The 144179-nt window shown below is 36.0% G+C and overlaps 2 pseudogenes; both read right to left on the reverse strand.

Annotated features, from left to right (window-relative positions):
* Positions 1 to 29044: 29044 nt before the first annotated feature.
* On the reverse strand, positions 29045 to 59852 carry LOC120223168 (annotated as a pseudogene).
* Positions 59853 to 111519: 51667 nt separating this feature from the next.
* LOC120223171 lies at positions 111520 to 112273 on the reverse strand (annotated as a pseudogene).
* Positions 112274 to 144179: the final 31906 nt, after the last annotated feature.

A 144179-nucleotide genomic window follows, 5' to 3' on the forward strand; every position in this document is an offset into this window, starting at 1 on the left:
TTGGGAGTTATGAATAAAGTTTCTACATATATATGTATGTGAATTTTGGTGTGGACATAAGTTTTTACTTTGTGTGGGGTAAATTCAAACGAGCATAATTGCTTGGTAAGAGTATGTTTAGTTTTATAAGAAACTACCAAACTGTCTTCCAGTGTACCTGTACCTTTTTGTGTTCCTATCAACAGTTAATGAGAGCTGTTTCTCTATAGCTTCACCAGCATTTGGTGTTATCATTGTTCTGGATTTTGGCCATTCTATTAGTTGTATAGTGTGTATAATTTTTTGGCACTTACTGGAAAGTTAGGAAGTATTCCTCATTTGCTGGTCATTCTCAGACTTAGGAAGAAGTCCTCTGTTTTTAGGATGAGTACTAATTGTGTCAGTCATGTCCTTGAACTCCCTCTTCTCTTGTTATAAAATATCTGATCTTGCCTAAGTTCTGATGCTGGGGCTAAGTCAATCACAATCATGAACACCTTGGGACTTTGGGATATTTTCTGTCATTTATGTGGGTCAGAGAGTTCATTTGTGCTGTTTTGTGTTTGTTTTATGTGCTTTAAGTCCAATTTTTTTATGTTTGTTTTTTAGCTAGAGTTGTGGAGATCATGAAAAGCTTTACTAATGTCATGATCTTGTTATGGGAAATTCCAAGTGTGACCGCAAAATTATTTTATGACTTATATAAAGTAGTTTGGTAAATGTTTTACAGTAGTTACTTGAACACATGTTCTGTATTTAGAGCTACATATTATCCTTTTAAGGGAAACTGTCACTTTTCATTTTTTGGTGCCCATCCAATTATAAGTCACTTAGGAGCCTGGACATACTCAGTTATTCTCAAGCATTTAATGATACTATCTCTTTTAACCTGTCATTTGGGAATTCTGTTGTAATATGTCTGAACTCTATAAGCCAGATATCTACTCTATGTTCAATATCTTCACATTTTTTACTTATAACATTTTAATCATAGTAGAAAAATGTTTTAAATAGTAGACAGAAACTTCTTATGGGTTTTTATAAGCTATGGTAAAATTCTTGGAAAAAAAATTTGGCATTGTCTTAAATTGTACTTCCTTCAGAAAATAAAGATTTATTGTTATTTGGTGAAAACTAGAGAGATAAATCTGCAAAATCTTCTCAACTTCTGTACTGCTAACCTATAACATTCATCACATTTCACTGAAACAAGACAGAATACAGTCTGGGAATTGTATTCTGAATATTTAAAAGATGAGAGTAGGAGTCCACGAGATACAATTTGTCTTCTAAACTAATTTTTGTTGAACATGCAGTTGAATTTGAAAATTTTTGCATGTGTTTGCTTCATGACACATTTAGACATTTGAGCTCTATAATTTGCCTAAAATCTGTAGGTATTAAACTGTCATTTATTCTTGAACTTTGAAACTGAGTTTTCATTCCTATTTCTAAAGTTTGAGTTTCTTATTATTTTGTAAATTAATTTAAAAAGTTCTGACTGTGATCTCTTGGAGGGCTGTTTGTGTTATTGTTATCCAATGTATTCAGTATAATGTGTTGCCTTTTAGGGCAGCTCAAATCTTTTCTCCCTTCCTGCACCTGTTTCCACTCACCATTTCCCCAGCTGCTAAGAAAAGTTGATTTGAATTCATCAGGTTTAGTCTATAAAGGAAACTGAGCTATATATCTGGTGATGTAAATGTTAGAAATATATTTGGCTCTACTGGATTTATTTCTCTCTCCTTCCCTTTGATTTTTACCCTTTGGTTTCCTTTCCTGTCTTTATAGTAGTGAAATTTAGAGCCACACTGTCTACTAAGGTACCCAGTAGCCACATGTGGCTCTGAAGCATTTGGAATGTACTAAGTAGTACAAATTAAAATATATTGTATATGTAAAATGCACACAGGGGTTTCAAAAACAAAAAGAAGAAAGAATGATAAAATATCTCACTAAACATTGTTGCACAGAGACTACTGGTTGAAAATTGAGAAAGTGTGATATGCTGGGTTAAATAAAATATATTATTAAAATTTGCTTCACTATTTTTATTTTTATTTATTTATTTATTTATTTATTTATTTTTTATTTATTTCTAGGAGATAGAGAGAGAGAGACAGCGTGAGCAGGGGAGGGTCTGAGAGAGGGAGAAACAGACTCCGAAATAGGCTCCAGACTCTGAGCTGGCATCCAGCACAGAGCCTGACGCAGGGCTCGAACCCACGAACCGCAAGACCATGACCCAAGCGAAAGTCAGACGCTTAACCGACTATGCCACCCAGGCGCCCCCACTATTTTTATTTTTAAGGTAACCACTAAAAAGCTATTATTTTTTAATTTAAAAAAATTGTTTAATGTTTACTTTTGAGAGAGAGAGAGACACAGCGAGTGGGCAGGGGAGGGGTAGAGAGGGAGACATAGAATCCCAAGCAGGCTCCAAGCCCTCAGCTATCAGTACAGAGCCCAACACAGGGCTCGAACCCATAAGCTGCAACATCATGACCTAAGTCAAAGTCAGATGTTTAACCAACTGAGCCCAGGTGTCCTGTCACTAAAAAGATTTTAAATCACACATACAACTCATATTATATTTTTATGGGATAGTGCTGATCTAGAGAGGCAAGAAAAGGCTGCTGAAACTTGTGCGTAAACAAAAGTTTTCTTACTGTTCCGCTTCCCTCAGCATGCTTCACTGTGACACCATAAAGCATTACTTACATATCAAGTAAATTATCCTAAGATGTCCCTTTGCTGTATTTATATTGAATATCTGGGGCATTTTTAGGAGTCAGTAGAAGATTGCAAGATGCAAATCCCAGGTAAATATGGTCTCATCATGTTATCATAAATGCACAGAAAAAATGTGATAGTGTTCTGAGCTTTCTACTTAATGGGCAGATGTTGAAATGAATAGAATTGATCAGTTGGGGGTAGCAAACTCAGTCACAACATAAGAGGCCCAATTAAAATTTAAACTTGTATTTAGTATCAGTAACTCAGACCTCATTAAAGACTTCATTACTAAGGACCAAGTCCTTTTATTTTTGTAATCATCAAAGTCTCAGTGTTTTCTCACAATTGCAATAACAGAGCTTTTCTAATCTGATAAATGGTGGTAATATAGAAAATTAATATTAATGATATTGCAACTTTATGATTCTATTTATACTCAATTTGTAAGGTAATAATCTCAGGGGTGTGAGGAAACATAAAACATAACAAAACAGTAATTTTCTTTCTTCTTAAATCAGCAAAATGGAATGTCCAGAGGTGAGGGAGTCTTTGTTGAATGAAAAGACAAGTACCATGTGATAATGAAAGTATTCATTTTGATATATCATTTATTTAGGTCCTACATTCACAAACCATACTTCGGGATCCAGTTTTTCTTAAGAACATTTTAGCACTGACTTAAAATGGGGTCTGAGGCTTCTATGGAAAATAAAGAATAATAAGGCCACTAATAAAACACCTTTCAATTCTCAAAAGGATCTGACATAGAGGAGGTCAAATATTATTAACAAATGTCTAAGATATCTTCTACACTAAAAGCCAGGCATATCACTTGAAGATGCTATATGTTGTGACAGTGAAATAATAAACAGTGATTAAATCCATGTCTTGCCGTAGAGAGTTGTTACCACTTGTGTTCAGTAAACGTTAGAATTTCTTTTAAGCCTTTTGGTTTCTTGACTAATGTGAATCTTGCTTGAGATAACTGATTTGAAATTCCTTGCCTTCCATTGAAATATGGAAACATAGAAGATATGTGAATTTACAGCAGGACTATAAACTAGGCTTATTAGTCTACTACCTGCCAGACTTTAGGAGGAATGTAAACTAAAATACCCAAAAGGGACTTGCGCAATGCAGTGTCTCCAAGCAGTGTTTTTCAAACATTATTCTACTACCTGTCTCTGACTTATTTAGAAGTGTGTGTGTGTGTGTGTGTATGTGTGTATGTGTGTGTGTAAGGAGCATTGTTTGGGTACCACCATGACTGCAGGATGCCACTAATACCTGACAGATGAAGCTAGGGACACTAAAAAACCGACAGTATGTGGGACAGTCCTCCATCATAAATAAATGTGAAGCCAAATTATAACAATGCTCCCACTGAGATGCGCTATGAAGGAATATTTCAACCCATCCATAGGACTGGGTTTTACTTGATCTTCAAACTGTGAAAATAATGGGATAGCACCAAGCTTGTCTTACAATTGTTGATCCCAGGCAGCTTCATTGATTCTTCTTTAGAAAAATCTAAATATAATACAGTGTTAGAGCCTTGATGTATTCTTATATTTGCCATGTTCTTTGGTCAAAGTGCAAAATACTGCTGATTGAAATAGCATTTTAAAGGTAAACATTTTCACATTGCACATTGCATAATTGAGAAGTATTTCTTTCTACTTTTTTCTTCCTCTTTTTCCTCTTCCTTTCTTGCTTCTTTCATATTCGTCTTGACATATAAGAGTCACTAAGATGAACCCATTTTTTAATACCTGCATAAAAAACAATATTCTATAATTATAAATTTATGCATTATAAATAAAAATAGCTGCCTAATTTTCTAAGACTGATGACAGTCCCAGCCATCTAGAAGACTGTGTTAGATTCTTGTAAGGAAGCACACCCTTCATTACAAGGATATGATGCCTTTCCCTATATTTATAAAATGTCAGTCATAGAGACACAGTGAGACTTCTTTTTCTCCTCAACATTTCTTAGAAATGGATTAAGAATGAGAGGATAAGAATGTTTCCTTTTTGTGAATTCTCATCTAGAATCTTGCCATGAATTCTATTTCTAGTACCAATTGCTAACATTTTCAGCTCCACAATTCTTCTAGAAATCCATGGAGGCGATGTATTGTAAGTCTGAAAATTTATGTACTGCCTTGATATTGTTGAGTCATAGGGCCCCAAAGACTTTATTATGAGTTCATCTGCCCTTGTCAGCTCTACCCCCAACATTAAATGGGAAAGGCTCTCCACCTGGCTATTTCCCTTTGATTAGCTGGACCCTAACTAGTCATCAACCTGTTGATTTTCAGCTCCTAGCCAGTGTGAGGAATTTTTAAGTAAACATATTCCTGTGGGGAACGTAGGCAACGTGTTACTACTGTACAGCCTCCCACAGCCTCTGGTGTTTCATTCATTCTATTCTTTTTTTTTTTTAATTTTTCAAATATTTTCTTGTTCTTTTCTTTTTTTACTTTTTTTACTTTTATTTTCTAATTACTAACAGATTTTTCTTCTTACAAATAGTTTATTGTCAAGTTGGTTTCCATATAACACCCAGTGCTCATCGCACAAGTGCCCTCCTCCATGCCCATCTCCCTCTTCCCCCCTACATCCATCAGTCCTCAGATTGTTTCTCAGCATTCAAGAGTCTCTCATGGTTTGCCTCTCTCCCCTTCCCCCACCATTTCCCCCCTTCACCTCCCCCATGGTCCTCAGTTAAGTTCCTCCTAATCCTCCTATATGTGCAAACATATGATATTTGTCCTTCTCTGCCTGACTTATTTCGCTAAGCATAACACCTTCAAGATCCATCCATGTTGCTACACATGGCCAGATTTCATTGTTTCTCATTGCCATGGAGTATTCCATCGTATAGATAAACCACATCTTCTTGATCCATTCGTCTGTTGATGGACACTTAGGCTCCTTCCATGTTTTAGCTATTGTGGAGAGTGCTGCTATGAACATTGGGGTACATGTGCTCCTATGCCTCAGCATTTCTGTATCCCTTGGGTAAATTCCTAGCAGTGCTATTGCTGGGTCCTAGGGGAGTTCTATTGTTAGTTTCCTGAGGAACCTCCACACTGTTGTCCAGAGGGGCTGCACCAGTTTGCGTTCCCACCAACAGTGTAGGAGGGTGCCCGTTTCTCCACATCCTCGCCAGCATCTAGAGTTCTCTGATTTGCTCATTTTAGCCACTCTGACTGGCGTGAGGTGGTATCTCAGTGTGGTTTTGATGTGTATTTCCCTGATGAGGAGGGATTCTGAGCATCGTTCCATGTGTCTGTTGGCCATCTGGATGTCCTCTTTGGAGAAGTGTCTGTTCATATCTTCTGCCCATTTCTTCACTGGGTTGTTTGTTTTTCGGGAGTGTAGTTTGGTGAGTTCCTCATAGATTCTGGATATTAACCCTTTATCTGATATGTCATTTGCAACTATCTTTTCCCATTCCATTGGTTGCCTATTAGTTTTATGGCTTGGATTCCTTTGCTGTGCAGAAGCTTTTAATCTTGATGAGGTCCCAATTGTTTATTTCTGCTCTTGATTCCCTTGCTTTTGGGGGTGTGTCAAGTAAGAAGTTGCTGCGGTGGAGGTCAAGGAGGTTGTTTCCTGCTTTCTCCTCTAGGGTGTGGATAGTTTCCTGTCTCACGTTCAGGTCCTTTATCCATTTTGAGTTGATTTTTGTGTATGGTGTGAGAAAATGATCTAGTTTCATTCTGCTGCATGTCGCTGTCCAGTTCTCCTAACACCATCTGTTAAAAAGGCTGTGTTTTTTCCATTGGATATTCTTTCCTGCTTTGTCAAAGATTAGTTGACTGTATATCTTTGGGTCCAGCTCTGAGTTTTCGATTCGATGCCATTGGTCTATGTGTCTATTTTTGTGCCAATACCATACTGTCTTGATGATGACAGCTTTGTAGTAGAGGCTAAAGTCTGGGATGGTGATACCTCCCGTTTTGGTTTTATTTTTCAGTATTACTTTGGCTATTTCGGGTCTTTTGTGGTTCCATACAAATTTTAGGATAGTTTGTTCTAGTTTTGAGAAGTATGCTGGTGCAATTTTGATTGGAATTGCATTGAATGTGTAGATTGATTTAGGTTAGTAATGACATCTTAACTATATTTATTCTTCCTATCCATGAGCATGGAATGTTTTTCCATTTCTTTGTGTCTTCTTCAATTTCCTTCATCAGTTTTCTATAGTTTTCATCATACAGATCTCTTGTATCCTTGGTTAGGTTTATTCCGAGGTATTTTATGGTTTGTTGTGCAATTGTGAATGGGATCCGTTTCTTGATTTCTCTTTCTATTGCTTCATTATTGGTGTATAAAAATGCAACCGATTTCCGTACGTTGATTTTGTATCCTACAACTTGACTGAATTCTTAGATCACTTCTAGTAGGCTTCTGGTGGAGTCTGTCGAGTTTTCGATGGAGAGTATCATGTCATCTAGGAAGAGTGAAAGTTTGACTTCCTCTTTGCCAATTCTCATGCCTTTGATTTCCTTTTGTTGTCTGATGGCTGATGCTAGGACTTCCAGCACTATGTTAAACAACAGTGGTGAGAGAGGACATCACTGACATGTTCCTGATCTCAGGGGGAAAGCTCTCAGTTTTTCCCCATTGAGGATGATGTTAGCTGAAGGCTTCTCATAGATGGCTTTGATGATGTTTAAGTAGGTTCCATCTATCCCGACTTTCTCGAGAGTCTTTATTAAGAAGGGATGCTGTATTTTGTCAAATGCTTTTTCTGCATCTATTGACAGGATCCTATGGTTTTTATCTTTTCTTTTATTGATGTGATGGATCACACTGATTGATTTGCGAATGTTGATCCAGCCCTGTAACCCAGGAATGAATCCCACTTGATCTTGGTGGATGATTCTTTTTATGTGCTTCTGGATTCGATTTGCAAGGATCTTGTTGAGGATTTTTGCATCTGTATTCGTCAAGGATATTGGCCTGTAGTTCTCTTTTTTTGCTGGATCTCTGTCTGACTTGAGAATCAGAATGATGTTGGCTTCATAAAATGAGTCCGGGAGTTTTCCTTCGACTTCTATTGTTTGGAATAGCTTGAGAAGAATTGGGATTAATTCTGTTTTAAATGTCTGGTAGAATTCCCCAGGGAAGCCATCCAGTTCAGGGCTCTTATTTGTTGGGAGATTTTTGATCACTGATTCGATTTCTTCACTCGTTATGGGTCTGTTCAGGTTTTCTATTCTTCCCGTGTGAATTTTGGTAGTGAGTGTGTGTTTAGGAATTTGTCCATTTCTTCTAAGTTGTCCAGTATGTTGGCATATAATTTTTCATAGTATTCCCTGATAATTGCTTGTATTTCTGAGGGGTTGGTTGTAATAAGTCCATTTTCATTCATAATTTTGTCAATTTGGGTGCTCTCTCTTTTCTTTTTGATAAGTCTGGTTAGAGGTTTGTCAATTTTATTTTTTCAAAAAACCAACTCTTGGTTTCATTGATCTGTTCAATTGTTTCTTTGGTCTCTATGTTGTTTATTTCTGCTCTAATTTTTACTATTTCTCTTCTTCTCCTGGGTTTGGGGTGTTCTTGTTGCACTGCCTTTAATTCCTTTCAGTGAGCTGTTAGATTTTGGACTTGTGCTTTTTCTAACATCTTGAAATAGGCCTGGAGAGCAATGTACTTTCCTCTTAGGACTGCCTTTGCCGCATCCCATAGATTTTGGATTGTTGTGTTTTCATTTTCATTTGTTTCCATATATTTTATAATTTCATCTCTAATTGCCTAATTGGCCCATTCATTCTTTAGTAGGGTGTTCTTTAACCTCCATGTTTTTGGAGGTTTTCCAAACTTCTTTCTGTGATTGATTTCAAGTTTCAAAGCATTGTGATCTGACAGTGTGCATGGTATGATCTCTATTCTTTTATATTTCTTGAGGGCTGCTTTATGTCCCAGTATGTGATCTATCTTGGAGAATGTGCCATGCGCACTTGAGAAGAAAGTAAATTTCCTGGCCTCAGGATGTAAAGTTGTAAATATATCTGTCAGATCCATCTGGTCCAATGTGTCTTTCAAGTCCATTATTTCTTTAGTGATTTTCTGTCTGGTTGACCTATCCATTGCTGTAAGCAGAGTATTAAAGTCCCCTGCTATTAGCACATTCTTATCTATAAGCTTGTTTCTGTTTGTGATTAATTGTTTTAGATATTTAGGTGCTCCCATGTTCGATGCGTAGACATTTATGATTGTTAGTTCTTTTGATGGATGGACCCTGTAATTATTATGTAGTGCCCTTCTTCATCTCTTGTGATTGTCTTTAATTTAAAGTCCAGTTTCTCTGATATAAGTATAGCTACTCCGGCTTTCTAATGATTTCCTGTAGCATGATATATATTTCTCCATCCCCTTACTTTTAATCTGAAGGTGTCTTCCCGTCTAAAATGAGTTTCTAGTAGACAGCATATAGATGGATTTTGTTTTTTTATCCATTCTGCTACCCTATGTCTTTTGATTGAAGCATTCAGCCCATTTACATTCAGTGTTATTATTGAAATATGTGGGTTTAGAGTCTTTGTATCTTTTGTGGGGTTCATGTTTGTGGTGGTGTCTCTGGTATCTTTGTTTCTTTCAACATTTCCTTCAGAGAGTCCCCCTCAGGATTTCTTGTAGGGCTGGCTTAGTGGTGACCAATTCTTTCAATTTTGTTTATTTGGAAAGATTTTTATCTCTCCTCGTATTTTGAATGACAGGCTTGCTGGATAGAGGATTCTTGGCTGCATATTTTTACTGTTCATCACATTGAAGATCTCCTGCCATTCCTTTCTGGCCTGCCAAGTTTCAGTAGATAGGTCTGTCACCACTCTGATAGGTTTCCCTTTTTATGTCAGGGCCCTTTTCTCCCTAGCTGCTTTCAAAATTCTCTCTTTGTCCTTGTATTTTTGCCATTTTTACTATGATATGCTGTGCAGAAGATCGATTCAAGTTACGTCTGAGGGGAGTGCTCTGAGCCTCTTGTATTTCCACATTTACTTCCTTTCCCAGGTCGGGGAAGTTCTCTGCTATAATTTGTTCCAGGACTCCTTCAGCACCTTTCCCTCTCTCTTCCTCTTCTGGGATTCCTATGATATGGATATTGTTTCATTTGACCCTATCACTGAGCTCTCGAACTCTTCTTTCATGTTCCTGGATCAGTTTGTCTCTTTTTTTTGTCAGCTTCTTGTTTTTCTATAATGGTGTCTTCTAAATCACTTATTCTCCTTTCTGCCTCTTCAATCCGTGCATTGGAGATCTCTAATTTTTTATGTATCTCATTTATCGCATTTTTTAATTCTTCATGTCTATTTTTATTTACCATTCTGTCTGTAACCATAGTTTTTTTGATGTCCCCTATGTTTTTTTCAAGCCCAGCTCTTAATTTTACCATTATTATTCTACAGTCTTGTTCAGTTTTGCTGCTGATACCTGTTTTGAGCAGTTCATCCGCTGTCATTTCTTCTTAGAGTTTCTTTGGAGGAAAGCTCTTTCGTTTCGTCATTTTAGTTACCTTTTCTGGCTCTTGTTAGTTTTAAAGACTTGTTATGCTCTCCGCACCTATGAGCGCTGCTGTATCCAAGAAGACTCTTTGACTTTCCAGGGCCTATCCTTTCAGAGAGTGTTTTTTGAATGGTATCTCTTGGTCTCTCTTTTTGGGACCTTGGTTATTTTATTTTCCTACTTGTAGTGATATTTGGGACTCTCCACCTTGTGTACTCTGGCTTGTTTCTTGAGGTAGCCATTGGAAGGCTTTCTCAGTGGATTCTGTGTCCTTTTTCTCCCAATCTCTTAGGTTTCGTAAGGTTTCCGATGGCTTCAGATCTTTTCCATGTGAGGTATGGGCGCGAGTGCAAGTACGGACCTTTCTACTTCTCTGCCATCTTGCCGGAATCCTTTCTTGTTCTTCATTCATTCTATTCTTAAGTGATATTCCAGTGTGGTCCTGCATATAATGTGATGTCCTGCTTCCTTGTCTGTGTGTATATGTGACAATAAACTATTGTCTATTTAATCTCTCCAGCTTTGAGTGGCATGTGTTTACCCATCTCTAGAACCGCAGGGCAAAACTTTGTACTTTACTAAGGGAGTGAAGAGTTGACGAACAAAACAACTGGTGACATGAGCAGCGTGGTCCATTCATGACAGAGGGCACCCAGACAGCTTAACCTGATGCTCCTTAGCTAACTTTCTGGTTCCTAACATGGGGGAAGGCTTCCTGGGACAAAACCAGTTGCTGGCTGGCTTGTGTTCTAGCTTGTGCAGTATTCTTTTATCCTTCTCAGTGCTTCCATCTTCCATGCTATACCATCATACTTAGCCGCCCCCCCCCCACCCCCCGAGAACTATTGTAAATTGACTATGTCATGGCATGAGATGCTGCTGGGTGAAGCCTGTGTCTGCCAGGTGGACTCTGGGACTCTTGCCACCAACTCTGAGGCCAGGGGGTCTGACAAGCTCATACAAAGTATGACGAGAAGCTAATCTTTCAGTAAGAGTTGGGGTCATTGACAACATAGTGTCTTGAGTGTTGTTTGCACTTGAGCAGGCTAGAGCTCTCAAAGATAAATATTTAGGATATTGTGACTAGCAAGGTACTGGTGATAGGTCATTTGGGGCAGTCACCCAGCCATCATTCAGGAAGGTAGATCATTGACTTAAGGTTTTGCAGAAAGGCCGAGTTTCAGGTCACCAAGAGAAGAATAAAGGATGATTTCCCATTATGTCATAAGAGTAAGGGTGGGGGTAGTGACAAGGGTCGGAACCTAGCCCTTCTCCTGTGCTGCTGCTTGCTGTGCTGCTATTGTGTGCTCTCCTGACCCCCAACAGTACTGAGTTGCACATCATGGTGGCCAGTGGTCCCAGCACTATGAGATATAAAGGGGGCAAGGAGGAGTACTGGGTACTCCTCTGCACTCTCCTTGCAAGATCCCTAACCAATGCGCTTGGGGTTTATTTATATACTGCTGCTTAATACCTGCCCAAGACTAATCTTGGCACTCTAGGTCTTGAATACTCACACCTGGGCCATAGGTAAAATGACTTAATTGGTTGTGGGACCCTGATTCCAGGAAAATTGACTGGCATTCCCCAGAGGAAGTAGGAAACCACTGAGTTCCCTTTCCTCCATAACCACTGAGAAGGTCTATATTATGAAAGATTAGATGAAGACAAAAACAGAACTATGACTGGCATGTGACCAGATACTCACAATAGTAAAAAGCAAAGAGGGAAGTCCTCCCAGCAGAAGATGGGGCTGCAGCAGAGAACAGTGTTAGTCTCCAGGCCTCTGGGCTGTGGCCCCATTCTGCTGTGGCACTGCACTACTTAGACTTCTGTTCCAACAAAGACACTAATTCTGAGAGTTATAGAGAAAAACACCCTCTGATCTGTTGTACCCCTGTGGTACAGTGGGGGGTGGTTCATTCAAACCTAAGTCCAGGGTACTTAAAGCATGCAGTTATTGCTGTGAGGGTGTCCCTTAGCTCCAAGATACTGATTTGGGGCTATTGGAAGAAGAAATTGATAATCCTGGTAAAGAGACCCACCCCCCACTTCAGGTTTGTCCAGTGACAAAATGGGTGGGGAGAGTGATAGCAAAGAAAGAGATAGATGAGAGAGACAGAGATTCTATCTCCTCTACCAACAATAATATACTCATATACACATAATTCTTATAGATCATATTAATTGACAGATAGAGGTAGGAGGGTTCCATGATTTTAAATTAACATTAATTGTGGAGCATTGTGTAATTACATAAAAATCTGTGTCTACACATTTATAGGCTTCTTATTAGCATTAAATATGTTAATAATAATTAATGTTTATTCTATACATAGCATATGGCAGAAGCATCATATGTACTATTTCATTTAATACTTAATACTGTAAGGAAAAGGTTTTTATTGTCCCTTGTCTCTAGTGTAGATGTGATAAAACCAAGGCATAGCAAAATTTAATATCGCTCCAAAGTTGTATGCTTAGCAAAAAGTAGAGAGAACTCCCAATCCTCTGACTGCAGAGCCCATATACATAAATGTTTTACATGCAACCACTGTTTGTGATCATGTGTAGTAGAGAGCCTGTCATACATGATGTAAGACATTACTTCTCCAACTTTCATGTGCCCATGATTCACTTAGGATCCCACTGAAAATCAAACCCACAGACCATGATTTGACTAGCAAGGATAGGGAATCAGAGCACTGAAATTAGTCTCTAAATGATAGTTCTGAGATTCTGCTGTTGATTTGGGACAGACTCCCCACCATGTTAACCAAGCTCTGGGACTTGTAACTATTTCTGGGAAAGAAGTGTACATTGAACGTGAATATCTGTATAGAGTATCTGTTGTGTTCTGGGCATTGTACTACATACTGTAGGTAAAATGTCAAATAATCCATTGTCTCCTACAGGAGATTCCTATGTGATGGACTCTGAATGCAGTATACAGTTTCTCCCCTACTAAGGTGGGTGAGTGCTCTCAGTGATGGTGAACTTACTCTCGCTTACTCTCAATAGCATGTCTAGATGATGCAAGTCCTACCTCTTGTCAAAAACCACCCTCCAGGGGCGCCTGGGTGGCTTAGTCGGTTAAGCGTCCGACTTTCGCTTGGGTCATGATCTCGCAGTTCGTGGGTTTGAGCCCCGCGTCGGGCTCTGTGCTGACTGCCAGCTCAGAGCCTGGAGCCTGTTTCAGTCTGTGACTCCCTCTCTCTCTGACCCTCCCCTGCTCACGCTGTCTCTTTCTCCTAGAAATAAATAAAAACATTAAAAAAAAAAGAAAAGAAAAAAAACCACCCTCCAGCATTATATATACCTCTCTGATGGTAAACATTTCATTCTTACTCTCAAATGTCTCTAAATTTATAAAAACACAAATATAAACAGGATTCTTGACATATTAATTACATACTTCTGTTTAATGAAACAGTCATTACTTTTCACACATTTAAAATTTTCTCCCAGTTTATAGAATATATTGGTTAATAAGAATGGATTTTAACTATGCTTATATGTTACTTCATAATATACTCTATGAACTGTTTCAAAACTTATGCTGTTCTAAAATTTGTATTCTAGACTCATACTACCGTTTCTTCCCTCTAGCTTCTATTAATTAGGCTACAAACATAGATGAATAAGGCAGCTAGTGAATTAAGACTACTGACATCGTGTGAAGTAGAATAGTAAGTCAGTAACTACAAGAATGAATACAAATTTATAAATTCAAAACTGAATTGTAAAACGGCTTCCAAACATCAACTAGACAGAAAAATCTGAACTAAGGTGGATAGGTTCAAGTCATTCCTATCTAGTTTATGAACAAAAGATGAAATGTTTACATGCCATAGGTAGTTTCATAATTCCAACAGCAAAATCAATTGTTCTAGCTGGTGCTGTAAAAATCTATGGCATAGTGGGGCTCAAAGTTGATATCACATCATAAATACAATAATCAAATGTGAAAGTGAACACAGCTTTAGAGACATGTATAGGCATACCTCAGAGATATTACAGCTTCAGTTCCAAACCACCACAAAAAAATTAGTATCTCAGTAGAGCAAGTCAAATGAGGCTTTCAGTTTTCCAGTGCATATAAAAGTTATGGTTACATTATACTATTATACTATACATTATAATATAGCCTATTAAGTGTGCGGTAGCATTATGTCTTAAAACACAAGGTGAATACCTTAATTTAAACATACTGCTAAAAATGCCAACAATCATTTGAATTTTCAGCAAGTCATAATGTTTTTGCTGGTTAAGGCTCTTGACTCAAAGTTGATGGTTGCTGACTGATCAGGGTGGTGGTTGCTGAAGGTTGGGGTGACTGTGGAATGTTTTAAAATATGACACTGAAGTTTGCTGCATTGATTGACTCTTCCTTTCATGAATGATTTTTCTGTAGCATGTGATGCTGTTGGATAGCATTTGACCCATAGTAGAAATTCTTTCAACATTGCAGCCAGTCCTCTTGATTAAAAGCTGCTGCTTTATCAACTAAGTTTACATAGTATGCTGAATCGTCATTGTCGTTTCAACAGTCTTTCAGCATCTTCACCAGGAGTAGATTCCATCTCAAGAAGACACGTTGTTCATCCATAAAGAGCCATTGCTCACGCATTTAAGTTTTACCATGAAATGGCAGCAAATGCAGTCACATCTTCAGGCTTCACTTCTAATTTTAGTTCTCTTGTTTCCACCACATCTGTAGTTCATTCCTTCCCTGGAGTGTTGAACCCTGACAGTCATCTATGGTGGTTGGAATCAACTTCCTCCAAAGTCCTATTTATGTTGATATTTTGACCTCTTCCCATAAATCATGAATGTTGTTAATTGAGTCTAGAATGGTGAATCTTTTCCAAAAGGTTTTCAATTTACTTTGCCCAAATCCATCAGAGAAATAACTATCTGTGGTATTGCCAAATATATTTCTTAAATAATAACACTGGAAAGTCAGAATTATTCCTTGATCCATGGGCTACAGAATAGATGTTGTGTTAGCAGACATGAAAACATTAATCTTACTGTACATCTTCATCACAGGTCTTGGGTAACCAAATATAGTGTCAGTGAGCTCTGGTATTTTAAACGGAATCTTCTTATCTTTCTCTTTAGTAATAGGTTTCAATAGTGTGCTTAAAATATGCAATGAAGTATGTTGTAAACAGATGTGTTGTTATCCAGGCTTTGTTTTCTGTTTTGTTTTGTTTTGTTTTGTTTTTGCATTTGTGTTTTTTGTTTTGTTTTGTTTTCATTTATAGAGCACAGGCAGAAAAGATTTAGCATGATTCTTTAGAGCCCTAGGATTTTGCAGAAGAGTAAAACCTCTTCATTAAGCCCTAACAAGAGAGTCAGCCTGTCCTTTGATGCTTTGAATCTAATATTTGACTTCTCTCTAGCTATGAAAGTCCTGGATGGCATCTTCCTCCATTGGAAAGTCTATTTTGTCTACATTGAAAATCCATTGTTTAGTTTAGCTGCCTTCATGAATTATCTTAGCTAGATCTTAGGGATAACTTGTTGAAGCTTCTACATCTGCACTTAACTGCTTCACCTTACACTTTTATGTTATGGAGATGACTTCTTTCTTCAACCCCAAACCTAAAGTTTGAAGGTTCCAACATTTCTTACGCAGCTTCCTCACCTCTCTCAGCTTTCATAGAACTGATTAGGCTCTGGATTGGGCTTTGGGTTAGGGGAATGTTGTGGCCGGTTTGACCAGCCCACTTTGTCCAGACCACTGCAACTTTTCCCATATGGGAAAGAAGACTGTTTTGCTTTCTTATCATTCATGTGTTCCCTGAAGTAGCACTTAAAATTTCCTTCAAGAACTTTTCTTTTGAGTTCACAGCTTGACTAATTGGCCCAAGAGGCCTAGCTTTTGCCATTTCCTGGCTTTGGACATGCCTTCCTCACTGAGCTTAATCATTTATAGCTATTGATTTAAAGTGAGAGATGCGTGGTGTGACTCTTCTTTGAAGATGAGCACTTAGAGGACATTGTAAGTTATGAATTGACCTAATTTCAATATTGTTGTGTCTCAGGGAATAAGGATGCCCAGGGAGAGAGATGGGAAATGGATGGTCCATGGAATAGTCAGAACACACACATTCCTGGATTAACTTTGCCATCTTACAAACTTAAGGGCACTTAGTGGCACCCAAAACAATTCCAATAGTAGCATCAAAGATCACTGATCACAGATCACCATAACAAATATAATAATAATAAAAAGTTTGAAATTGTGTAAGCCTCAGAATGTGATATGAATACAAAGTAAGCAAACGCTGCTGGGAAAAATGGTGCCAGGAGACTTTCTGGACACAGTGTTACTACATATCTTCAATTGGTACAAAGGCACTACTGCAAAGCACAGTTAAAGAAGTGCAATAAAATAAGGCATGCCTGGATAGCACATGTGCACTAATGTCTATTATTAATCTTACAGAGGCAGTATTTATTTATTTAACTTATTTTCATTAACGGGAAAATTCAAGTCAACACACATGATCATCCCATAAGAATTTCAAGTAAGGGAACATTTATAAGTATCTAGATATGTTTTACAAATTACCACACAATTTTTCCTACTCTAATATTGAGCTGTACATGAATCACACACTTCAAATGGACTTCCTATCATAAGGACCTTCTGCCAGCACTTGTGAAATTAGATAATAAATAATGGCTAAATGAGATTATGATCTCCCTTGCTGGCATCACACTCAAGCTACAGTCTACTTTTCAGTGTACCTCATAAAAAAAAGTATTGTTCTAGAAAAGGCTAACTTATTTAACTACCTCTCCAGATTCTTATATGTGTATAGTGATACAAATTTTGTGTTTGTGTATGTACTTTGTGGCCTCTTGCCCAGTTTCTGTGTTACCTGAGGCTGGCACAAGTTCAGGATAAATAATATCTAACGATGTTAGAAAGCTTGACTTTTATGTGCTCATCAGGCAGTAGAAGATGGATGATATTGTCAAGGAAATTTTCATTACAGGAAAAATGCATACTGTTTGACAGACAATTCATTTTACGCCTTTCACACAGAGATTATATCCCAAGAGTTATGTTTCAAAGTTATCAAAAACAGGAAATACGTTTTATATTTCTAACTGAAAACAATAGCACTAATTAGCTTGCTTTGGGGAAACTGTGATAAAAATATTAATGTCGATCAAAAGTCATTAAAAGCACAAGACTTGCAGTGATGTAAAATATGTATTCATATGAAGTAGTAGAGAAATACACATGATAAATGCAATTTGAAATTAGAGAGTTTTGGTAAATTATTTAGACATCTGTATGTTGGAAAGATTACTTTTTATCTATCTATGATAATAATTAAATTTCAATTCTGTATAAAGCAAATAACAAAAATTTTATGGAGTGAATGTCTTTAGTAATTATTAACAATAATATTATGTATGCCTCAGAAGAGAAATCTTGTCAGTACAATGTAAAGTATTTGGTTTATACAGTCTAATCAGAAGATTATATAATTAAAATTCTCCTGCAAGAGTTTAGAAACAATAGGTAGAACATACCTCAACATTCCCTTTAAAAATGGCATTGGCTTGGAGTTCCTGGGTGGATCATTCACTTATGCGCCCACCTCTCAATTTCAGCTTAGACCATGATCTGGCAATTTCATGAGTTCAAGCCCAGCATTAGGCTCTGCACTGACAGTGTGGAGCCTGCTTGGGATTCTCTCTCTCTCTCTCTCTCTCCTCCTCCTCCGCCTCCTCCTCCTCCTCCTCCTCCTCCTCCTCCCCTACTCATTGTCTCTGTCTCTCTCAAAGTAAATAAATAAACTTAAAACAAATTTTAAAGATGGCATTGGCAGTTGTACATAATACACAAGAGACCAAAAACAAAACAGAATGTGGTGTATGATGTAAGTGAAATTTATTAAGTGAAATTTTGTGAAAGGGATGTTTTTCCAAAAATTATTTTTGACCATGGGGCGCCTGGGTGGCTTAGTTGGTTAAGCAACCGACTTTTGCTTAGGTCATGATCTCGGGGTTCATGGGTTCGAGCCCCACGTCGGGCTCTGTGCTGACTGCCAGCTCAGAGCCTGGAGCCTGTTTCAGTCTGTGACTCCCTCTCTCTCTGACCCTCCCTTGCTCACGCTGTCTCTCTCTCTCTCTCCTAGAAATAAATAAAACATTTAAAAAAAATTATTTTTGACCTGATTAGGAATCTCTCAGTCCAGTGAATACTTTTCAGTAAAATGAGAAATACTTGATTTCTTAAAAATGTTAAATCACTTGCATGATTTAATTGGGTTTTGATGTTCACAGTGTTATGTGTGAATTTGTGGAGATATATATACACATATCTATGTGTATATATATATATAGATACATATCTATGTGTATATATATATATATGCTTATATGTATTTTCTTGCGTCACTCAAGTGCCAATATTTTACCCTGCAGGATCCTTAAAAACTGGGTTAATTTCTGAAACTTAGGACCACATCTGTGCTGTGTGTGTGTGTGTGTGTGTGAGAGAGAGAGAGAGAGAGAGAGTCAGCATCATGTTCTCAGATCAGCTTTGTCTGTCTTTGTGAACATAGAAAATACAGTTTCTGCAACAAGTGTTTCATATTTTCATAAAGGGATTGAATTTCAGTCCCATTAGGTGTTTGAGACACTCCAGGAGAGAAGTTGATAGTCCTGGGTTGGCCAGCACCTTTTTGATTCATGGTCAGGGTTTAAAGGTTGAAGCTTACCTTGGCTCATATTCCTGTTCCTGAATCAATCAATGTGGCTACAGAGGCAGGGTTATATTTTAATTAATATAGGGCAACAGTAGAGAAATGGTGTGCTGGAAGACAAGCAATAATAATAAAAATATATTTTACATATTATAAGGACACTAACCCTTATGTAACATATTTTCTAATAATTTATCCACCATTGTTTGTCTTTTGCTTTACATGGTGGTGTAATGTGTAATAATTTTATATTTTATATATAGTTTAACACTCTTCTTTATATGGTTTTTCTCTGATATATAATTTTATTTAAAATTGTTTTTAATGTTTATTTGTTTATTTTGAGAGAATGAGAAAGAGCATGCAAGCAGGGAAGGGGCAGAGAGGGGCCAGAAGAGACAGAATCCCAAGGAGGCTCCCCACAATCAGCACAGAGCCTGACCCCGGGGCTTGAGCCCATGAACTGTGAGATCATGACCTGAGCCAAAATCAAGAATTGGATGCTTAACCTGCTGAGCCACCCAGGTCATATATATAATATATAATTTATAATTATAACATATACATATAACGTATATGTATATGTTATAACATATACATATAATGTATTTAAAAGACATATTCTTCTAAGGTCAGAAAGAAAAAACAAACACAATTTTCTTATTTTGTTTCATTTTTTATATTTATTATTGGAATTAATTTCAATATAAGGTATGAGATCTTGATCTCTTTCTTTAATTATGAATATTTATTCTAACACCACAAATGGAACAATTGTTCTGGTTTTACTAATATGAAATATACTGTCTTAATACAGTAAATTCTTCCACCTAAGTCTGGTTTTGTGCTTTTGATTTAAAAAATTTAAATTTGCTCAGTTTTAAAGTCATATTTACTTTAAACACTTTAAGGTTTTATTTTGTAATAGTGATTTTTATTGCTTGGTCATTCATCAGATAAATTTATAGGTACTTTGTCATGTTCCAAAATATTCTTGCTGGAATCTTTATTTGAATTTAAACATATTTGTAAATTGATATAAAAAAATTACAGTTAATGTAATTAAAGTGTTATCACAAATGTGATGAGTAAATCCTTTCATTTACTCCCTTTTATAACATTTCTAATACTAATAAGTATATTATTATTAATTATAAGTATATTTGGCTCTGATTTTACATTTTATGATTTTATTACCTTTTCTATTTTCTATATTTATCGTTTTTGTATTTTGTTTTATTGATTATGTTTTTGCATCTTTTCTATCTAATGAATTGGAAAATATATAGCCCAATGAGATTTAAAATTTGAAACAAAAAACTTTAAAAACGAACATACATTGGGGTGCCTAGGTGGCTTAGCTGGTTAAGCGTCTGACTTCAGCTCAGGTCGTGATCTCATGGTTTGTGAGTTCCAGACCCACGTTGGGTCCTAGCTGATAGCTGGGAGCCTGGATCCCACTTCAGATTCTGTGCTTCCCTCTCTCTTTGCCTCTCTCCTGCTTGTACTCTGTTTCTGTGTCTGTCTCTCTCTTTCAGAAATGAATAAACCTTAACAAATTTTTAAAAATGAATATATGGGTTTTTTGAAACCAGTTTTTGGTTTATAGCTTAATTGATTATAAAGTGCTGAGTTCCTATATATCCTTTCCCTTTTTTCATATATGATCTCCTCTGTTATTGATACCCTGCAACACAGTGGCATGTTTGTTACAATCAGTGAAACTTTATTAACACATAATTATCACCTAAAGTCATTGGGGCTCATTCTTGGAGATACACATTCTCTGGATTTTGGCAAATGTTTAGCAAAAATGGAATATTATTCAGGTAGAAATAATCTATCAAGCCATGAAAAGACACAGAGGAAATGTAAATCCATATTACTAAATGAAAGAAGACAATCTCAGAAAGGGTACATACTGTATGATTTCAAGTATATGATATTCTGTCAAAGACAAAACTAGAAATGCTAAAAAGTTCATCGGTTGTCAGAGATTAGTGGGGAGGGAGGGATGAATAGAGCACAGAGGATTTTTAGGTCATTGAATCTCTGTATGATACAGCAGCAGGTACATGTTATCATACATATACTAAAACCATTTTTAATTATTTAATTAATTAATTAATAATTTACATTCAAGTTTAGTTCACATGTAGTGCAATAATGTTTTCAGGAGTAGATTCCGGTGATTCATACCCTATGTATAATAATACCCATGCTCATACCAACAAGTGTCTTCCTTAATGCCCCTTACCCATTTGGCCCATCCCCCCCACCACCGCCCCTCCAGCAACCCTCATTTTGTTCTTTATATTTAAAAGTCTTATGGTTTATCCCCTTCCGTGTTTTTATTATTTTTATTTCTCTTCATTTTTGTTCTTCTGTTTTGGATCTTAGATTCTACCTATGAGTGAAATTCTATGATACTTATCTTTCTCTGACTGACTTATTTTGCTTAGCATAATACCCTCTAGTTCCATCCACATTGTTACAAATGGCAAGATTCCATTCTTTTTGACTGCCACATAATACTCCAGTTTGTGTGTGTGTGTGTGTGTGTGTGTGTATGTATATATATTTCCTTTTTTTCATGTCTTCTTCAATTTCTTTCATAAGCTTTCTATAGTTTTTAGTGTATAGATTTTTTACCTCTTTGGTTAGATTTATTCCTAGGTACTTTATGGGGTTTTGGTGTGATTGTAAATGGGATACATTTCTTCTTTTCCCTTTATGTCGCTTCATTATTGGTGCGTAGAAATGCAACCTATTTCTGTGCATTGATTTTTATATCCTGCAACTGCTGAATTCATGGGATCAGTTCTAGCAGCTTTTTAATGTACTCTTTTGGGTTTTCCATACAGAGTATTGTGTCATCTGCAGAGGGTGAAAGTTTGACTTTCTCCTTGCCAGTTTGGATGCCTTTCATTCCTTTGTTTTGTCTGATTGTTAGGCTAGGACTTCCAATACTATTTTGAAAAACACTGGCAAAAGTGAACATCCCTCTCATATGCCTGACCTGAGGGAGAAAGCTCTCAGTTTTTCTCCATTGAGGATAATGTTAGCAGTGGTTTTATTAAGAAAGGATGCTGTATTTTGTCAAATGCTTTCTCGGGATCTATTGAGAGGATCATGTGCTTCTTGTCCTTTCTTTTATTGATGTGATGTATCACATTGATTGTTTTGCAGATACTGAACTAGCCCTGCATCCCAGCTATAAATTCCGCTAGGTCTTGGTGAATAATTCTTTTAATGTATTGTTAGATCTGGTTGGCTAGTATTTTGTTGAGTATTTTTGCATCTTTGTTCATCAGGGAAATTGGTCTGTAATTCTCTATTAGTGGGGTCTTTGTCTAGTTTTGGAATCAAGGTAATACTGGCTTCATGGAATAGTTTGGCAGTTTTCTTTCCATTCTACTTTTTGGAAGAGCTTCAAAAAATAGCTGTTAACTCTTCTTCCTTTTTTTTATTTTTGAGAGAGAGAATGAGAGAGAGAGAGACAGAACAGAAGTGGGGGAGGGGCAGAGAAAGAGAGGGAGACATAGAATCGGAAGCAGGCTCCAGGCTCCCACACTGTCAGCACAGAGCCCAACATGGGGCTTGAACTCATGAACCGTGAGATCATGACCTGAGCCAAAGGTGGATGCTTAACCGACTGAGCCACCCAGGTGCCCCTCAGCTGTTAACTCTTCTTTAAATATTTGGTAGAATTCCCCTGGAAAGCCATCTGGCCCTAGAGTCTCATTTGTTGGGAGATTTTTGATTACTAATTCAATTTCTTTACTGGTTATGGGCCTGTGCAAATTTTCTATTTCTTCTTGTTTTGGTAGTTTATATGTTTCAAGGAAATTTGTACATTTCTTCTAGTTTGCCAATTTTTGGCATATAATTATTCATAAGATTCTCTTATTATTGTTTGTATTTCTGCTGTGTTGGTTCTGATCTCTATTCTTTCATTCTTGATTTTATTTCTTTGGGTTCTTTCCTTTTTCTTTTTGATTAAACTGGCTAGAGGCTTATCCATTTTGTTAGTTTTCTCAAAGAACCAACTCCTGGTTTCACTAATCTATTATACTGCTTTTTTTTTTTTTTTAATTTTGAAAGCATTGATTTCTGCCATTATCTTTATTATTCCCTTTTTCTGCTGGTTTTGGGTTTTACTTGCTGTTCTTTTTCCAGTTCTTTAAGGTGTAAGTCTAGGTTATGTATCTAAAACCTTCTTTCTTTCTTTAGGAAGGCCTAGATTACTATATACTTCCCTCTGATGAACAGCCTTTTCTGTGTCCCAGAGGTTTGGGACTGTGGTATTATCATTTTCATTGGCTTCCATGTACTTTTTAATTTCTACTTGAATTTCTTGGTTAGCCCATTCATTCTTTAGTAGGATGTTATTTAGTCTCCATGTATTTGTTGTCTTTCCAAATTTTTCCCAGTGGTTGATTTTGAGTTTCGTAGTGTGGTGATCTGAAAATATGCACGGTATGATCTCGATCTTTTTGTAGATAATGAGGGCTGATTTATGTCCCAGTATGTGATCTGTTATGGAGAATGTCCCATGTGTACTCGAGAAGAAGGTGTATTTTGCTGCTTTAGGACATAATGTTTTGAATATTATCTGTTAAGTGCATCTAGTCCAGTCATTCAAAGCTATTGTTTCCTTGTTAATTTTTTGTTTAGTTGATCTGTCCACTGCTGTAAATGGAGTGTTGAAGTCCCTTACTATTATCATATTATTATCAAAGAGTTTCTGTATCTTTGTGATTAATTGATTTATATATCTGGGGGTTCCACGTTGGAGGCATAGATATTTACAACTGTAAGATCTTCTGGACGAATAGATCCCTTAGTTATGATATAATTCCCTTTATCATCTCTTGTTACAGTCTGTATTTTAAAATTTGGAATGTCTGATATAACTATTGCTACTCTGGTTTTCTTTTGGCAACCATTAGCATGATAGATGGGTCTCCAACCTTTTACTTTCAATCTGAAGGTGTCTTTAGGTCTAAAATGGGTCTCTTGTAAACAGCATATAGATGCATCTTGTTTTCTTATCCATTCTGTTATCTTGTGTCTTTTGATTGGAGCATTTAGTTCATTGGCATTTATAGTGAGTACAGAAAGATGAATTTATGGCCCATTATGTTGCCTGTAGAGTTGGAGTTTCTAGTGGTGGTCTCTCGTCCTTTCTAGTCTTTGTTGCTTTTGGTCTTTTTTGCTCTGTTTCATCTTTTCTTCCCTTAGAGAGTCCCCCTCAAAATTACATGCAGGACTGGTTTAGTGGTCATGTACTCCTTCAGTTTTTGTTTGTCTGGGTAACTTTTTCTCTCGTTCTATTTTGAATGACAGCCTTCCTGGCTAGGGAATTCTTGGCTCCATATTTTTCTGATTTAGTCCATTAAATATATCCTGCCTCTCCTTTCTTGCCTGCCAAGTTTCTGTGCATAGGTCTGCTGCAAACCTCATCTGTCTTCCTTTGTAGGTTAAGGGCTTTTTCCCTTTGCTGCATTCGTGATTCTTTCTTTGTCTGTGTATTTTGTGAATTTGACTATGATATGCCTTTTTAGTGTTCATTTTTTGTTGAATCTAATGGGAGTTTTCTGTGCTTCCTGGATTTTGATGTCTCTGTCTTTCTCCAGGTTAGAAAAGTTTCCCGCTATGATTTACTCACATAAACCTTCTGCCCTTTTTCTCTCTATTCATCTTGGGGGACCCCTACGATTCAGATGTTATTCCTTTTTAATGAGTCACTGAGTTCTCTAATTCTTATATTGTGCTCCTTTACCTTAGTTTCCCTCTTTTTTCTGTTTCATTATTCTCCGTAAGTTTGTCTATATTGCAGATTTGCTGCTCTAATTCATCCATCCTTGCCTTCATGGCATCTATTCAAATTTGCCTCTCAGTTATAGCATTTTTAATTTCATCCGGACTAGATTTTACTTCTTTTATCTCCTCAGAAAGGGATTCTATGCTTTGTTCAACCCCAGGTAATATTCTTATTATTGTGATTCTAAATCCTGGTTCAGACATCTTGCTTGTATCTGTATTGACTAAGTCCCTGGCTGTCGTTTCATTTCCATGTTGTTCTACCATCTTGACCCCTCCCTTAAAATAGCAAAACCCATTTTAAAATTCAATCCTTTTAATTGTACTTTAAAAAAACCTCTTGAAAATTTTCACTATTTTTTTCTAAATTTATTGAGGTATTATTAACATACAATATTAGCCTCAGGTGTGCAAAAACATAGTAATATGACATTTGTATACATTGTGAAATGATCACAGCAGGCATTATATTCTGCATTACATCCCCATGACTTACTTCTTTTATACATGGAAGTTTATACTTTTTAAAAACTTGACTCGTTTTGTCCGTTTCTCAAAACCTTTCCCTCTAATAACCACTAATCTGTTCTCTGTATATCTAAGTCTGGGTTATGTTTTGTTTGTTTTTATTGATATTTAGATTACAGATATAAGTGAAATTATGCAGTATTTGTTTTTCTCTAACTCACTTCACTAATTTAACCTTAAGGTCCATATATGTTGTCACAAATGTCAAGATTGTTTTGTTTTGTTTTGTTTTGGCAGAGTACTATTTCATTGCCTATATATAACACGTGTTCTTTATCTATTCATCCATTGTTGGATGTTTAGATTGCGTCAATATCTTAGCTATTGTAAAGGATGCTGAAATGAATATAGGGATACATATATCTTTTCCAATAAGTGTTTTTGTTTTCATCACATAGACACTCAGGAATGCAATTGCTGGATTATATGGCAGCTCATTATTACTGTTTTTGAGGAGCTTCCATACTTTTGCCATAGTGACTGAACCATTTTACATTCCTGCCAGCAGTGCACAAAGATTCCTTTTTCTCCACATCCTTGCCAACACTTGTTATTTTTTGTCTTTCTGATAATTGCCACTCTGATGGGTGTACGGTGATATTGCTTTGTGATTTTGATTTCCATTTCCTTGATAATTTGTGATGTTTGGCATCTATTATTGTACCTATTGGCCATCTCTAAGTCTTTGGAAAAATGTCTATTCAGATCTTTTGCCCACTTTCAAATTGAATTGTTTTCATTTTGTTTTGCTTCTGAATTGTATGAATACTTTATATATTTTGGTTGTTAACCCTTTAAATTCTCCTTTCAATAGGTTACCCTTTTGTTTTGTTGATGGCTTCTTTACTTTGCCGAAGCTTTATAGTTTGATACAGTATTATTTGTTTAATTTTGCTTTTGTTCCCCTTGTCCTTGCAGTCAGATTGTAAAAAAAAGTATCATTGCTAAGATCTAAATCAAGGATCTTACTGCCTATGATTTCTTCTAGGAGTTTTATAAGTTCAGGTCTTAGATTCATGTCTTTAATCTATTTTAAGTTAATTTTTGTATGTGAGATAGTGGTTCTATTTCATTTTTTTTGCACATAGCTGTCCAATTTTCCCAAAATCAATTATTGAAGAGACTATCGTTTCCCCACTGCTGTGTATTCTAGTCTCCTTTGTCATAAATTAATTGACATATATGCTTGAGTTTATTTCTGGGATCTCTATTCTGTTCTATTGAGGTATGTCTGTTTTTATTCTAATACCATACTGTTTTGATTTCTATAGTTTATAGTATCGTTAGAAATCAGGGAGCATGATACCTTTGGCTTTGTTCTTTTGTAAGATTACTTTGGCTATTTGGGATCTTTTGTGGTTCTATACAAATCTTAGAATTACTTGTTATAATTCTGTGAAAAATATCCTTGGAATTTTTATAAGCGGTATATTGAATAATAATAGATTGCTTTTGACAGTATTAATGGATATTTTGACAGTATTAATTCTTCTAATCCATGCACACAAAATGCCTTTCCATTTATTTATGTCTTCAGTTTCTTTCATCACTTTCTTATAGTTTTCAGTGTGCAGGTCTTTTACCTCTTTAACCTCTTTGGTTAAATTTATTCCTTGTTATTTTATTATTTTTGATGTGGCTGTAATGAGATTGTTTACTTGATTCCTCTTATAGTTTATTGGTATGTAGAAGCACAACAGTTTTTTTTTTTTCATTTTAATTTTGTATCCTGTAACTTTGCTGAATTCATTTATTAGTTGTTTTTGTATGTGGAGTCTAGCGTTTTCTTTCTATAGTATCATGTCATCTTCAAATATTGACAGTTTTACTTCTTCTTTTACAATATGAATGCCTTGACTAGGAATTTTAATAGTATGTTCAATAAAAATAGGGAGTGTGCCATTTCCTGTTCTTAGATAAAAAGCTTTCAGCTTTTCACTGTTGAATATATTAGCTGTGGGTTTGTCATACATAGCATTTATTCTATTGAATTAGATTGTCACCTCTATACTTACTTTAAGAGTTTTTCTTATAAATGGACAGTGAATTTTGTCAAATGCCTTTTCTGTGTTTATTGACATGATAATATTGTTTTTGTCTTTCATTTTGTTAATGTGGGGTATCACATTGATTGATTTGCAGATGCTGAACCGTCCTTGCCTCCCTGGAATAAATTTAACTTGATCATGGTGTATAATTCTTTTAATATATTGTTGAACTTGGCTTGTTAATATTTTGTTGAGGGATTTTGTTTCTCTGTTCATCAGGGATATTTGGCCTATAATTTTTTGTTGTTGTGTTTTTGTCTAGTTTGGGCATCAGGTTCATGATAGTCTTGTAAAATGATTTTTGAAGTTTTGAAGTTTCCCTCCTCTTTAACTTTTGTAAGACTTTTGGAGGGATACATATTAAATATTTTTTGATGTTTGAGGAATTTACCAGTGAAGTTCTGGTCCTGGACTTTGTTATTGGAAGGATTTTTGATTACTAATTTAATTCCTTACTAGTAATTAGTTTATTTAGATTTTCGTTCTCTTCATGATTCAGTCTCAGGAGATTATAAAAATTTTTCGGAATTTATCTATTTCTTCTTTTTCTCGTTTGTTTTCTTTAATGACATGTTTAGATTCCTTTCTCATATTTATTTTTTTTGTATGTAATATAAGCTTTTGCTTTGGAGTTACCACGAAGTTTGCGTATATTATCCCACATATATAAGTCAATTTTAAGTTGATAGCAACTTAAACACATTGCAAACTACATTTTTACATACTCACACTCATTTTATATCTTTCATGTTACTTTTTACATCTTTTTATTTTATGTATTCCTTAATTATTATAGTTTTGATTGATTTTACTATTATTGTCTTTTAACTTTCTTAGTAGCTTTATAAGTGATTAATTTGACGTCTTTACTATATATTTACCTTTTCCAGTGACACTTTTACTTTTGGATTTTTTGTTGTTACTAATTAGTGCTATTTATTTTCAACTTAAAGCGGTCCCTTTATTATTTCTTATGAGGTCAGTTTAGTAGCAATGAACTTTAGCTTTTGCTTCTCTGAAAACTCTTACCTCTTTTGAGATTTGAATGGTAATTTTTCTGGTAGAATATTCTTGGTTGGAAGTTGTTTTTTGTTTGCTTGTTCTTTTCTCATGAATTGATCATGCCCACTCCCTTCTGGAATTCAGAATTTCTGCTGATGATCTGCTTATAGTTTTATAGGGTTTCCCTTGTATGTAATAATTTGTTTTTCTCTTCCTGCTCTAAAGTTGTTTGTTTGTTTTTTTAACTTTTGACATTTTAATTATAATGTGTATTGGTGTGGCTCTTTTTAGGTTCATCTTATTTGGAATTTTCTGTATTTTCTGGACCTAGAAGTCTTTTTTTTCCCTCCAGGTGAGGGAAGTTTTAATCCTTTTTTTTTTTTTTTCAAATAAATTCTCTGCCCTGTTCTCTCTCTCTCTCTCTTCTCTTTCTGAGGCCCCTCTAATGCAAGTGTCATTCCATTTGATGTTATCCCAGAGGATCTTTAATAAGTTATTTTCATTCCTTTAAACTCTTTCTTTTTGCTGCTTTGTCTAGGTTAATTCCATTGTTTTCTCTTCCAGCTTACTGACTTTTTCTTCTGCTTCATCTAGCCTGCTATTGATTCCCATTAGTGCATGTTTCATTTCAGTTATGGGGGGCCGGCTTTGGTGCGGGTGCCCCTCATTACTCCTGAGAGGCCTAGGTGGCCTTCTTGCTGCCCGTGGGCGCCTTCGGCCCCACGGTGGCGCTGGTCTTTTTGGGTGGCAGCACCGCCTGGATATTGGGCCGGACACCTTCCTGGGTGATCGTCACACCACCCAGCAGCTTGTTGAGCTCCTCGTTATTGCTGATGGCCAGCTGCGGGTAGCAGGGGATAATCTGCGTCTTCTTGTTGTCACAGGCCGTTGCCCGCCAGCTCTGGGATTTCCATGGTGGGATGCTCGAGCACGGCCACCAGGTGCACCAGCGTGCTGGCGCCGACCCGCTCAGCATAATGACCCTTGATGAAGAGGGACACCTACCAGAGGGCTAAGGAATCACTACCCACTGAGTATTCCCAACTAAACATGAAACTGCCCAGATTGTGGCCAAGAAACTCCTAGAAGACATCTTCACAAGGTATGGCTTTCCTCACATGATAGGGTCAGACAACGGACCTGCATTTGTGTCCAGGGTCAGCCAGAATTTAGCCACGGCCCTGGGGACTAATTGGAAATTACATTGTGCATACAGACCCCAGAGTTCAGGGCAGATAGAAAAATAATGAATAGAACTCTAAAAGAGACCTTCACTAAATTGACCTTGGAGACTGCAGGAGACTGGGTGGCTCTCCTCCCCTTTGTACTCTATAGGGTGTGCAACTCCCCCTACCAGATAGGATTAACTCCTTTTGAAATCATGTTTGAGATGACCCCTCCCATCATTCCCAACCTCCAAGCACAGGTGAGTTGGAAGATTAGCACCTACTGGATGACTTAACAAAAGTCCGGTGGGCCCATAAACATGTCTGGCCTAAATTGTATGTCCTCTATCCAAATAGAATGTATGATTACTAAACATAGATTTGAGTTTTCAGCTTCTATTGCAGAAAAAGTAAGACTATTTAGACCTTTTGAAAAAGATGGTTTATGCTTAATTGGTTCCTGGGCCCACTGGAGGTTGGTTCAAAAATTCTAGTGTAAACACCTCTCAATTGGTTACTAAGTCCTCAATTGGAGACTAAGGTTTCCTAAGTTAAAATTCTGCTAAGTGTACTTAAGATTGATGGAAAATAAGGAAAGCAATCCTGCATATAGGAAACTGAGAGATACATAAAAAAGATGTAAGAAATGAAAATACATTTCTGTTGAGGGTAAAAGAAAGTAATTTTGTCCTAAATAAGACTGGTGGCTTAGAAAGAAATGGTTTTGGGACAAAGTTTACAGGTAAAGAAAAGGTGTAGAAGGTCTGTGAAGGGAAATCTTTGAAAAGGAATTCTATGTGTGCTCAGGAAGGTTGAGATGAATGGAATTCAAAAAGTACACAGACATATGGTTAAAACTCTACTTTTCTCTCTGGTCAAAAGACAAAGTTTTCGGGGCGCCTGGGTGGCTTAGTCGGTTGAGCGTCTGACTTTCGCCTAGGTCATGATCTCGCGGTTCGTGGGTTCGAGCCCCACGTCGGGCTCTGTGCTGACTGCCAGCTCAGAGCCTGGAGCCTGTTTCAGTCTGCGACTCCCTCTCTCTCTGACCCTCCCCTGCTCACGCTGTCTTTCTCTCTCTCTCCTAGAAATAAATAAAAAATCTAAAAAAAAAAAAAAAAAAAAAGACAAAGTTTTCTTGGATTGTAAATCTGCTCTTGATAAGACAGTGTAAACAAAGGTTTTCTCTTTTTGCTGCCAAGAAAACCAAAGCTTTAGGTTTCATCTTTATCAGGTCTTTGTATAGTTAAAACTTCTCAGTGTTGAAGGAGCCACTCCAACCAGTGTTGGTTTCTAACTACTATATTATGTTATACATTCGCCTTTAGGATCTTTTATTGCCACTTTGGTTGAACAGAAAAAGTTTTAAGATTTGTAATGATCTGTAATCCTATTTAGGATACGCTTTATAACTTCCTAAGGTTTTAACAAACTTCCCAGGATTTGAATAGTAAAAAAGGGTCTTTTGGCCAATTAGGCCCTTTTATTTGAGATGCTAAGTTACTTGGAAAAGCACTGTGTACAAAAGGAAACTTTAGGTTGTATTGCATGGGTAAATGCTATAACTGCCCAAATATATATGCAAATCCTAAAGTTTTAATGTTTTGGTATAGGGTTATCATATAATATTCTGATTACTTAAAATATTATATGTCACAAAAATAACTGAATTGCTTTGTCTATTGCATCATACTGAACTCTCATCAAATCTTTAACAATGTCCATCTGAGATTTTGTCATTTGAATAGATTGCTTGAAAACTCCATTGCCCATTTACAAGAGTCCCTAACTTCACTGGCACAAGTAGTACTTCAAAACAGAAGGGGGCTAGACTTGTTATTCCTCCAACAAGGAGGACTCTGTGCGGCATTAAAAGAAGAATGCTGTTTCTACGCAGACCATTCGGGTGTAATAAAAGAATCTTTAGCTAAAGTTCAAGAGGGACTAGCCAAATGAAAGCGGGAACGAGAACAAAACAAAGGACGATTTGAATCATGTTTTAACAACTCACTTTGGCTAACTACCCTAATTTCTACTGTATTAGGCCCCCTACTGATCTTATTACTAATCCTAACATTTGGTCCCTGCATTCTTAATAAATTAATACAATATATAAAACAAAGATTAAGTACCCTTCAGCTAATGGTCTTACGGGCCCAATATCAACCTTTAGACCAAAGTGATGGAGATACGACTGACCCAGGATTGGGTCAGTTACAAGACAGAGGGGGAAATGTAAGGACACAAGTCTAAAAATCTAAACCAAACTGACTCCATGACAGGCTTTAAGTTTCCCCTCTAAACTAGAAGGCCTGAGTTCCAGCTTCCCGGAAACTATCAGGCAGTTACACATTGCCCAAGGCAGGAGAAACCACCCTTGCCACACCCAGTCAGGAAAGGCCGGTGACCACCCTCCACATTACTAAGGGAGAGGCCTGGAGATAGAAACTATAGATAGGACCCTGTTACCTAGTGTTAAAGTTAACCCGTTAGTACCCGAACAAGACCTAGGCTCGCTCTGTGATTGGTTGAATTTAAAGGTACTCTAAATGTTGTAATTGGATTCCGCCAAAAGTAAAGAATGCTCTAGACAATGTGTATGGTTAAACCCGCTGTCAATAATGTTGAATAATTATGATTAGATCACTGTTCCCCTGCCACAACTTCTGTAACTTTCCCGTCACAAACCCCATACAAACCCTACTCTGCCTTTGCTCGGGTCTCTCAGCATGGACCCACTGCGTTGGTGAGGTCTGGGAGCCCGAGCTCGAGCCCGTAATAAAGCCCTTTGCCTTTGCATGCGTGACTCGGTCTCCCCGGTGGTCTCTGGTCATTGAGGATACTGCGATCTGGGTATAACACTTGCTGGCTTCAGGAAGGAAGTGTGAAAATATCTTGATTGTATGGGCTGTGGGCTGTAGCATTGCAACAAGAGAATGGCTTGTCTGTGCATATCCCTGGCTTTAGGCTGGGAGTGGGAGAATGCTGCCACCACTCACACTTGCTGGTCCCAGCCAGGGGGTGGACAGCTCTGACAATGGTCTGAGCTATCAGACTTTAGTTGGGGAACAGGAGAACTTCCTAACCTTTGGTGCTCTCCCACCCTAGTCAAGCAGTAGGGGAAGGCTGCAACTGTCCATGCTCTCTTGCATCAGCAAGTGCTACAACTGCTTGACCCCAAACATCCCAGTAAGGCAGCAATAGGGTATGAGGTCTGAACTCTCCTGTCTGTGCTAGAAGGGTATATGAAAAGTGCAACAGCATTGTCTACCAGCACCTGGTAGTGTAAATAGAGTGTATTTAAATAGAGTGTATCCATTGTCCCCTGCCTTCCAGCTGATGCCCCCAATTAATATCCATCACATATAGTCTAAGCACTTTTGAAACTGCAATTTTTTTTCCTGTGCTTTAGGGTGAAAGAGACTATATACAAGCCCTCCAAGAGGGGGATCTCAATTTCTTAGCACTTAGAGACCTCTGGACATCAACCCATTGGTTTTCCAAGCCAGACATTCTGGGAGCTCATCTCTGCAGCATAGATCCCAGGAGCTAGGATGCCTGATGTAGTATGTAAGCTTCTCACTTATTCAGGAGAAGTACTTACCTAGTGAGATCCCTACCTCTTGTGTTTTGGCCCACCAAGTATGTGTTTTTTCTTCTCACACCACTCAAGATCATATCTCTGGCTCTCCTAACCAACTAAAGGTGGTCCTTTTATCCTGTGCTGTAGAGGGAAGTTTATCTAGTTTTCACCTCTTTTTTCAAAGGGAAATGATCTATATGTGTCCATGGGAGATGAGTTTGGGATCTTATTAATCTGCCATCTTGGATCCCCTGTCATTTCTACAGTTATTGCTGTCATGAATTGGAGCTAGAGGGCTCCAAGCAGATATATTTTGGACTCAGCTATTGTGTGGTTTCATTCCATACCTCCCAGGTGGACTTAATAGCTATTCTCCAATTTTCAGACAAATTTGAAGGTCTACTAGAGCATCTTTGTCAATACTGAATCAAAGTGTAAGGGCCTAATGAGATCAAACAAGTCTCCTTTCTTTTTCTTCTGTTTACTCTATTTTAAAAGACTTTGTGAGTCAGTTGAGGCTGTATTAGACACTAACATCCCAAATATTCTCTTGCCACTTACTTCATGAAGAAATTCCAAAGACTTAATTGTTGTAGTAAAATCATATAATGATCTGTATGACTGATTTATTATGCAAAAATCAATTTTTAATTCTCTTCCTCCTCTTCTGATCCATCAGATCTATAATGCCCATCCCAGAGTGTTATAAGGAGCATCATTTTTCTTGCCAACTTATCATCATTGCTATATGTAATATGCATCTAATAGTTTGGCAGGTATGGAGGAAATACACTTTACACTGAGTGTTAAAGTTAAAATTTAACCTAAAGTGTTATTGGGAGTTATAGGTCAGCTCACAGCTCCCTTATGAGAATCCCAGTAGGTTTCAATTATAAGACTCCCTGCTTCTCCAGTATTTAGATATATATGATTCATAGTCCAAACCGCTGATATTAGAGCTTACTTTATCAAGGATTTTGCTTCTAGTTGATTATACAACCAGACAGACCATTTCTTTCTACCCCAAGTTCAACTTGGGTACAAGATTCTCTTCTTTTAGTGGCTTCTCTATTAGGCATAGTAATTTTTTTTTTAACTGAAGATTTAGAGGTTTCTGGGAAAGAGAGTCAGGTCCACCATATATGACCTTTGGAGCAAATGCTAAAATTTTTCTCACGTTTACCCTTGGGCTAGGAGCCTGATTCTACTTGTCCATAACCTTCCTACCACCTCATTCTCCTTATTTGGTAACTGTCAATATACAGAAGGGTGGGCTGATGCCCGCATCCAGCTTTCTGGGGGGAGTAACACTACTAAGCTTTGCCTATTTTTCTAAGTCCTTTAACGAATTATAGCAAATACTTGGCTAAAGGTTTTCCATTTCATATAAAAGCAATCAACTTTTTAAAAAAACGCAATTCTTCTCACTTGTGAAACCAAATATTTCAAATCCTTTAGTATACATCTATTTCATAGTCAGAAAATCTGCTACAGTGAGATATTTCTAATTTAGAAGTGCATGTACTAAAACTTTTACTACCAGTAACTGAATGTACGGTTCTGGTTCCTGAAATGAAGATTTAAGAGCTAATATTTTTCATTCTTAGGGTGGAATCTGATTATATTAGCCATTGAATTATATGTCAACTAAGACATACAAGCTTTTATTTGACACAGTTTTAAAGCACTCCTGTCATGTACAATTTTTTAAAGCCTTTGTTTAATTGTGCATTAAGATAATAATTGATTTAATAAGTAGTTGTATGATACAAGATTTAAAAATATATTGTCAAAGTCAATACAATATATTCAGGAGTGTATTTTAATGAAAACTCATTTGAATCAAATTTCATGGTGATACTCTACAATGTATCCTTTGGCCCATTTCTAAAACAGATTTATGTATAGATGGCAGTTGTCAGGAGACAGGAATTATGACTGTACTCTAAAATTTATTTTACTACAAACATAAACCCTAGAAAACTTTTATAACACATTTTTTCCCAATTGGTTTTCAGTATGAATTGTGCATTTTCAAAATAATGTGACTATTTTAAAGTCTATAAAGGAGTGAAAAGAAAGATTTACATCTCCCAAATGTGGCTTTTCATATAGATCTTCCAAGTTTGTAAATGGACTCTGGTACTTAAACAAAATGAATTTTGTCTAAATTGTCTTTTGTTGCTGTCAGCATTTGGGTTTATATTTTTTTCTTTCATTTAGATATTCTGCTCAGTGAGCACCTACTACATGTCAGGATTTATTCTACGTGCTGGAACATAGCAAGAGAAATGCAAAGTCCATGTCCTTACCGAGTTCATTTCCTAGTGTCAAAGACATACAATAAATATAAAACCAAGCAAAACGGATATATTAGACAGTGCCAGGTATATGGGAAAAAAGATAAAGGAGGCAAAGGAGAAGGGGTAGATGATTCCTGACTGGGATGGGGTGGTGAAGACTTACACTGTTTTATATAGACTTGTCATCCTGATAGGGTTTTGTTCAGCATGAAAAAGAAGAAGGAGAAGGAGAAGAAGATAAACCAAGTAGATCTCTGGGAAAAGAACATTCCCCCAAAGCAGGATTCTGCTTGCCGTATTTAGGACGACTAAGGGGTTCAGTATGGTTGAAGCAAAGTGAGTGAAGGGAGGAGAACCTCTAAGATTAGAACATCTAAGATGTGATCAGAAAGGCCTTGTGGCCAGTGGTAAGGCTATTGGCTTACTCTGAATGATATGGGAGCCAATAGAAAGCTTCTGAGCACAGCAGTAATGTCTTTTCTGTTATTTAATCACGCTGACTCTTGTGCAAGGTACAAAGCTGAAGCAGAGAGAACAGAAAAGATGTTGCAATAATCCAGTATAAAATGATATTAGCAAAGACCAGTGTAGTAATGACAAGAGTGAGGAAATGGTCAATTTCTGAATATATTGAAATACGACAGATATAGTTAGCTAATGAATCAGATGTGGCTATGAAAATAAAATGTAGCCCATTTTTGCTTAGACAACTGAAGGAATAAAGTTGCTGTTAACTGATGTGGAGAAGACTATAAGAAGAGCAATTTGGAGGATGTAAAATAGCAGCTGAGTTTCAGATATGCAAAGTGTGAGATGTCTCTTAGATATGAAATGGAAATATGCAGACAAATATGGAATCCAGAAATGAAGCCTGAGATGTAATACATAATTTTTGGAATGATCAGTATAAAGTTGTTATTTAATGTCATGAACTGAGTTGAGTCCATCTAGACTCCAGAATAAATATATAGAGTGAAAAGATTTCTGGGAACTTGCCTCCAGGGAGTGCCAACATTAAGAGGTGAATGAACCAGATAAGGATACTGAGAATATGCAGCCCATTAGGTAGCTAGAGAATCAAAAGTGGGCACTTTCTCAGAAGCCTAGTGAGTGCGTTTTTTGAAGAGAAAGTAAGCAGTATGCCGAATACTATTGATGGGTCAAGGGAGATGAGGACTGAGAACTGGACCATAGATTTTACAAATCAGAAGTCAGTGGTAACTGTGAAAAGAAGTTACTTGGACAAATGATTGGATGACAATGTGGTTAGATGTCATGAAAAGAGAATGGAGAGGAATTAGAGATAGTATACATAGAAATTTTGCTATGTGAAGAGACCAAGACAAGAAATGAGAGTACATTAGTAGAGATAGTTTTAGGTCAGAATTTGGATTCGAATGATTAAAGACAAATGTATTATTTTTAAGTGAAATTTAAACATTTAAAAATAAAGGAATATAAATTAATAGAAAATGTCAGCCAGGGCCAAATTTAGCCAGATAGTTTTTATGGTAATACTGACTCCTTGTATATTTTTGAAGGAGAATTGAAAAAAAAGATTATTTGTTTTTTAATGTTTATTATTTATTTTTGAGAGGGAGAGAGAGAGACAGAGAGAAAGAGAGGGCGTGCACAAGTGGGGCAGGGTGGACATAAAAGGGGACAGAGGATCTGAGGTGGAATCTGTGCTGACAGCCTGTTGCAGGGCTTGAACTCATGAATTTGTCGGATCATGACCTGCGCGAAAGTTGAACACTTAACAGAATGAGCTACCCAGGTGCCCCTGAAAAAAATATTATTTCAGATAAGAAGGGTAAATGAAATTTAGGAGAAGAATATAGAAGTGCAAGTTATATCATTTCTCTTCAGTTATATCATGTCCCTTCATGACATCCTGAGGAAGTCATGTAACTTGTCTAGGACACAGCATGGTGTAAATGTAAATAAGAGCTTGTGCTGGATTGTGTTTCCTCAGTCTCTGTGTATAAACTTAAATTCTCAAGTTTCCAGGAGAACAGAAAAGGGTAGGATAGGGTTCAAGTGGTTAGCTTTTGCACAGAGCAAGGGGATGAGATGGTGAAATATTTGAATAGATATTTTTTGATACTCTCTGCGTGTGTGTGTGTGTGTCTGTGTAGGTATATAAGGAGGGTAGACTCTAGTTTCTTGAAGTTTAGATTTGTTCCTACCAATGACAAAGTCAAAGGAGAAATGGCTAATAGGATTCTTCTGTCCTTACTAGAGAAAAAATATATATAAAAATAAAAAACAAAAACCCACTTAGTAACTTGGACTGTTCTTGTCCCCAGGCATTGATCACAGATTCTGTATGCCTTCAAAATACAACCAAATCTTGGTCAATTCTCATTGATTCCACCACTACAAATGTGACCTAAGCCACCATTCATTCTTTTTTACCAGACTTATTGCAGCTGCTTCTTAACTACTGCTCTCCTTTCTATAGGTTCCTCAATAGGTTCCTCCCTCACTCAGTGCAAGTTCCTAAATCTTCCAAAGTCCTATTTAGACCATTCACTTGCCACCACCACTTACCTGATCTCACCCCACACTATGCCATTCCCATTTACCATGACCTCTTTTCTATTCTTTAAAATAATAAGCATTGTTTCACCTAGGGCTTCTTCAGTTGCTGTTCCATCTTCGTGGGATGCTCTTCCCACAGATGTTGATGAACTCTGTCACTTTCTTTATGTCTCTTCTCAAATGTCACTTTACCAGAGAGGCTTTTCCTGACTGCCTATGGTATATAGTGCTGCTTATCTCCTATATGCCATATGCATCAGATGTTTACTTTTTGTTCATATATTGTTTCCTTTTTCCTCCTGGAATCTCAGTTTTATGAGGGTAGATATTTTATCTGTTTTGTTTATTACTGTATCCCTAATGCTGAGAACTGTGCTGGACATATAATATATAGGTAATAATTATTAATCACTATGTGAATAAATGAATTATTGATTGATTGACTGATTGATTAAATGAGTGAATTTGATTCTCCCTGGTGACGTTTGGGAAATTTAAAAAAATCCAATCAATTTGATGAGGAGCACTGAATAAAAGATATACTTGCTTTTCCTGTAGAAGGGCCATAAGCTTGGATATCAGGGGCTTACTGCTAGACATTAAGTTTTAGTGCAAGAACACTGGCTCTAGATGTCAATGTTAATTCCATAAAGACTACAGTTACTTGGCAGTTGGTGAACATTGTCTGCGGCTTTTTCTACTCTATAAAAGAGGGGTTGGGGTCAAATCATATGTAAGACTCCAATTCTGCATTTTCATATTTTATAATTCTCTCCTTCATGTGTTGCTCTGTACCCTGTTATTTGTGTTTATGTCAGTCATTGAACTCACCCAGGGCTGCAAAATTATAATCTGTGAAAAAAAGTGACAATATCTTTGATTTCCTCCTCCTAAATCACTGCCATGTGTCTTTCAAAAGCACAAGAGTGCTAACAGAAACATGCAGCAGCTCTTACACCTTCTACACGAATATAGTAATGTTGCACCTACTCACACATCCTTGGGCACATCAAGTCACATGATTTAATGCCAGATGCCAAGAGATGTACTCAGTCAATTTGGGTACCTGGTATTTTAGAAAATCTTCAACCATTCTTCCCACTAGTAATCCAAATTACCTAGGGCCTTGTGTATTACTCTGGTAACAAGAAGTTAGATTAGATTTTTTGACCCTTAATTTTTTATTATTTTGCTTAATTTCATTGAAATTTCATCTCTTCTTGCTGTACTGGGTGAAGGGTGGCAGGTCCAAACTGGCCTTTTAATTGTGCTGGTCTTTGTTGCAAAGGACTGTGGTCTTTGCCATTTCCAAGTGCTGCTACCTCCTCTATTAACCCCAAGCCTCCCTGGATCTACCAGTCATCTCAATATTCCCAGTCTCTGCAGTAGGTCTGGAAATTTCTGTATACAGTGGTTTGGATTTCATAAGGCTGTGCAATTACCTTTACACCTAGAAATCCCCCTGAACCCTTGGTCTTCTGCACCTTTTTGTAAACCTGTGGGATAAGAAGCGTTTTTGAAAATCTGGCTTCTTTAAAAAACTTCCATCTCCTAGACCTCCATCTGAGGAAATGAAAAAATATTACATGTTTCTGGGACTTGCTGAACCCTACCTTAGTATTTTTGCAACTTCCCCTCTCAGGATGTTGAGTTCAAGGGACTGGGGTGGGTAGGAGACTTGTATCTCACCTTGGCTCCCCAGTCGTATTTCTACTAGATTCTGTCTCCATCTCCAGGAAGTGTTTTCCTCTCCTTTTAGTGTTACAACCATCCTAAAGTCTTATCCTAATCCATCTACTCTATTTTTAAGCTTCTATGCTTTAATCCTGGGAGCTTTACTGATATCTAGAGTCCAGATTGAAAGGTTCAAGAAAATTCTTTTTTCTCACAATACCTACTAGCTTCTGTAAATCCAAACCACTTGCTTTCAGATCATTATCACATGTGTACCAAAAATCTCCATTTAAACTCAGAGACAAGTAATTACTGTTTTTGCTGCTCTAGGCCATTTAGAGGTAAGGCTTCAGTGAGGAGAGAAATGATAGATGACTAGAAGTAAACAAAAATGTATGCTGGAGCTATAAAAGGAGAATAAATTAAATCCAAAGTAATCAGAAGATATACAATAATAAAAACTAGAGAAGAAATCAACGAAATTTGAAACTGGAAGTTAATAGAGAAAATTGAAAACCAAAAGATGGTTCTTGGAAGAAATCATTAAAATTGATAAAACTTTATCCAAGTTAAGTGAGAAAAAAATGGAATACAAAAATTACTAATATCAGAAATAAAAGAGAGTCCATCACTACTGATCGCATGAACATTAAAGGGATAGTAAAAGAATTTCATGCGACGTCTGGTGGTTCATTCAGTTGACCATATGACTCTCGGTCTCCACCCAGGTCATGATCTCACAGTTCATGAGGTCAAGTTCCTCACCAGGCCCCGTGCTAACAGCGCTCTCTCTCTCCCTTTCTGTCCCTTCACCTGTCTCCTTCAAAAAATAAATAAATTAATTAACAAACTTAAAGGAATTTCATGAACCCTAATTATATGCCTACAAATTTGATAATTTAAATGAAACAGATCAGCTGCCTGAATGACAAAATCTGCCAACACTCAGATAAGCTGTATAGGCTTATATTGATTAAAGAAATTGAAAAAAATAATTAATAACTTTACCAAACAAAAAGCACTGGGCTCATGTGGCTTCAACGGTTAGTTTTATTAGACATTTAAGGAATAAATGATACCAATTCTCTACATTACCTTCCAGGAAGCGAAAACAAGAGAAATGCTTCTTAACTCACTCAATGAAGGCAGCATTATCCTAACACCCAAACCAAAGACATTAAAGTGAAGAAAGATTGTAGACCATGATCTCTCGTGAACATAGACACAAAAATCCTCAAAAAAATTTTAACAGATTGAATCCAGTCATGTATAAAAATAATTGTATACCATGTCCACATGGGATTTAAATGCATGGCTAGTTCAACATGTAAATGAATTTAAATTGTAATTTCTTATATCAAGCTAAAGAAGAAGATCATATGATCGTATTAGTAGACACAGAAAAAGCATTCGACATATTTCACCACTCCTTCATGACAAAGACTCTCCACACACTAGGACTAGAGAGGGAACTTGCTCAACTTAATGAAGAGTTTGTACAAAAAAGCTACAGATAACATCATATGTATGGTGAGAAACTAGATGCTTTCCATCAAAAATTGGTTACAAGGTAAAAATGTTTGCTCTCACCCTTCCTATTCAACATGTACTGAAAGACCTAGCTAAAGTAATAAAAGAAAGAAGGGGTGTGTGTGTGTAATAACTAAATAAAACTACATTTGTTTGCAGATGACCTGATTGTCTAATAGCAAATCTGAAAGAATTGACAAACTCATAACTAATAAGTGATTTAGAAAGGTTATAAGATACAAGGTTAATACGTAAAAGTCAATTGCATTCCCTGAATGTCAGGAAAGAACTATTGGAATTTGAAATTAAAAACACAGCGCCGTTTACATTAGCAACAAAAAGGAAATGAAACAGGTATAATTTAACAAATACATGTATATGAGTAAAAATACAAAGCTCTTTGAAGAAATTAAGATAGACCTAAATAAATAGAAAAATATTCCATGTTCTTGAATCAGAAGAGTTAATATTGTTAAGATGTCAGTTCTTCTCAACTTGATACACAAATTGAACACACTTCTAATTAAGTTCTCATCAAGTTATTTTGTAGATAATAAAAACTGACTGTAATGTTTACATGGAAAAGCAAAGACCCAAACACCCAACACAAAGTTGAAAAAGACGAACAAGAGTGCCTGTGTGGCTCAGTCAGTTGAACGCCTAACTTCGGCTTAGGGAATGATCTCATAACTCATGAGTTCGAGACCCACATAGGGCTCACTGCTGTCAGTATGGGGCCTGCTTCAGATCCTCTCTCTGCCCCTCCCCTGCTAGTACTCTCTCTCTCAAAACAGTACACAAAATTTTAAAGAAAGAGAAGAACAAAGTCAGAGAACTGACACTACTCAAATTCATGTCTTACTTATAAAGCTGTAGTAATCAATACAGTATAGTATTGGGAAAAGAATCAATAAATAGATTAATAGAGCAGCATAGAGAATCCAGAAATAGACCTATACAAATACAGTCAGCTGATTTTTGATAAAAAAAATATCAAGGAAATACAGTGAACAAACAATGGTCTCTTCAGTAAATAGTGCTGGACAACTATATATCCACATGCAAAAAAAAAATCAATATAGACACGACTTTATACTTTCATAAATATTAACTCAAATGTTTCATAGACTTAAATGTAAAATACAAAACTATAAGTTTCTAAATGATAACATAGCAGAAAACCTAGGTAATTTTAGATTTGGTGGTGACTTTTTATAAACAACACCACAAGCACAATTTGTGGAAGGAAAAATTGATAAATTGGACTTGATTAAAATTAAAACTTAGGCTTTGCAAAAGATACTCTTAGGAGAATGAAAAGACAAATCACAGAATGGGTGAAAATCTTTGCAAGACATATCTATTAAATGACTTGTATCTAAAATATACAAAGAATCCTTACAACTCGATAGTAAGAAAACAAACAACCCGATTTTTAAAAATAGGCAAAAGATCTGAACAGATACCGCCCCAAAGAAAATGCACAGATGGTAAATAAGCATGTGAAAAGATGTCACTAGGGGGTTGCAACTTAAAACAACAGTGCTGTACCACTAGACACCAGTTACAGTGGCTAAAACCCAAAGCACTGGCAACGCCAAATGATGGTAAGAATGTAGAGCAAGAGCCGCTCTCCTTCATTGCTTGTAGAAGTGCACAAAGGTAAAACCATTTTGGAAGACAGCTTGGTGGATTGTTATGAAGCTCAATATAGGCTTACCATATGATCCAGGAATTGTGTTCCTTAATATTTACCCAAATGAGTTGAAAACTTATGTTCACACAGAACCCTGTGGATGAATGTTTAAAGCAGCCTTGTTCATAATTGGCAAAAGTGCAAAGCAGCCAGGATGCCCGTTAATAGTTGAATGGCTGAGCAAACTGTTACATCCATATAATGGAAAATTATTAGGATATGAAGAGAGGAACTACTAAGCCAAGAAAAGATATGAAGGAAACTTAACTGCATAGTGTTAAGTGAAAGGAACCTGTCTTAAGAGGCTGAACATGATGATTCCAGTATGACATTCTGGAAAAGGCAAAACTAGAGACACTGGACAGATCAATGGTTTCCAGGAATTCACAGAAAGGAGAGGAAAGATGAATAAATGCAGCACAGGGGATTTGTAAGACAGTGGCACTAGTCTCTGGGATCCTGAATTGTTAGACACGTTGCTGTTTGCATTTGTCAAAATCCATTGCATTGTACAATACAGAGAGTGAATTCCAGTTGCTGTTCGCATTTGTCAAAATCCATTGCATTGTACAATACAGAGAGTGAATTCCAATGTAAATTATAGACCTTAGTTAATAATTATCAATATTGGGGGGATCTGGGTGGCTCAGTCAGTTAAGCGTCCGACTTCAGCTCAGGTCATGATCGCAAGGTTTGTGAGTTCGAGCCGCACGTCAGGCTCTTTGCTGACAGCTCAGAGCCTGGAGCCTGCTTCGAATTCTGTGTCTCCCCCCTCTCTGCCTCTCCCATGCTCATGCTCTGTCTCTCTTTGTCTCTCAATAATAAATAAACATTAAAATTTTAAAAAATTATCGATATTGAATCATCAATTGTAATAAATTTACCACATGAATGGAAGATGTTCATGATAGGGGAAATCATGTGTGGGCCTGGGTGGATGGCAAGAGGTATATGGGAACTGTATAATAATTTCTGCATAATCTTTAGCAACTTAAAACTACTCTAAACATAAATTCTAGTAATAAAAAAATGCATCCATATTTTCACAACTAAAACAGGTAAAGTTAGACTCTGATAAGAAAAGGAAAAATACTATAGCCAAAAAAACCGGGAGTTGAAGATACTGGAATTTGAGGGGATGTCTCTGTGTTCTAATTTTGTCATGTTTTCCTGTGGGAATTCAATAGATCCAGTGTCAAATTGGTAGGTGATCAGCATGATGCTTTGATATCAAGATAGAAAGGTTTAATTTTATTATGAAGTTATATTCATCAGGATACTTAAAAATCCAGATACTAAATTTTCATGAATCAGAAAGAAAAAGGAGTTAATGAAAATGCAAACAATAAAATGCAAGACTTTTTTCATCAAAGAAAGCGTTATTGATATTAAGAACAATATTAGGGCTATGAATAAATGTCATATTAACATCAATATCTCTATTTTATTAGTCATTTTAGCCAGTACCATGTTTTATATCACACAAGCATTTCTGTTAAATCAATAACAAGAAAATGAGAACTATTATGATGATTTTTATCTATAATTTCTCTGTAAATTCCAGATGAATACATGACACTTACAGCTTAAAAACGCACCCACCCATTCTTTCTCTTTTCTGTAATATTCCAAGTGTTAGCCCCCTCACGTTGGCCCAATCCTACCTTCCCTTAATTCATTTTCTTCAATTACACTTCCTCATTTGTTTCTAACACTTTTCTACTGATTTGCCCCTATCACCATTTAGCTATGCTCAGAGCTTTCCCCTTCCCCAACATGAGACTCAACACAGATCCAAACCTGTTTAGAACTACAACTATCTCTATTATGCTGCTTGAAATAATTATTTTTTACTCTCTGTGTCTTTACTGTTTTTTTTTGTTTGTTTGTTTGTTTGCTTGTTTGTATTTTAATTCACTCTTCAGCTCAGGAGAATCTTGCTTCACTATCCAGTAAAGACACGCTCCTAAATAAGCACTCTTCTATCCAAATTCAACAGCTACTTTGTCTCCCTGTTTTGGTCATTCAGCCACACCGGGCTGACCTTTGTCCTCGGAGCTGTTTATTTTTTAGTACCCTAGGAAGATCTCCTGATTTTCTCTCTTAATTCCCAACACTTTCTCACTGAGTTTCTCTTTGGGTTCCTTTTCTTCTGGGTGGCACTGGAAATGGAAGAAAGTGAATACCAGCCAATCCAGAAATATGGAGGAGGCTTGAATGCTCAGGACTAGGGGTTGCTAGGGCTTGCAAAGTAAGGGAGAGGAAGGTGGCAAAGTTTACTTCCTAGTGTCTGGGATATCCAACCCAGTGGCCAGTGGTAGCATTTACTGACAGAGCATTTGAGTCTGAATGGGGACTTGGGAATTACAAATTGCTTTGGGGCACATTGAATGTTAAGGAAGCAGGTCCCTCTCATGGTCTCACTCATAAGTGCCCCACCTTCAGAATCAAAACTCAATCAGCTCTTGCTTTGAACACAATCTTTGCATTTGTGTTTGTTCAAATATTGCAGCTGCAACTTGAATCTACTTCATAGTGCCGTTAATTTCTCAGTGTTTTCATTTTCCTGGCAGCCCTATGCCAATGTGACAGTTTCACTTATTAGGTAGGTGTATCTAAAAAACTTAATGAGGGGCACCTGGGTGGCTAAGTCGGTTGGGCCTCTGTCTTCGGCTCAGGTAATGATCTCATGGCTCGTGGGTTCGAGCTCCGCATCAAGCTCTGTTCTGACTGCTAGCTCAGAGCCTGGAGCCTGTCTTCGGATTCTGTGTCTCCCTGTCTCTCTTTGACCCTCCCTTGCTCACACACACTCTCTCTCTCTCTTTCTCTCAAAAATAAATTTAAAAATTTTTAAAAATTTAAGAAAATTAAATAAATAAAAAACTTAATGAGAATTCATATCTGAGTAACTTAGTAGCAAAATTAAAAGTAAAGAAATTGAAAGAAAAAATGATGTTTTTCCTTTATTCTTAAACTGGAATTAGGAGTTAATGGGATGTGTGTGCCTGTTGGACACTGCACATCTCATCATTGAGATCAAGTTCTATAAATGCCCCCTCATATCCCATACTATACTTTTTTGCAGTACTTCCGTTTTATCACAGAGAGTCCTGAAAGCACAGTTTAAAAATGGTATGTCACTATGTATGTAGCATGGTTGAGCTGGAACTGTGAACTTTAGGCAGTTCCTGTAATATTTCAAGGAAATCAAGGGCCATTGCTTCCTTTGAATTTCATGTCATTCACATTGCAGATTGTTCGGTTCACATCACCATTGTCTTTTCTATGTGATACAACCACTTCACCATGAATTCTTCTAATTAAGTAATTTGTCCTCCAATACATATTTCACCCTGCAGTGAGAGCTGCCTTTTGAAAACAGAAATTTGTTCTTATAACTTTGTAAACTTTTAAGGACTTTTTGCTGTCCCCAAAGTGTTCACATCCCTGACTTTTCAGAGTTTGGCTTCTGCTCCCTTCTCAGCTGCTTCTTACCAAGTTCCACCCTTTACTTTCATTTAATATTGTGTTTTCTTCAGTTCTTTCGATATGCCCAATTCTGCTCTCTTTCACCTTCTTTCTGCCTAGAGCATATTCTCCTTATTTTTAAGCTGGCTTTCATCTTATTTTTCATTTTTTGCTTAGCTGTTTCTTACTGACAGAGATTTCTAGATCTCACCTGGGTCAGTTAAACATTGTTTCTATGTGATTCCTTTATTTAATTCATTGTAGAACTTGCTGTTATATCATGATTAAATATTTAAATCTTCCTTGATTAAAATGCAAGCTCTTTGAAAGCAATTATATTTTATGATCATCTCTGTATTTTAGTAGCATCATGATGGAATCATACTGTTGAAAAAATATTAATAAATGAAAGTACCTGATAAGGGGCCATAAGACAAGCTGCGGACAAAGTACAAGCTAGCATACACCCCAGCCCCTCCCCCCTCCCACCAGGTGGGATATGTGTGAAATTCCTCAGGCACTCCTGGCTGCTCAAGAACAAAGGAAAGGAAAGAAAACAAACGGTTGACTGATAGAGATCAGGGTCACGCAGGATAGGAGTCTACATCAGTTTATAAATATCTTAGTGAATTACAAGAAAAAAGCAATCTTATCAATAGCCTAATCTCCAGAAACCTATAGACTCAGGTTTTTGGAGCCCCTAACATTACCCTCCCCTCGTTAGTGATGTAGGGAACAAAGGAAAGAAGGAAATGGCAGGTAACATTAAATTCCCTTATAACCTGCAGCCCATTGCCAAATACTTTAGGCAAATACAGGAACCCCCTACTGTCCTAATGTTAATGCCTTAGTAGAGAAAAAACAACCTTAGCTAGACCGTAGAAAGGCCTCAGGTACCTTTGGAGTTCTTTAGCATATCAAAGCCCTTCTGGAGGCCTTTACCTCCCCAACTTTACAGTATGTAACCAATCACCCTGAACAACCCCAGTGCAGCTCTTTCTGCCTAAGGGTCCTGTCCTGGTGCTTTAATAAAATCACCTTTTTGCACCAAAGACATTTTCAAGAATTCTTTCTTGGCTGTCAGCTCTGAACTCCACCATCACTCCAAAACCTCATCAGTACCCATAACAAAATGTAGATCATAAAGTGTGCTTTGCCACGTAGTAATGACCATTATAGTAACAGTGTAAATGATTGTGATAAATCCGATCCACCATCACTGGTAGAATTCTTATAGTATTTATTCCAAGAAACATGTCTATATTGTTTCAAAACTATTTGAATATCATTCTGCGATGTTTATAAAATAATCTTATGTAATGTTGTGCCTTACATTCCTATTGTTTAGCTTTATTGATATGAAGAATCTACTGTGAATCGAATTCCTGACAGACTATCTTAGTTGTGCAGTTTTATTCTTAAAATATTTAGATTATCAAAGTGTGCACAATTTCACCATTTAAAGAATAAGTTAGTTTTTATAATATAAATAAATCAAGCATGGAAGACACATTTATTAAAAAAATTTGTTAAGGGAGGTTCAGTTTTATTTTAAAATAGTTGACATGGTCAGCAGCATCTGGAAGTTTTGGTGACATTTATCTGAATGACTCTTAGTGACCTTTGGGTGGAAAGAACATTCCAGTTAACTCATCCCCTCACCTCATTCGAGAAAATGAGAGTTACAGAATAAAAATGTGCTCTCCTTCCGAATGGGAAAAGGGAGGACTTAACCCCCAGGCGAGAGCTTGCAGAAGTTTCTTTGCAGCAAAGGGCGAGGATGACTTCTGTGGACTCATTTTCTAAAAGGCCAGGAAATAGCTACTCATTTTCCCCTACTCCTTTGCTATAGTTACTCCATATTTGAAAAGGTGCAATAAAAGTTGACATGTTTATGTGAGGGCCATGCCAGAGTGCTCCTGGCCTGATGGCTTCCATGACTTTCCCGCTGTACTAAGGTGTTTTCCCCACTGCTTGCTCAGAATCTCTACGACTCTTGTCTCTGACACATCTCAAATGAACAGGGACTATTTTTTTAATCTTACATTTTATTTTGTTTTTTAAGCTCTACTGAGGTATACTTGACAAATAAAAATTGTATATATTTAAGGAGCACAGCGTGATGTTTTGATCTATACATTGTGAGAGGAGTACCACAGGCAAGCTAATTAACATATCTGTCACCTGACAAAGATGATGATGATGATGATGATGATGTGTGTGTGTGTGTGTGTGTGTGTGTGTGTGTGTGTCACAAGAACCCTTAACAATTGGGCCTGTTTTATCATTCTTTATCTTCAAGGGAAGTGCTTTTGAATTTTCTTTAACCTGCTGGATGGGAATGGTAGAGATTAGGCATATTTGATCAATGTCACAAGCTTGCTAATGAAATAGAACACTGATTTATTGGTTCTCATCACCAGGAGATTCTGTGTGCCTCTAACAAAGAGGAATCTGAGACCTTATTTTAAAGGCCGACAGTACTTAGTTGTACTTCAAGGGCTTATCTTATGGTACCAGTCTTCTGCTTTGGAGAAGTCCTGAAGGCAAAAACTGACTGGGAAAAGCATAAGGTGAGCAATGAGGTGGTGAGCATAGAAAAAACCTGCCTCATCTTTTATTTTTAAAGTTTATTTATTTTGAGAGAGAAACAGAGGAGAAGAAGAAGAAGAAGAAGAAGAAGAAGAAGAAGAAGAAGAAGAAGAAGAAGAAGAAGAAGAAGAAGGAAGAGGAAGAGGAAGAGGAAGAAGAAGAAGAAGGAAGAGAGAGAGAGAGAGAGAAAGGAAGAGAGGGAGAGAGGAAGAGAGGGTGAGAGAGAGAGTGGTAGGCAGAGACAGAATCCTGATCAGGCTCCTTTCTGTCCGGAGTCAGATGCTTAACTGCCTGAGCCACCCAGGTGCCCCTGCTACGTTCTTTAATAAAATAATCTGTAATGTAAGCATCAGGCAGTGATCTTTTTCTTTTTCTTTTTTTTTATGCAGCCCCTAAAACATGTCTTAGCACAGAGTACATATTCAATAAATAGTTTGGGGGAGAATGAATAAAGCTAAACTCAGATCCTCTAACTCACTGTGATGTGGTTGTGGAGGGGCAGGAGTCCAGAGCTGACAGCCAAAAAGGGATTCTTGAGACATCTTTGGTGCAAAAAGGTTCTTTAATAAAATAATCTGTAATGTAAGCATCAGGCAGTGATCTTTTTCTTTTTTTTTTTTTTTATGCAGCCCCTAAAACATGTCTTAGCACAGAGTACATATTCAATAAATAGTTTGGGGGAGAATGAATAAAGCTAAACTCAGATCCTCTAACTCACTGTGATGTGGTTGTGGAGGGGCAGGAGTCCAGAGCTGACAGCCAAAAAGGGATTCTTGAGACATCTTTGGTGCAAAAAGGTGATTTTATTAAACCATGAGGACTGGGCTTGTGGGCAGGAACAGCTTCACTGGGGTTGTGCAGAGTGCTGATTATATACTATGGAATCTGGGGAGGTAAAGGCAAAAGGGAAGGACTTTCATATGCTAGAGAGAACCTCTGAGTTACCAGAGGTCTTGCTATCGTCAAGCCAAAGTTGTTTTTCTTCAGGGAAGTTATCAACATTAAGACAGGAGGGCGGTCCTGGAGAAATATTTTACTCTGTATTTGTCTCAAGTGTTTGTCAGTGGGCCACAGGTTATAAAGAGTTTTAATGTCATTTATATTTTCTTCTTGCCTCTGTTCAGTATAGAGGGGAAGGTGATTCAGGGCTTCAGGAAACTGAGCCTACGAGTTTCTAGAGATGAGGCAATTGATAACATTTCCTTTTTCTTATAATTTGCTAAGACATTTGTTAACTGATGGAGACTCATGTCCTGCATGACTGTGATCTCTATTAATTAACTGTTGGTTTTTTCCTTTTCTTTGTTCTTGGGCAGCCAGGAGTACCTGAGGAATGTCATATATATCCCACCTCGGAAGAGGGGGTGTTTTTAGCTTGTGTTTTGCCCTCAGCCTCCCTTATGCTCCTTCATCAACCTGTGGGAACATTTCTATACAGAGGCATGAAATGGAGTCACCTCAGCTGTCCTCCTCGGATAATCCTCCTTTCTTTTGATAAAGAAACATGAGGTGGGTGCACTGGAAGAGAGAGACAGTGCACAGCTGTCTGCAAAGAGGCTGCACCATCTAGACTTCACGGTGCAGCCCTGTGAGCCTTCACCTTCTGTCTAGCGATGAGTGCAACTTTACATGGATAATTGAGAGTTAGTTGTACTTCTATAAAAACCCATCTTCTAGCTTGTGTTTTATCTTTCTGTTATTCCCTTTATTCAAGAGAAATCATAGGCCCTCATAAAAAGATACCATACATACAAGTGTTACTGTTTAGTATTTAGCTTTTCTTTATAGAATAATGGATAATATCTGACCCTTATTTGTACCCATAGCAGTTCTTTTACTTCTGGGTAAATATTGCTGCTAAATTTCAAACCTACCATGAATCATTCTGGTCTAATGTGAAACCATTTGAGATACTGTGACAGGTGTGGCAATAAGAGATAATAATGTAGATACAATTTCTAAATTGTCACTTAATATAGAAACAGATGTTGGACAGCTTATAAAGTCAAAGTCTTTTGAAACTGTATTCTAATTGGTCCCTTTTAAACATAAGGGTGTGTGCATCTAATGTCCAGGGAGTTCTGAGTTTTAGAAATAAAAGTCATGAACTTAAGTAACAGTACAAAGGCTTACAATATAAAACCAGTATTCCCTGAATTGCATAAATAATCTAATAAAATTCATGATGATAATACTGAGTTAAACCCAACTTACCTCCAATGGTAATCAGGACAAGGGAACACAAAATTTATTATCGTAAATTAAATACTTAACATTAATACTTTTATGTGTGTATACACATAAATTACACAGGTGAACTACAAAAATTTTTTAAAAGAGTGCTTTTGAATCTGTTTATTTAATTTCTATGTTTATAACATTTTTATTTCTATGACCTGAAATTTGATAGTTTTCAACTTACTATGACCGCAAATGTGAGAAACAAAGCGGTTGCATATAATTCATGTTAGAATGATGAAGCCAGGTGCACCTTAACTATGCACCTGTTTAATTTACAGTCTATTCAACTATATAATGGTGCAAGCAAATAGTGATCTTTGTTTTTTTTTCCCGCTGAACTGAAAATTTAAATAATTGAAATGTTTATAGATCCCTTCTAAGCCTACACTTGGCAAAGTTTGTGCAAATTTTCTGGAGCATTGTTAAAAAAAAAGAAAGAATTAAAAAATAATGTGTTCAGAATAGGAAGCTTTACTCTTTGACATTTTCTAATAATGCTAGCTGAATGTTATAAGTAATTTATAGTTGTTTTAATTTTAATTTACATATGCAACATGTACTTATTCTGTGCCAATTTAGCATGAAATCTATTACTTTTGAAAGACTTTTTCAAAACTTGATTTTAATGAGAAAGTTAGGCTTTTAACCACTTGAGATGGTAATAACTATGATGATGTAATAGTGATGATTCTATTTTATTTGTATAATGTAATTTTTAGTTTTTAATGGGCTAATGGATGATATATCTATCATTTATTATGTAGCAGTATGATATTTTGACACAGGAAGAGTAAGTGTCCATATTTTTAAGGAAATACAATTTCAGTTACTTAATTTCACTATTAATGAAGAAGTGGGATTTGATCAGATTAAGAAAACAGCTAACATATACTGAGCAGGTACTATGTGTCTGCCTTTCACTACAGCACCCTGATAGTAGAATGGTTATCTCCATTACAATTTTACCTGGCTTAAAGATTAGAACTAGGATGTAAATAAAGATGTTTGTATATGTTTTTTGCTGATTTTATTTCTACAAAACATTTTTGCTTCTTCCTATTAAAGTTGCCATGTATGGAGTTGGTTTATAACTGGGGACACACTGACCATGCAAAGAAGTGGGTGACTGGGCTATTCTTAGAGTCCTAGGAGTGGGGCTGAGTATGTGAACTTTCATCCAGAATGTCCTGAAAAGGCATAGCTCAAGATTTGGGAAAGAAATTGGAGGTGACCTTTTTGACCCTTTTAGAAATACTGATACTCAGATCCAAGCCATTAACATTTCCAGTTTTTCATTTTTTTTTTTTTTGGTTGTTTGGTTTTTTTTTTTTTTTTTTTTTTTTTTTTTTTTTTTTTTTTTTTTTTTTTTTTTTTTTGTTTTTTTTTTTTTTTTTTTTTTTTTTTTTTTTTTTTGAGTTCTTGACTCTTATCCCATTTCTAAATCTCTCCCTTTGGCCGATCTTACAATTTTGAATCTCACCGTATCATTCAGGGATGGATAAGGTATAGGGATTCTGGCAGGTTTAAAGGTGGTTTTAGTCTGTGATGCATATGGCTGTAGGAGGCGCATATTTTATGGTTCACAGACTGTGGTGTGTTAAAAATGCAAGTTTGTTTTTCTGTAACTGAATTTGATTTATAATATGAACTGGTATTCTGTTCTGGTAGCTGAAAAATTACTAATCATGTAATTCTGGGTAAACCCAGAATATAGCACTTTCTCCTTTTGATTCCATTTAAGATTTGGAGAGGTTTATTAGAAATGTCAATGTGTAAGGGCACCTGGGTGGTTCAGTCGGTTAAGCATCTGACTTCGACTCAGGTCATGATCTCACAGTATGCGAGTTTGAGCCCTGTGTGGGGCTCTGTGCTGACACCTCAGAGTCTGGAGCCTGCTTTGGATTCTGTGTCTCCTTCTCTTTCTGCCCCCCTTGTACTTTGTATCTCAAAAGTAAATAAAACATTAAAAAAAAAGTCAGTGTTTAGAGAGGTGAAGGCTTGCTTGCTTAATCTGTCAGCTTTCCATTTGGCTTAGGATAAAGATACATATTTTTGTTCTCTGGTCCTTAGTTTCTTTCGTTAACTAATATGGCATTTTCTACCAGGTTCTGAGTTCAGTAATTATCACAATACTACCCATACTAGGGATATAAGAACTTTGTCACACCATCTGTATTTATGACTTTTCCTTCATAATCAATACCTAGGTTCTTCATTTCCTTTGGGGCAGAAAAGTGACTTTCACCTTTTCACATATTCTTCCTAGTCTATTATTTATAAATCAACTTTATTTCTTGAGTCCCTCGCAGTTCTAGTATTGGATTCTCAAAAAGGTTTCAAAACCTTTCCTTCCATATATAATAGCTTTACAGTGAGTTTTGAAAGCTTATTTAGAAAAAACAATGCTCAGAATAGCCTTCCTGTTACTAGCCTCTGAGAGGTATAAAGAGCACTTCCTAAAGAAAAAAGATATAAAGAATAAAAAATGAAATATTTAGAGGGAAATTGTTTAAAATAATGTATCACTATGTTTAGTAAACAAAGGCAAATTATAAAAGGCAATGGTTTGTTTTAAGGTATAACATTTTCCCTTGTTGATGAATCTCCTCTCACGGCAACTAAGAGAGTACCTTGACAATCAGCAAGTTTATAGAAGAACTCCATCAACCAATAGGACACAATCAACATTTAGCACACACTACCCCACAGTAGTGTGTGTTACACAATAGACTTCCTTTCACGTGCCCACAGAATATGCACCAAAATAAACCATGTCCTTGGCCATAAAACAAACTTAACAAATTTAAAAACTTGACTTTATAATAGTATGTTCTCTGACCACAAGTGAACAAAAATAGAAATCAATTAGGGGCACCTGGGTGGCTCAATAGGTTGGGTGGCCAGCTTCAGCTCAGGTTATAATGTCATGGTTTGTGGGTTCAAGCCCCATGTGAGACTCTATACTGATGGCTTAAAGCATGAGCCTGCTTTGGATTCTGTGGTTCCTTCTCTCTCTGTTCCTCCCCCACTTACATTTTATTTCTCTCTCAAAATAAACAAGTAAACATTAAAAAATATTTTAAGGGAAAACAGAAATCAATTAAAAGAAATGTAACAAGGAAATCACCAAACATTTGGAACCTAAACACACACAGTTTTAAGTAATTCATAAATCAGAGAGAATATCATTAAGGAAAAATGCATTGAACTTAATTGAAAATGAAAGCACGACATATTAAAGTTCATGGGACACACCCAAAGCAGTGATAAGAGGGAAATTTATAGCATTAAGTGCATACATTAGAGAAGGGAAAAGTCAAAAATCAGTAATCTCAGCCCCCAACTTGGGAAACTAAAAAAATAAAATAAAATAAAATAAATAAAACAAAATAAAATAAAAATACATCCGAAAGAAGCAGAAAGAAGGAAAAAATAAAGACAAAACCTTAAATCTATGAAACTGTAAACAACAAAATTATGGAGAAATCAATAAAACCAAAAAGCCTACCAAAATCTTAAAGAATTAACGCTAGTTTTACATAATCTTTACCTGAAATAGAAAATAAGGAACACTTCTAAACTCATTCTATAAGGAAAGTATTACCATGATACTAAAATTAGAGTAAAAACCAAACAGGAAAATACAGATTGATATCCCTCATCAGTATAGATTAAAAAATATTGGTAACATATTAGCAAATATAATTCATATATAAAATATATAATATACATAGAAAGACCTATACACCAAGGACTTATAAGAGAAATATTTTTCCAGAGGTTCACAGCTGCATCAGTACTCAAAATTCACTTAGTATAATCCATCATATTGAGAGGGTAAAAAAGAAAAATCACATGATGACTTTCACTGATATAGAAAAAGTGCTTGACAAAATTCAGCATCCTTTCTTTAGAGAATAAAAGAAGAAAACTCTCAGGAAACTAGGAATAAAGAAGAATATTTTCAACTGGAGGATTAACACCTATGAAAGCCTACAACCATCAGTATTTCAGTGATAGAAACCTGAATGAATTTACCCAAATATTGGAAACAAGGAAATAATCTGCACTTTTATCACTGCTATTCAGCATACTAGTGGGAGTTCTAGCCAGTATGATGAGGAGAGAAAAGGGAATAAAAATCATATACATTGGGAAGAAAGAAATAAAACCCTATCTGCAGATAGATATGTTGTTTTATGCTGAAAATCCTCGGGGATTTAAGGGGGAAAATCCATCTAAAACTCATAAGGGAATTCAATAGGTTTTACGTTAGAAGATCAGCAGACAAAAAAATCAACTTTATTTCTATATACTGTCAATGAATGCATGAAAACCAATCTTATTAATATACCATATACAACTGCTCAAAAAATGAAATACTTCAGGTAAATCTAACAAAATATGTATGTCAAAAACTAAAACCTTTATTGTAACTAATCAAAGAAAATATAAATAACAAGAGACATTTTATGTTAAACGATTAAAAGAATCAACAAAGATGTGAAATTGTTATATACCTTTAATGCAATCCCTATCAAAATACTTGAAAGATTTTTTAGTAGATATAGACAATATTATTCCAAGATTTATATAAAAAAAAAAAAAAGACCCATAGTAGCAGTTCTGCAAAAAACAAAGGATAAAGTTGTAGAAATCAATGTTTCTAATTTCAAGACATTATATGGCTACAGAAATCAAGACTCCATGATGCTGGGGGAAAGACAAACACATCGATCAACAGAACAGTATAGAGAGCTTTGGAAGAGCCATGCAAATAAGCCTTGACAATTTTTGACAAAGGTGCAAAAGCAATTCAATAGAGAAAATACAGTGTTGTTGTTTGTTTGTTTGTTTGTTTGTTTTTTCCAAAAAATGGTGTTAGGGCAATTGAATGTCCACAGGCAAAAAAAAAAAAAAATGAACCTCACCTGGAACCTCATTTCTCATACAAAAATTAACTCAAAATTGATCATAAAGTTAAATGTAAACTATAGAAGTATAAAACTTTTAGGGGATAAACTAAAAGAAAACCTTTGGAAACTAAGATTTGGTGAGGAAGGCAGTGACATGGCAAGAAAAAACATTATTGGAGTTCATCAAAATTAAAAATACTTTCAATAGGATGAAAAGAAAAGCTATAAAACTGGTGAATACATTTATGAAACTTAAACCTGACAAAGAACTCCTATCTAGAGTAACACAGAGGAGCTGCAAAACTCAACACTCAATTAAACAATTCAGTTGGACATGAAGGGACATGTCCTTATATATTTGGGTGGCAAATAATCACCTGATAATATATAACATCATTAGCCATGAGGGACATATAAATTAAAACTGTGATAAGATATTTGTACACGTCTATTATATGAATAGGTAAAAATACTGATGATACCAAATGCTGAGAAAAGTATGGAGACAGTGGATCTGTCATACATTGCTGGGGAGGAAGTAAAATGATGTATCCACTCTGGAAATTCATTTGGAAGTTTCTTTTTAAACATATGGTAAATTCTTACATATCTATCATTCAGTTGCACTCCTGGATATTTATCCCTAAGAACTGAAAATTTATGTACATTCAAAATCTGTATGCAGTGGTTTATAGTGGGTTTATTTGTAACAGTAAAAAATTTGAAACAACCAAAATGTTTCTTAATGGGTGAAAGATTAAAGTGTTTTACATTCATAGAACCAGGAAATACTATTCAGCAGTAAGAAAAACCAAATTATCAATTATCATGGCAACTTTGATGGATATCAGGGGCATCAGGATGAGTGAAAGAGCCATTCTTATAACATCACCTACTGTATGATCCTATTGATATACCATTTCATTGAAATGAAAGAATTACAGAAATGGAGAATTTAATAATGATTGCCAGGAGTCAGAGGTATTGGTAAAAATGGAGGTGTGACTATAAGAGCATAAGGGGATCTTTATGGTATGGAATAATTCTACATTTTGAGGTAGTGGGGGTCATATAAACTTATATATGTGGCAAAATGATAGACATATACACATGCATTATACCAATATCCAGTGCCTTACTATAATTATGCAAGATGTAACTAGTAGGGAAACTCATTGAGGAGTACCTTGGACCTCTGTGCTATCTTTGTAACTTCCAGTGAATCTATAATTATTGAAAAATTCAAAGAAAAAAATTAGAAGAATCAGGGACAAGCCTTAATAACTACTCAACCAAGAGACTAGTTTACTTCTCTCATATAACATATCAAAGCAATGTACCAGACTAGCCTGTATTCAGAACTGAGCTGTCACATCTGTGCCATTTTCCACATGTGGCTTCCAAAATGGTTCATTCATTGTCATGCCAGCACAGAAGGGAGAAGAACATTTGGAGGAGGCAAGCCACTGTTGTAAGGCCCTTGAATAATAATGGCATGCATCACTTTTGCTCAAATTTCATTAGCTACAATTTAGTCATATGGCCACATTAAGTCCCAGACACTTGGCCAGTATAATCTAGGAGGAGCTGAGGTAGGGAGGAGAAAATAGATCTGGTGGCCAACAAATGCTGTCTTCCATAGTCTGCTCCTTCGGCCAGCAAACGTGTCAGCATATCCTTCTTCTCACACATAATACATTAATTGAAAAGTCTGAAGAAACTTTAAGAAGATAGGAGACCTCTTAAGTTTTCAGTTATACCCTTAAGCTCTGGTCATGAGAATCAGGAGGTTGTTGTCATCTGAATGCCAAGACACTGGAAGAAACCGTGATCAGCTTCCCAGCTGGTCTAGACTACTGTTGGCTACTGACTGGCCAAAGAACACGTGCAACCAGTACAGAAAATTTACATCTCCTGAAGCCTTTCCACAGGCACTACTGCTACTTGGAGAAAAATAGCATCTCTTTCACTTCCATGGTCAAAAGCGTGGCCTAGTGCATCCGAATGCTAGCACCCAAACTGTATCTGAAAACCTGACAGAAAAAGGATCTGAAAAATGTATTATTCACTTCTGGTCCCCACAGTAAAGGCTGTAGCATAGCATGTGTGGAATTGGGCACCAAGAATCAACAGACATTCACTATCCAATCCATCCCATTACTCCTCAGCATGCACTCATTTTTATAAAACCCATATTTAAATTTATAAAAAAAATAAAAATAAAATCCTTGTCATACTCCTGTTTCAAAAAGCAGCTATTCTCTTTACAAATTAAAATGTAATCATACTGCCCCCAAAGAAGACAAGTATTCTCTTACTACATTTAGATTTTCTGAGTGATGCCTCTAGAGTATTCTAAATTTAGGATTTTGTGACCTATAAATGAAATGATAAGGTATTGGTAATGACAATCCATACCTAATATACAATGGGAGAACTAAAAGATTGCCAGACACATGGTAGAACCTGGTCTAAAGCAATTCTGGAGTCTTCTAGAAATTGTAAAGGTCCTCTTCCCAGGCACTGGGACAAGTGTAATTGACTGAACTCTTGTTCTACTCTATGGGAGGAAAATGCTTGTCCATCTTTCTATGTCATACCTGGTTTTACCTGCTGGAAGGTTCTTCTTTATCCATTATTTTTCACAGCTACATCTAAAGTAGACACTGAGTAGGTATATCTTCTTTAGGTCTATGCAGTTTTTTTTCTGTTGGTCCTTGTTTGGGGGCTTGAAGATAATGTAAAACTCCTAAATTCACAGGTTTTCTTAGGCTACATCTGAGATTTCTTTTGCAGTAGAATTTCTTCTCAAACTTACTAGGCTTGAAAAGTATGCATTCTTAGTCTTTTATACTTGTGAGTAACCATACAAACCATAGCAAGTGTTGTTGGTGCCCTGTGGTATTGTCCACACTTTCCTACCCATGCACGCACCTGCACTCCTGTGCTTGAGGACTTTCTCTTAGCCTATGTGCATGGGACAAGTAAAAAATGTCCGGGATGTAGCGACCCTAGGAGCAGATGGGTCTAAAGTTATATAAGAAAGAGAGAAAGAGAGAGATGAGGGAGGGAGGGAGATAAGGAAAGAAGGGAGGGAGGGAGAGAAGGAAGGAAGGACGGATGGACAGAAGGAAGGAAGGAAGGGAGGGAGGGAGGGAGGGAGAGAGGGAAGGAGAGGGGGAGAGAGAAAGAGCCATTGTTATTCCAAACACTAATATTCTGACCCTTTCTAAATACAAATTCTAGTGATATAAGCTCCCTTGAAAGCAAATAGGATCTTTCTAATTTAGCCCACATGGCCATTTACCATAAGTCTTATCATGGCATAAAAAGGGTTATTGGTTTTATAGACCATTATACTTACTTACTTACCATGTGTTTCCTAACTGCTAAGCAAATGCCATATATTTTTGTTATGATAGCACCATACTTGTGAGCTCTATAGCAGTTGGGGTAGCTAAACTTCTATAACATGAGAACTAACAGTAGCTTAGTGACCCAAACAAAATGAGTGTTTTTTTTTTTTTATCCCTCTGTCATTGACTGGTCTGCATTGGTGTTTCAGGTAGGCAGGAAGTTGGCTGTACATTATTAGGTACTTAGACCTGGTACCCCTGCAATCCTTAGTCCTGGGCTTCCAAGGCATCTACTTGTTCCAATCCCAGCTGGCAGAAACATGGAGGAGCCATGCTGCTGTCTTGATGACCTTAACCTCCAGTGGCACATGTCACTTCCATTCACACTCTTGCTGGCTAAATTCATCATGTCGCCTCACCTAACTGTAAGAGGGGCTAGGAAATGTCATCTATATGTGTGTTCATAAGGAATGGAAGAATAAATTTTGTTGAACAGCTGTCAGTCTCTGTCATCAAAGTAGTAAGGGAGAGAACATAAGAAATAAAATAAAGGCTAGAGTGGCCACTAGAAAGAAGCAACTTAGAGACAGCCCCTGAAAAAGAATAGAGCAGAATGTTGTCTCTCTTTTCAGTGTGTGATGGCTTCATGATATCGAGATGGCTCTATAACATGAAGTGGATCCAATGTCAGAAAGATCTTAGCTGAAGCCTCAGTATAGGGAATTTATAAATTGGGGAGATATTCGAAATATGAAGAAATGTAACCAGTAGCATTATTTTTTAATTTCTTCATTATAACTTTATAAAGAACAATAATCTGCGAAGTCACACTAATATCCCATAATGCAAATTTGAATATAACAAATATCAAGTGATTAACAATTGATTAATTGATACAGTAAATTAGAGTGCCTGTTTCTCTCTAGGGTAATTTCCTGCAATACCTATCACTAGATGAAGGTACTACTTTGGCAATAGCCTTGGATTTTTGAATGTTATAAGAATGGGTAATATGTATTCACACGTACAAAAAGATTTAATTAATAAAATTATTTGAGGATTATTTCAAACAGTGTTCTTCATATTAAATATTAGATTTTATAACAGATTGATTAGAACAAAAATTTGAAAAATATTAGTCTGTAGAAGAGTAAGGGGTCTTTAATCTTTGTTTTTTTTTCTAATCATAGTTTTTTCATGAGCTATCTTTGCTGTAGATGCTAAAATTAGTATTTTTATACGGTTTCAAAATTATTCAAAATGAATGTCTATGTATTTCTAAAGTTTACATAGCAATGTCAGTGTAGATGCAAGAGGGAATTAAGGCTAAAAATTAAAAGTACTTTGCATAAATAAAAGAAAACCAGAAAATAAACCATGTGTCTTTGATAATAGTAAAACATAAGAAAAGATGATGTTTTCTTGCTTTGATAAAATTTATATGGAAATAATATTGGGTGTCATTTAGTAGTATAACTGTTCATGATCAGAGGCCAATATCCCTTTGCCTGTGACACTGAGAAGGCTAATGTTTGGGTCTAGAAATTACATACTTGGATGTGACCACTTTATCTACAACCAAAATGAATACGTTATTCTACTAAGAGACTTCATTCTTTCAAAGCCATCCAGGTGCTCCTCAAACAATTTCAGATTTTTATTTAACAACTCAAAATTAAGCTGTGTTGTTTTCAAATGTCGCTGAGATAAATAATAAATTTTAATTCAAGGGCAAATGGAAAATTGGACATTCACAGTAGTATTCTGTCTGAAATGTCTGTTCCATTTAAATGCATCATAAAAATGGTTTCTCTAAGTGTGTGTTGTTCTTGAGTGTCCTTGAGTGTTCAAGTCATGTGACTTAGGGGGAAAAATACAGTGGAAAAAATTTGAATTGCAATGAAATTGTTGAAACTCTACTCTGTAGCATGTGATTCTTTACAGATTTGTACATGTGCTTGTTGTTAGGCAGAATTGAGTATTTTGATTAACTGTAGCAGGGTTTTTATGTAAAGAGATAGGATTCCTGAAGGAGAATAAGAGCTTCTAGCCATTAAGTAATACCACATAGATGATTTGTTCATTGAACTACTTGAAAAATCAGAAGGAATTCTGCTATCTTATCATGGTGTGTGACAGTACTCTCCTGAGCCAATCTAGTGATTGTCTCTAAGGTACCCCCTTTATTTAAAGCAGTTTTATTCTGACTGTATTATGGTTAAATGGTAATATGGTTCAGAGCCAGGGCTCTGAAGTAAATCTGTTGGCCACAAATCGCATAAATATAATTAAAATTTCAAGTAGAGTCTTGTCAGTGTTATACTGATGCCATATAATTCCAGGAGAACCCTGTCTCTGAGATTTTTTTTTCAAATTGAATTTCTTATTTTTAGATCCTATTTTTGCTTCTTTAAGGAAAAATTATTTTAGTTGCTAAGAAACTTTGTTTTTCTCATTAAAGAAAAAGAAATTTAGTTAAGATCTTGTTATGGAGTTTTAATTGCCTTCCTTTTGCCTTTATTATCTATTTGATTTTTCTATTAGTTGTAACACTCTTTGATATTGAGAAAAACATCTTTTTTTTTTTAATAGAACTAAGACTTCCCTTCAAAATGGTAGTAGAAAATATTCTGACTTACCAGCTTGTTGTTACATATATTTTTAACTCATTTAATGCAGGGACTCTACTTTTTCAAGTTTCTATGGTGACGTGTAATACATTTTACATAGGAGAGTCTTAATAAAAAAAATTGTAGAAATACTTTCTAAACAACATTTGACAGATTTTTTTTCATTGGCATAAAATACAGGGTTAGAAACCTCTTTCACATTTGTTCCTTTATATACACACAGCCTTTTCCATGACAGCATTAATAGGGAAGATCCCTTACAGCTTAGTGAAAACTGTGATAATATTGAATTTTAATTTTATTAAGAATAAAGATCATGCTTTGATCTTTCCTCATAACCACATTCACAAGAGAATTTAGCTTGGCGTTCTAATCAAAATTAGTGTTTAATAAATATTTTTTTCTAAAAAATAGACAAACCAAAAAACAAACTCTTAACTACCGAGAACAAACAGATGGTTACCAGAAGGGAGGTGGGTGGGGAAATGGGGGAGATAGGTGAAGGGGTCAAGAGTATACTTATGATGATGGGCACTGAGTAATGCACAGAAATGCTGAATCACTCTATTGTACACTTGAAACTAATATGACACTGTATGTTAACAATACTGAAATTAAAATTAATGTTAAAAATAAGTCATTAAAAATTTTTTTTTCCTGAATTAACAAAAAGAAAATTAGAAGTTGCCCATTGTAAATTGTATCATGTTCCTTTTTACTTAGGGTCTGTCCTATTTAGGGCTTAAAACTGTTAGAACAAATCAACTCCAAAATTCCAGTGGTTTACTAATAGATGCTTTTTTACTGGACACATAATAGTCCAATGTGGGCACTCCTCAAGGTGGGCACTTAGCCTACTCGCAGTGATTCTGGAACTTGGGCTCCTTCCTTAGGGCAGCTTTGCTGTTTCTTGGGGCTTTGTCAATGTCTGTACCCTCCTGGCAGTTTAGTGAGTGTGGGGAAGGCCAGTTCTCTTCTTAAATGCCTAGGCTCGGAAGGGACACTCCAATTACCAGTTCTGTTGATTGGGACTAATCATGTGACATGTGAGTCAAAAAAGCAAATAGAATTTTAAGCAGAAAAATTAAAATCCAAACAAGAAGGTACCACTGTGCCTGCTGTATTCCTAGAAAGAAGATTTGTGTCCTGTGTCTCCAGTATTATGGGATAGATAGTGTAGGTTGGGCTCTGGAGCTGAAAGATAAGAGAAGCCTAAAGTGTGAGGCTCTTAAGAAAGAGGTAGAACAAAAAATATGCAGAGAGGGAGGGAGGCAAACCATATGAAACTTTCAAATAATGAGAACAAACTGAGGGTTGATGGGGATGGAGGAGAAAGGAAAGTGGGTGATGAGGATGGAGGAGGGCACATGTTGGTGAACACTGGGTGTTGTATGGAAGCCAGTTTGGCAATAAATTATATTTTAAAAAACTAAAATAAAAAGGGAGGTGGAGGGAATTTTTGAATTTGCATCATTCATTGTTTATTTGTTTATGATCTGTTTATGATCTGCATTTTAAAAGGCGGTATCTATTTGTAGCCCTGTGGTGGATTGGAATTAGGAGTGTGGACATGACTGCATCGTACAGAAGGAAAACTATTGCACAGGGAACAGTACCTCTTATAAAATGTTTAAGTGGTGGAAGGAGGCAGAAGGTGCTTTACGTTCTCTTGTGTCTGAGAGCTGGGCTACGTGCTGCATGATAACACCAAGCTGGGAAGATAGAGATGTGGAAAGGGCATGACTGTGACAAGCTAAACCTGTCTATCATACTGTTATCAAGACCCTTTCTAAAGTTGGAACATACACACATGCGTGTATAATCACAATTTTGCCTGACCACTACAGCTTTTCTCTCCCCATTTTACCTATTACAAATAATTAATCTTTTCCTATTCGCTAGATAATACCTTATAAGTAACCAATAATGATTACCCATTATGAACTCTTAACTATTAAGTAGCAACATACCTACTTCAAAACATTTCTTTTCAAGATACCTTTATCTTCTAGACTGCAATGCAAGAGTTTAGTTACATTAGAATCCAAACCGATTGAGTAGCTCTATGAGCTAAAGCATCTATGGAATGTACCTTATTTATAAGTTAGAGAGGGAGTGTGGCAAATAAATGACATTGTTACTATTAGTTATGTTATTATTTCTATTAGTATAAAGCATTTATTACTATTATGTATGTAGTATGATTTCTCCATTAAAAAGTTAATGATGGCCATGGGGTTCTTTTTCATATACTCTTGATTCTCTTTAGAAAAGAAGGTATGGGGTGGCCGGGTGGCTCAGTTAGTTAAGTGTCCAACTTCGGCTCAGGTCATGATCTTGGGGTTCCTGAGTTCAAGCCCTGCATCGGGCCCTGTGCTGACAGCTCAGAGCCTGGAGCCTGCACCTTCTCTTGGATTCTCTGTCTCCCTCTCTGTTTGCTCTTCCCCCTCTTACACTATCTCTCTCTGAAAAAAAATAAGTAAACATTAAAAAAAAAGAAAAAAGAAGAAGAAAGGTATAAAAGTAGAATGAAGCTGCACAAGTATGAACTAAAATAATCTGATATCCAAAATACTGTGGCTTTAAATATGAAATAGAATTTGATAGTACCTTATAAGAATTTTATTAATATTAATGTACCCTTTAGCATGACCTAACAAAGCTACCTTAATTTTGTTGTTTGGATAATTGAATAAATATTTTTAGTGATAGTAGTAAGTCATTTGAATTGATTTTCATTTATCTTATGAGCAAAAAATAAAAATAGTGGTAATAAACAGTAGAAACTTGCTTTCTGGTAGTTCAACAGCATTGAAAATGCTAGTTCTAAATAGCTATTTGCCATGGAGTAGCACAAGTATCCCTTGCGGGGAAAAATGAATATCAAAATATTTTTCCTTTTTATTTGGGATTTTCATGGATGATAAAAGAGCCTTCAAGGAATGTATGGAAAAGCCACATCAACTGAATTATAAGGACAGAGTAAAATACCAAATTAATCAGCAAATCAAGATGGAATCCCATTGTTCCATGTGAAGAAAAACGTTATTATATTTTTTACTCCTTGGTGAATTATAATGGATGGTATACTCATTCTCAAATCTTAGGAGATTGACAATTCATTTAGAAGAGAAGAAAAATCCCATTTTCTTTATAAAAACGGAAGAAGCACTCATAGGTTTCAGTTGGAACAGAATGACTTACGAAGCGTGTGCAGCCATATCGTGTGCGATGTTACACGAGACGCAGCTGAGTGCTCTTCGGTTCCAAAGGCATGTACACTTCGCTTTCTGAATCTCCCTTCGGAAAGCACAAAGAAAGATTCAGCTCTCTCCCTGGTTAGTAAATGAACCAATACCAGGATGTCTGTTATTGGTATTTTAAAAGTTGTTCTGCAAATTGCGGACACTAAAGAGCTATTTCTAAATAATTGAGCGTTTCCAGAAGTATAAAATTTAGAGCAAGTTATTATTCCTTCAGTAATGCTTGTTAATTTACGATAGCTAGAAAGCTTTTAGAACTGAGTATTAGTTCTCTCGTATCAGGCTGGCAAAAATTGAAAACTTTGGAAAACACCCTGTTGGCAAGGTGTGGAGTCAGGCGCTCTGATGCAGCGTTGGTGGGGGTGCGAATTGATAAAGTGTGGGGATCCCTTGGTAGTATCTAAGAAAGCAGTCACTTTGTTTACATCTTAGTGAGCAATCCCCTTTCTGTAAATATACCTAGAAGATTCACCTCCAAAAATAAGGGGAGAAATATGCACAAGGTTTATTAGTGTGGCACTATTTGTGAAAAGAGAAGATTAAGCAATAAAATTAATGTCCATCTATCTAGGGTATACCACCAAATGGAGTATTAACAACTGTAATCTCTTTCTCTCAAAATGAAAAAGTTTCTAATGTAGTAGTATGATTGCCAGAATATATTTGTAAGTGATCAAAGCAGGGGGTACAGGATATTGCATATATTGCATTAAAAAACATAGAAATAAGAATGCATACAAAAACTAAAAAACCTGGATATGATAAACAGGGAACTAATGAAATGGATGGGTAGAAACAAAGTTGGTGAATTTGAAATAGATGCAAGACTTTTCTGAATACGCTTATAAGCAGTGGTTTTGACTTTCAAGTCATGCAAATGAATGTATATATGCAAAAATTAAATTAGATTAAATTAAATTAAGGGCAACAAAAAATAACTGCTAACATCGAAAACATTAACAACAAAACAGTAGACTATTTTTAGAGACTAAATTAGCATAAGTATATCGAACATTAAAGGCAAGAAGCCATCTGGAGAATCGATAGAGGGGCTTGTGGGGTTATTAATCATCATCATAAATGAAAACTTATCCCTACCATCATGATATTGAAACCTTCCATAGACATTCTGTCTTCACATAAAAGTTCACTCGATAGTTTTCCTTGGAACTGAGCTGGCAGGTTACAGCATGGTCTTTTCTATTATGTCCTTTAAAAAAGTTAGGTCAGTTTAGTTTTCATTATGAGATGGCTGTGAAAATACTACACTGTGCCCACTGATGTGTTCATAAGCTTTTGTGACTAAATGTGTACTCTGATTGCTTTATTCCTAATGCATAGAACTTGCCAAAGAGGTCACTGAAGAAATGATAAATAGAACCTGATTACAGCACAAACCAGGTGTACAAATAAACAACATAATCTCATTGTGACTTCCCAGTGCTGTGGTTGGGTATCATTTTATCCATCTTGTGTAGGCAGTTCAGCCATCATCAGTTATACCCAAGCAGGGTCAAGCCCAGCTCTGCGTTGGTCAGCTCATCCAACATATCTCTAGTCTGTGGATGCTCTCATTATGTGCCTTGTACGTCCTCAGACCTACTCTTCACTAACATCAAATTAAAAAACTCTGGCCTTGGGGTATCTGGGTGGCTCAGGTGGTTGAACATCTGACTCCTGGTTTCAGCTCAGATCCTGATCTCACAGTTTCATGAGTTTGAGCCCTACATCTGACTCTGTGATGGCAGTGCAGAACCTGCTTGGGATTCTCTCTCTCTCTCTCTCTCTCACTCTCTCTTCCCCTACCCTTCCCCTGCTCACACTGTCTTTGTCTCTCTCAAAATAAATAAGCAAACCTGAAAAAAAATTTGAAAAAGTATCTGGCCTGGCATCCCAGGTTCTTGATGTTCCTATCCACTTACCTCTCCAATTCAGGTATGTTATACTTTGTTCCATATGTGATAAGCTCGCCTTTTCTCTGTTCTCTCATTCTGTTTTACACCACTAAAAATCTATTCTTTCTTCTCTACTACCTTAATATGACCATCTTTTATTGCTTCCATTATAAGATCTTCCAGCAATTTATTTGTCTCTTTATCTAAACCTCTATGGTATACAATTTTGTTTATAATGTTAGAACATCTTGAATTTTCTTAAGTGATTCACATTTAAGAGTAATCTCCTAAAAACTTCTAAAACTTCTACAAATCACTCCCCTATTCACCAGCACCTTCCATAGTTTGGGGAATTAGATGTTATTGACTTAATGAACCACCAGAATAGAGCAAAACATATTAACACAAAATATGCTATTTCAATCTTTATTAATTAGATGTAACACCCATATAAATTCAAACAATTACATTAAAGATTATTTATATATAATTTCCCCAAGTAGGGGAAACTTTGATTTTCAACTATCCATTCTTAAGGGAAATTATTAAAATTATAAAATATTTTAATATTATCATCTAAATATTTGTAAGCAATGTTTTTATTTGGGGGGTGCTTGGGTGGCTCAGTCGGTTAAGCGTCTGACTTCTGCTCAGGTCATGACCTCACGGTTTGTGGGTTTGAGTCCCGCAGTCAGGCTATGTGCTGACAGCTAGCTCTGAGCCTGGAGCCTGTTTCAGATTCTGTGTCTCTGTGTCTCCCTCTCTCTCTGACTCTCCCCTGTTCACACTGTCTCTCTCAGAAAAAGAAAGAAGGAAGAAGAAAAAGAAGGAAGGAAGGAAGGAAGGAAGGAAGGAAGGAAGGAAGGAAGGAAGGGAGAGAGAGAGAAAGAAAGAGAGAGAGAAAGAGAGAGAGAGAGAAAGAAAGAGAGAAAGAAAGAAAGAAAGAAAAGAAAGAAGGAAAGAAAGAAGGAAAGAATGAAAGAGAGAGAAAGAGAGAGAAAGAGAAAGAAAGAGAGAGAGAGAAAGAAAGAGAGAGAGAGAGAAAGAGAGAGAGAAAGAAAGAAAGAAGGAAAGAAGGAAGGAAAGAAGGAAGGAAGGAAGGAAGGAAGGAAGGAAGGAAGGAAGGAAGGAAGGAAGGAAGGAAGGAAGAAATGTTCTTGTTTGGAGCAGTGTTTTGTTTTCCTTTCAGTGAACTAAGTATGTCACCTGACAACAGAATTGCTGGGTTCATGAGTTGTGCAAATTTGGAGGTTTGAAGAAGTCCTGCTCTTTCTCATTTCCTTCCTAATTTGATGTAAAACAGAATTACTGATGTTTAAGACACAAATTTAGAAGCATATTCTTTTGACCAAACTCTTTTTCTATTACAATTTGAATAGTGAATATACAATGGTTGAAGTGCAATGAAAAATCAAAGGCACTAATATGTGAGCTTGAAAAACCTTATTAGTCAGTGAAAAATTAATGTGAATAAGCTCGGTCCCTGAAGGGAACTTTTGAGTTGGAGTGAATATGTGGTCATTTTATTCGTTAGGAGGAAGTGCATATTGAGGAGGAGCAAATTAGAAAATTTAAAAAACTTACATATGCCAAGACAGGTTTAAAATTATTTATATTATTGTTGCTACATGATGTTTGTATCTTCTCCCTGTTGAAGTCCTAATCCCCAAGGCGATGGTATTAGCAGGTATTCCTGTGGGAGGTGACTAGGTCTTGAAGACAGAACCCTCCTGAAGGAGATTAGGGCCCTTGTAGAGGAGGCCGCAGAGAGCTTCCCTGCGGTCTCAAACACATAAAGACACTGCTGCAAACTGGAAGTATGTGAACTAAGATGCGGACTCCCCTCAGACACCAAATCTGCTGGCACCACCTAGACAGTGGGAGTTCTCGGCTTCCAGAACTCTGAGAAAGAAATTTCTCAGTTGTGTCTAAGTCACACACTCAGAGGTATTTTTCTTCGTAGCACTACAGAGGATCCACGACATTTGCGAAGGGTCTGACATAGAGTAAATATATTTGTACGATAGTGTATAAATAAAGAGATCCAGAGAACTATGCTTCAAATATTCATCTGGCCACTAGGATATAAACCTGGCAACACCTTGTTGCTGACTTTTAAGTACTTAGGTGTGGAGTGGAGGAAAATTGTTTTATCTGTATTCACAGTATGCAGAGGGAATGTGTGGGAATTGACAAGTAGAATGAAGATAAGTGTAAGTACCTTTTGTTACAATGGCTGCACTTCACCCTTTTTAGCAGAAGTCTTGTTTATATCACCGCAAACCACATTGTGCCGACTGCAGCTACTTTGAGTGGCTAGTGTCATGCTCTAGATATCTTGCAACAAAACAACACATGGTCAAGGAAAGCTAAATACAACTGGATGATGATAACCCATACATATGCTCTCTCAGAAAAAAAACAACCCCAACAAATTAATGTTTGCTTTGCCAGATCTCTGCTTTGTACTTACAAATAGATTTTTTTAATCCTGACAGTATGAGAGGTCATCTAATTTAATTAGTAGAAACTGGTTTGATATCTCATGAAAAAAAATTCATGGGGGTGGGGATGTTGGTCATAGGTCATAAAATCTGAGTTATACAAGATTAGTAAGTTCTGAAAATAATGTATGGATAGCATGGTGACTAGTTAACACCATATTATGTACTTGACATTTGCTAATAGAGTTGATCTTAAGTGTTCTCACTGTATGCATATACACACACACACACACACATACACACACATGCACACAAAGAAAATAGTAACTGAATTGGTGGATAACTTGATTGCAATGATCATTTCACTGTGTATATATATATCACAACATTAAGTTGTATACCTTAATTATGTATACATAATTTTTATTTGTCAATTATACCTCAATAAATCTGGAAAAATATTAGAAAATAGATTTGCTAATAATGTATTTTACTGTCAATGGAAACATAAGGAAAACTAGTAAAGTTTTAAACAGTAACTTGTATGGTAGATGGTTAAGTAATAATTTAATGCTACAGTCTGATGACCATATTATATATGATGCCTTGGTTAATATACACTGAAGAATGCCAATTGACTTGTTATAAGATCAACAGACATACATTAAAGAAATAAAATATGTGTAGTAGAAGCTATTATGTTCAATAGAAATAAATATAACAGGTCAGCTTTAAAAGTACTGTAGATTTCTACACATTGTTACATGCTGTATTCTGTCTTCTTCTATTTTTGTTTTTCTCCCCCATGACAATGTGAATAAGCTACTTAACTTGGACATCATTTTTCTGTTTTGTAAAACAAGGGGCTGGATAAATGGTCTTTAAAATCACTTTAAACCCTCAGTTAAAGTGTAATTTATGATTTTTTTTCAAAAAAGCAGAACACTTTCTATGTAGTTTTGATGAAATTAAGGAAAAACTAGTAGAAAATGGCCTTATGTATCTTTTATGCAAATAAACTCATAATAACAGATCACAGAGATTTTATTTATTTTTTTATATTTTAGTTACTTATGTATTTTCTAATAACATAGAAAATACTGTTTAGTCTAGATCTATTTTTCTTTTGGTCACCAAAAATTATAGTATGAGTTTAAAAAATAGTATTTGCTATGAAATAGCAATAGAAAAATGTGTCAATTTTGAATATTTTTCCATGTCATTCATTTTTTCCCCGTCTTGTGGTTTTAATTCACATTTGCCTCATGCCTAATTATATATAGAGAGTACTTTTTAATATAAATATTGGCAATTTTTATGACTGCTGAGATACTTCATATGAAGTTGATTGCCCTTTATAAAATGTTAAAATCTTTAGTTTTTGGAGCAGTTGACAACAAAATGGAGAGAAACGTACAGAGATTTTCCATATACTCCCTGCACCCAGACTTGCATAGGCTTCCCCATTACCAACATTGCCCACCAGAATGGTACATGTTTTACAGAGATGAACCAGCACTGACACATAATAATTACCTATAGTTTACCTGAAGGTTCACTTTCAGTGTTGTACGTTGTATGGGTTTGGACAAATGTTTATTATTATAATATCATATCAAGTGTTTTTATTGCTCTTAAAATTCCTCTGTGTTCTGGGGCGCCTGGGTGGCTTAGTCGGTTAAGCGTCCGACTTTCGCTTAGGTCATGATCTCGCGGTTCGTGGGTTCAAGCCCCGCGTTGGGCTCTGTGCTGACTGCCAGCTCAGAGCTTGGAGCCTATTTCAGAGTCTGTATCTCCCTCTCTCTCTGACCCTCCCCTGCTCACGCTGTCTCTCTCTCTCTCCTAGAAATAAATAAAAATATTAAAAAAAAAAATTCCTCTGTGTTCTGTCTGTTCATCTCTCTTAACCCCACCTCTCTCCCTCCCTTTGTCCCTCTCCTCTTCTCCTTTTCTCACATCTAATACAGTAGAACCTTGATTTGCAAGCATAATTCATTCTGGAAACATACTTGTAACCCAAAGCACTCACATATCAAAGTGAATTTCAAGAACCATTGGCTCAGTTGTGATGATGTGACATTCGACGTCACGCGGTACTCATATTGCAAGACATTGCTCCTTTATCAAATGAAAATTTATTAGAAATGTTCACTCTTCTTGTGGAACACTCAAACAACAAATTACTTGCAATCCAAGGTTTTACTGTATTTGGTTTGGTGAGCAATGGAGTGGCACATTTATTCATTTAATAAGTGGGTGCTTGTTCAATTTTTATGCTTATGCCATTGTGTAAGGCACTATAAATACAACATATGTCAGTGATTATAACTAAGACTTATTCAGCTACTGTGTGGTAAGCATATATATTGCTTTTGATTATCACAAACATCCTACACCCCATTTCCCATGTAAGGAAAACATGACTTAGAGGAGTCAAATGTTTACTGACTTTCAAGCAGCTAACTTCTGTCAGAGTTCTTGAAGCCAGGCTTGTCACAGTCCATAATCAAGGCATAATCAAGTAAGGTCAGTAGAAGAGTATTGAAAAGTAAAAAGAATGAACATTTTCCAACCTTTTATTCTTTAAAAATATGTTCAAATTTTTGAAATATTTGAAATAAAAAAATTCAGTAACTTAGTTTAAGAAGAAATTTATTAAAAAGCAACATCCCATAAGTCTAAGGCATTATTGTGTATTTTTTTCATATGTGTCTTCATAATAAATGTGTCTTCATATGTGTCTTCATAATAAATGTTGAAAGTCTTCTCAGAACAACCTTTATTTAGAGAGTTTTAGAAAATCACAAGATGAATTATTAGGGCAGCCAGAATTATAATTTTGTTGCAATGACAGGTAATAGCATGCCTTTTTCTTCCTATTAATACATGATTACTTTGTGACTGTAATAAAACTACTTTGCATAAATGATCCATAGCAGTAAATATCCAGATATCCAACAAGAAGATGCTAAAATGACTTTTTAGTGAATTTTGGTTTAATTTAATTTAATGATATGCTCATGAGGTGTCACTTGAAATTACCAAAAATCAATGCAAAATGATAATATGTTTAATTTTAGCTAATTTACTTCTTTCCCCCAGATAACTACAGTAGAAGAACAATTTAAGCTTAATCTACAGTTTGGATGTCAGCATCAACTATAAGTTACTTTATAGATTTGTTTGCTCAAGACGATGATGTAGTATCATTTCGTGTTATTCATTAATGCATATATACCTGTGGATATTTTAATAGTGTTGGATATTTTTAATTATTTTTTTAATGTTAACAAAAGTGTAGTATTGCTTTCAGGAGTAGAGTGGTGGATACTTTTTCATGATCATTTTCCTAATTATTCCTTAATGTCCTAATTCATTAATTATTCAATAGCTTTTTAATAAATAGAAACTTATTCTTCATTACAGAGAGATACTTATTAAATTGACAAGTGTAACTGACTTCCAAATAGTCAATCTACCACAAATAATGTAAGTAATCCCATCTTCCTCGCCAATGATTTTTTTTTATTTAAAAAATATATTTTTAAAACGTTTGTTTATTTTTGAGAGAGAGAGAGAAAGAGACAGAATGAGAGCAGGGGAGGACCAGAGAGAGACACACACACAGAATCCAAAGCAGGCTCCAGGCTCCAAGCTGTCAGCTATTAGCTGTCAACACAGAGCCAGAAGCGTGGCTCAAACTCACAGACCATGAGATCATGATCTGAGCCAAAGTCAGACGATTAACAGACTGAGCCACCCAGGCGCCCCTAACTTTTTTTTTTTTAATGTTGATTTATTTTTTCAGAGAGAGAGAGAGGCAGACTGCAAGAGGAGGGGCAGAGAGAGAGACACACACACAGAATTGGAAGCAGGCTCCAGGCACTGAGCTGTCAGCACAGATCCTGATGCAGAACTTGAACTCATGAACCGTTAGATCATGACCTGAGCTGAAGTCAGACGCTTAACTTACTGAGCCACCCAGGCACCCCATCGCCAATGATTTTTTAAGGGATCATATTGTGATCTAATTCAGTGTAATAAAACATGAGGAATTCCATTGTAGGACTTCTGAGAATAGTTTGTTCCCTCTTGAAAAAGAGACAGTTCCTTTCTTCATCCTGTTCACAATGCCAGGTGACGCATAGCATTCTACAGCTGTCCTGTAGCCATGAGGGTTTGGGGTGGAGGGAAAAACTTGCCGAGACGGTAGAGCACAGGGCCAGGAGTTGTATCTTGGCTGACCATAATGAGCTGTTGACTCACCCAGGCCTGAATTTTGGCCCACCTTTAACTTCCTGTAAGGAGAGAGAATGTGCTTCCAGAGAATCAGGTTTGTGGTTTCTGTCACTTTGAGCTGAAAGCATCCTTAACAGATACTTTCATTTAATGGTATATAATCATAGTGTGGTCACTTCACGTGGCAATTTGAATTTTTGGTGCCCAACTACAATTTTAGATTTCATTATAGACTGTATTGTCAGTGCTTCAGCTTTTTCACCATTAGTCAATACATGGCAGAAGGAAGGAGACAAGTGCAAGATTATCCAACAGAGTGAGTGCATAGGACCTTGATTGTAATCCCCTGTCATTGTGTGTGTATATAGTCATCATATATATGTCACTGTCTATCGTCATTATAAACACATATATTCTGTCATTTCATGTATAGTAGTGAGTCAGTTTTCAGAATTTCCTGTCACATTGAATACAGACTGAAAGTAATCAAAAGAGCTGGATCGTGAAGGACAGAGCATCTGGTTTTATGTATCTTGAAAATAGGAATATAGGAATAAATCTTGCTTGCATTTATTTTTCCTTTTAATTTTACTTTGCATGATGATGAAAGCGAATGTTTAATTGCTATTGTTATTTAGACCAGTCTGGAGATCTAAAGGGTAGCTGGGTCATTCACTTAATTTCTCTGTCTCAAAATTGGACATAAGGACTTATGTAGACACGTCTGTTTTAAATTCTTTAATTATTGTCATTCATAAAGATAACAACCCTCTCTTAGTAGCCAAAGATCATATTAATTTTCTTTATTTTTTCACAAGTTATTCTTTCATCTATCTTGAATATCTCTTCATGAATCCAGGTCCATTTGCTTATTTTCTCCTTGTTGACATAAATATCATTTACTGTTTTTTTAAAGTAATTTTTTCTTAAGGTAACTGTCTCTCTATATATCTTAAAGTAATTCTATATTTTTTCTTAAAGTAATTCTATCTAAAAGAAAATGTGAACATATCTTCTTTTTGAACCTTACATGACTTCCTGTTTACTTTAATGTAAAATGAATCCTGAGCATGTTTGTTATGACTTAAAAATATATGCTCTGAATCCTTTGTAACTTATCTATATTTAGGATTTGCTTTATTTTCTCTGAGCTAGAGTTCTTCTTGTCCCTTCAGATTTGGGGATAATGATGTCAGTAATGCAGTGTTGGAACAGATCAGAATTACAGGTAGCAATTAGAATTATAAGTAACATTTAAGAAGAGCAATACTGGTCAGCTAACCTGAGTTAAAATAGTTGTTCTGCCATTTTAGGCAAATTATTTAAAGTATCTGAGTTTTAGTAGAATAATAGTATCTGTTGGAAGATGTTTTGTAGAGATTGAATGTTATCACTTATGTCAAACAGTTAGCCCTACATGAAATATTGTTAGTTATTTTTTTAATGTTTATTTTGAGAGAGGGAAAGAATGTGAGTGAGTATGTAAGGGACAGAGAGAAAAGGGGGCAGAGGATCTGAAGGGAGCTCTGTGCTGATAACAAAGATCCCCACATGGGACTGAACCCACAAACTGTGAGATTATGATATGAGCCAAAGTCAGATGCTCAAATGACTGAGCCATGCAGGTGCCCCATATTGTTAGCTATTTTTGATACAATTATTCTGCCAACATATAAAATAACAAGATTATTATATACTATATGTGGGATATTGGTAAAGCATGATTCATTTTTTATAAATCTATGTGCTCATTTTTTTAACTTTTTAAAAACTTGTGTTTGAATCTGTTTTTTACTATCTCTGCATGTCAATGACATGATAATTACAGGTATGTAAGGTGCCTCTGAGATTTTCAGAATGTGAGAAAAGTCGCTTACCAGCTGTAAAATATGGGCAAGCATATTGAAAAAGGAAAGAAGTTCCATTTGTTTATTAAATGCACATCTCCTGTCCAGGTAGTTTTAGAAAGGTCGCTATTATCCTGATTGTTTACAAACAGCTCCTAGCCAACCCTTCAATCTAATTACATCTTTGATTCATCTCATTCTTTCTCATTTCCTGTGAAGTATTCGCTTTCCCCTTAATCTTTCTATTGCTAATGGACATTATCCTATACCCATAGCTGCCTAATCTGGAACTCTCTTCTTCATCTACTCCCATATTCATTAACTCCTACTATCTCCTACACTAACTGCTATAATCCATAGAATCCCTCCTTTCTTAATAAACGTTTTTGAAAAATGTCTTATTGGTTCTCCCTGTCTCCATAATTAATGTTTTCAAGTCAGTAAAAAAATCATTGAATAGTTACTGGGTGTCAGACATTGGGTGTGAGCATATTGTGGTAGACAAGACATGGTCATCACTCACCTACCAGGTGAGAAAATACTGTATCAGTATACAAGGTTAAATCGATCCCATCTCCATTGTTACCACCTTGTTCTGAGCCATTTCTGTAATGGTGTCTAAAGAAGCTGGCCCAATTCTTCCCTGTTCGTTGTAATCCATTCTGTTCACAAAAGCCAAAGTGACATTTTTGGAAAATAAAAAATCAGATCATGTCATTTTCCCCAGTCAGTACCACTCAGTAACTTTCTTTTATATTTAGAATAAAATAGAAACTCATGTCCCACGAGACATGAGTAATCAGGTGGTTGCTTCTTCCTCCACGTGGCCTGGCACACTTTCCTCCTTGACTGTTACCCCCTCCCACACTGGTCTGCTTTCACTTCCTGGCCTTTCCCTCCTCACACTACAAATTCTCTTCCTCTGCGTGAAGTAGTGTTCTGGTCACTGTATGCCTAGCTTCTGCCTGCACTTCCTTCTTTCTAGTCTTGCCTTAGAGCCATTTCCTTAGATGGAATTTCTCATGCTCTCCTGCTCTTCTCAGTCATAGAATTTAATACAAAATATACTGCTTCTCAAACTCTGCCCCACACCTATGAAAATAAATTGTCTGCTGGTATGGCCTGGGCCTTGGTAGTTTTAAAGGACTTTAAAGTTTTAAAGGATTATATTTCTTAAATACTTGTAATATGGATAGTGAAGTCCAAGCCCTCACCTTGATACATGGGACTCTTCACCCTTTGTCCCTCAATTATGTAGGCTGCTTCTCCTCTGGTCATTTCATTTGTTTTATTTTTTTGGCCAGACATATATTCTAGGCACAGGAACTTACTCCTTGCTACCGAATTCATCCCGTGTTACGGACCCCAGCAATATTTTCAGTATGATTTCAGATCGTTTTTCTCTCCAAATCAATCCTAGTTTGTTACCAGCTCAACCACTGGACTTTTGATTCTTTATTGATTTCCTAGAAAGGTAGACTATCTATCACCCTTACATCTTAGATGTTTCTTGAAACATCTTAGAATGTTTCAACCTCACTTTAAGATAAAGATTGCAAATCTGGTGCAGGTCCTTGGAAGGAACCATGAAAAGAAGAGGCCTTGATGCTTTGATTGGCTTTGTGGTAAATCTATACCCATCTCCATTATAGCAGGTCTCTTAGACCTTTGATATTTGTTTATTCCTCAACATTTTTCCCCAGACTGATTCGTTGAGGGCTGAGATGCTGTGTTTTGCAGGTGGAAATAAAGCTGGGATAGAGTAACTTCTCAAAATGGTTTGAACAAATCACTGGATGACTTCCTTAAACTCTACAGTATACTTTCACTGGAGCAAAAGAAAACACGTTCAAATTGGAGAAAGAGGGACCATGCTCTCTTCTACCAATTATCCTACTTTAGGTGGAAATGCTACCTTGTTTGCTGCCTCATCCTTCCTTCTGCTCGTCTCTCCACACTTAGCCTGCTAGTTTTAAGAGCTGTCTACTTCTTTTAATTCTTTTATATTAGGTTCACTCACTGGTAGGGCAGTGGCGCTCACAGTTTGGTCCATAAATTTATGCCTCAAAATCACTTGGGCAGCTGGTAAAAACGGCACATTTGTGAGCCTCCTGTCAGATTTTCTAAGTCAGAATCCCTAAGGACAAAGCCTAGAAATCTGTATTTTTGCTATGCCCTACATTAAGCACACTCAAATGTGGAAACTATTCCTTGAAGTCTTTGGGATCAAATCTTACTTTTTGTTATAATCTTTACTGAATTTCTCTACTCCCGGCTGGTAACTCCTTTTGCAAAACCCTTTCCCAATGGCTATTTACACTGGTAATCTGAAGTGTACAACTCAAGAAAAAGCTTCTTGGGGTAGGACTGTGTCAGCCTTCTTTACCGGTTTGTCCTACTGCCTAACACAATTGCTGACTCAGAGCAAGTGCTCGTCATTTAGGGTTAAATATATGAAGAAAAGAGGAGTCCCCATTTTCTGGGGGTGGAGGGGACGAAAGGCACTTTGTGAAAACAGCAAGAATCAATGAGGACACTGAAGAAATAGGAGATAGCTAAGACTGTAGAGTATCTGCTGAGGAAGGAAAGAAGGGAGAGTTTGAAAGGGAATATATTTTATTTCTGCTAAGAGTAGTCCTAAAGACTAGGGGAAATGATTACGAGGCAACAGCAGGTTTCATTTAATGTCCTTTTCAGAGGGGGACTTAAAACAAAAAGTGGAGTAATGTTAGATTCCAGAGTCAAAAAGTGATTCAGTTATGCCAGTATGTTTATTCAGATTATAAAGGCAAAGGGCAACTTTAAACTTTTATGTTTCTGCCCTATTTAAAATGTAGTCCGCTGGCTAACCTCATTAAGCAGGTAAACTTGGCTCATCTAACAAATCTGGGCATGTATGATTGAAAACTGATCTCTAATGCTAGTTGGAAACTATGAGACCCTACATTGTATTATATGTTTTTAAAGTGTCTGGCAGGATGCAGAGTGAGTTTGGCTGAATCAGGAGTATGGGGTGAATTTAAAATATACTGTGGTTACCATGAAGCCTTGATGACTATTATGACAAAGGCCTGCAGATGCCTTTCACCAAGAACAGGAATTGAGTTCAACATATATCTCTTAAATACTGCTCCATATCATAATTTTAGATATTGTCAAGCATTTCTTTTAGTAGGAGAGGTATGAAAAAAATGATTGATGGAATTAATAACAAAGGAATTAATAACAAAGGAATATTAGAAGAAATGAAATCACCAATTTATTTATGTTAAATAGCCAGAGAAATCCAGAACAAGAAAATCATGTCTGAATAGTTGCAATCCTAGATATGAATTACATGAGAGTAAGTAAAAGTGATAAATCACTTTTCCAATAGCAACCTTCAAATGTCTTCATACAATTTATTTTTATAAGCTTGCTAGAGTATTTATCAAATCTTCATGAATCATTTTAGAGAAATAATTTCAGGGGAAGGGAAGAGATTTGTGGTAGTGGGATGATATGGAGATTTAGGGACTAAATTACTGTCAGGTAAAAGAGTTGGTCAGCTTCTGTCCCTCAGCTCCAAGGGCCAAATGCCTTTGTGGAAATAGTAGCTAACACATGAATATAGTCAAAATACTATCTTCTCACCTATTATGAAGCTAGGCTACATATGACTCACAAATATATGCCTAACCTTAGGGTCCGCCTCAGTACCTGGCACATACAATATTGAAATGCTCAATAAAATATTTGATTTGAAGGCAACTTTTATAAAAGAGGTACCACCATTTTAAGCTTGGGATTTGTTTAGAGGAGTTTTTTAAATCTTTAATGTTTATTTTTGAGACAGAGAGAGAATGAGCAGAGGAGGGGCGGGGAGTGAGGGAGATACAGACTGTGAAGCACACTCTGAGCCATCAGCACAGAGCCTGATGTGGGGGTCAAACTCACAAAACATGTGACCATGATCTGAGGTGAATTTGGACACTTAACCAACTGAGCCACCCAGGCACCCTGAGAGGATACTTTTTAAAAGAGTTTATTCTCTCCATATAAAAATTATTTAAATCAGTATCATGGGGATTCATCCATTCTGGTACTACATATAACTTGGACTCAAACCTGTGTTTTGTATTTGTAATCAAGAAATCTCCAATTTACAAATGAGTTTTACTACAAAAGCTTGAATGCTTTTTTACTTGTGTACTTACACAATTTTTTCACTTGTGTACTTTTGTTAGCATCTTTTAACAATTCAATTTAGTAAATATTTATTATGTGTATACTATATATAGTTATGTAAATTCTAAAATTGAAAAACATAGTTTTACACACCAAGAGCTCAGTAACCGGTGAAAAAAACAAATGTAGAGAGATCATTTCAGTAAAATATGCCATGTGGCAAATGTGGAAAACATAAGTAATGTGATATTTGAGTATCAAGATAATGTATTTGGCAGAAAAAAAAATTGTATTAATAGTAATGTCTTAGGACACACAACATAAAACAACTCAGTATATTTAAAAGTCTACTATAATTGCACTTGAAAAATAAGAATACGTTAATTGTGTAAAGAGACAAATGGGAGCGCCTGGGTGGCTCACTTGGTTGAGCGTCTGACTTCGGCTCAGGTCATGATCTCGCTAACGGGTTTGAGCCTAACATCAGGCTCTCTGCTGAGAGTTCAGAGCCTGGAGACTGCTTCAGATTCTGTGTCTCCCTCTCTCACTGACTCTCCCCTGCTCACGCTCTGTATCTCTCTCAAAATAGAAAAATGTTAAAAACATGTTTTTAAAAGAGAAAAATGAAAAGATGGATGAATCATTTTGTAGTGTTCTGAAGGATAACTCTGGGACACTTTTGACTGAACAAGAATTGAACTGAAAATTTTAAAATCTATTTTGTACTCTGAAGTTTGGATCCCCATTTTCCCCTCAGACATCTATGCTGTATCCAAATTAGATTTTTCTATACATAATTTAATTTATGATTATTTAAACTACATTTAAATCATGTCATCTGCTTTATGACAGAAAGCCAACACTTTGTGCTTTGATAATTCTTTGAACCTATATCCTGGCTATGCTGTAAGGTCAAGGACAAGATTAATAAGGTCTCATTGTGTTTTTAACCTCCTTCACAGCTTCTGGCTTAGAACTTCACAGTTTCAATAAGTATTCATTGAATCATGTTCTTTGGGCTTACTAGTGATGCCTTATATTCATAAACTATGTTAAAGGCTAACATTTTGCTTCTAAGTAATATGAAGGTGGGATGGTAGAGGTAAGTGTTAACAGCTAAAACTTTGTGAAGAAAGTTGAAACAAAGGGATAAAAATGTCTGTTTATTGGTTGACTGAATTCATTTCCACAGTGCTATATTCTTGCATTTCTTAAACTAATAAGCACAGAACCTTTTGTGAGATACAAACTACAAAGTTTATCTATGACAATAGCCAATTTTTCCCTTGTCTTTTAATCCCCTGAACACAGTAAATGATATTTAGAGGGAATCCATACCTTTAAAAATATTTATCCTGATGGTATTTTTCCTTTTTTAAGTTTTTTAATTTATTTTGAGTGAGACAGAGAGAGACTGCAAACACAGGATTGGAAGTAAGAGAGGGGGAATTCCCAGCAGGCTCTTCACTGTCTGCACAAAGCCTGATACAGGGTTTGAATTTGTGAGACCATGAGACCATGACCTGAGCTGAAATCAAGAGTTGGAGGGCTCATCTGACTGAGCCATCTGGATGCCCCTCCTTTGCCACTCTTGAATGCACAAACAGTTTTCTTGGAAGCCATTTTGTCACTCATTTGTGCATTCCTTTATCATCAATTCAATATTCTAAAGGCTCTGGAGAAGACGTAAATTTTACTCTCAAAAGACTGAGGCAACCAGAAAGGAGAGATATATAAAAACCTAATTATAAACCAATATGAATATGCACTAATGAAGTATAACTAAAGGTTATAAGAACACAAAAGAGAGAGATAATAATTTTCACAGAGCTAGGAAGGTGGTAATATAGAAAACATTTTGTAATGAGAATAAAATTATAATTGAATTTTAAAAGAAGAATCACATTTGTATTAAAAAAATGTTTATTTATTTACTTAGAGGTGGAAGTGGGGGGTGCAGGGGAGGGGCAGGGAGAAAGGAAGAGAATCTCAAGCAGGCTCCATGCCATCAGCATACAGCCTGACCTGGGGCTCCATCTCACAAACCAGAACTGTGAGATCATGACCTGAGCTGAAATCAAGAATCAAGCCACACGGATGCCCCTCAAATATATATTCTTAATCTAATTATCCAGATCGAGCATCCTAGATCTCCCATTTCACTGGGCATCCATGAAGTGCCAAGCTCCAGAGGTATATCATTGACTAAGGATAGCACCTGTTCTACAGAAGCTCTCAATATAGCAGAGTGATCAGAGTGTATAGAAATTAACTACAAATGATTGATACACCAGACCAAATGTTCCAAAAGGGAAGGTTCATTTCTCCTTTGTTCACTGCTGTGTCCACAGGAATGAATTCAGTGCCTGATGCTAAATAAATGTGTTAAAATAAGGAATGAATGAATGAATGAATGAATGACATAACCAGAATCATATTCATGGTAGGCATAAGCTTAGGACTGATGGTAGATTGGGAAGCTCTGACATCAGTTCCAGGAGTGAGATGTATATATGGAATTCACTGAGGACCAGTTTCCATGCTTCCTTCTTTGCAGTCCCAATTTCAGTCTACAAACAATACTCTTTTCAAGATGAATACATTTAGGTATGGATTTTAAATCATATCAAGGACTCTGAAGTTAATAAACAATATTTAATTTTAAATATCTCTGACTCACCAAAAAAAATTCCTTTGTTTATATAAACAGCTTCTAAAAGACAACAAACCTACTTGCAGATGAATCTATAGTCATAGGGAAGCATTTATTAAAGGCCTCCCAATAACCATAGAGTTCAATATATTAAAAGGATTATGAAATATTCTTATTATAATTTATTGTGCAAATCACCAGACCAAAAAGTGATTGCAGCTTTCCCTAGGCATACTGTTTAAGGCATTTTCTACCATTGGGATATGGGTGATTCATAAAAATGTTAAATCAAATTCACCTTGCTTCCTGCTTTACAATTAGTCATTGCTTATTTATGTAGAGGCAGAGAACTATTTTACACAAATGGAACTCCCAAATTGGAATACTTTTATTGATGTCAGCAAATGTTTTGTAGAAGGATTTGGTCACTATCTATCGTCCAGGTTTGACCATTATGTAAAACAAATCCAACAGGCTTCTTAACTTTCACTTATAACCTTAGAAACCTTCTTTAATATATTTCAATTAATAATTATTTCATTAACTTGTTGATTTTCCAAATATTGATTATGTTCTCTATGCCATGCTTTGGTCCTAAATATTGACTATCACAGTTTCTATGAGATAAGTAACAGTGGAGTTTATAGTCCAGCAGGGAAGACCCCCAATTTAACAACAAAATACAATAATATGGCCCTCTAGAAACACACAGAAAGGATAAAATTTCAGAATGCTCAGAAAAGCCCTTCTCAGGAAGTCACACTTAATCTCACCAACATAAGAATTCCTTCTCCAGTCAGGAGGGAATGAATGATGGAGTACCGGTATTAGTGAAATGGCCTGGAGGCATGAAAGAACATATTTGAAGGATGTAAAGAAATCTCATAATATTGAAGAATAAAGCACTAAGAGAACATTGATAAACTATAAGTGAAGAAGTAGGCAGAACCCAGATGGCAGAGGGCTTTCTAAACCATTTCAAGGTACTCAGTGATATTTCAGCAGTCAGAAACCAGGGAAGTTATTAAACTTGTAGGGTAATGATTAAGGAAGGTCACTCTGGATGCAATGTGAGAAGTCTATTGTAAGGGCACAGAACGTAAAGTAGGAAGAAGGTATTTTGGTCATACTTCAGAAGAGAAACTATGGCAGCCTGGATTAATTTAGCATCAGGGACAGAAAAGAGTTGGGATTGAATTGGAACTGTCAAGATTAGATAATTGACTTAGTGTTAGGAGGTGGTGATGTTTCTCAGGATTTGAACTTAGGTGATAGGGGAGATGGTGATGCATTTTCCTGAGGTATGGAGTACTGAAGGAAAAGGAGATTTGTTGAGGGTTAATCCACTAGGAGAGAATGAGCAGTTCAGTTTGGGTTATGTTGAGTTCAAAGTGCTATGAGACTCCAAGTGAGGATGTCTAGAAAGCTACTGAATATACAGACTTCAACCTTAGGAAATATATATGGAGATGGAGAGACAGAGAGAGAGGAGAAGAAGAGATGGCTTAGGAGAGAAATAGTGTTTAATAGATTGATGGATGACAAGTAAGCCTCATAAGATAGTGAAAAAGACTGGCAGAAGGTCGAGAAGGAAAACCATAAAAGTAGAATTCTAAGAAGAGAACTTTTTTCAGAAAGATAACATTAGTGAACAACATAAAATGGCCATGAGAAATCCAGCATGGCATAATATAAAATATGTTAAGAGGATTTAGCAACATGAAGGTCATTTGTCCTTTGCAAGGTCAGTTGAAGAGGGCAACTGGGGCAAAGGTTCAGTTGTAATGAAGTTAGGACTTTTTAGTTAAAGGTAAAAACTTAGAGCCAGCAGAGGTCGGGAATTTGGATTATTTGTGCTCAAAGGCAAGGGTCCAGAGAAAACACTAGAAAGGAAGATCCAATCAAAAGAGATTATTTTATTTTATTTTTGGTTAAATTGGGGGAAACCTAAAAAATTAATTATCATGGGAACGGGCCTTAGGGAGAGACTGTGAAAATGTAGTAGAGGTCATAGATGGGACATAGACTGATACAGCTGAGAAGGCAGAAGGAGTCAGGGTCCAGGGTGAAGGCAGAGAAGTTAACCTTGCCTGGGAAGAAACTCTTCTAACAAACAATGACTAAAGGAGAAAAGGACAATATAGATTCAATCAAGGCTTTATAGTTCATGATAGGACATCTGAAGGGGTTCCTTTCTGAAGATAGTTATTTTCTCTAAGAAGTAAGAGGCAAGAACTACTTGATTTGGTAAGCCATCATGTTGCCCTTCATTTCAATGCCTTTGTCTGAAAAATAAAGATATGAATATTTGACCAGTTTCTTCCATAGAGATCAAATGAGAGTGCATGCCATTCTTCATTTATCACTTGATATTGGAGGCTAACATAATTAGAGAGGATATCAGCCTGTGTATTTCAAATTTGAAATAGTACATCATTTTTTATCTGTGTATCCAGTGATTGACTATAAATCCTTCTCCTGCTTCAGCACCACCACTACCACTGCAAGGCTACTACCAGCACCACCAAGAAAGTTCTAGCACTGCTGCACACCAGCCACTGTTCTAGTATTTTACATATATGATGTCTCTTTATTCTCATGATCTATCCTCAAAGGTGAATAATCTTAACATTCCCATTTTAAAGTTGAAGATGTCAAAAAAATTTAAAGTACTTGCCACATAGAAACTAAGAGATAGAGCCAGGATTCGATCCAGACATTCCAAGTACAGAGCCTTGATCTTGACTGTTAAGGTTGTACTCATGGTTAGCAATGCCAAATTCACTCGGCATTTTAATGGGTTATTTGGAACTCAAAGTTGATTAATGTCCTAGAAAGAAGGGTCTGGAGAGGAGAAGCCCCATTATGTCCTATACTGATGGATATTCCAGAAAATGAGAGAGCCACAGTGAAATGTGCTTATCATTCTTGTACATATATGCATATTTTTAAATGTTTTAAATGTTTGAAATTTTTAAATATGCACGTATGTACAAGAATGATAATATATGGTTAAATGATTATAAATATTTATCCCATATAGGTTCAGAAAATAAAAATAAATCTTTTGTTTTAAAAGTACTTTATTCAAGTTTTCAGGAATGCCTTTCAATTGTACCTATAAGTTAGTAAATAATATTTCTCTCATTTGATTAACATTTTAGACATACACACTTCTACCAGATTATCTTTTAACCTTTATCTTTCAAGGTAAACCAATAATTTTGTGTACTCCAATATGGAAAGCAACTTCATTATGAATTTTTTATTCATATCCTATTTACATTTCCTACAGGGTGTGCAAAAGGCTAACACTACCAGGGTATCATATAGAGCAAGTAATTCCTATACTCTTCCAAAGCTTGATTTGCTCTAATTTAACAAAAGCTTTGACACAACTGAAAGAATGAAAACTTTTGAATCTGGTGTACCTAGATTATTTTAATATTATTAGGATAGAAATTAGAAATTATAAAAGTATTTATCATACAGCCTGACTGATCTTCAGGGTGAGAAACAGGGCCTAATTTTGGCTTAATAAAGACATGCCCCCCTTTCCATCTATGTATTCAGCTAACAAAACCAGGAGCAATACATCTATCTACCTGAGAGGCCTCTGCAGTGTGTCTTCAAGCCTATAGGGCTCTGTGCTCCTGCAGCAAAGTGGAGTCATGTGTCCATAGGCCCCGATGACCTTGAAAAATCATCCATACATTTTCTACATACCAGACTAATCATAGCTCAGGGGGGAAACTGTGTCTCTACTTTGGCATTATCAGTCTGATAAGTTTAAATGGAAAAAATGCTTTTCACTGTTTTCCATAGTCAATGAAACTGATATTCAATCTTAGCAGTAACCTTAACATCAGCGAAGCATTCCAGAGCTACTCAGTCATGTAGCTTTAATTTTCCCCCTTTGGTAAAATGAGCTTGTACCGTGGTGCTACAGAGCAAATGGCTGATTCAATATTTGTATCAAAGAGTTCAGTCAATTTCAGTGTAAAAAATATAAACAATGAGAAAATGCATTTTATGCATATCATAAGTGTCTTCTGAAAGTCAGAAAAGAATATATCAATTTCAATAGTGATTATATCCATTGTTCCCTTTATGTAATATTTATTTTCACACAAATGCCCTAGGTGAATACAACTCTACAGCCTGAGGTTTTTACTTTGGGAAATAATTCAGAGAGTTTGAAGCCTCCAACTCTGATAGATCAGTTGTCACTGCAGAGCCAAATATCTTTCTCTGATACTTGCTTACAAATAGAGACTCAGTGGACCAAGCGATAAGAAGCAGAAGTTTAGTGCAGGTGTCTGTCCTGGTTTAAGCATATTTGGTGTTCAACTTCTGTAATACTGTTTACTCTCATGATGCATTATTGTTTACAGAGGGCTGCTGTATCCATCTCTTGCTGCAGAACTGTAGCTGTAATTTCTGAATCATTCCAAAAGGCCTTCCACTTGAGAACGTGTGCACTATTACTCCTGCTAAAATCGCACATCTTTGGACACTGTTATTGCTTCTAGCTAAAATAATAGGGAGAGGAGATGTGTTCAGGTGTAAGAATTGAGAAAATATGTTTCACTTAACAAAGACCTCATCAGGAGTCTAGTGGAAATCACGGATTGCTTTTTAGTGAAAGCTCTTTCCTAGGGGGAGCTACTTGGCCTATTGAATCTAGAGGTATTTTTCACTCCTTGCTTTTTGTTCAGGGAGAACGGCACCATTATACCTTGCAGTTATGTAGGGAAAGAAAGTGGGACTCTGCTCTCCTGCAGTGAGTCCACCATGCCGAATAAAAGAATGAATTTGTGCCATTACTTTGTTGAGGACACTTCAAGGATTTACCTTTGTCTGCAGAGTAAAATCCTAATCTCTTCACATGGACCCTAAGGATGTAAATAATTCTATCCTAGCCTTCCTCCCCAACATCTCTTTACCATTCTTCTATTGCCCACTTACATAGCCAGACTCTTTTTGTTATTGTTGTTGTTGTTGTTGTTGTTGTTGTTCTCTGTCTGTGTTAGGGCTTTTAATTGCTTTTCTGTGATTCGAATTGTGCTCCCATGTATTTGGATAGCTGGCTTATTTCCACTGTTTATACTTCATTTCAAAAGCTACTTCTTTAAACAGATCTTCACCCATGCAAATAGCCCCATGAACCACCCCTTAAGTCACTTCTTATCTCTTTAGCCTGTTTTAATTTCTTCATGATATTTAACATTATCCATGCTAATGGGTAGGTATTGGTCTAATTTCTCTTTTCCTTCAGCACCAGAATATAAATTCCTTGAGAATACAGACTACGTCTGTCATATGCATTGCTGTATCTCCAATATCTAAAACAGGGTCTGTCTCTGGAGTAAATACCCAGAAATTTTTGTTTAAAAAGTGCAAAAAAAAAAAAACCCATCTCATTTATTGTAAATGATTTTCTTGAGAAGAAAAAAGAAAGAAAACCATTAAAATGATTCAAGCTAACTTGAAAATCAGGACTATGAAGATTCATCCATCATATGAAACATTTTTAGAGTTCCTTTTAGATGTGAGTTTGTTGGCATCCTGAATCTTTTAAGAAACACTTTATGCACTGCCTTTAATAACGTGATGTATTTCTGTTGGAAAACCTGTTTGGGCCATAATCGCAAGTGTTGACTGATAACCACCTGCAGTGAATGGCTGGTTTGGCTTCCATTCAAGGAGCAGACAATAAAAGGAACCAATTTAACTTTCAAGATTCTGGTTATAGAGAAAAGAAGGTAGATGGAAAGCTGTCCTTACAGCTGTCTGTGCCAAGGCAGATGGTGGGAATAGGTAATAAGACACTCAGTGAAATAAAGCTCTCTTACAGAGGCTCAAAGCACTACCCAATTATGCTGGTCAGTTGTATTTTTTCATATTTGTTTTCAATGGATATTGCTCTTTCTTGGATCTCTAATCAGCTGCTGTCTGTTCTTCTTGGAGTTTTGATCTATACCAATATATCAATTTAGATGCAAAGTAGAAAACAAGTCATAACTTCCTAGTTGATGGAGCACTTTAAAATGAGTGGGACTCACTTTTTCTCAGAGGAGTCAGAAAGATGCCCTCAATCCCTGAAACAATGGTTATCATAGAAAACTGAAATATAAATCACTGATGGCCCATTTCAGTTTGTTTATTCTGAATGGCTAAAGAGAAAAACTTAGATTAGCAAAAAAACTACAAGATAGAACTGAGCTGGCCCATAGATGTTTTCTACTAGTCAGAGGCAAGTCATTGTGTTTAAAGTATGGTCTTGGCTTCTGTGAAGCTTTACTCTATTAATTTTCATGTTTCACCATCCAGTTTTATCTCTTCTTCTTTTTGTGATCTAAACATAGATATTCATTAGAATTCCATTGTTGCCCTTTTCTCATGTGCTCTTCATATTAGGCCTTGTTGACTTACATGGCTTCCAGTCACTCTTCGAGTGTAACTCACACCTGTGTCTTCTTCCCTGATGTATTTTCTAAATTGGAATCTTGTTTCCATTTTTCCATGTTTGGGATTTCCCATTTATTCTGAAAATTGTCTCCTCTTACTATTTCATTTGTATAACTTCAGGTACAGTAAACTCATTGTTATGTGACATCACTTCTAAATTTGAGGCCATACATTGCATGAGAATAGTTCAAAGGTCCTTGGGCCATTGCCTCTTATTTCCACCACAATGGCAGGACTGATAACGCCTCCTTTGTAAATTCATTATAAAGCTACCCCTTTACTTCTTTCACTTCTTAGCTCAGGAATTAGCAATGGCCCCTTAGGGGCACCTGGGTGGCCCAGTTGGTTAAGTACTCAACTTTGGCTCAGGTCTTGATCTCATGGCTCATAAGTTTGAACCTCGCATTCAGCTCTGTACTGAGAACCCAGAGCCTGGACCCTGCTTTGGATTCTGTCTCTCTCTCTCTCTCTCTCTCTCTCTCTCTCTGCCCCTTCCCCACTCTCAGTCTGTCTCTCTCTCCTTCAAAAATAAGTAAACATTAAAAAATGGTTTTTAGTTAAAAATAAAAGCCAATGGCTTCTTAACTCCTAGTACAAATAAAAAGATAATGTTTTTGTTAGTGTATGAACTTGCAGAAATGACTTTATAATAAAATGTCATTTTTATGTTTAATGAGTTTTAAATCACCATTTAAATAAAAATAAGAAATGTTTACTTTTAAGCACAGTGTCAAATATTTTCAGGCTTTGTTAAGCATATATTATTCACACAAACAAATGGTTGCGGTCACACACCTACACCCATCTAAACAAATAATTTGTTATTCTAAAATTCATTTAGTTTTGTTCCAGAATGTCCTCATTAAGTTCTTTCTTTCCTTCCTTTGTCCCTCCCTTCCTCCGTTTCTTGTTTCTTTCTTTTCTACCTTCTTTTCCCCTTCTTCTTTCCTTTGTTTACCTGTTTAAGAAGTTAGGTGAGATCTTTGTTTGCCGAACTATCCATTTCTTAAAAAGTTAACTGTAGTTGACACACAATGTTATGTTAGTTTCTGTGTATAACATGGTGATTCCAGTAGTCTCTATGTTTTGCTATGCCCACCATCAATGTGGCTACCATCTTCCACCATCTATACTATTATAGTACCATTGGCCAGATTCCCTATTCTATGCCTTTATCCCTGTGACTCTCTCCCCTCCACCCATTTAGCCCATTCTTCCACCCATACCCCCTCTAGCAATGATGTATCCTTTAAGAACATGAAAATTTAAGTTTTCAAGAACACATTATAAACCTATTTTTCTACTTTCTCTTTTGACTAATCTGTGAATATCAATTAGCAAAATCATAAATGATATTGAGTGAATTATTTTTATTATAAAAGTCATAAACCCACAAATTGGTCTTACAAAAATTTTTGAATAACTTGGAAACATCACCTTGCAAACAGTGTTATATCCATGTTATTTCAATTTTACCTGAAATCTGTTAGCTATTAGTTTACAGACTATTTCTGGCTTGGCATTTTTCCGTTCCCCAAATTCCTGGAATATATGGAAAACAGCATATATCCACTTACTGGAGTAAAATTAATCTGGTTAGCTGTACCCAACATTAATTTAATAGCTGGCAAACAGATTTGGCTAAAGTGCGTCTCTCAAACAATCAAGCTCAGCCTTACTAGCCTATGGTAGAACTTTAGGTGAACAGACAGGAAATCTTCTGATGCTTTGTTATCTGATATATTCTCATGATATTTCTGTTTCTGTTACCATTTTTGTATTAGCTCTGTCTATTTTAGCATCACTTTTTTCCTAAACTCATTTCACAGTTTAGTAAGATTTTGAAACAAAAATTGGGATACCAATACAGGGTCAAATGATTTTTAATTTTAGAATACTAAAATTTAAATTACATACATTCTTCTCATGTCACAAAGTCTATCATCTATCTATCTATCTATCTATCTATCTATCTATCTATCTATCTATCTGTATTTTTCTGGAAAACTATTGATATTCCCTGGAAGCAGATGCCCTATTTGCTTTCTTTTACATTTGTAATTTTTTATCCTTCTCGCTAGTCATCTCTTGTTTATTCTTTTTCTAGCAAACAGTGTCTCACTTTCATTCTTCCCTGGGAAGCTTTTTTCTATCTTACTAATTTGCAGACTTCCTTTCCATTACATCTGTCATAGTTACAGTTAAACAGATTTCATAAATAAACAATCTTAATTGGAACTAATTTATCACTAAGTGAGAAAATCTTCGTATTTCTGCAATATACAAAACAGCTAAAAGTGACATAAAATAGGTAATAGAGAAGTCTGAAGGAATGCAATGTTCCAGAAATATTTATTTCTTTGGATTGCATTGTGATTGTCTATATATTCAAAATATATATCCAGAAGAATTAGAACAAAAGCTTCAGTCATCCTAATTTTCTTCAGTCTTTAAAAAGACCAGTGTATCAAGATTCTTTGGGATTTATATATATGTTGGTGTGTGTATATACATGTACACATGTGAGCAAACAAATTCAGCTAGCCAAGCATTGAGTAACTTCGAACTTTTCCCTGTTGCACTGCAATTAGCTCATGCTAGAGAAACAATGGTACTTTTCCTTCATTTATTAGTCAATGGTGGAGAAATCCAGAGCAAGTATTAAAATTTAATCATAAATATGCCAAACAAATTTACCAGACAAATACTAAAAATTCAGTAGTTACCTCTTTTCTATCATTGCAAACTGTTAGTTGTCTTTTAACAGAATGGTCCTAGAATGATATAATCAATATTTAGGCCTATCGGAAGATCCTCAAACGCTTTGTCCAAGCATTCCAAAAATATATATTGTGCACTCTACTCCCCAGGCTGGAAATAAAATGATAAATAAGATAGTTAGTATAACTATATTGATATTGGTCAAGCTCATATTTTAGATATATAATAAAAAAGGAAATAGGGTAGAACAAGAGAATAGAATAGTTGTCGCTTGTGGTGAGTTCTTTGAAGTATATAGAAGGGAGGACTAATTTCTCTTAGGTGATCCAGGACAGCCTCTAGGCTATGCTGATGTGTAAACTGAGATCTGACTGATGAACCCAAGCCAGGCTCTGGGGACCCCTCAGGCAGAGGGAACAGGAAGCACAGAGGTTTTACTGAGACAAAGGGGTGGGAACTGAGGCCAAGGTCTGAGTGAGATGTAGAAGAGTCAAGGAGCAGGGCCTTTCAGGCCAAGAGAGAGTTTCTATTAAAGATTTTGGCTTTTTTTCCAGGGTTTATGACTGCAGAAGCACCTTCCAGAGAATTAGATGTATTGAATGCCTTTATGTTCACATACGTGGAGTGAACATATGGCATAGACTGTTGGTTGGGCAAGAAAACTGTTTTTATGCAGCAGCAAAGCCAGTTCAATGCCTGCTGTCCCCAAAGATCACGAATGAGATTTAAACATGGGCCTTTTCATGAGGTTGGTTTACAATAGCGCACAGACCATGCATTTAAACCCTGTTTAATGATTAAGCACAACCTGGGCATTTGAATCTCAATTATAAAACCCTCATGGATTATTTAAAGAGTTCATACTGGTTTGTTTAATCATAAAAATGCAAATTATTCTAGAGTTTTAGAAATATAATTTCTTCAGGGTGATACTTAGAGAAAAAAAACCTTAAGAACAGTGTTTGAACACCGGAATTTTTAGGAAGATAGGACAAGTTTTGGTCTTACTTCCTTTCTTCCCTCCCTCCCTCCCTCTTTTCTCTCTTCCTTCCTCCCTCCCTCCTTCATTCCTTTTCTCCTTCCTCTTTCTCTCCTTCTTTTCATAAAATATACCTATTGGAGATTTATACTCCATGAATAAGCTTCATTGTATTAGTTAATATATCATCAGGCAGACATAGGTGAAATATAGCTTTAGAAAAAAATCTTTTTATTTGCAAATGTAATATTATCAAAATATAATAAATAGAGAATGGGAGCTCTCAGCTCTTCTTCTCTTTGCCTTACTTGAATTACAGTACATACACAAAGTGCCTTAAGTCCACTTCGACAGGGTCGTGTTATAAGTGCTCACATAATCGTGGTTTCAGTTTGGCATTCCTGGAGATAGGGAGACTGGATTTAACCAATGTGTGTTTATATCATACTCTCCAGAAGAGTGAGAAGTGTGTGATTGATTGAAAGTGTGTTTATTGATATTGTCAAGAACCTGGCTAAAAGCCCTATCATCAGGAGTCACCGGACAGTGAACATACATTAGAGAATTTGGTTCTAAAATCACAGTCATAAAGGACAATAATTCCTTTTGGAGTTTTGAATTCTCCTGTTTTCAAATTCCTTTCACTTCTCGAACCAATATCCTTGCTAAGAGGCTGGAAGTATCTGCGACTAGTTTTCAAATAATTCTGTTTCCTGATCATTGTTTTTTGAAGACTGAAAATATCGATATGTTCATTTCCCCTCTTTTCTCTCTCTCTCCTTTTTTTCCTGCCATTAGGTAACTTGAGAACATACACCTGATTCAAAATGTTTTTTCATTTTATATTTGCAGTGAGACTAAACAAGAGTTTATTTCTTCTAGATCCAAATAGTTCCCTGTGTTCATGTGCAATTGCCACAGGTAAAGACTGTACCATAATGAAAGGTGTTAGAATTTAAGGTTAACAAAGTAAAGACTGTAGAGATATTTCATGATCCAAATGAATAATCCCTAAGAAGGACTTACTGAAGAATTAAAATGGCAAAAAAATTAACCCAAGAAATTGGGACAGGGAACAGTGTGTTTCAGCGAGAGAGATACAAGGGAATAAGGAAATTGAAAGCAGTATAGAAAAGGTAGAGTGTCTGGGCTCTTAAATTAATGTGGATACCTCTGTCTTCTTTTCCCCCTCCTTCCCTTCTGTCTCCTCTCCTCCTCTTCTCTCTCTGTCTCTGTCTCTCCCTGTCTCCATCTCCCACCTCTGTTCTTGCTCTCACACATTCTATGCAATATAATGTTCTCTCATAATTCTTTGTTGCCCTTCCAGTAACATCCTACTTCCCTATTTCAAAGTCCTACATCTCCTAATATAGCAGACTTAGAAATGTAAATTTGTGGTGTCTATTTCGTAAATGCCCACTCATCGTAAACCATTTCTTTACATAAACTATTTTTTTATGAATTCTTTCCTGCTAGCCAGTGCCAAAGGGCTGTTGTGGGTATGTGTGTGTGTGTGTGTGTGTGTGTGTATACAAAAATTATAAACATATATACACATTTAATTTTATAATTGTCTACAGTCATAACACCTGTTTCTACTACATTATGATTCTCTAATTCTCTATATTTCGTTCTACAAAGTTAGTGCCAAAAGGTCAGGTACCATATTTAGTGTGTTTGCTGTTGTATCCAAAGTGTCCATCCAGCATAGTGCTCAGACTGTAGAAGGTACGGATCAACATTTGTTTAATTAAAAAATTAACTGAAGAAAATTCAGGAAGTGTAAAATAATGTAAATGAAAATGAAAAAAAAGAAAAAGTTTGTGGTCTTACCAGCCAGAAAACCTTAATTAATAATCTTATGTACAACTCCACATTTCTATATGATGTGATTCACTGTCTTATGAATACAGTTTGATTTTATTTTATCTCATAATGGTTTTTTTTTTGAGATTGCACAAGGTTTTCACATTAACATCACCTGTTTTTTTTTTTTTAATTTTTTTTAAATGTTTTATTTATTTCTAGGAGAGAGAGAGACAGCATGAGCAGGGGAGGGTCAGAGAGAGAGGGAGTCACAGACTGAAACAGGCTCCAGGCTCTGAGCTGGCAGTCAGCACAGATCCCGACACGGGGCTCGAACCCACAAACCGAGAGATCATGACCTAAGCGAAAGTCGGACGCTTAACCGACTAAGCCACCCAGGCGCCCCAACATCACCTGTTTCTTAAGATGTTTTATTTTTTATTTCTCCTATATGGATTTTTCTTCATATATATTTTTACCTTCATTTATATTTGAAATTTTTTCTCTCTGTTGTATGCATATACACACCCCACATAACACAATTTGGAGATCCAGTGTGTTTTAAATATTTTGCATTGATCATTTTTTTCTGTGTATTTTTTAACCACTGTTTCTCTCTAGGTTTTCTATTATGTCCCCAAATCATCAGAAAGAGTTCCAGTAACTGCTCAGTATGTCTGTCCTGTCGAGCTATACAGTTCTTGACTCTTTTTTTTTAATTTCTTTTTTAATGTTTATTCATTCTGGAGAGATCGAGAGAGACAGAGGATGAGCAGGAGAGGGGCAGAGAGAGAGGGGACACAGAATCCGAAGCAGGCTCCAGGCTCTGAGCTGTCAGCACACAGAGCCCAACGTGGGCCTGGACTCACAAACCACAAGATCATGACCTGAGCTGACGTCGGACACCCAACCAACTATGCCACGCAGGCGCCCCTCTTGACTCTTTTTTATAGAGACTAACATGGCAGCTCTGGTGGTGATGTTTTTTATGTTTTGGTCTGGCCTGCAGCTGTGTGGGTTTTGTGGGGAAAGTGGGTTTCTGGTATTTGGAGCAGCTGTAATTCTTTTAATGCACAGATTTCAGGATAGCAAGTCTTCTGTGTGCATGCAGAAGAATTCCCTTGCATCTTTTTATTTTTACCTCATGATGAGCTCCCAGTTCCTGTGATTTAAACCCGGAATACGGTCAAGCTTTTGTTTGACGTCCTTTTTTTTTTTTTTTTTTTTTTTTTTTTTTTTTTTTTTTTTTTTTTTTTTTTTTTTTTTTTTTTTTATCACATTTACATTCATTTTATGTTTTGTTGATTTTTATTTTTTCTTGTTTTTTTTTTTTCTTTCCAGGCTTTAGTTCTAGAAACTAGTGATTACATTTCCCACATAGTCATTCTTTACCTTTACTAAGTGTGTGGCATCACATTTTTTTTCCCTGCCTTTTTATTCCCTGGCTAGAACTGACGTAACGTTGTCCTCCTTGAAGAAGACTTCTGAAGGCTTTTGAGGCTCCCATGACAACACATTTGGGACTATCCTAATTTACCCACCCAATTTTCACTCCTGTACATTTCTTCAGAATCAAGTTGCTCTAGAGTTTTCTTTTTTAAAAATTTTTAAAAATGTTTATTTATTTTTGAAAGACAGAGAGACAGAGCATGATGAGCAGAAGAGGGGCAGAAAGAGAAGGAGGCACAAAATCTGAAGCAGCCTCCAGGCTCTGAGCTGTCAGCACAGAGCCTCATGTGGGGCTCAAACTTATAAACTGCAAGATCATGACGTGAGCAGAAGTCAGACACTCAACCAAGGGAGCCACCCAGGTGCCCTGCTCTAGTTTTCTAATACCAGGTAAAAGAATCTTCTATCTTGATGAACTTTAGAATCCTTCAGTTCTTACACCAATGGCATATTTCTTCCTCTTTCACATTTTTTTGTTTATTTTTTCCTGATCATTTGAAAAGTGTTTTCTTCTTAAATATTAAGGACATTGATACCTTTTCATGTTATTCAAAATATTATTTTTAACTGTTTGTTACAATTAGAGTTTTTTAACACAGTTTCTTAAAGTTTGATATAGTCAGTGTGAGTATTTAAGTTAAAATATTCGCTTCTATATTTTAAGCTATATTTTTTCCCTATATTTCTAAGATGTTAGAGCATTATGCAAGCTTCATAAAGTGAATTAGGTTAAAACTCTACCTTTTTATATGCCTTAGGATGATTTCTGTTAAAAAGAAATTATCCGTTTCTTAAATGCTCGAAAGAATGTTAAGTATACTCATGGAATAACCAAATTTTCATTTCTTTTTTTTTAATTTTTTTTTAATTTTTTTTATTTTTAGGAAAGAGAGAGAGAGAGAGACAGTGTGAGCAGGGGAGGGTGAGAGAGAGAGGGAGTCACAGACCGAAACAGGCTCCAGGTTCTGAGCTGGCAGTCAGCATAGAGCCCGACGCGGGGCTCGAACCCACGAACTGCAAGATCATGACCTAAGCAAAGTCGGACGCTTAACCGACTAAGCCACCCAGGCGCCCCTCAAATTTTCATTTCAACGCAGATCCCTTAACTAACTACTGACTTACTCCCCTTTGTTTTATTTATTTATTTATTTATTTATTTATTTATTTTTAAAGTAAACCCTATATTGAATGTGGGGCTTGAACTCATAACCTTGAGATCAAGAGTCACTTGCTCTACCAACTGAGCCAGCTGGGTACCCCATGGACTATTCTACTTTGAAGGGCCAAGAGCCTCTCAAATCTAATGTAGTCGAAGCTAGATCCAACACATCCCTGAGCTATGCTCTGTTTACCCCCACACAACGACTCTCTGTATTTCATGCCATCGAATGAATTCATCAGGTTTTCATCAAGCCTCTTAGGAACCTGGGTGTCATGCTGACTCTTCTTTTTTTTTTCTTAGGAAATTGTGCCCTGCCTGCTGTCTAGATTGCTCTCAGATCCATCAATCACGTATTATCTTTTATCTCTTATTTTTTTAAAAATAATGTTTTATGTTATATATTTTTGAGAGAGACAGAGAGCTTAAGTAAAGGAGGGGCAGAGAGACAGGGGAGACACAGAATCCAAAGCAGCCTCTAGGCTCTGAGCTGTCAGCACAGACCCTGACATGGGGCTCAAAACCCTGAACTATGAGGTCATGACCTGAGCTGGAGTTGGATGCTTAACCAACTGAGCCACCAAGGTGCCCCTTTTATCTCTTATTTTTAAGCCATCATCATCCCATTCAGATTTTCTTCTTTCTTCTATTCTTATTATATCTTTGAAACAGAAGTAGGGTTTCCTCCTCACCCGTGTAAAACGTTTCCTTGATTCCTTATGGCCATTGAGATAAAGTTCACATTCTTCATATATGTTGTATGGAATTTCACGATAGTACAACTTCTTTCCTTCCCAGCAGGCTACTTCCTTACTCTACACCTCATACTCTTAGCTTCAACCACACCCAGATACTCTCAGTTTTAGAATTCTCACCCCTTTAGGTCTTTGGATGTGATCATCAGTTTTCTGAACCTGGAATGCTAAATTCAGTCATCCTTAAACTACCAGCCACTCTCCCCACAGTATTTCATCTTGCAAACATCTCTGACTTGATAATCATGTCTTAGCTCAGACCCCGTACTCTTCCTAAAAGCCTTTTCTTTACAAAGTACTATTAGATATCCTCCTATGGACACAATAAATCGTATATACTCACTTACCTTACTACCCATAGCACTATGCTCCACTCATTTGTCTGTGTTTCTCATATAGATTCAACGTACAGAAAAATCATTCTCTGGTGTTCTTTTACCAAATGGAAATATAGATATCGACATTTATGATATAACCATTTTTGTAGCTTGATTCCAATAAATGTGCCACATATTTCCATATTAATTTTCCAAAGTATGTCTGAAAATACCAGTTTCACTAGGATGTCTCAGTAATCACTCATCACTTAGGGATACACAATGAATCACAACATATTCAAAGTACCAAAAGATCCTAAAACACAGAAACCACTTGAGCAGTTAAGTCAGATTTGGAAAATAGATTAAAGATCTATTTTATGATAGGGTTTTGTCCCTTCCATTACCTATTAGTAGCTTCAGAGTAAATCCTGAGGTGTGGACTTTGGGAAATGTTATTTAGAAGATGCCTTTTATCCAGGCCTTATGAGGGTTATTTATTTTGTCTGCTTATTTTCCCTTGAAAACAAGAAAGAATATGCAGACACCAAATATTTGCTGACAGGTAGGGTGAAGAGTGTCTCCTTGTTTCCCAATACTATCCATAATTAGTTTCAACATCCTCTTCTCGGACCCTCAGCTGGCAGTTTGAAGATTTGTGTAGTTTCCATGGTGCTATCAGTTTTCTAACAGAAAGTTATTTTTCTATAGCGAATATTGTGAACTGAGGAGGAAATTCCAGACTCTGCTTTCTCTTAGACTTGTTATGTATCCATTTGTTTTTATCTTGTTTTCAGCATTATTTTTTTTACAAATAGTTTATTGTCAAATTAGTTTCCACATAACACTCAGTGCTCATCCCCACAAGTGTCCTCCTCCTCCCTCCCCCCCACATCCATCAGTCCTCAGTTTTTGTCAGCATTCAAGAGTCTCTCATGGTTTGCCTCTCTCCCTCTCCCCCACCATTTCTGCCCTTCTTCTCCCCCTTGTTCCTCCGTCAAGTTCCTCCTAATCCTCCTATACGTGCACACATATGATATTTGTCCTTCTCTGCCTGACTTATTTCGCTCAGCATAACACGCTCAAGGTCCATCCATGTTGCTACACATGGCCAGATTTCATTGTTTCTCATTGCCATGGAGTATTCCATGGTATAGATAAACCACATCTTCTTGATCCAATCATCTGTTGATGGACACTTAGGCTCTTTCCATGTTTTAGCTATTGTGGAGAGTGCTGCTATGAACATTGGGGTACATGTGCTCCTGTGCCTCAGCATTTCTGTATCCCTTGGGTAAATTCCTAGCAGTACTATTGCGTTTTCAGCATTTTAAGAGCTTCTCCACTAAACATCTATCTCCTCTGGTTTCTGTTTCTCTAGAGAACCCAGGGTAATACAGTGATTTTTGGAAGACTTTAGTTTATTTCAACTTTTATTTTTGTGTTACTCAACCCTGATTTTCTTTGCTTCTTCTTTCCCTGTTTCATGACTTACTCTTTAATTATCTGACTTTTTTTTAACTTCGTTTTCCACCCTACTATCATGAAATTTGTGTACTCTATATTATTTTTATTATCATCCTTATATCTTAAAAATATAAGCTTAACATTAAACTATCTTAACAATGTGAATATCTACTATAAATTTCCCACACACCTTAGGGGATTCAGAGTACTATAATTCCTTCCTCTTATCTCTATGTTTTTATAGTCCAATATTTCATTCTGACCTAAATTTTATTTCACCAATTTATTTTTCTTGTTTTCCTTATACTCAATGCTGATTTTTTCTTCGAATTTCTTTTTACATTTTACTCCATCCATTTCAATCAAGAGCTCTTTATTATTTTTAACAAGGATCTATAGATAATAAAGATTTTGGCCTTTGAATGTCTGAAAATAAATTCGTTCACACTGTTTTTGAAAGTGGGTTTTAAATAGGATTCTCACACTTTGAAAACAAGTGCCTACATGCTGTTTTTGACCAGAACACTATTTTTTAAAATCTTTTCAAAGTTTATTTATGTATTTCTTTTTTCTGGTTTGCCTAATCTTTTTTAAATCAATCAATTAATTAAGTTAATATAATTTATTATCAAATTGGCTTCCATACAACATCCAGTGCTTATCCCATCAATTGCCTTCCTCAGTGCCCATCATCCATTTTCCTGTCTCCCCCAAATGCCATCAACCTGCACTTTGTTCTCTGTATTTAAGAATCTCTTATGATTTGCCTCCCTTCCTCTCTGTTTTTAACTTTTCCCCCCTTCCTTTCCTCCATGATCTTCTGTTAAGTGTCTCAAGATCCATGTATGAGTTAAAAAATATGGTATCTATCTTTCTCTGACTGACTTATTTCACTTAGATAATACCCTCTAGTTCTATCCACATTGCTGCAAATGGCAGGATTTCATTCTTTCTCACTGCCAAGTAATATCCCATTGTATAGATAAACCACAACCCCTTGATCCATTCATCAGTTGATGGAGATTTTGGCTTTTTACATAATTTGGCTATGTTAAAAGCACTGTTATAAACATTGGGGTACACATGCCCCTATGCATCAGCACTCCTGTATCCCTTGGGTAAATTCCTAGCAGTGCTATTCCTGGGTCATAGGGGAGTTCTATTTCTAATTTTTTGAGGAGCCACATACTATTTTCCAGAGTGGCTGCACCAGTTTTCATTCCTAACAACAGTGCAAGAGGATTTCCATTTCACCACATCCTTGCCAGCATCTATAGTCTCCTGATTTGTTCATTTTAACTATTTTACTCTCACTGGTGTGAGGTGGCATTTCACTGTGGCTTTGATTTGTATTTCCCTGATGATGAGTGATGTTGAACATCGTTTCATGAGTCTGTTGGCCATCTGGATGTCCTCTTTGGAAAAGTGTCTGTTCATGTCTTCTGCCCATTTCTTCACTGGATTGTTTTTAGGTTGTGGAGTTTGGTGAGTTCTTTATAGATTTTGGATACTAACCTTTTATCCAATATGTCATTTGCAAGTATCTTTTCCCATTCTGTCGGTTGCCTTTTAGTTTTATTGATTGTTTCCTTTGCCATGCAGAAGCTTTTTATCTTGATGAAGTCCCAGTAGTTCATTTTTGCTTTTAATTCCCTTGCCTTTGGATATGTGTTGAGGAAGAAATTGCTGCCACTGAAATCAAAGAAGTTGTTTCCTGCTTTCTCCTCTAGGGTTTTGATGGTTTCCTGGCTCACATTCAGGTCTTTCATCCATTTTGAGTTTATTTTTGTGTATGGTGTAAGAAAGTGGTCTAGTTTCTTTCTTCTGCATGTTGCTGTCCAGTTCTCCAAGCACCATCTGTTAAAGAGACTGTCTTTTTTCATGATACTCTTTCCTATTTTGTCAAAGATTAGTTGGTCATACATTTGTAGGTCCAATTCTGGGTTCTCTATTGTATTCCATTGATTTATGTGTCATTTTTGTGTCAATAGCATACTGTCCTGACTGTGTCTGGGATTATGATGCCTCCTACTTTGGTTTTCTTCTTCAATATCACTTTGGCTATTCGGGGTCTTTTGTGGTTCCATACAAATTTTAGGATTTTTTGTTCTTCCTTTAAGAAGAATATCAGTGTAATTTTCACTGGGATTGCACCGAATGTGTAGATTGCTTTGGGTAGTATTGACATTTAAACAGTATTTATTCATCCAATCCATGAGAATGGAATGTTTGTTTATTTTTGAGAGGCAGAGAGGGAGGGAGAGAGAGAGAGAGAGCGCGCGCGTGCGCTCATGCATGCCTGTAAGTGGGGTAGGGGCAGAGAGAGAGACACACACACACAGAATCCTTAGGAGCACAGAGCCAGATGCAGGGCTTGAACTTGTGAACTATGAGATTATGACCTGAGCTGAAGTTGGACTCCTAACAGACTGAACCACCGAGGCACCGCAAGAACACTATTACAGTTTGTTTGTTGTTCCTTTAAGCAATTACTAAATTACCAAATTACTTTAAGTAATTACTAAGTAAGTAATTATTTATTTCTCTCTGCTAGTTTTTCAGATTTTTGTCCTTAATTTTCTGATCTCATAGCTTCTGCACTTGGGCAAATTTGGCATCTACACCTTTACGTGGCACAGGTTTGTTGTCCCGTGATCTTTCATAGTTGGCTCTTTCTTTTATGATCTTATAATATAGCCCTGGTGCATTATAATTTCTAAATGTTGTCATGATCTAAGACAGTATTTATGTTTGGTATACAAAGTATAAAATTTGTAACCCTGGGAAGCGTATGATCATTTTTTTCCCAATATTATACTTCATATCAATGTTGTTAGAATTGTGATTAGAAATCCAAGTATTTAGATCAGAGAATTTCCCACTCAGTGAAACAGCTTCATTGTTAAGTGATTTGCCTAGATGTTTCCAGGGAGTAATTCACGTGTTAAGTATTGGAATAAGATTCAATAACCATTTCTGGACATGGCGGCTAATCCAAAGTAAGCAATGAGTCATGAATTTAAATATAATGCAACTCAGTACTGCTGACATATTTGATTTGTCCCATTGCAATTCATTCATGCAATAAACATTAATACAACATATGCTAAGTATATATGCTAAGTGCTCTGTTAGATCCTGGGAATATGACTATGAATATGACTCAAACTCAAATAGTTGCCAGTCTAGTTAGAAGAGAGCTCAGAGACTTAGACAATTAAGTGTTCGACTTTGGCTCAGGTCATGATCTAAGGTTCATGAGTTTGAGCCCCACATGGAGCTCACTGCTGTTATCACAGAGCCTGCTTTAGATCCTCTAACCTCCCCTACCCCAGCTTTGCCTCTCCCCTACTTTCACATGTCCTCTACCTCTCTCAAAAATAAACATTAAAAAATTAAAAAAAAAAAAAAGAAAGAGTTTAAACAAAATTATAGTAAGTGTTAAGGCAGGTAATATATAATATTAAGTGAAAAAATGTGGGGTAAAAAATAATACGTTGCGGCAAACTTTAAAAAAATTGTCTTAATATTTTCATCTCAGGAATCCTTTATGCTCATAAAAAATTATTGAAGATCCCAAGTAGCTTTGGTTTATATGATTTCTCTTATTTGCTTCCTTTGCAATCTTTTGTAGTATGTTTTTTGAATTAAAAAATACGAAGAAGAGCAGACCTCAGACAAGTATGCACTTAGAAATGAGAGAAATATTTAAGTAGGCTTTGAAGGTAATTTGATATTTTTGTGGATAATACATTTTAACTGGACAAGTAGTAGTTTCTTAAAGGTTGTTGCAACACGGAATCTGAAATCATTGATGGAAATTTTTCATACTGTTAGATTAAAATTCATTGCTCTTTCTTGTACTTTGAATGAGTCTTTTACCTACACAAGATCTTGGAAATTATGGTTTGTTAAGTTAGGTACATATTCCAAATAACATATTTAATTATATGAAAAATTGCATTTGTTAATATCACCACTAATCTTATCAGAAATGTCTTTAATTACTCTGAGGCTATAAAGCCCATAGTGGTGGTTATATGCTTTCTAAAATTTGCATTTTCAGTTGGAAGTTTGAATTTTATCTTTGGTAACAAATATGTTTACTGTTTCCCTTGCAGCGTTAGCTTCACTGTGCTCATCTTTGAAAAAAAATTTTTTTTTGTTAAATACTCCAGTCTGAATAAATGGTTTTCTGTTAGTCATGGATCTCAAACAGTGACACAAATGCTTCTCCTTGAAACAGCTCTCTTAATTTGCTGTGCAGCAGAAGAGCTTTATGTATTTTTCTTATTTCATCACACAGAATATTTTTAAAAGGTATATGTAAGGTTTGGGATTTAATAAAATTAATGAAAAACACTGATTCATCAAGGGTGTTTTAAGTAAAAAAGCTTTCTCCTCTTTCCCCACTGGAAGATGTGATTATGAAGAATACAGTAGTATTAATTGAGGCCATTTTCTGGATTTGGGCTGAGGGGACAGGATCTTTACTTATCCTCCCCAAAGCCCCATATTTGCAAATGTGAACATGCTGAAAACTAAAAATAAAATATTAACATTAATAAAAATAAAATCTTAACATATTATGAAGATAGGTTTATCTCATGAATCCCCTGAGCATTGAAGACCTACTTTGGTCCTTTCATGGATCACACCTTGAGAACAAGTGATATGATTTTAAATATGTTAATTGCTTTGAAAAAGCAAAGAAATATATTTTTAAGGATTATTTTTTCTTGGTGGTAAAATTGTTGGCATTTTGACTTTAAATTTTTTTTAATGTTTATTTATTTTTGAGAGAGGGAGTGACCAAACATGGGTGGGGGAGAGGCAGAGACAAAGAGGGAGACAGAATCTGAAACAGGCTCCAGGCTCTGAGTTGTCAGCACAGAGTCTAATGTGGGGCTTGAACTCAGGAATGGTGAGATCATGACCTGAGCTGAAGTTGGACGCTTAACTAACCAAGCCATCCAGGTGCCCCTGCTTTTAAATATATTTTTTTAAATATTTACTTTGAGAGAGAGCAAGCATCCACAAGTGAAGAAGGGTCAGAGAGAGAGAGGGACAGAGAGAATTACAAGCAGAGCTGGGTGTGGGGTTTGATCCCATGAATCATGAGATATTGACCTGAGGTGAAATGAAGAGTGAGGAACTTAACCAACTGAGTCACCCAGGTACCTCAATCCTTTAAATATTTTTAATATATTTTTTCATTAACCTATTATGAATTCATATTACTTTCAAGAAGAATAAAAGAATATCATGATTAATATTCCTGGCTATAAAAGGATAGGCTTCTAAATAGAAAACAAAAGTTTAGTAAAATATATTTTTTTCTAAATATGGAAGATATTTGGGCATGTTTGGGCCAAAAGTAAACTAATATGGAGGTAGGTGAGTCTAAAGATAGAGAAGAAGGGGTTAGCATTGATCAAAAAGGAGAAAAACAAAAACAGAAACATCCCAGGTGAAATAAGGGGAAATAAGATCAAAGTATGTAGTCCATTTACACAGACATATGTTTCAAGAACGTGGTAAGACAAGTGCCCCTACCTACATTCTTTTCAGATGATCTTAGGGGTAATAAATGAGCTGAATGTCCATTGAACATGTATATCACAGAACTGGGGTATTGAGCAGGTAACTAATCAGGACAGTTTATGTAATATGCCAAGTATAAAAGAAAGAAGATGAGGGACTCCTTATTTAAAAAAAAAAAAAAAAAAGAATTTCAAGATAGTGATATTGAGTTACAAGGGTGCAACCCTTCCAATGTTACGGCACCATTATGGCAGCAATAGTACGCAGCAACTACATACTTAAAAACACCCACTACTTCTGATAACCTAAAGGTGTTTTAAAGCCCAAATTCTAAGGCACACATATTGTACCCACAGGAAAAATTCAAATATTTTCCCCCAGCAACATAACAAATCTAACAGCAAGATGCCAGGGACACTTGGGTGGCTCAGTAGGTTAAGCATCCAGCTTTGACTCAGGTCATGATCTTGCAGTTTGTGAGTTCTAGCCCTGCATCAGGCTCTCTGCTGTCAGCACATAATCCGCTTTGGATCCTGTATCCCCCACCCCCTTCTCTACCTCTATACCCACCTCTCAAAATAAATAACCTTTAGGAAATAATTTTTTTAAATGAATAAAACAACAGAATGCCTACCAAATCTGGGCTACTTATTTTCTTGCTTTTTGGAATTTTCAGTGTAGTTTACAATACTGTAACTTCATTTGTAGAAATGAAACTTCAGATAATCACCCTTCTACCTGAGTACTTCTAAACTTGACATGATGTGTTTCTAAGTTTCTTTATTAAATATTAAATTCACCCTTTTAAATTTTTGTATTATTGGTCATTATGGCAGGCATTTCCAATGTAACCCTGAATATTGTATCTTCATATATAATTGTTTAGTTGAGTAATATCACTGAATATCTAGAAACATCATTTGTGAGTAAATAAGCATAAAGATTTGCAGAAAATTAGAATAATCACATAAGTGTTCATTAACAAACTAAAAATGAAAATATATATTAAAATTTGCTTGAAATTGTATTTTAATCTGTTCATTTTCAAAAAAATTATATTCTGCTTTTTTTTTCTTTTCCTTTAAGAAAAAGGTGTTTGGAGTCAACACATGTTATTTTCTGCTACCTCCCACACAAAATTCCCTTATTTCCAAGGACAAAAAAAATCAATACCATGAAATGGTGATAAATGAAACAGTATTCTTATGTTGATCCCATGCCCTTTTGGTATGTAGTGAACCATTTTAATCTGATGACAGGTGTATCTTTTCTAGTTATACGTAATAAAAATATATTTTTAAAATTCAATAACCACATTTATTCAATCCAAAAATTTATCATCCTATTATCTACTTTTTTTAAGTTAATAATAGTGGTATATAGTTAACATGCAAATTTTCAGTAAATAAATACATTTTAACAATATCTAGCAGTTCTTTGAAATGACACACAATTTGATATATAACAATTTCACAATAGGAAACAGTGTTGGGTTTCAGCAAGAAACCATGTTTAATTACTATTGAGATATCTACATTTAAATTTTATTCATAAGTCAAACCCATCTAAGTAATCTATACAATATTTTTCTAAGGTTGTATAAAAGTGAAGGATACATTTGTGAAATTGACTTTTAGTTTAACTAGAATAGATCTTCATTTATTTCCTCATGCCCATTTACCTATTTTTAATTCAAGTTCATAGGTTTATACAATTTAAAGTAAAACAAACTCAAGCCTTCATTAATTTTTCTAAGACATTTTAGTTCAATTCACAAACATTGAATAGTGCTTACTATGTTATGGGATCTTCTAAGCCTTTCATAAATATTAATTCAATAGTAGTGCTATTGCTGGGTCATAGAGTAGTTCTATTTTTAATTTTTTGAGGAACTTCTCCATGGTTTTCCAGAGGGGCTGCACTGGCTTGCATTCCTACCAACAGTGCAAGAGGGTTCCCATTTCTCCACATCCTCACCATCATCTATAGTCTCCCAATTTGTTCATTTTAGCCACTCTGACCTGTGTGAGGTGGTATCTCAATGTGGGTTTGATTTGTATTTTCCTGATGATGAGTGACATTGAGCATCTTTTCATGTGTCTGTTGGCCATCTGTATGTCTTCTTTTGAAAAGTATCTATTCATGTCTTCTGCTCATTTCTTCACTGGATTATTTGTTTTTCTGGTGTTGAGTTTGGTGATACAACAAACAGTATTCGTCCTTTAAATGTGGAGGAAAGAAAGGGATCAAATATCTTGTTCAAGGTCATACATCTTATAAATGGCAGGACCAGGATTTGAACATAGGCTTGTCTAGGTTCTTAACCACCACAGTGTCAGATATTTTTTGAGATATTAACGTTTTGCTCTTTGGATTGTCTACCTCTAGTCCTTTCATGTCCCTCCATCTAAGTAGGAAGTCCCCTTGTATTTCCTAGTCTCAGGGATCTTTGCATAGCTGAATCAGAATTTTAGGAAGCCAACAGCTCTTTGTGAATTATTTTTTTATATGTAAAAGCTTAAAAACATTGGAAAAGTAAGTTATACAGAAGGGAAATAGAAGAGATTGTTTTACTGTATTATAAATGAATACTATAATCCCAAATACTGGTGAGGAAATGAACGATGACCCCATATTTTCTAAGGACCTCTTCGCTCATCAAAGCATTGTTCAGAGATGGTGGGAATGGGTATTGGCAAAACTAAGGATACTGAACCCATGGTCATGATCTTCACAGCTTTCTACAGAGGTCTCTGGCCAAGTGAAGGAGGGACAAAGGAGTTTCAGGAATCAGTAAGGCCTTGGTCAATGAAGATGTCATGAATGACATATTGAGTAGATGTTAAATTCCTTTGTTTTATTCTTTAGACATTATTTGAATCTCGACATAATTTGAATCAATTATACTAATTTTTGTGTCCACAGAAAATCATTGCTTTGGAAAAAATTAAGACATAGAGAAGAGAAAGGATTATATGACATATAGGGATCTAGTAGGGAGAGATAGCTCATCTTAACCAAGACATTTTTTTACTTATTTTTCTAATATTACTCTGTTTATTATGAAATAGTTAAAAAAATGAAGTGGGTAACCAAGATACCTGGTTTGAAATTTTAAAAAAGAAATTGCCATTTGGGGCACCTGGGTGGCTCAGTTGGTTGGGAGTTATACTTCGACTCAGGTCATGATCTCCCAGGGCTCAGGTCATGATTTCCCTGTTCATGAGTTTGAGCCCCACTTTGGGTGCTGTGCTGACAGTTCAGAGCCTGGAGCCTGCTTTGGATTCTTTGTCTCCCTCTCTCTCTCTACCCCTCCCCCACTTGCGATCTGTCTCTCTCTCTCTCTCTCTCTCAAAAATAAATAATCATTTAAAAAAATTATAAAAAGGGAGAGAGGCAAACCATGAGAGACTCTTGAATGCTGACAAAAACTGAGGACTGATGGATGTGGGGGGGAGGGGGGAATGGGCATGAAGGAGGGCACTTTGGGGATGAGCACTGAGTGTTATGTAGAAACTAATTTGACAATAAACTATGTGTAAAAAAAAAATAAAAAAAAAATAAAAAAATTATAAAAAGAAATTGCCATTAGTGTACTTGGAATAGGACTTTGCCTTGGCTTTCTTGGATTATCAGTTTTTTAATACAGCAGCATTTCTGAGACTAAGTACACGTATCTTCAATTTAAATTGGTTTTAAAGAAGGGAGTTCTGTGGTGCCTGGGTGGCTCAGTCGGTTAAGCATCAAGCTCTTGCTTTTGGCTCAGGTCAGGATCTTACAGTTTGTGAGTTCTGAACTGCACATTCGGCTCTCTCCTGACAACACAGAGCCTGCTTGGGATTCTCTCTCTTCCTCTCTCTGCCCCTCCTTTGCTTATGTGTGTGTGCACTCTCTCTCAAAATAAATAAATAAACTTAAAAAAAAGAAGGGAGATATAAATTTCTGGCAACCTTGAACATTTAATATGTTTTAAGTAGACTGAATTTTAAAATTGTGAAGACTACAAAACAACCAGCTAAATCATGCTATTGTGTAACAATTAAAAAAAGAAAGGAAAGGGAGGAAGGAAGGAAGGAAGGAAGGAAGGAAGGAAGGAAGGAAGGAAGGAAGGAAGAATGAACCTGGGAAGGAGGGAAGGAGGAAGGAAGGAAGAAGAAAAGGAAGGAAAGAAAGGAAAAGAAAGAAAAAAAGAAAGGAAAGAAAAAAGAAAGATAGAAATAGAATGGTAGATTCCCTCACGCTGCTCCTGGTTGCTAGGATATCACTGGGGAAAACAGGAGGTAGGGTACTATTTTTAAGTTTATTTTATTTATTTTGAGAGAAAGAAAGGGAGTGAGTGCAAGCAGGGGACAGGCAGTAAGAAAGACAGAGAATCTCAAGCAGACTCCATTTTACCACCACATGGACACTGGACTCCATCCCAGGAACCATGAGATCATAACCTGAGTCAAAATCAAGGGTTGGACACTTACCAACTGAGCCACTCAGGTGCCCTGAAAATAGGAAACTATTAAAAAGAGATCATCATTTTCACATATTGCAAATATCATGACACGTAAGGGCTTTTTCTAAGTCTGTGTACTCAGCATTGGAGTCTGGGTTGCTTTTTGTCACCTGAAGCCATCAGTAGTGACTTCTCACTGAGTTGAAAATTAATTATTTATCCAGTCCATGTCCAGAGTCACCTCGTGTGGTATATTCTCGTAGCCCAGATGAATAAAATCAGAAAAGCAGCAAGCACAGTGCAGAAAGTGGTAGAAAGGCTCACACTGGCCCTTGGGAGAATCATTGCAAACTGTACACAATTGATTATTGCCTGATCTTGGATTTTAAGCTCTTTGGGTGCCAAACTTTCTTTGCAGTTTTGACCATGAGAAGTATTTTTGCTTGTTTGTTTGTTTGTTTGTTTGTTTTAAAGAGCCAAAGTCCGTTGGTGAGCCAAAGATAATGACTGTCTACAATAGACAATAGCTGTGATTGGATGGACTCCCATTTTACCTTTTCTATGCCCAAAATGCTCTCAGAGCCATCACTTTGTCTTCCCACTGAGCCTCTGACTCCTTTGACTTCCTCTATATCCCTGATGTTATTAATCCTGCAATACAAGAATGTAAAATATTTGATTCTTTTCCACAAGAAGCACTTGAGATTCATATTTGCTCAAAGAATATCAAGCCTTGATAAGCTCCTCTTCTCCCTATGTAATTCAAAATACATGAGCAGCACTATACCAGATATGGGACTTTTATTAATTTTTCTCCCCAGGAAATAAACTTTATGGGTTTTATATGTAGGAGAATACTTTTTAGAGATGAATTTTCTATTTGGGCTTTTGCACAAGTTTACTATTTTTAATATCATATACAAGATCAAATAATTCAGAAATATTTTAGTGACATATAGCCTTACCTGCTAAAGTAGAAACCAAGATAGGTCATTATGGCATACTAGTAGGGGGGATTAGAAAATAACTAAATGACTTAATACTATTATTTAAAGAGAGAATGTGGGCAGCATTGAATATGTTTTTTTTTTTTTTTTTTTTTTTTAATCTGTATTCTGGCCCATTGCTTCAGTGAACCTGTTTTCACTATGGTCACCTCTGAGTTTCTAGAAATCATCCAATAGATTCTTGTTTTGTTTTCTTTTATTTAATGTCTTGGAGCAGTTGACAATGTGGACACCCTTTATCTTGACATTCTTTCCTCTCTTGCTTATTGTTCCCTTAGTTCCTTGGAGTTCCATTCTTATTCTCTGACTGCTCCCTTCTGTGTCTATTCAATAGATTTATTTATCTCCACCCACATCTTAAATGATCCTATTTCCAGGAGTTGAGGCCTATACCATCTTTTCATTCTATTTTATTGCTTTATTCAGGCAGTCTTCTTCATGTATATTTTTGTTGCTCTGTTAGTTTATAATGATGAAACCAAATTTATATTTCTTTCCAGTACTTTTTCATGAACTCTGGAGTCATATATAAAAGTACCTTCAGCCATCCTGTTCCTCAGAGTCAACATTCCTGAAATGGAAACCAGTGACCTCCTATCTCTCCACTAAGTACTTCTCCCTTCTGAGTTCCTTTTGTCATTTTGTGACACACACACTGATACAGTGGGCCCAATAGTCATCTTTAACTGTCACCCCTGTCTTGATTCTCACACTTCTTTTGTGAACCATAAGGTTAATGTTTTATTTATTTATTCATGTCTTTATTTATTTATTTATTTATTTAGTCTGATCTTATTTATTTGTGACTCCTACAAAATCTCATTTTTGATAGGACTCAAATTTAGAGGTAGAAGCTCTTAGGATAGCCTCCATCTCTTGGAGTTTTTCAGTCTGTTTTTGGAGGGATTTTTTGGTCTCCTTCATTCTCTTGGCCAGAGGTTTAGCATATTCTGCAGCCTCTTCCTTATTTTTCTTGGTATGTTGTTACTTCAAAGCAACATGATGACATTTGTGTTGGAGAGGTGGAGTAACAAGACGCTGAATGTTAGGTGCTTTGGTTCTAGGTTTCTTACCTTCTTTGTTTAGGGGCTTTTTCATAACATAGTGGTGGAAGTCACCTTCTTCAGAGAGATTAAAAGTTTATGGATTCTGCCAGCTCTTTTGAGCCCCAAGCAATGAGGCACAGTACGATCAGTGAGTCCAAGAATCTCTTTCTCCCCCTTTGTTACAATGATCATGTTGAGAACACTGAGATTAGCATCCACAATGCAGCCACGAACGTTTTTGTAGTTTCTTTCTCCAGTCCTCCTTGATCAGCTGCATGAAGGTCCCTTACTCCATAGCAGATAGACATGGCCACATGTCAAGATACCCTAGTTTGGCGGAAAGCTTTGCCAATCACTGTCATTGCCACCAGTGATTCAGACCACATAACCCTTCCATTCTTCACGTAGAGCATCAGCAACAACTTTGTGGCCGTACACTTCTCATAAAAGGTATGAAGCTTGCGTTCATCGTCCACTTCAATGACTTTCTGGCAGCCAGTAGCTGAGAAAGAGATATTCAGCTTCATCCTGAAGCAGCCTGTTGTCTCTGAAGCACCACAAAAAAAGAACAATATTAATGCTTTTTAATTAAATGTTGTATTTTAGTCCTGTTTTGACCCTCTCTATCCCCATATCCCCTATATCATTGACACTGGCTTACTTCGGACCTTCCTCATTACTTTGAAACATTACCAACGAATTCACTCTCTACATCCTGCCCTCCCCAGTCCGTCTTCCATAAGGCAATAAGAGTGATCTTCCTAAAATGGTAATTTGAAATCATTTTCTATGCTTCCTATCTTAACGGCTGCCACAGTCTATAAAAGGTGATTCAAATTTCTTCCCATGGCACACATACATAGCAACAACCACGTACAATAACAGACATAAAATATTCTTATAAAATCAGAATTTGTTCTCACACTTCTCTGCCTTTTCCTTTAAAAAATAAAAAGCTTTTATTTACCTTTAATGTCACTTCAAGCAGTATTTTTAGGAAAAATCTTCAAGATTCTCCCAAAGTGACTTAGAAGGCCCTTTCTTTAGGCTGTATTAGCAGCAAATTTGTCACAAATTTCTTCACTCATCACATTGCTTTTCTCTGGCTGGCTTCCTGGTAAGCTACCTGAGTTCATGGACTAAATATATCATTTAGCCCATTACTTAAAACATAGTCTATATTCAATAAATATACAGGAAATAAGAAGATTAATAGAATTTTTTATTAAAATATAGTGAGTTATTAACTCTATAGTTTGTATAAATAGATAAATTATATATATACATATATATATCACATAAAATACTTACCTAATATACAGTAAAACCTTGGATTGTGAGTAAAATGTTCCACAAGACAAGCAAGTACTTCTAATAAACTTTAAATTGATAAATGCAATGTCTTGCAATATGAGTAGTATGTGACACCAAACGTCACATGATCACAACTGAGCCAATGGTTCTGTCTCTCGCTGTGGGATTGTGGGTGATCGTCTCCCATGCTTGGATGCTTGGTTTCAGGCTGCAGTGTTTGGCAGAAGTCAGTGATTTTTCAGAACTTTGGAATGTGCCCACAATGGGCACTAGTGTATTTTTTGTCACTTCAAAGCACCTAAGGACAGTTCTTTGCTTTTCCAGACAACAGTAAGCTTAGGAATGCTTTCCTTCATTCTAAGTCAGGCTGCCTGCAGATATGGACCCTTTCCTTTGCTACCTTACTGTTAGTTACATTAAATACAGTGTATGACAAGACTGTATTAATACTGTACTGTAGTCAACATTTGTGTGAGTGTATACAGTGGCCCCCATGCAGAAAAAGGTTGAAAAGGATGGTGGTAAGAACAAGGAGATAATTATGTTGGAAGTGATTATATTAGAGAGATGTGTAAAATGTGGGAAATAGTGCAAAATTTTGTAGAAAAGCACTGCTTGAATAAGGCTGTAGCAGTCCAAGTGATGAATCTGTTTAATGAAAATGCACATGATTTCACATTTCTGTGAAATTCTCCAAAGGAGGCAAAGCCAAATGTCATTGGAGGGGTTTCTTGTTAAAGTTTTACGAAAACAAAAAGATTCCACTGAGTGAATAGATAGCAATGATTCCATTAGTGATGATGAAAGTTGACCTACACAATAATGCTCCTCTCTCTTGCCTCCCTCACACCAGGCATGAAGTTTTCAAAGGTAAGTACAGGTTTGCTTCTTTTTCTTTATATTTTGTGTTTTCTTTATTATTTTATATTATATGACAGTACTGAAATAATTTTTTTATGAATAATTTGGGTTGTGGAACAATCACCTGAGTTTCCATTATTTCTTGTGGGGAAATTTGGTTTAATATACAAGTACTTTGAATTACAAGCATGTTTCCAGAATGAATTATTCTCATATACCAAGGTTTTACTATATGTATGTATGTATATAATATATATATATAAGTAACAATGTAGAAATGTGTTTATAACTGTTATTAAATGAATAGTAAATAAAGGCAAAAAGAATTTGTTTTATTTGTTTTAAAAATGAGTTTTTAAAGATGGGTTACATTTTTGGAATAGAAATAGGGAGCAATAAATTTTTTCAGAGAGAAAAAGTAGTGCAGACAGAAGTACAGGATACATTAAAGTCTAGCGAGTTATTTGATGGGCACATGTAAGAAAAATTTTAGAGAAGATTGTAAAGAGAACCATATCACAGAGAGCTTGAATATGTCATGTTTCCCTGATTTTGAAAAAAAAAAACTGGTTATAGAATGTTTTTATTTTTATTTGTTTTCTTAATGTTTTTATTGGTTTTTGAGAAAGAAGGACAGAGCACAAGCCGAGGAGGGGCAGAAAGGGAGGCACCAAATCTGAACTCATTAACTGCGAGATCATGACCTGAGCCAAAGTTGAATGCTTAACCGACTAAGCCACTCAGGCTCCCCTAGAATGCTTTTAGAAAGGTGTTAGTTTTAATCTACCCCTAGAGGCATTAGATAGTATTTTATATATCCTGAAATAAATAGTAATTCACAGTCCAGTGTGGTTATCTGGTATTTAAAAGACTGTAGCGGGTATTTCACCTTCCAAAGAGAACTGTTGCAGGTTGTTCCATTATTGTTATCTTTAATCAGTGCTACTCATTTATTTAAGTGGCATAAGGAATGCCAGATATATATTTTCGTTGCTGAAATATATCTCATTAGAGATGCATGGGTGGGCTTGATAAAATGTGTAGTATCTCTGCACTTGCACAGACAAGGCATGAGAATTTAGAGACCTTAGAAGCCTATAATCCTTTGAGCACATTCCTGGTTTAGTTTTCATTCTGCCCTTGGATGGAATGCCGCTGAATTCCAATAACAAAGGTGGCCCAATTCTGGCCCTGGAATATATTCCATCTGCCTCACGTGAATCTCATATGCAAGGTCATAGTTGAAGAACCAAAAGGGGGAAAAAAAAAGACCTGAGATATTATTGGTCTCATAACAAAAGATGACATGATATTGTGTGCGCCAGGTATCTGCTAAGTGTGTGTGAGTCAGGGATAGGAGAAACCTGAGAGACTGGATTTTATTCCACCTGGTTGTGCTGATTGGGGGAAGGAACCTGTAGTTCTCAACTACATCTATCTGTTAAGAGACTGATTACCTGCCTCCCAGCAAAATTAATAAATGGGAACAGTCAAAGTTAAGCATTTTTTGTTTAATTTGTCAGAAAAAGGGAAATCACTGAAGTTTCTGAGCTGTGCAGTTACCTTTTTAGTTAGTATGTGATGCTTCTGAATCAAGAAAAAAGATTGATCTCTGATAGGAAATTAGCTTCAACCATTGCTAAACTTAGTGAACTTTTCTGTATATATATGGAAATCTGTACTCTATAAAGTAGTGTTGATGGCTTATTCCAAATCCATAGCTACTTCTAGTACAACTGTTACTTCTTATAATCAGCACATTAATAAATCTCAGAACAAACATCTTTCATGTTTTTATAACTTTGAGTCTTTATAACTTTGATGCATTTGTCCCTCTTTCATGCACACTACGCAACTAATTGGTGAATAATGTTTTTTGTTTATTTACATTTGGGGCTTTAACATTTAGATTATTTTAAAGCCTTATTCTTAAAATTGCTATGATAACCAAAAATTATGTTTGTTTCTATATTATCCCTCATTGATCTCTGTATTTATTATTGCTGTCTTTGCTTGCTGTAGAGGGCATTAGATACATTGAAGTTGGTAGTTCTTTTCTCAGGTCTTGGGAGACATGCCCAAGAGCTCCAATCCAGAAGGCATTTTGAAGTAGTTCACCTGGGACCAGTCCTCACTTTCTATTACCTCGCTATAAAATGCCAGGATGGGGGAGCCTGGGTGGCTCAGTCGGTCAAGCATGTGACTTTGGCTCAGGTCATGATCTCACTGTCCGTGGTTCAAGCCCCACATAGGGCTGTGTGCTGACAGCCCAGAGTCTGGAACCTGTTTCATATTCTATGTCTCCCTCTCTCGCTGCCCCTCCGCTGATCATACTCTGTCTCTCTCTCAAAAATAAACACACATTAAAATTTTTTTTTTAAGAGCAAGAGGATTAGGCAGCAAATTAATGAAAAACAATAGTGAATGTGAATAGCTCTTCCAACTATCTTTATTCCATGGGTTGGTAAGTGTGATCAGTCCTATATTTCTCTATTGTAGAGTAATGAACACACAAGCATAGATATACCTTAAGAAATGATAAAAATTCAATTAAAGTTAAAATACAAACTTTGTGTCAAAGCTATCACACAATTTAAAATTTGTTTTACTACTTTCTATTAAGCTTAAGATGCAGGAGGCATGGTTATGCCTTTAATAACACCAGGCTATATATTTGCCTTAAATGTATCAGCCTGTTTGGAAGAAAAAGTATCTGAAAAAGATGTTAATTTTCCAGTCTCTGACAAGCTGTCTACAAAATGGCTTTCCTGTGACAATAAATAGGTTTTGCTTGACATGTTTATTTACATACTATTTAATATACCTTGTGTTGAAAGGAGACAAATAATGACTTGAATTGCTTCCAGATTACTTTGCTCTATGCAGATAAGAAGATAAATTCAAGACCTCTAATACATAATGGCACTCATCTTTCACTAGTGGATAAAAAGCAAAAATTCTCCATGCCTTACTTTCCTTTTGTTGTTCATTTAAGGGGGATACTGATCTTCCCTTGTTTCAAAGGGAATAGAGTAACTCCTTTTGGATAAATAGAGAACACAAAATGTGATAAAACTATGCACTTGGTGGCAAAGTAGCTTTTCCCCTTTTACAAATTTGCAAAGAATAAGTTTTTGAGACTGTGATTTTGGAAGATATTTTTTCTCTTTTTCATATCTAGCTATATCTTATTTTGGAAGAGTAATTGTAGGTTTTTGATCTTTTAGGATTCATCCCTCTTCTATGGTTAAAGATTAGCATCAGTATCTTAAAATGGACTAATTTCACATAAACACTAATTGTTTTAAGCTTTTCATAAAAGTCTTCTTAAATCTATAGGTCGCTTTTTTTAAAATGTTTTATTTATTTCTGAGAGAGAGAGGGAGTGAGCAGAGGAGGGTCAGAGAGAGAGGGAGACACAGAATCTGAAGAAGGCTACAGGCTCTGAGCTAGCTGTCAGCACAGAGCCCAACACGGGGCTCAAACCCACGAACTGCGAGATCATGACCTGAGCCAAAATTGGATGCTTAACGAACTAAGCCACCCAGGTGCCCCTATGGGTTGCTTTTATACTTCAAAGCAAAATAATCTGAGTAGATACTTAAATTTAACATATTTGAAACTCTTTTGAGGTAAATTTTAGATTCTTAAAATGTTTTGGGGCACCTGGGTGGCTCCATTGCTTAAGCTTCTGTCTTCGGCTTGGGTCATGATCTCAGGTTTTGTGGGTTTGATGGGCTCTGTGTTGACAGATCAGAGTCTGGAACCTGCTTCTGATTCTGTGCCTCCCTCTCTCTCTGTCCTTCCCCAGCTTGCTCTCTCTCTCTCTCTCTTAAAAATAAATAAAAAATTAAAAAAAAGTTTTGTCAGGCAAATAAGGACAAATACCATATGTTTGCACGTATAGGAGAATTAGGAGGAACTTAACGGAGGACCATGGGGGAGAAGAAGGGGGGAAATAGTGGGGGAGAGGGAGAGAGGCAAACCATGAGAGACTCTTGAATGCTGAGAACAAACTGAGGACTGATGGGTGTGGGGGGGGAGATGGGCATGGAGGAGGGCACTTGTGGGGATGAGCACTGGGTGTTATATGGAAACCAACTTGACAATAAACTATTTGTAAAAAAAAAATAAATAAAATTTTAAAAAAAGTTTTGTTTGGCACTAGTGCAGGATTGGCTGAAATATATCTTTAATAGCAAAAGAATAGCACAGCACTGGTATTTTTTTAAAAGCGATCAATATTAAATATAATGAACTTAATTTAATAAAGTAAATGAAGGAGGTTCTGAATACTATTGCTGTAAAAATGTGGAGCATCGACAGCGTAACACTGCCCAAAGCACCCCTTATCCACCATCTTGCTCTCATTATACTTAAACTTTGAGTATGGGGTGAAAGTTTAAACAGGTGACCCAGTTTGGCTAACTAGAGACCAGTAAGGTCAATATGGATAATAAAACCCCTAATACCACAGTAATTCTATCAATAAAACATCTTTTTGCAAACAAATTCATTAGTATGTTATGACTTTTATAACCCTTGAGATACTTTTATAACCCTTGACATATGAATATTCATAGAAAGATCAATTGTAAAGTTAAAGACAGAAAAAGTGGATTAGCTGCCTTTGGTTGTAGGACTTTTGATTTTACTGGGATTTTGGCATTCGACTTGTTTCGGAAGACTTGGTATGAATATTTATAAAGCAGCATGTATTTCTCAGTCCATACCTACCAGTTGTTTCATTCACATCATACCTGAGAGATTTCTCTGAAATCTTTTTCAGCTCAAATCACCAGAGTGGGACCATCTTAACCAGTATATCAGGTCAATGTAGACAAATCACAACATTACCCTGTGACTGTTCATGTTAGCACACAAATATTAATTCAGTGATTTTTCTTTCCACCAGAAAATTAGGCAACCTGTAAGAAGTTTAAAATAAGCACTTAGGGAACCTTTCTTGAAATTAAAATTAACTCCAGAAAGTATATCATTAGAATTTTGAAAAACAATATGAGTTTATTGGAAGAGATCCAACTATAATTTTAGTCCCAAATCACATTAATGGAAAATAAAATTCATAGACAAACCAGGCAGAATGCAACTGGTAAACATTTTTATCCAAAAACTGAGGTGGCCTCATTTGAACTCTGCAATTTTCTCTTGCCACTTAATGGCTGTACTGAATCCTGGCAGCTGCCTTGTGTCACAATTGCGAGCTGTCAAGGTAAGTAAAAATAGGTGTGAAACTTGATAACTTTGGTCAATTATGGGAACAGTTCTCTAACTGCAATTATGTAGTGAGCAAAGAGTTCACAGCATTAATTCAAAAGGTCCAATCTAGATTATCAGAGGCTCTTAATCCTACGGGGAAATGCTTATGTTACTCAGTAGGCTTCTGAGCTCATATGTATCCTATACGACAATGCTTTCCTCTTGAATTTTTCATAGTGCATCCCCATGTAGGCTGACATACACACACAAGAGATCCATCTTCACAGTAATCAAAGTAATCATGCCGGGCCTTTTCTGCTTTGCAATGCCATAGATCAACGTTTGGCTACGTACATTACTGACAAGTGCAGATATTAAACTGTGAAAATTAAAACTATGTGGTAGACCCAGAAGAAAGTCAGAAAAGGCTTCAAATGACATTGTCTGGTATATGCAATACCTAATGCAAAATGCCTTAAAAGGAGAATAAACCTGGAATGAGCATGTACAATATTCATATTTACCTGTACGGGAAAATCTTTTGTTTCTGTCCTAACCTAATAGTAGGGAAGAGTTTTTTTTTGTTTTGTTTTTGTTTTGTTTTGTTTTTCCAAATACATCAGTGTATTTAAGGTGCACATTTAAAACATACCTACTTTCATAAATCTCTTTTAACACATAATTATATGTATATCTGAAACCTTTGCTGATACTTTGTGCTAATAACCAACAACAAGGTTTTAGCTGATCAGCTTGAAGTTACTTGGAAGCTTTGTAGGGGCATTTGAAATCCTTTATGCTCTCAGTTTTGCCAGCCTCTAGTAACATGGGACTGCTGTTTGCAAATTATTTCCATCCACATACATTCTCCTCCCTCTGTACAACAACATCAACATCCCACTCAAGTTATTTATTTCTTTATTTTATAGGAAAGTTTGCTCTTTATTTTTTAGCCCTTTGCTTCAAACCATTTAACAAAATATAAGAAAGCATTTATGAAAATAATAGAGCCACATGGGCTTTCCATATTTTAAGATTGCCTGTTATTGGGGTCTCCAAGTGACTCATTCAGTTAAGCATCCAACTCCCGGCTTTAACTCAGGTGGTGATCTCATGGTTCATGGGAGTTCGAACCCCACATCGGGCTCTATGCTGACAGCACAGATTCTCTCTCTCTCCTTCTGCCTCTCCCCTCCTCTTTCTCTCTCTCTCTCCAAATAAATAAATAAAGTTAAAAAAATTTAAAAAAGGTAAGAAGTTTGCCTATTACTTTCTGTTGTGGCTCATATGAAATTGTGGTAGCAGGTAGAGCACAGAGATGGATTAATTTTATTTAGTGGATTTTTAGGCAGTATTATTTAACATTTTTTTCCATTTTTGGATTTGTATGCAAAGAGTAGTTATAAATAATAAAAATGATTTTTAATGTTTTGTGAAAATTCATTGCAAGTTATCTTTTTAGTTTTATAGAACATAAAAATTATAGGACGTTATATGCCAAATTAAGTGTTATGACATCCCATGGTATGAGACTTCTAAATAAGAATGTATATGGAAATACCAATCAGTCATTTAGAATACATTAAGTTCTTACATATTTTAATTAAAGAATAAAGGATTTTTATATTATTTGTAATTAAGAATTAGGTAGAGAAAGTGATAACATATTTTTCTTAAGTTTAAAATTATCTCAGTTGTTACCGCACCTATTGTGTAAGGAAGATATTAAAACTTTTAGATTTTATCTCCATTTCTATTGAAATAAATCTGTGTCATCCTCAGTTTGTCCTCTGATTTTGATAGGGGGACTTTAAAGTTGTCTCATGAACATAGTTCCTCACTTAAGACATGCTGTTTGCACTCTTCACTCTCTTTCTATTCTGACTCACACTTTCTACTGGGATGTTTGATGGAAAATCCAGAGACCAGTAAGGAGTCATAAAGGAACTTAGCTGCCACACTGCCCCAAACACCATTTTCATCAATTCACAAAGGCTAAAGGAAGACTGATGAAACCATATCAGTGTGAATCACATGGGAAAATGAATCTCAAAATCATGGCTTTGAGAATTTTAATGAAAAATCTCTATTTGAATTAAAGTTGCTCAATTTGGAAAAAAATAACTGAACAATTTCATTGCAATGGTACACTCAGAAAATAGATTTCAGAGAGTAAATACAATAATGAGTAGAAAAGAAATATGGAGTTAGAGAGTATAATGCCAAGCGAAGTCAGTCAGTCAAAGACAAGTACCATATAATTTCACTCATATGTGGAATTTAGGAAACAAAACAAATGAGCAAAGAGGGGAGAGAGAGAGAGAGAGAGAGACCAAGAAACGTTTTCTCTTAACTACAGAGAACAGCCTGAGGGTTGTCTAAGGGGAGGTGGGTGGGGAGATGGGTTAAATAGGTGATGGGGATTAAGGAGTGCACCTGTTGTGGTGAGTGTCTGGCATTGTAAGGAGGTGTTGAATCACTATATTTACACCTGAAACTAATATTACCCTGTATATTAGCTAACTGGAATTTAAATTTAAAAAGTTTTTAAAGTACAGATTTATTTCTTAAAAAAGGAGAGAAATATGGATGAGTAGAGCAAATACACTTCTGAGTGGCTTATTTGGTTTAAAAAAATCCAGGAAGAGAATGACAGAAATTTACAAAACAAGGTATGGTCAAGCAGAGGGGAGGAAAATTAGACTCAGTAACTTAAGCCATTTTCCCCAAACCATTAACCCAGTTAATGATGAAAGAGTACAACTTTGAACCAGGTACTTTGCTTCACAATACCTGGAGTTTTGGAATTAAATTATTTTCTGTAACTTAGATTTTTGACACTTGCCATAGTCCATTCAGGCTATTATAATAAAATACCATAGGCTGGGTAGCTTATAAACACAGAGATTTATTGCTCAGAGTTCTGGAGGCTGGAAAGTTCCAGATCAACTTGCCAAGCAGATTCATTATCCGATGGGGGCCCCCTTCCCAGTTTATAGACAGCTCTCTCTATGTGTGTCCTCACATAGTGGAAAGAATAAGGTCTTTCAGGTTTCATTTGTAAGGGTGCTAATCCCATTCAGTAAGGCTGCACCCTCATCATCACTGCCCAAAGGCCCCATTTCCTAACACAATCACATTGGGGATTAGGATTTTAAATTTTGGTAAGACCTAAACATTCAATATAGAGCAGCCTTCTAGTTTTAGAGAGAGATTTTAGGTAGAGTTAGTTCAATGAGAAAACATATATAATACTGACACAACAAGCATTGTAAGAAAGAAAGGAAAATACCCAAGCAGCTATTGCTGAGAGGGATATATAAGGCAAATTGTTCATGTGAATATGAGAACCAGGTCTTGGCTTGGGGTCTAGGGTTTCATTGCCAGCATGAGGACAGAAGATGAGATTTCAAGTCTGTTTGAGGAGAAGCTGAACTCAGGCTCCCTAAAGAGAGCCAAGAATCCTGAAGAACTGCTTCCTCTGTGAAATGACTAGAAAAGTGCCCATCAGCCTGGAGGAGCACTGTCACCAACAGAAAACTGGACGCCAAGCAGGTGCCAGTGATGATACGGAGTCTAATTTCAGATGGCAAAGGTGGGAATTTCTTCATTCAGAAATGTAAAATTAGCCCAGATTCTTTGAAAAGTTTGTAACCATAACAAGAGCAAATGCTACAAACTGGGACACTTCTGATTCAAAGGGAGAATGATATACATCATAAGATTGGCATAAAAAAAATTGCAACTGCTATAGGGAACCAGGAGGTTGATACTCAAAGAAATTCAGCTTCTGAGGTTTAAATCAAGTGTACTTGAAATGATCAAAGAGAAAGGAAACACATCATTAAATAAGAATGAGACTATATTAAAAATAGGTCTTCTTAAAAAATCACCAGATATTTTAGACATTAGATTATATAGAGCTGAGTAACACATTAGTGGGCTTAATTAATTGGAATATATACAAGATGAAATCACTGACTATAGGTCAGTGGGGAAACGTAATAGAAAATATGAAAGAGAATTTGAAAAATGGGGGAATAAAGGCAAACTCCAGGCTTTGTCTATTAATATCTCCTGAGCAACAGGGAACCGAGAAACTGGTGATGATTCAGAATTTTATGATAATTTGCTGAAATTTTTGCAGAACTGAAGAACATGGGTGCTCAGATTGAAGGTTTGTACTAAGCTACACACAACACAAATAAAAACATAAAAGTCTGGGGCACCTGGATGGCTCAGTCAGTTAAGCGTCCGACTTCGGTTCAGGTCATGATCTCACAGTTGGTGGGTTCGAGCTCTGCATCAAGTTCTGTGCTGGCAGCTCAGAGCCTGGAGCCTGTTTCTGATTCTGTGTCTACCTCTCTCTCTCTCTGCCCCTCCTCTGCTCATGCTCTGGCTCTCTCTGTCTCAAAAATAAATAAACTACTAAAAAAACCCCTAAAAACATAAAAGTCTCTGTTTACTCCTCATAGAGGCTCACTAAAAACTCTTCCCAAATACCTATTTAAGCACTTAAAAAATTAAAAAAAGCAAATGAGGAAGTAGATACCAAGCAATGGTACACAAAGTTGGTAAAAGTTGTTACATCTAAAGAGGTATTTATTGGAATTAAAGAGAAAGCTAATGACAACTTTGGTGAAATTTTTAAAAAGGTAATCATTAAATACTAGGTTCCAAAAGTATAGAGGATTTAAAGAGTATGGAATTGAATTGTTTGGGAAGATGACAAAGATATTGGATCAAAGTTTTTAAAGGTTTTATTTTAATCCAGGATCGTTTCTGCTTTTTAACAGGTAAGCATGGATGGTAAGCATTTAAAGGTAAACTTGAAACGATACTGCTTTAATTTCAAACCAGAGACAGCCAACAAGAAAATTAAGGCAATGCATTCTGTCCAACAGTGGGTGGGTGGGAAAAAGAGACATATAAAAGGAAAGCAAAAATACGGCAAATTAAAAACCACAAAACTCAATCATAGAAACTATGACACAATATCAGTCATAATAAATGTGTATTCTTAATTTAAGGCAGAGACTTTCTGAATGAAAAATAACATCCCAGCAATGTAGAAAATAGAAGGAACATAAACTGTTTATCAAAAAGAGGCTAGTGTAGAAATTGTCGTAAAAATTCTCGTACATTTGTAAGATGTGCATCAGCACACATCAACCTCCGAAACAATTAGAAATAGAGAGGTGAGATGAGAATGTAATATGATTTAAAACCTCCGTGAATAAAATTCCAAGTGCACACGGACACTTGCACACCTCATTTATGTGACCCTTGACTATTTCCGTCTCTTCAAACTTCTCTCTTACCACTCTCCCCTTCAATTATTCTGACCTATTCATCACTCACCTTTCTTTGCAGTATGTGAACAAGCGTGTCTCCATGTCAAGGCCTTTCACTCCACCTGGAGTGTTCTTCCTTTAGATCTACACACCACCTGCTCCTTAACTTCACTGAGGTCTCTGCTCAAAATCAGCCCTTCAGAGAGGCTTTTTCCTCAGCACTGTCTCTAAAGTGTCATCCTCTGCTGTGCTCTATCCATGTATCCTTCCCCATGACATTTATTGAGATACTTCCTTTTTAAATTCCTATTTTAGTAATAAAAATCATTTTATTAAAGTATGACTGACATACAATTGTACAGTTGTATAAGCCGTACATTTTTAATGTATACAAATTGATGAGTTTGGAGACACATATAAGCCATGAAGCTGTTTACCATAATCTATGCTGTAAACATTTGCCACCACCAGAAGCTCCCTCTTGCCCTATTTATTTATTTTGTGATAAAGAACATAATCTAATATCTATTAGCAAATTTTCAATTTATAATATAATACTATCCTGTACAGGAGGAAATCTCTAGGACACATTCATCTTATACAACTGAAACTTTGTATCCTGTGGCTGATGTTTCCCAGTGTTCTCTTCCCCCCAGCCCCTAGCAACCACCATTTTTCTCTCTACTTCTACAAGTTTGAGAATTTTAAATTTCTTTCTTAACATTTTTTAAAATGTTTATTTACTTTGGAGAGACAGAGATGGAGCATGAGCCGGGGAGGGGCAGAGAGAGAGGGAGACACAGAATTTGAAGCAGTCTCCAGACTCTGAACTGTCAGCACAGAGCCCAATGTGGGGCTTGAACTCTCAATCCTTGAGATCATGAGCTGAGCTGAAGTTGGATGCTTAACTGTCTGAGCCACTCAGGTGTCCCAGGAGAATTTTAAATTTCTTATGTAAGTGGTATCATGTGGTATTTGTCCTCCTGTGTCTAGCTTATTTCCTTTAGGATAATGTCCTCCAAGTTTATCCATGTTGTTACAAATGCCAGAATTTCTGCCCCCCGCCCATTTTAGGGCTGAATAATATTTGATTATAGATATAGTGCACTTTATTCATCCAGTGATGGTAATTTACGTTTCTTCTATATCTTGGCAATTGTGATTGCTCCTGTAGTTAATATAGGAGTGTACATATCTTTTAGAGATACTGATTTCAATTCCTTTCAGTACAGTATATACCCAGAAGTAGCATTGTTTGATCATTTTGTAGTTCTATTTTTAATTTTTTTGAGGAATCTGCATACTGTTTTCCACAATGACTGTACAAATTAACGTTCTCAGCAACTATATACAAGTGTTCCCTTTTTTCCACATCATTTCCAATGCTTGTTATCTCTCTCTCTCGTTTTTTTTTTTTCTTTTGTTTTGTTTTTTGTTTTTTGTTTTGGATAATACGCATCCCAGCTGATGTGAAGTGTGAGGTGATATCTTAGGATGATTTTGATTTGTATTCCCCTAGTATCTAGTGATGATGAGCACCTTTTCATATACCTGTTGGTCAAATATTTGTATGCCTTCTTTGAAGTAATGTCTATTCACTTTCTTTGGCCATTTAGGATACAGTTATTAAATAATTAATAAATTAAATTTATCTTTAAGTTTATGCCATTAATAGGATTTTCTTGTATATTTTGTAAATGAACTCTTTCTTAGATACATGGTTTGCATATATTTTCACCACTTAGGATGCTCTTTTTTCTTGTTTCCTTTTGCTGTGCTATTTAGTTTGATGTAATTCTCTATATTTTTTGTTTTGTTATTTGTGCTTTCATATTTATGAAATAATTACCAAAGCCATTGTTAAAAAACTCTTTTTCTATGTTTTCTTATTTGAGTTTTATGGCTTCACGTGTAATTTTGAAGTCGTTAATCCATTTTGAATTTGTTTTTGTGTGTGGCATAATATGAATCTAATTTCTTTCTTTAGCTTGTGGATATAGTTTTCACAACATTTTTTATTGAATATACTATCATTTCCCCCATTGTATATTTTTGCCAGCCTTGTGGAACATCAGTAGATCACCTACTATGGCTCACTTTCTGGGCTCTGGTTCCATTTCATTGACCTGTATGTCTGATTTATGTTAGTGGCATATTGTTTAATTATTATTAGATTTTTTAGTTTATTACTAGATATTTCAGTCTTTTAATTCTATAAAGTGGGATTGATTTCTTAATTTTCTCTTCAGTTCATTTATTAGTATATACAAATGTAACTTTTTCTATGTTGATTTGTATCATGCAGCTTTGCTAAATTGTATTAAAGTTTTCTAGGTGTAGTCTAATAGTGTGTGTGTGTGTGTGTGTGTGTGTGTGTGTGTGTGGTGTAGTCTTTACAGCTTTCTTTTTAAGATCATGTTATCTGTAAACAGAGCCAATTTTACTTCTTCCTTTTTGATTGGGATGCATTTTATTTCTTGTTCTTGACTAATTGCTATGGCAAGGACATCCAGGAATATGTTGAATAAAAGTGGCAAAAATGAGCATCCTTGCCTTGTTCCAGATCTTCAAGAAAAAGCTGTCAGGTTTTTACTACTATGGTGTTAGTTGTGGGCTTGTCATATATGGTCTTTTTATGTTGAGATACATTCACTCTCTATCTTTGTTGAACATTTAAAAAAATTTTTTTAAGGTTTATTTATTTTTGAGACAGAGACAGAGCATGAGTGGGGGAGGGGCAGAGAGAGAGGGAGACACAGAATTTGAAACAGGCTCCAGGCTCTGAGCTGTCAGCACAGAGCCTGATGCAGGGCTCGAACCCACGAACAGTGAGATCTGACCTGAGCCGAAGTCGGACGTTTAACCGACTTGAGCTACCCAGGCACCCCTTTGTTGAACATTTTTATCATGAGTATATGTTGTTTATGTAAGATGCTTTTTTTCTGCATATATTGAAATAATTGCATGATTTTTACTTTTCATTTTGTTGATGTATCACATGGATGGCTTTGAACCATTCTTGTTTCCTTAGAATAAACCCCACTTGATCATTGTATATGATCCTTTAAACGTATTGTTAAATTCAGCTTACTAATATTTTGTTGAGGATTCTTAAATCTGTGTACATCAGTGATATTGGCCTGTAATTTTCTTCTTTTGTAGCATCATTCTCTGGCTTTAGTATTAAAGTAACAATAGTCATGACAATAAAGCCTGACACATAGTAAATATTAAACTAAAATATAATTATTATTACTATTACCACTGTTGTTACTATTGTTAATAGCTGGTTAATCTCTTCCTAGTGATAATCAAAAACATATGGACAACTAAAAATGTTGGTCTGGACTCTGTGTACACCAAAAATAAAAAGCTCAGTGGAATACTCTCTCCGTTTGGGTCCTTAGAAAAGCTAATGTCTACCTGAAAAGGAAATATCTGGAAAAGTCTTCAAAATTTTATTTTTTATTTATTTTTTAATCCTCAAAATTTTAAATAAACCTACTGGGCAATTTCTTATTACTGGAATCGGCCGTCATGGGAAAGCTCACACATTTTAATGGTGCAATTGTGTACTGATTGATGAGGTGTACTTAATCTCTTGTATCTCAATAGCATTTCAGAGCTGTCACTGGACCTTTACTGTGTAGTCACTAGTGCGAAGTGCTTCCTCACCAGAGTTGCACAATTATGATAATAGCATCTTTAAAAGGCTTAAGACTCTTTCTCTCCTTTTATCCCTCTCTGCAGCTCTCACACTCTTTCTCTCTGTCCAAAATAATAATAATAATAATAACAATAATAATAATAATAATAAAAGTTCAAGCAGAACATTTAGGCCCACTGAGCTAAATGGATACTGAATGATAGGAATTTATTCAAATATCATCAAATACACTTTTCTTCATCTCTCAGAATACTGACCCTTGGGTTTGGCAATTTATAATGGTGGCTGAGTTAATTAATGATCACTGCAGTGCTTTGTCAGCAGATTTTATCATTATTAATGACATGATTGAACACTAAGTGTTATATCAATAAATAAGTCTTTTAATAGGGTTAAACTGTATTTCTAAATTTTTACACCAAAATATTTAAAATTTCAATTTATTGAGTGAGATATAATATAATTATCACAGTGTATATACATTTTCTTTAAACTCCATCTCTTCTTTAATGGAATTTTAAAAGGTCCTATGTGAAGGAAATATAAGGTAAATAAAAAATTTTATCTGTTTGGAGTCATAGGACTTTTGATAATCACCTTATCTTCCTGTATATACTTTTAAATTGCATGTGAAGTATTTATTGAATATCTATCACTATTGTATAATGCTTTCCTAAAAGAAATATGAACACACACACACACATACACACACACACACACACACACATACACATGTGTGTGTGTGTGTGTGTGTGTGTATCAGGAGTGGGGCTGACAGTAAAACCCAATAGATTTTAAAAAATGGTAGATTCATGGAGAAGAGAACCTGAGTGAAAATACACCCATCTCTGGCAGAACACCAGGTTAACCTACTCTAAGGACCCAAATTGTTCCAATTGTTTCACCTGTGTTAAACCATAGAATGATTTTAAATATTCCAGAATGTTGTGGATATGCCTGTGTCTGGGCACAGGAGAGAGATCTGAGTGAAGAAAATGCTTTTAAATTCTCTGCTAGTAGGGACACCTGGGTGGTTCAGTTTGTTGGGCATGTGGCTTTTGATTTCGTCTCAGGCCATGATCTCACAGTTCCTGGGGTGGAAACCTATGTCAGGCTATGTGCTGACAGCATGAAGTTTTCTGTCTCTACCTCTCTCTCTATCCCTCCCTCACTGGTGCTCTCTGTCTCTCTCTAAATACATACACTTAAGAAAACTGTGTTAGTAACTTGGTTAAAAGTAGATACTCAAGATTGCAACCAATACGTTTTTGAAAATAGAAAACATAAATGGACATTTTAATGCACAGCAGTACCAACAAAACATTGTGCCCAGTAGCGTAATTTACTCATTGTGAGTAAATTATAGAGACCAAGAGGCTCATTTTTTGGCCCAGGCCAATAGCTGAGTTTGCACGTGGCTTAATGACTCATAGGTCTTGAAAGCCAACCATTCTCCGGAAGTACTCTTCTACTAAAAGGTGCCTGAAGGAGGCTGAAGTTTATCACAACACAGTTATTGATCAATTGAAGGTCTTCATTCTTTACTTCATTTATCATTTATTTAGCTACTGACTTACTCAGCATATAAATGGAGTAGGGCAGTAAGATACAGTGGAATCAGCGAGGATTGATCAAATCATTCATTCTTCACGTTTAGCGTGCGTATTATATGACAGGCACTAGGACTATGATGATAAGTTATGCTCACTTTCCTTCAAGCAGATCACTCTCTAAGAGGTGACTGGTGTGTAGACATGTATTTGAAAATTTGGGATGAGAGCTAGAGTAGATGTGCTTTTGCATAACGTAATGGAAGGAGGGACCTTTACCACTTAAAAGAGTGCAGCGACTTTTTTTGAAGTATTATAATACAGAAGACTCTTAAGAGGTGTCTCCGTGCATGTTAAGGACAATTTTTACTGAGACAGACTTGGTGGTGTCAGTATTTCTCTCCTCTCTTGAATTCTGATTTCTTTAAAAGCAGAATTGTACAGAGCCGATTAATGATTTTTCTTCTTTTATTTTTCCCTGCTCCCTGTCAGAGAAAGGACAGATAACTATTTTCAACTATTTCGTTAATGGCTAAGAACTTTATTAAGTGAAAGTTTTCCAATATTATCATTAATTTCGTATACAATCTTAGCCCCACTAGATGTATTCTCAGCTATCTGACGCGAGTACTGAACATCTAAATTGAGGAGACATTATCGCTGACCATAGAGCGAAGAGGGGAAAACAAATAAAAACAAGTTCTGTAATCACCAGTCCACAGGAATGACCTTGGCTTTATGGGTCCCTCCATGCCAGACATCACATTAACCACAGGTAAAGCAAGGAAAAGTAGCAGTAACGACTCTCACCACGTATTTCATGGAGATGAAGCTAGAGTTAATGAGAAAATGTTAGTAAAACATTTTAAGCTCCTTTGTAGGAGGACGCTGTATAAATATAGAGCAATATTATTAGTCATTTTAATGGGTTGGGAATTTTTACTGCTTGAGAAAGATACCCCATTTGAGTTATGCTGGTCTTGCATTGCTGTATATCCTTAGCTTTACAACACAGCGAAGGTGTTTGAAACTTCTAACTTTCTATTACCTCTGAATATTGGGGATGTAGCACTTAGAGTTCCAAAGGGAGAATTTGATATTGAACGACTTTTGAATTCCATGGCTATGGGGGTCTGTGAGACCCCCATAATGCTGAGAGATGCATTATTTATTATTGTTACATACAAAAGAAAACCACAATAAAAAAAGCAAATGCTGAACCTGGGAATATAACCTCTTGGTCAGGTCGGTGGCAATACCATTCCCGGGGTAAACATTCTTATTCCAACAACTCGGGCAGCCGTGTTCCCCTTACTCTCTCAAGCAATAAAAGGCCAAACAAATCATTACAGGTTCAACCGGAGAGCAGGGCTTTCAAAGATGACAATCCACCGTTCATTTCACATAACAGCAAAGAGTGATGCTGGAGCCTCGAATAGTAAGGCAGTGTTATGAATTTCTCAGAGATCTAGATTTTACCAATCTGTTTCAAAAGGGGAAACTTAAGGTCCAAGTTTGTGTGAATATAATCCAGAGGGGCACACTTCATTTTTCCTCCTGCAAACATACTGATATGGATAGTGCTGCTAGGAAAAAAGTGCTTTGTGGTAGGAAATTTCTTGTTAAAGACTGCAGTGGGCAGTACTACTAGGCATTCTCCTTTGCAAATCTTCCTGCTTGAATCATATTGGAAACCTTACAACTAGCGTAAGAACTGCGTCTATTTCTCTTCTGCCCTTCAATTGCTTAAAGATTTGGCCTTCATCTTCCATATTGTCATTGGTCACATTTTTGTATAACCATGTGGCTTATGGTTGTTCCTCACCCCCCCCCCCCATTCTGCCTCCTGCCATGTTCCTTGTTAATTTACAGCATCTCCATGGTCATCTTGCATTCACATAGCCTTGCCCTTCCTGCCTCAGGGGAACGTTGTTCTGCTTCACTTAGCTTTCTCCCATGACTGATCCCCAGATCACACCATATCTCACACTGTTCTGTCTTTGGAACTGTGATTCCAGAGAGTCCTCCTATTCCTTTCCTTCCTTTATGTCAGCATTCTATCCGTTTAACTTAGTCAGCAAGCTGTGGCTTTACTGTGACCCAGGGCTTGGTGACTTGAGTCGTGCCTGTTCTCATGAGCTCTCAGCTCCCTCTTGATTTGAAGTCTTTTCCAACCTAACCTTGTCTCACAGTCAATAAGAGCTCTATATCTAGTGCCTTCCATTTTTCTGCTCCCCTGTCCTTCCACTACCATGACTTGAACCCTTTTAATAATAGAATCAACTCCTCGGTTTCTGGGTTACTGCTTTCTCTTAAGAAATGTCATGTAACAGTGGTGATAGCCATATGACATTTCTATGAGCTCTGGCCTCAACCTGACTCATGACTATTTTAGGAAACCTCACTTCTATTATTTAGATTCTCTTCTTTCTCATGTTCTCCAAATCATCTTTCTGTAACCCCCTCAGCAGATGATTTATAACATACAAATCACTGAAATTTTGAAACATGGACTTCCCCATCTTCTATTGCTTCAAGATCAAAATCTATGGTCAATATTCCTGTAATCAAGGATGATACTAAAAATATTTAACAACAAGGGAGGGAGTGGCACCAAATGACCAGAACTAAGATGTATGATTTAGAGGCCGTTTGCTGGGGGTTGGTGTCGGGGAGGGATGGAAAACAGATGGTGGCCATGGGGAGAGCACTGGGGTAGGAGCAGTCAGAGCAGCGGCCACACAATGACCACTGTGAAAAATATTCAATATTTTAAAAACAGGCTTATTGAATCTTTCTCCCTGTTTTACAGATAGACTCTCTTCCCCCCAAAACACACATGCCTGCACAAAGCACACTTTTGTGGAAGCCTCACACTCCCTCTGGGATTTTGTTAATTGCTCTCTTGGAGGCCAAAGTCTACCCATCTAACTGTAAGCCTTATTTTCATTATCATTAAACTGCTCTTCACCTTAACTGTCTTTTCAATTACTATCTTTTACTTTTTAACCTCCTTAGAGGGTTTATTCACTTAATCTTGCATTTAATTTCCTCACTTCAGTTTAGCTTCTGATCTTACTTCTGTGAAGAAACACCCACTAGCTTGGCCATCAGTGGCCCCTCCCCTGCTAACTAACAGGCTTCCCTTTTCATCCCATTCTGCCTGATACATTAGGAGTATTTGGACTTGTTCACACTCTTCATCCCTTGTTTTTCCTCTTTTTTTGGCTTTTGTGACATGCTTTCTTGGACGTTATTTACTTTCAGTACATTATCTTCTGGACCTATTCAGTGGGTATGTTGTCTTCATTTATCCCTTAAACATGGGGGTCCTTTAGACATATGTTCTCAGGCTTGCTTATTTGAACTTATCTATAATACATATTTTGAAGACCTTTTTTTTCTAAATCCAAATCTGTACCAGTCAGAATCAGTTCCTATTGACATTTTCCCCTGAGGATTTCCTGAGCCTCTTATATATAATATTTCTTGTTTGAAAATTGAACATTGTACAAAATACATTGTAGTAACTCTGGATTCTGCTTTGTTCTTCTGGAGGTTGTTTTTATTTTGCTTTGCTTTGCTTTAATAACCAATTAATTTGCTTGGACTCAAACAGCAAAATAGTGTGCAACCACCATTGTCTCATATCATGCTTTTTCTTTGTTCTTTTTGTATATATTTTTTTATTTTTTAAATTATTTAAATGTTTTTATTTCTTTATTTTGATAGAAAGTGAGTGTGAATGGCTGAGGGGAAGAGAGAGGGGGGAGAGAATCTTAAGCTCCACTCAGTGTGGAGCCCGATGCGGTGCTCAATCCCACAAACTGTGAGATCATGACTGAGCAGTCAGATGCTCAGTGGACTGAGCCAGCCAGGTACCCCTCTTTGTGCTTTGTAAAATGTTGTCTAGATTCCTGAGGTCTTCTGTTTAGCTGTATTGTTTAGTGATTATGCAATTACTTATGCAGAAGTTATGCTGAAACATAACAAGCCAGAAAAGTTTCCACATTTTGCCTTCTGAGCATGTTTTAAGTTGAAGAATGCATTAAAAGGTACTGCATATTCCCAGCTCTTTCAGGGATTTTATTCCCACTGTGCTCTCTAGCATCTCATGCACACATGTTTAGTATTAGTTTAGAAGTTGTTCAATGAATAATAAATAAATAAATAAATAAATGGGATGCCTGGGTGGCTTAGTGGGTTAGGTGTCCGACTTCACCTCGGGTCATGATCTCACAGTTTGTGAGTTCGAGCCCCACATCAGGCTCCATGCTGACAGCTCAGAGCCTGGAGCCTGCTTTGGATTCTGTGTCTCCCTTGCTCTCTGCCCCACCCCACCCCCACAATCTTTTTTCTCTCTCTCAAAATGAGTAAACATTAAAAAAGTAAAGAGAAATGATGTTCAATGATGGATTTGTTGTTTCAGCCGTTTTATGTGGGTTTCTACATGTTAGCCTTTCTTACTTCAACAATTAATCCTTAAGTGCTTAGTTGCTTTGTTGGCTACCCAAATCCAGTTTACCACCTCCAGCTAGTCAACCGGTAAGTTTAAATTTCCTAAAATGTGGAGAATGGAGATATATCTAGGTACCCTACCCCATGCCAAAACAAAGCCCTAAACAACAACAAAAAACCTAACCTTTTTATTTGATTCGGCACCAGATTTTCTTTCATAAACACTTTTTAAGTTGTTGCTGGCATTTCGTCATTTTCTCAAGGCCTGGAATGGTTTCATACTATTACTGGCTATGTTTATATTTATGTTCTGTATCTTAGAATTACTTCTTCGTTTTGCCCTTAGATATAGTAGAATGCAGATAAAGGTATTTAATCTTCAATTTTATTGAAGATTGTTTCTAAGGTACAAAAATGAATCACTTTGCCACTCTAGAATTTCTTAATGGCTAAAACTAACTCCCATTATTATTATGACTAAGAAAAATAGTAACCTGGTTATATTACAAATATGAAAGTATAAACAAGATATAATTACTTTTCTAAATTTTATAGTTTACAATTTATCTATTTGGAGAGTTCTTTAGCTGTGCTGATTTTTCTTCAAAGAGCTACTTTTGGAATCCACAGCCATATGAATTTCCTAGGACCACAAAAATGACCACTTCTTTTTTTTTTTAATGTTTATTTATTTTGAGAGCATGAGTGAGAACGAGCCCAAGAGAGAAGGGGCAGAGACAAAGAGGGAGAGAGAATCCCAAGCAGGCTTCATGCTGTCAGTGCAGACCCTGAGGAGGGACTTGATCCCCATGACCATGAGATCACGACCTAAGCCAATATCAGGAGTCGAATGCTTAAGCGACTCAGCCACCCAGACACCCCAAAATTGACCACCTCTAAGGAGGCTTTTCCGTCTCTCCTTTGGACGTCTCTGCAACTCTTATGTTTAGAACATGTCTGTCTCTGTTCTGTAAAAGTGAGCTCCTTTGAACAAAAGGCACAAAATCTTTATATTTCTAAATCGTAGCATAATGCCAAACAGCAAAGAAGATATTAAATAGATCGTTAAATAGTGTCAGCCTTCATATCATCATTGTATAGGACTTTATTTCCAGTTATTTTACTCCTATTTACTATCACAAGAATCCAAATGGTATGTCCTAGTTCTGGAACAGGATGATAAAAGATGTTAGGATATATGTCCCAATTTTTGATTCATAAAATGTGGTCAACTAATTATTACAAAGTATGAAAAGAAAGTTTTAAAAATATAATCTTTTTTAGATGTTACAGGCTTACAGATTCTATTAAGAAGAGTAAATATAATTTATCATTTTTTTGGCCTCATTTTATTTATGCCTAAAAGAAGGATTTCTTACCTAATTATGTTGAGGCAATATGTTGCATGATCTGAGTGGAACTCACATGAAAATACTCATGCATATATTCAGAAGAAGAAATATCATGATAGTTATCAGCATCATATGTAATGTTCTTGAGATAATTAAGCTGTTTTTATTTATCCCCCAAATTGTTACTAACTTGACATTACATATCTGCTTTGCATTATTTTTCTTAGTAAAACAAAAACGGAGGCTTTAGCAAGACAGCAGTAGTTACTTGTTTTTTTTTAAATTGCCTTTTGGCAATTAAATTTTCCTTGTATTTTGAAAGGCAGGTATTGATACACAAGCAAATTCCTTTGTGTTTCCTCTTTCAATATTAAAGCAACGTAAGAAGTCTTCGTTATATTCTTCAGGCTAAATTCCCTGTAAACATGTCCCTATTAAGATCAATTGCAGTGCCTTTCTCTTAAAAGGATTCCAAATAAACAACAGTAAATCATGCAGCCACTTTTCCAGCATTGCAAATCTGCATAGGAATAACAGTAAACAGTATATTGAAAACAATTCTCCAAAACTCTGGAGAATAAAATCAATTCAGAGGACATGCAATAATGAGCTGCACTGCAGAGCTGGGATCAGGAGGGATATGTTTGCTTTGGAACAATATTTGATAGTGTTTTTTAGGTTTATTTTTTATTGCCACATGGTTAAGAATTTTCTTTCAAAATATTAACCAAAATAAAATTGAACATGTTTCACATCAAAATACAGCAGAGACAAATAAATGTAAATACATATTGTCTTAATCTAGTTAGATAAGAAATCCTTCTGGTAGGTGGAAGAAAAATGACAACATTTACAGTTGTGACACCTGCCTCATGCAGTTTCCTTTCAATAGCAATATGATTCCATTTCTGTTAGGTTTAAAATTCAACATTAAAAACTACTAGAAATTGGCATATCTGAGATAGGAAACTTGTTTTGTTCTTTCTTATATATTAAGGCGAATTAATTAAAGATACCTTATCAGCTCAATTTTTGGCCAGTGTTAGCTCCATGGTACTGTGTTACATTTTTCTTCTTATTTTGTTTGATGAAAAAAATCATAAAAATTTAAAACTGATGGATAATGCTATTCAAGAAATATGCACATATTATCATCTTTCCCAACAAAAATTCCCTGAGGTGGTTTCAAAGAGAAGACTCCATTTTTTAAGAAAGATGCAGAAATTTACATCTTAGTGTTAAAACTGATACTACTTCAGGCCGAGTGCCAAACCTTTTTCAATCTAGATCAAATCCAAAACAATTCCAAAAAAATAATAAATCCATAAGGAATACTTCATAATGCTATTAACATCATTAAGTAAGTGTAAATCAGCTCCCAAAGTATGATTCTGAATTTACTGCAGAGTTCTTGATAATATAGAAACAGTCTGGTTGATCAAGTGTATACATAAGCTCTCAATGGTTTAGTGATCTAGCTAGTAAATTTATTTGTTGTTAGCAGCTTCCTATAATCTTTGAAAACTGAAATAAGATGTTGATTTATCTTTATTAAATAATCCCATAACTCATAACTATTCCACAAGACAGGATAACAGATGATCATATATGCTTAATAAAGGAATAAAAATATCTGAAATTTTGAGATTTCACAGTGTTATAACATTCAGGGTTATATCCTTGATTTTTAGTCTTTCCTGCACAAAACTGCTATTACAGAATTTCACTACTTTGAATAGAGGCTAAAGAGAAAATTCAGACAAGTTGAAAAAAAAATTTCAACTGAACAAAGGAAGGAAACCCTGAATGATCATTTGTTTTGTTTTGCTTTTCTATCAATATCTTCTCCTACGTCTTAAAGGAATAGATACAAGAATTTTTCATTAGCCAAACATTCTTCTTTTACCTTCTACTCACTGGAAGTAAATAGATGTATAGGTAGGCAGGCAGTTAGGTAGGTAGGTGGGTAGGTAAGTAGGTAGGTAAATAGCATGGATTCTAAAATAAAATTTAACAACTATACTCAAGGAGTCCAGTTGAAAAGCTCTTGCTTTTTGAAGTTTATAATCATAAAGAAAATAACCACAAAGTATAATCACCATCCCCTTAAACCACAAGAGAAATCTTTAGGCATGTGTCAGTTCACTGCTTTAGTGTGTATCCAGTTTTGTTTTTGTTTTTCTTATGGTCTTACGTCTGTGACCACATTGTTCTCTCCAGCTAATGTTTTACTTGTTAGAGCATCGTTTCTGGAAATAGTGCAACATGCTTTTTCATTCCATGAATAAAATGTTTACTGAAAGAGGGTATTTTATGCTACGATAATTATCCTAGCCAGACAGAGTATAACAATAAACGTTTGTTTTACTCCTGATCCCAGCAACAGGAAGATGTCTGCCAAATTATGGTTGTGGAAAGCATTTCCTCAGAAAGGGATAAGGATATAACCATGGATTTGATTGTGTACCCTAGTTTATAAAATGTATCAGAATCACAAGTCATCAGCCAAACTCTTCCTTCCTCTCTCTCTCAATCTCTCTCTCTCTCTTTTTTTTTTTTTTGTTGTGCCTTTCATTTAATAAAATACATGAACCTTGGGGGAGGGGAAAGCAATAAAGGACTTTATCATACAGTAATTAGAAAATTATTAACATTAAGTGCTTTTCAAGACTGAGATCAATGTTAACACACATTTTGTTATAATGAAATGAAAAACAGAGTTTCTGACTGATTGTTAGTAGGAAAGAGACTATGTTATTCTCTAGGCCCTTTTCTACTTAAGAAGTTTCATGGATGATCTTACCTTTAAAAAATTTAAATGCCTTGAGATACATATAAGGGAATATATGTATTCTCTGTTTGAAACTTTTAATAAATAATTATGGTTCTTGATTAGAGCCTTATAATTAGTAAGACCATTTGAAGTCCACTATTTCTATTCTTAATGGTCAGAGTGTAGTCAGACTATTCAAAGCCAGAGTACCTAGAAGGGCAAACATTTATGTGAGACATGATTCCAGAATCAAAATTTCAAGGTTAGAAAGGACTTCCAGATTCCATTTGCTTCTTAAATCTCTACTTGGAGCTTTCTGCCCTGCCTTTGCTGCTAATAATGAGTTGAATATTTGCTATCTCCTGTAGCGTTCTATCTTTGACTATCTCGTTTTTCAATATTTTTCTATAAATTGAGTTGATATCTTTTAATGGTGAAATATCTTGTTATTGGTCCTAATTATATTTTATGTGACAGTATAGTGTAAACATAACCCCTTTTCCATACAATAATCTTTTAAAAATTTGAAGAAAACTACCAGATTCCTGGTTAAGTCCTATCATCCACATGCTTAAAATTACCCATCATCTCAACTTTATTCCTTCATACACTGTCCATTTCCTGGTTGGTCTCTTTGGCCTTGGGCCAGTGTACCACCTCAGATATGGGGCACAGAATTGAACACAGTTCTCCAGATTTAGCAAGGAATAAAAATAAGAAACAGTGTTTCCCTTAAATTAGGATTCCGGTACTCTGTTATATCTCTTGATTTATAATATTATTCCACCCTTCTATTTCCATGTTGATTTCCTATCTAGTAGTGCCATTTTTTCTTGAAAATAGGGTATGAAAGCATATATGAAAGTTAAACTGCATAATTCTTTAATTCTGATACCACTTAATACCATCACATAGGGTTAGGTTTTTAACATACGAATTTTGAGTAAGAACATTCAGTCCATAACAAACCTGTGAAAAATCCCAACTAATATCATATTTCATGATGCAGCCATGACAGCTTTCCCCTAAGATGAAGAAACAGAATGATAAACACTCCCAACCATTTCTATTCAACATTTAATTACAGATTTTATGGAGGAAATTTCAACAACAGCAGCAGCAACAAATATACTCAAATTGGAATGGAAAATGTAAATCTATGTCTGTTTTCCAATGACATGATATTATACATAGAAAATTCCAAGAACAACTCAAAACACTGTTAGAGATGATAAACAAATTAGAGATTATAGGATAAAAATTGATATACAAACATCAGTTGTATTTGTGTATACTATCAATGAACAATCCAAAAATAAAATTAGGAAAACATTCCAATGACATTAAAAAATAAAATACATAAGAATAAACTTAATAAAAGAAGTGTAAGACTTATACATTGAACATTACAAAATGTTGAAAGAAATTAAAGATGATCTAAATATAAAAGAAATATATCTGTGTTCAAGGATTATATGATTTAATATTATCAATATGGCACTATTACCTAAATTTATATACAGATTCAAATCATCCATCTCAAAATCCTAGCTTTTTTCTCCCAAGACATTGACAAGCCAATACTAAAATTCATATGTACATATAAGGGACCCAAGATAGATAATACAAACTTGAAAAAAAATTAAAGTTGGAGGATTCATACTTCTCAATTCAAAATTTAACACAAAACTATCAAGTTTTCAAAGTAATCAAGATTGCATGGTGCTACCATACAGATAGATATATAGATCAATGGAATAAAATTTTGAGTCCAGAAATAAATCCATGTGTTAGTGGTCAATTGATTTTCAACAGATGCCAAAATATCTCAGTGGGAAAAGAGTGGTTTTTCTGTAAAAGTTTCTGGGAAAAATGGATTTCCACATGCAGAAAAATGAATTTGAACCCCTACTTCACATCACATAAATTTTTTTTTCTGAGAATGGATAAAATACTTAAATATAAGTGCAAAAGCTATAAAATTCTTAGAAGAAAGCACAGGTGTACATCTTCATTATCTTTGATTAGTCATTGATGTCTTACATAATCATAAAGCATAAGTAACAAGAAAAATATAAAGTGTGCTTTAAAAAATTGAGGCTTTTGTGCTTCAGTGGGTATTACTGAAGACACTTCCTCAACTGACATGATGAGAGAACTGACATCTGACACAATGGGGAAAGGCATTTGCAAGTTACATACATTCCAGAATACACGAAGAGCTGTTATAAATCAAACACAGAAAGAAAAACGACCTAATTTAAAAACTGGGCAAAGGATTAAAATAGAGATTTCTCTAAAGAAGATATACAAATGGCTAACAAGCCCTGTAAAAAGATCTTATTCATAGAGGAAAAACAAATCAAAACCATATGGAGGTACTACTTCACTTCCACTATAGTGACTAGGATTTAAAAAATGGATAGTATCACATGTTAGACAGGATGTAGAGGAACTGGAACCCTCTTACACTGCTAGTGGGAATGTAAAATGTATACAGAAATACATTTGAATTTTACATACCAATTTCTGTCCTATGATCTCCAATCTGTTTATCATCTCTAAGAATGTTTCGGGTTGTTCTTAGAATTTTCTGTACACAAATGTATTGTTTGGAAAACAATCTTGTAGTGTCTTATATGATGAAACATGGAGTTATTATATGACTCACAAATTCCACACACAGGTGTATCCAAGAGAATCGAAAACTTGTGTTTATGCAAAAATGTGTGCATACATGTTTACATAGCACCTTTATTCATAATAGCTAAAAAAATGGAAACTAAAATGTTTATTAAGAGATGAATGGATAAACAAATGTGGTATATCCATATTATATAATATTATTCAGTCCTAAAATGGAATGAGCTATGGATTCATTCTGCAACAAGAATGAACCTTGAAACAGTTTTCTAAATGAATAAAATCCACACATTTTATGGAAGAAAAAGGCCACACATTTTATGATTCTACTTATATGAAGTAATGGGAAGAGTCAAATTGAGAGACAGAAGGAAACAGGATTACTTGTTTCCAGGGCTGAGGGAAGGGCAAATGACGAGTGACTGCTAATAGTTAAGGGTTTTCTTCTTGGGGTGCTGAAATGTTCTGGAAGTAGATAATAGTGACAGTTGTATGAATATATGAAAAAGCACAGAATTATCTACTTTAAAGTGTTGAATTTTATGGAATCTGAAATTCCATTCTCTAAGCTGTCCTTGGCTAGCTAGACCATTTGTGTGGGCATTTAAGAATTCCTCTTTGTCTTTACTAACCCCAAATTATCAGCAGTGTGGGGCACTTTGTTTCCAGTAGATAAACTTGTGTTACAAGTAGATGCCATGAGATACTATGTACAGAAAGCCTTTTTCTTTTTTCTTTTTCTTTTTTTTTTTAATACCTTGGCATTTCTTCAAAGCCTTATCCTTCTTATGGTATTCTGAAGTACATGGATAAAGAGAAAGCTTGTATTATGGCCCTTTGAAAGAAAGATTTAATTAGTTTCTGACAGGGGCCCAAACTGGACAAATAATCCTGTATGTACAGTACAGTTTTATCTTCAGTGATGCTATTTACACACAATATAAATTTTACTGTTTTTATGTGCAAAATAAGGTAGGAAACATTTTTCCTTATGTCTTCTCCCCATAATAATAGTGTTAGTGTAATGAGAAAGAAAATGTATATCATTGTTACTTATTTAATATTTATAATATAAAGTATAAAATATAGCAAGAGATATGGAAACAAGTTTGATTATTTCAAAGCACTGCTGTGAATTTTAGTGATAAGGAATCTAATGTAAGGAACAGTAAATTGGCAAGAAAGAGCTGGACATGTTAGGATCATTTTGATGATTATTTTTGCTCTACACCTTTTATTGCTATGTTTAATTTTGATGATACATATCAAAATGCTTGCATCTGACTATCCCCCCATCCCCCCAGACACTCTGCTAACAACGTTACCTGAGGTTCTGACGAGTGCTTTTTAAAATATCCATGCACTTTATTTTATTTTTTTAAAGATTTTTATTCTAGGAGAGAGAGAGACAGCATGAGCAGGGGAGGGTCAGAGAGAGAGGGAGTCACAGACTCTGAAACAGGCTCCAGGCTCTGAGCTGGCAGTCAGCACAGAGCCCGACGCGGGGCTCGAACCCACGAACCGCGAGATCATGACCTAAGCGAAAGTCGGACGCTTAACCGACTAAGCCACCCAGGCGCCCCAATTAAAATATCCATGCACTTTAAATAGGTACTTGGGTTTGTTTTCTAATCAAGTAATAAGATACTTGACATGAAACTAGAGTCTACAAGCATAATGCATCAGGCAGTTTGATTAATCATATATTCCTATGAAGTGGGACTTTTCCAGGAGCATAAAAAGAGCTGCTTCTACTCCTTGACATATTCTACACACAAACATAATCATTTATTTATTAATCAATGACCATTAACATATGAAAGATCCTAAAATGTTCCCAATTAAAAAGCTTCTTAAACTTCCAGAAGTTTATTTAATGTGGAATTTTTTAAAGCCACAATTCTTGATTATGGTGCAATAACCCCTAGAGAGCATATCTTTGTAAGGATGAATGCATGGCATTTTCAATATATATCTGCTTTCACAAAACCTGGAGTGTGCTGTGCAACAAAATCGCGTCATCCAACAAAGTTAGGTTGGAAAAGTATGAGGGACTAGAGTAAAGGACATGAGTCCAAAAGGCTAAAACCTTTGCCGACTAAGGACTAGAACACTGATACTGCCTCCAGATGGGAGCCTCACCCTCTACCCTCATTCATCTTGTTCATTCTCTGTATCTCTGATAAATTGGACTTCTTCAAATACTTCTTTTATAAGACCTGTAAAATCTTAAAATAAAGATTACACTTAACACTTATGTAACACCTTTATATACATTACCTCATCTAATCTCTACAAGAGCCCTATAAGGCAGGCAGGACAGGTATTATGACGCCTTTAGCAAAGAAGAAAACCAAGTCAGGGAGATATAAAATTAATTGCCAGAAATAGTTCAGATACAAATAAGTTGAAGGTAAAAATGTCGAAAAACACATATCAAGCAGTGATCATAAGAAATGTGCATTAGCTGTATTGGCACCGAACAAAATGGAGTTCAGGCAGCGAACATCAAAAGGTATATTTTGTAATGACAAAAGGGTCAAATTGCCAAGAAGCCATGACAATCCTAAATGTCTATGCATCTAACAACAAAGCTTCAAAATAAAGCAAAACCTGTTAGGAAAAAAAGAGGGAAAAAATGGTCACATCCACAAATATAGTAAGGGACTTTAACACTTCTCTGTCAGTAATTGGTAGAAATAGTAGCTGATTAGTAAGGACATAGAAGAGCAGAAAATCTCTACCAAGCACATATAAGCTAATTGCATTTATCATATAGACCATACAACAGCACAATAATACACATTCTTTTCAAGTGCACATGGATCATTCACCAAGGTAGACCTAATTCTGGGCCATTAAACAAGCCTTATTAATTTGTTAAAAATTGAAATCAAACTATGCTTCCTGGACCTAGTAGAATTAATGTGTATTAAAGAACTTGATCTATAGTTTAAAACTCCCAAAACAAAAACTGCATGTATAGACAGTTTCACTGGTGAATTTGAAAAAAAAATACTATAAATTCAATTTTATATTAGAATATTCTGTACATATTGTATCACTCTTTCCCTAAAAATAGAAGAAATGGGGGTACTTTTCAGTTCGTTTTATGAGGGTATAATGACCTTATCGGCAAGACCAGAGAAAGGCTTTTCAAGATAAACCAATTGCAAACATCTAAATCATTCCTCTTGAGCATAAACACAAAATTTTTCAAAGCAATTTTATTAAATAGAACTCAGTGACACATGGTATAGTTAGTACATCATAGCAAAATATATTTCACCCTGTGTGTGCA

This window comes from Hyaena hyaena, unplaced genomic scaffold, assembly GCF_003009895.1.
Source record: "Hyaena hyaena isolate Hyena2069 unplaced genomic scaffold, ASM300989v1 scaffold_970, whole genome shotgun sequence".
Classification (NCBI taxonomy): domain Eukaryota; kingdom Metazoa; phylum Chordata; class Mammalia; order Carnivora; family Hyaenidae; genus Hyaena; species Hyaena hyaena.